Source organism: Lathamus discolor, chromosome 11, assembly GCF_037157495.1.
Source record: "Lathamus discolor isolate bLatDis1 chromosome 11, bLatDis1.hap1, whole genome shotgun sequence".
Classification (NCBI taxonomy): Eukaryota; Metazoa; Chordata; class Aves; order Psittaciformes; family Psittacidae; genus Lathamus; species Lathamus discolor.
In genome coordinates this window covers 2,462,938-2,573,903 of record NC_088894.1, presented here as the reverse complement: position 1 = coordinate 2,573,903, position 110,966 = coordinate 2,462,938, and the positions used below count along the sequence as shown (strand labels likewise).

The following is a 110,966-nucleotide window of genomic DNA, read 5'->3' as shown; positions in this document are numbered from 1 at the left end:
CTTTACTGTAATGCACTTTGTAGCATTTAGCATGAAAGAAAAGCAAATAGAATTGGAGATGGGGAGGTTATCGTCAGTAGTTATGGAGCCATCCTCCATCCTCTATCAAGATAAACCACTTGACTCAATTTTAGAATATCCGTCCTAGCAGGGAGAAGGAAGGAGGAGAGGGGGAGAGATCTGCCCTTTAACTGGAATTTCAGGATTTGGAGTTCGGAGACTTCCTTCATGGTGCTAAAGCAAATCACGGCCCTTCTTCTTAGAGCAAAACAACATGCCAGCCCTCCTGCTCTGATTATTAATTTATTTATTTTGGACAGGCATAGTTCGGTGCTCTGACTTCTCAGACAATGGGAAGGTGCAAGGAGAGAAGGATAATAAATTGCATTCCCTCCTCTTTGCCATCACAGGAAACCTTGAGGGACTGTTCAGCAAGCTCAAGCTCTTATCTGCCTTTGGGCGATCTCATTATCAAACCTTCATTTTGCTCCCCAGCAGGAGAGATGGCCTGCAATGTATGATAACCTCTACTTATGAAACTCACACTCCAGAAATCTCTGATAATAGGCCAGCTAAAATGGAAAACCAAAGAGCAGGCAGTGGGCTTTCAGTCACCATTAGAGACCATGCACACACGTACACACACAGAGGCAGGTACTGAGACATCCTTATGTTTATTTATATTTCTATGCATCAGTTCAACTCTGACGGCACCTCCCAGAACCTAAACCACAAATCTAATATAACATTTTCCAGCATACTTTGAATAATATTTTCAAATAAGCCTGTGCAATATAGGAGCCTGTGTCCCAGCTCCAAAGAGGTCAGAGAAATCAGCAGGAATTATAACCTATCTAACCTGCTCAGGTGTTTTCATAAATCCCATTAAACACTTAGTTAAAGACTGTTGAAAATGTGAGCTATAGGAACATAAGTTCCTGGGGGTTCAGAGAGAAAGAGGAGAGGAGGAATAAAGAGAATTAAGTTCCTAAAACACTTGGGCAGTTTCCTTATATTTATTTTCAATCACTTTCCTGTTGCTAACTCTCCTGTGAGCAGATTTTCCCACAATGGTTTAACTCTTTGCCAGCACCAGTGCTATTTGTGATGACAATTCATCCTTCAGCCACCAAAACCTCAGTTCTGAGCCCTTCATGTCTCTGTCAGCAGCTGAGCAATAAATGGGTTTGCAGCACCCCCAGTGCAACCTGTTCTGGATATGGGCTAGAGAGGATGAGGGCTTTCCACCAAAAAAGCCCTTTTAGCCGCTCAGTCTTGTTTGCATCAAGATACCTCCAGGTTAAGACCCACTTGTGAACCACGATTCCTCCCATTTCCTCCCTACTCCTCTCAGTAGTGGATGACCATATCCAGATGCCACCAGCACGCTGGCTTTTCTATGCAGTCATGAGTATCAGTTGGGTCACATAGCAAGGGTGAAAAGGTCCTTCTGAACACAGAAAGGTCTCCAGAAGGACTCTCTTGGGTGCACAGCCTCACTAATCCACGCATTCCCACTTGCAGGACTACACTGCAACCAACTCCCAGCTCCACAAGACCCCACCAAAAGCATCTGCTCTGCCAGAGCTATGCACATCAGAACAGCTATGCTGTCCTCCCACACGCAGGGGATTAGACAGGCAAAACAGCTACTGCTCTGCAACCCTGGGCCAGCAGCATTCCCATTACACTGCCATGCCAGAACTCCTTTATTAGAACCCGGAAAACATGGCAATCCAGGCTATTAACTTAATTCTTATCTCTTTTTGTTGAACCTCTGGGAGATGTCCTGGATCAGAAAGGAAATGATGTGGAGGTGAAACACCTGGAAGCATCAAAAATCCTTCTACTTTATTTTTGCTTCCATTCTCATATCAGCAAAAAGTGTTAGCAGTGGTAAGTTGGTCTCCCTCACTAGTGTAGCTGATGCAAAATGTATTTGCACTTGTAAATTCTCTGTAGGCATAACATGCTGCTGAAAATATGATAACAATTTTAATTATATTTTAATAGATCAGATGGATTATATTTTTAATACCTTAAAAAATAATCAGCCTGAAAAATCCCAGCTAGTGAAGAAATAAATGCAGAGGGCAAAAATATTAAGATATGAAAAGATTTTTCTTATTCAGGGCTAAATAGGTCTTGGTTTTAAACTCTAATTAAAGAAGCACACATCATAGAATCCCAGACTGGTTTGGGTTGGAAGGAACCTTAAAGCTCATCCAGCTCCAACCCCTGCCATGGGCAGGGACACCTTCCACTGGAGCAGCTTGCTCCAAGCCCCATCCAACCTGGCCTTGAGCACTGCCAGGGATTCCATATTAGATAACAGTCACAAAACCCACAGGGAGGCACCTGGATGAGCATTTCCCCATATCTAAGATCCAGTGCAGGAAACTATGGGGAACTCTACCACTTTTACTCTTTTTCAGCAAGGACAGCCTATCTCAGTAAGGTCCATTCAGGTAACTCTGTGCTTTTATAGTTGTTAGATTCAAGGTTTTCAGTTCCAGTGCTTATCAACCTAGAACTTTTCAGAAACATCACAACCCCTCTTCATAGCACATAGAGCAAAGTTTTGGTTTTCTTTAATGGAAAGCAGAATGACTCACTCATTGCTAAAACGGCCTGGACTGAAGGCAGGTCTGTCTGGGCAGACCCTGCAAGGCTCCGCATGAAAACAACCATATCAGTGAAGTTAAGCCTACTTTAAATGAACAGTGGAAGCCTTTACTTTAGAAATGGGCGAGGATATAGGTGGAATTCAAAGCAGTCTCCTTTTAACAGAGGTGCTTGATCTCTTCTCAGGTGTTAAGTTTGCAAAAGACAAACACCTGGACGCTAAAAACAACCTCACAAGGCAGCAGATCTCTGCTCCCTACATCTTCCACTTGGCATTTCATGCCAATACATCAGTTGGATTCCAGGGAGCTGGAAGGTGATGGAGCTCATGCTCATCCTCCTCTCCCATGCTAAGGGCAGGTAATTATCTCTGCATTCCTGGAGGAATGTTACAATAAATATGGCTGTCATTTTTCATTACTGCATAGTGAACAAAGGGAACAAAGGGAACAAAAGAAAGTGTGGTTTAGCTAACCTGGGCTTGCATGCGCTTGTATATGTGCCAGACATAGGTAGAGGGGGAGAGTTTATTGCTATTCTTTACTGTGGATAAACCAATCTGAGTGAATGGCTCAGAATTTACCAGTTTTTCTAAACTAATTAAGGATCATTCACTAGGAAAATCCTTCCCTCCTACTTGCTGTCCCACCATCAGGATTGTTGGCTTAAAATGGCAATTATTTGAAAGGCAAGAAATGCAATCATGTCTACCTAACTTCTACCCTATGAAGCATAAATACTCTTCCTCTTATTAGTATTTGGGGGGGGGTGTTTGTGTCTCATTTAACCTCCTCTCAGTAGTAGCTAGATTTCAGAACGTCTCTTGATGGCCCTTGTCTTACATGTAGGAAAATACGACAAAGGAATCTGTATAAATTAAAGTACTTAGAAAATGTATGTGTGTGTGTGTTAGTTTCTTCCCTCTTTACTCATCTTTGACACTTCTGTTTCAATGTAGACAAGATGAAAACATTCAATACCCCTAATCACTGAGAATATCTACTCCCAGACCATCTCTATTGCTGTGTACTCTTTTACATGGTTCTTAGGTGTTTTCACTGACTAACTGAAGAACACTTTGATTTGCCAAACTGTTATTAGAGGGAAAAAAATGAGAAGGTTCTCGGTGTTCACACTGACTGCAAAATTATCTCCTGAGCTGCAAAAGGAACACTTTGCTCTCCTCTGTCTGAATTGGAGCAGCAAATGGAAAATTACGGTGCAAGCAAAATTTCCCCTGGCAACTGTCTACGTATGAAACATCAAACTCTGGGAAGGATGGAAAACCACGCAGGTCACGACAATTACTCATGTGTGAAAGATCCTTGAGCAGAGCCTTGCTTTTCCCTTTCTCTAGTAAAAGATCACTGAAAACTTTGCTGAGGTCCAGTAGTGACAAATTGACTTCGATGCTAACCAAAATCTTCTACTCAGTCTTCCTCATACAAATCCTCCTCTTCTACTTCTCAGCTCTTGATAGGTCATTCTGACCATCCCTTTCTCCAAGGCTTTAGTCCCTGACGGTCTCTGCTGCGCCCATGCTGGTTTGCTACCAAGATCCAACCCACAGAGACCCAGGCACCAGCTCTTTGCTAATGTTTCACCAGACACACTTTGAAATCCCTCTTCGCACAGCAGCACTAAACCACCAGCTCCACAAGGCCTTGAAGACTCACACTCCTGAAACAACTCCTGCCTTTAACTGCTCACCAGTCCGCAGCTATCAAGGTGCCCTATGTTCCTCTGCTCTTTCAGGCCCAATGCATGTAGTGAAAACAAGTAATATTTATTTTATAGAACCATAAACTCATAGAATATCAGGCTGAAGGGACCTCAAGGATCATCTAGTTCAACCTTTCTAGGCAAAGCATGACCTAGACTGGATGTTCCAGCACTGTGTCCAGTTGAACATTGAAAATGTCCAAAGCTGGGGAGTCCCCCACTTCCCTGGGGAGATTATTCCAATGACTAATTGTTCTTATTGTGAAAAATTCCCCTCTTGTGTCCAGCCAGAATCTCTCCAGGAGTAAAGAAATATATAAATTTATATATATAAAGAAATATAAGCATATTTGTGTGTGCATATAAATATCTATATACCTCTTTATCTCTATATATCTATATACAACTCAAATCTACAGTGGCTCCATATGGGTCCAGAGATGACTTGGAGGAAGCCCACACACCCCAGAAGATGCTGGTTTCCAGCAGTGTGGACAATCTGCAGGCATTGGGCAAGCTGGGTTCTCACCCAGTGCACACAAAGCCTGTGCAGACACATGAGCATCATGGGGCTGATGCTCATCTGCAAGAAGGCTTCATGATGGACATTTCTACACTGTATGCAAAGGTATAGACACATCCAAGTCAGGTCCTCAGCAGCTCCAGCTGTGACAGCACAAAGATCAGGATGTAACTGGGTTAGTTCCTGGACAGCTTCAGAGGGGTAGCACAAAAGTAAAGCAACTGCAAACCCATCTCTGTCAGAAATTCAGGAACTGAGTAACTGGAAACTGGTGGAAAAAAAAAAAAATCAAAGAACACTGATGAAAAATGAGATATTTCTGATTTGTCACTCTCCTCTTATCCGGTCTCAACCTGTTCACTCTAACAGGCACCTTCTTGTCAGGAGCCACAATGACATCAATTGAGTTGGAGTGCAAAGCATCAACATTACTTGTGAAAACAATGTGGTTAGGGAAGGTTGCTCTGCTGGTAATATTAGAATGAAAACACTCAAATGCAAAGGCAGAGAGGCTAACAATCCACAATTCCATTTACACCGTGAATGCTGAACAGCACATTAAGCAAATCACTTCAGATGCCTCGGAGTTGTTCTTGTTTGAAAGAGATCAGAAATAAGATTTCGAATCTTGTGCCACCTCTAACCACTAGAGCTAAAGCACTAAAACATTCACCGTTGATACTCTTCTGTTTCTGCATTTAACACAGTCGTGGTCTTTTGTGGTTGTTTTGTCATCTCGGGGAACTGCTGTGGCCCTTTACAGATGAAACATCAAGTTTACCATGGGGTTACACCTCATGTAATGGGCTGGAAGGCATTTTAGGGATGTTAAGGGCTTTTTTCCCAAAGTTTTCTTCTAAGCTCATCCACAATGCAATGTACAATAAATCTTCCTGCAAGAGATCGCCATTTCCTCCTCAGTTTTAGTCCCAGATTTCCAAAGGACTCTGAGTTTCCCAAGTTGCAAATAGCCGCTCCAAGGATTTTTTAAGAGCTTTAAACAAGTTTGATATCTAACCATGGCAGGTTATACTAATGCCAACTGTCCCATCAGGTTGTGGAGATGTTCTCTCTACCTCTGACATATAGCTTGAGTCCCTCAACAGGGTAAAGAGCCTGTACAAACAAGACAGGACTTGATTTTGGGACAAAGTCTCAAAATGTCTCTGGACTCTGTCTAAAGCCCTGGTCTATACACTTCAGGGTCTCCAAATATATAAATATATATATATATATATATAATACTGCAGATAACTAGACAGGCTGGAGACAAAAATGAGAAAAAACCCTTACAGCAAGACCTAGATGAGATTGTAATTTCAAAACTGAAAACATCTCTTTTGGAAAACACAGGAGATGGAAGGGAACCCCCAAAAGGGAGATGCAGAGGCAGTGGAGCTGGTGGCAGCGATGCCAGCCCCGGAGCTGGTATCGCTGCTGTATCCCCACAGTACTGTGCGTTCCCAGGTAGGGCTAATTAGCTCTTGTTGAGCACCACATTAGCACAGCAATGCAGACCTGAAGCCTCGTGGTGCTTTTCTTCATCTCCCTGCTTGCTTGGAGCTACATTGTGCCACTTACAAATGTTTTAAGATTCATTAACCTCCCTCTGTACTCCCCAACTATAGAGACAATATATCAGGATAGGAAACCTGCAGCAGCAGCGAGACAAGACAGGGTGATAATTTCTCACCCATTCTCCTTTCCTCTGCTCTAACACACTCCAGATAATCACACCTGAAGCTAGATCAGACAGGGACAAGATTAACTGGAACTAGAACTTGGTCCTCACACATTTCTTCCTTGTATCTACACAAGGCACTGTGACCCTTCCCCATCTGTCACCTTGTCCGTACATCAGCCATGCTAGCTACACCACCTCACACAAACCTATTCTGCTGTTAAGCTAAAAGGATATTGAGACACTTATGGTTATGTGTGCACTGTTCTCCACTGCTGTGCATGCAAGCCTGCACATGCAAGAGGTGACACAGGCACACCCAGTTATCTGAGTCCCGTGTGCATTCCCATGCAGGGAAATTCAAGGTGTTTTCTCTATGTCTCTCTCTTGTTCCGAGACTGAAGAAATCAGTGCTTACAATTTTACCACCTCTGCAGTGCTGTTGTTCAGTTATTTATCATAGAATCAGACTGGTTTGGGCTGAAGGGACCTTAAAGCTCATCCAGTTCAAACCCCTGCCATGGGCAGGGACCCCTTCCACTAGAGCAGCTTGCTCCAAGCCCCTGTGTCCAACCTGGCCTTGAACGCTGTCAGGGATGGGGCAGCCACAGCTTCTTTGGGCATCCTGTGCAAGTGTCCCACCACCATATGGAAAATATTATTGGAAAAGTGAGCTTAGTAATGAATAAATGATATTTGAAGAATTGGTTTTCTTTGGTCAAAATAAAAGCTCAATTTTGTGGAGGTTACTGGGATTTAAACAGATCTACTATGCTTTTCTGGACCTGAATTAATAGTGACTAGTTTGACACGTACTACTTAGTTTACCTGGGTAGGGTATTACTTTCTTATCTAACTACATTAATTGATTCTACATCACTTAATAGCTCAATAGCTTATCAGGTTACTTCACTCACTAGACAAGCTAAATGTCTGGAGGCAATTAGAGTGTCATTCTCCATAATAACAAGTTTCTTTGAGAAGTTGCTGATGAGGTTCTTTATTACACAGATTATAAAACGTATCTTCATACTGTTATAAATATAGGTACAAATTGAAATTACTTACCAGGAGTCCCACTTCCCTAGCAACCAGGCAGATTTTAAGCTCGTTTTAGGAATGGTTGTTTTCTCCCTTTCCTCCCTAACGCTCTCTCCTGCCTTCCTCGTGATCTGTGTCCAATTTTCTGTCACTCAGAGGTGATCTACGACCACAGAGAATCTGTCACTGTGTCCCTTACAGTTCGCCATTCTCAATGTTCAGTTCTTTTCGAGGATGTTACCTCCGGGACACTGGGGCTCAGCATCACAGTTTAATTATGGCTTCTCTTCTCCTTGGCTGCCACTTACATGAGAAGTGCAAAGCCGGAGAGGAGCTCTTCCCTTTCACATTTCCATACACTGGCAGCTGAGCCACACAGGAGGTGACACACAAATTCCCAGCCTTACCCCAGCAGAAGACCCTACTGACCTGCTCTGTCTTCCACCCCATCCCTCCCACTGCAGTTTAGTTACCTGGTTCCTCACCTATGTGTCTGAAAAGCCATTAAACACATTTAATTCTATGCAACACAGCACTGTGGGACGGAGAGCCCTCTCCAAATACACCCAGGCGCCCAACAGAAACCTGAACACATTTTGCTTACTATTACATGCATTCAAACAGTAATAAATGCTTCATTTTATGGATTAAATTAATAGCATTTTAAATTAAGTGGAAGATTATTAAATTCATTTGTTAAGCTGTCTACAAGGCTGAGTTGTATGTGGGAAAGAGCTCAAACCCAACATAACTGATTCCCACTTTTGTGCATTCTCCGAACCTATCTGCATGTTAAGAAGCCTAAATTAATATTTTCTTATCCCAAACCAGTGTCCCACTTTTGGGCAGTGAGGAAAGCGAGCCAGGGGGGAAGTAGGAGTGTAAGAGATGGACTTTGGTGATCTTAGCACCATGCAAAAGGGATGGTCAAGACTCTTGGTGGTCATCCCCAGGCCTCGAATCCCTCTGCTCTCCTTGCCTGCTTCTCTCTGCCTCATCAAAGCCAACACTTCGATGCTAAAAATCTCTTTGCGTTACTGGGGTGGTTTGGATGCTGCCCTGGCTTCAGCAGTAGCAGTTATTTTTCTCCTTCTTAGTAGCTGGTGCAGTGCTGTGTTTTCGACTTTAGTTTGAGAACAATGCTGATAAGACACCAACAATGCTACTGCAGCCTCTCCAGCTCAGACTTCAAAACAAGTCAGTCTGGGAATAGGGAAGAAGCCTGATTTTAAATGTCAAAAGAAAATCTTTTACTGTATTTTTTCTTTTACCTGTTCTAAATCTTGCTGCTATTTCTCAGTCACCTCCTGTGGCCAGGCAGGTGATTGAAGCTGCCATTAATTGCGCTCTTCAGTTTCCCGAGGAAGGTTTGGAGAAGATGGAAAGACTGGTTGAAGTAAGGCAGAGGGTGTAAAAGTATTGATGGGATTTTGGTTTAAAGAAGCAGAAGCCCTGTCCCCCTCCACAGCAGGAAAGGTGTTGATCTTGTCTGGGTTCCTGGTATATATCCAAGGGAACAGTGGCTTTCCATGCATGGAGGCTTTACATGTAAGTAAAACCAGAAGCCCTTGACCCCTGTGATGGAACAGAAGAGGAAGGCAGTGCCAGGTCTGTTGTGGTTTAAACCCAACCGCAAAAGCTCATTCACTCCCTCCCCCCCTTCTTGCCCTCCCCCTGCTCCTGGAGGGACAGAGAGGAGAATCGAAAAGAATGCAACTCCCACGGGTTGAGGTAAGAACAGTTTAGTAACTAAGGTATAACACAAATCACTGCTGCTACCACCAATAATAATAATGATAAAGGAAATAACAAGAGGAAAGAATACAACACCTCAGCACCAGCCGACCAACAACTCGCCCCACTCCCCCGAGCCGAGCACTGACCGATACCTCGTCCAACCCTGCAGTGAACTAGCCCTTCTGGGTAACTCCTTGTTACCTCCTGGGCATGAAGTGCTGTGGTAAGGATACCTCTTTGGTCAGTTTGGGTCAGGTGTCCTGTCTCTGCTTCCTCCTGGCCTCCCCTCCTCCCTGGCAGAGCATGAGGCTCACAAAGTCCTTGGCCAGACCAAACGTTTGAGCAGCAACCAAAAATATCAGTGTTATCAGCTCTCTCCCCAGGCCAAAAAATGGAAACATAGCACCGCACTAGCTACTAAGGAGAAAAATGACTGCTACTGCTGAACCCAGGACACAGGTACCATCATGAATGCTCTGCTCATCCACTAACATAAGCATCTCCATCTTGATGCACATCACAGATCCCATGTCTCCCTTGAAAAAGCAGTTCCTCTAAGCTCTCAGTTTGGTTCAGGAAATGGTGTGTTTTGCTTTCAACTCCCTGATTCTCATCAAACACCCTCCTGCCCTGGAAAATAGACACAGCATCATTATGAGATGCTCTCCTGAGCTTTGCCCTGCAGCTCTCCATGCCCAGGAAGCATCAGAGCTCTGAGCCTGCAGGAAAGTGCCTGCAAGACACAAAAGCAGCCTCCAAACTGCAGAACCGCAATCACAGCAATCCCATGCGAGATGTACAGCTCGGCCCAATGCATTTGCTCCCCATGTCTCCTACCTTTGGCATTTAAGATGTGCAGGGGACAACCAAAACCCTCACTGTTTGCCTTTAAATAGCAGGCAAGCCCAATGGCTCATTGCTATTCACCAGCAAGAGGTGTCTGCTACCTCCGAACAATTAGTCTAAAATATTTATCAGAAATAAATGTTGGGGGGGTTTGTCCAAGTTTTTGAAGTTAAGAGGCCTCAGATGGGATTAATGGAAATTTTAATTAAGATATGGAAATAAGCTGCTTTCTCCCTGTCTCTCCGAGGCTGCAGGGAGTTAACATTATCCTCAACAGCATGCCTCAACCTGCTGGGGGAACCATTTGCAAGATGACTTTGTTTTTAAGTTCACCTTAGACAGGAGGTTTAGCCAGGAATTTGGTGTGAACCCCAAGTCCATGCCTGCAAATAGAGTATATCACAACTGAAACCCCTGCTCTCCTGCACCATAGGGGCAGACAGAAGCACAAACCCTTTTTCCACTGCAGGGAAAAGCTTTCCTGAAGGAGGAAAAGGGATTTAAGTCCTTTTATGTGTTTTCTGACACACATCCTGGCTATTGAGCTCATTTATAAGGAGAAGATGAACAGAAACAAGAAATGAAGGGACAGAAGCCAAGGAAAGGAGCCCAGTGACTACCACGGCTGCAGGCAGCCAGGCCATCAGGAGAGCATCCCTGGAGGAGGAGTGGCTCTGTTTGGCACATCTCCAGTCTCATGCTGGTTCAGACAGGACCCTGACCAGGCTGATGCTAAAGCAGAATGAAGCACTGATGCTTTTAGGTCTGACCAGCAGCGCAGAGCTCTCCTGGTTTCATTCAGCCATCACGGTGCGAATGCCCAACATCAACAAAGTGAGTTTCCCCTCTTGAAACACTGCTGTTACTATTGGGTTTCACCGTCTTTACACCACAACACTGCTAATGGTGTGAATGGAGACTTTTTTGAAGGTAAAGGATTTTAATTCAAGCCTTGGAGCAACTTTGCCATCTAGTTTCTGAAGATTTCACTATAAATCAGGAACCCACGTATGCTCAAGAGCTGATTTTTGGCACAAAAGCAGAAATTGTGACTTACATGGAGAGGGTGTCTCAAAATATTGAGGAAAGATGTCTGCAGGAACTGTCTGGAAGCTTTTCTGTTTTCTCTTCCTCCTCTCTCCTTTTAGTCTGTACAGATAAATCTCACTTTTCCTGGTCTAAAGCTGAAGGAAAATGAAGCACGGAGGCACCTTGTTTTTCAAAGAGAACTATATATTTGGATGCTTGACTTCAGAAAATGATGGCCTGCCTTCCAGATGTGCTAAACATCTGTATTTCTTCCTGAGCTTGACAAGAGAAGAAGTTTTAACGGAAAAAGATAAAAGTATTTCAGATTATTCACACTCTTTCGCACCCTGTGGGATCACACTTCAATTCCTACTGCTATGAAAAGAGTTGCTTTATTTATAGGAGACAAATCTCATTCTCAAACCTGTTAAACCAATGGAAGCACTTCTGAATGCATTGTGAATAACTCATTTTATGTGAGGATCACAAAACAACTTACAAGCATTAATTAATCAAATACTGAGACTTAAGCAGGAGCTATCTAGGCATTTCTATACCTAATCCATCTTATTGACAAGGTGGGGGGACTAAAATGCATGAAATGACATGTCCGTGGTCACAGACAAGTCCATAACAATGCTAAAACTGAAAATCAGGAGTTCTTTTTGTCTTTCTTCAAAAGCAGAGTCTGTCCTTTAGCAAAAGGAACAAAGGAACACGGAAAAAGTCACAGGAATAGATGCATTAAGAATACCCAGATGTTCTTGACACAGAGGGCATAGGTCAAATCTGAGATCCTATTTCAAAATCTAGAGAAAATTACCTTTCCAATGACATGTGGCATGACCTTCAACTCCTAATAGTCTAGGAGCAGTCCATTTCTGAACCTTCGGATCACGCATTTTACGTTCAGGATCTCTAAATCATCTCATCATTTACTTACTTCTCTCCAGTAATGAACACTATTTTTCTGCTGTATCTCTCTTTGTGTGTGCTTGTGTGTGGGCTGCATCCTGTTACACACTTTTCAAGAGCACATGAGAAGTCTCAAAGCACAAACCTGACACTTAATGCAAGACTCAGGTATAGCTGCTGATGGCTGCTTGCTTGGATGTGCTGTACAGAGCAGGCAGGAGGAGCGCAGAAGGCTGGAAGGCATTAAGCACAGATGATTTTGAGGGGATCTCAACCAAATTAAACTTTTTTTTCCAAGTAAAGCCCAGCAGGGGATAACAAAAATGAGGGCTGGATTTACTAAAAATGAAGTGCTCCAGTGATTAAAAAATGGTTGGCTGCAAAATCCCGACCTGCATTTGATTGTGGAACAGCACCAAGCCAAGATAGCACGGCTTTAGTAAATCGCGTTGCTAATTACAAACAGCTCATAGCATCTCCATTTGTACTATAAGGATGGAGCTGTTTAATAACAATTTATTAGTGCATGTGCACAGGTATACTGTATTTTAATCTGTTTCTGGTGTGGTTTTTTTCCCCAATTGGTTCTTCCAAATAGGAAGAAATGATAATTGTTATCTAAGCTCTTGACTTCCCTTGACTTAATTGCAATCTAAGCCCACTTCTAATCTGTGCAGATCATGCTTGCACGATTTGGAGTTTTAATTTGAACCCCTGGTGGATACATGAGCAGGGGCTGGAGGGTTTGTGTGTGCACACGTCTGTGTGCTTAGTGCTTTGAACGTGCTTTTTTTCCCCCCGAAAAGCTGACAGAAAAAGGTCTCTATCTCTTCCCTATTTGCACACGCACTGTCTGCCAGCACTGCAGCTTGCTAAAGGATCAGGATTTCTTTTCCACAGCTCCATATTTCATGATATCAATAAAATTAAGACCCTTTGAGGAAGAAAACCATAATTTGCTGAGAGTGGGGAAGACTAGAGCAGTTCTGTGCCTGGTCCACAGAGTGTATCATACCCTTGAGCTAGGGAGAAGATCCCTTTGTGCTTCACGTCTGACACTGCAAAGCTGTCTAAGAAATCTGGATGCCTAGGTCTTATTAGAACATTAAATTGAGGCTTTTCTTACACATCTCCACCTCCCATGTTCCTCAGGAGGATTCCTCCCTCTATTTAGAAATACTGGGAAGGAGATCTCAATCTCTGCATTAATGTGGCTCAGCTGGGGAGGACAGGCAGCACAGATGAAGTAAGAAGCAATGTACCTACAATTTGAACCAACCCATTTTTGAAGCTCGAGAGAGATGAGTTACCTGGTTTTCTATCTTCTTGATTATTAGTTTTAAAGCATCTGCCCATCCTAGATGAGAGTGGAACCACAACGCACTGAAATAGCTCCACGTTTTGTAGCTATGCCTAAATAAGAGCAGAAGGACCGTGTTTGCCCCTATAAGAACAGCATCACCTGCACAGTCAAGGAATAAGCTCAAAACAGCTTCTCCTGCCATGAAGGAAAACACACTCTTCCCTCCCCTGCTCACTTGCTAACATAAAAGCAAAGCCACACACACTGAAAAAAATATATTTGCTATGCTAGTAGCTAAGATTTAGGTTGATTACTGCTGAAATAAGACTTCCACAGTTTTAATTAGCTAAGGGTGGGGGCCTAGCTCATTACTCTGAAAACGTAATGATGTTTCCGCTTCCATTTCCACAATCAGATTCTTCGTGAAGGGACTTCTGGCATGTTAAAGATGGGCTATGAGTGAGTCAAGCCACATCCACCATTGCTACACCAATTCGGTGGTTGATCAAGCACTGTTGCTTGATGTAAGACTGTGGCCAGACTCCATCCTCTTCCAAGAGCAGATCCCAAAACCCTCCTGCACAGTGTTTTCATCTGCATCTTATATTCAAGGTCATAATGAGCTCAGAATTACCCTCACCTGAAATGATGCATGATCCAAGCTTTCTCCAAGCAAGCTCTTACATGCCTGGAAGTCCTGGCACCTGATGATTAACAACGAGTCCAAATGAGGACTAAGAGACAAGCAATGAAAAATGTCCCTTTCAGACAAGGGAGGCTGAATGTGAAGAAACAAATCCCTTTAAGGTGACCTGAGAGTTACTTTTAGGACCATGATAGCTCCATTAGTTGTGTCTAAGGTGCCACTTTGCATTTCATGCTACAGCGAAGTTCTCATTTGACTGGCAGTGATTTGCACAACTTGTGGAAGTTTCTCTCCCAGTGCTGGCACATTGAAGGAAAAGGCTATCCTGCACTGCAGGCGAGATCCAATATTTTGTTGTCATCTACGATTGCTTATTGACTGTGAAAAAGCAAATAACACAGCCTGATCCATGCAAGCTTTTGGATACCTGCATCCAAGCCTGACTCGCTGCTTAAAAAGAGACCCTTTGGTAAGTGGCTGGGGGGAGAGCCTGTTTTGCCTGACCCCAGAAAACGTGTCAGACTCTCCCAGTTAAGAAAAAGGATGTCTGTCTTTTAACTCAATTAGCAAACACTGCCAGCTCTGCCAGTCCCCAGCTCAGTCCCCAGGCTGTCAGCTGCTGGTCCAATTTTAGTTTTGTGTACTGTCTAGATAGCAAATTTATTGATGAAATATGGTCGTAGGTGTAAGAAAAAACTCAGAGGATCTGACACAACTTCTTGAACCTATGCTTATGAAGACTAATGTATATCTTTATCAACTGGCAAATGCGTTTTGCTGTCCCTGAAGGTCTGTATACATGGAGAAATAAAAGATCTGCAAAAAAGATGCTGATACTTTGAAGGCTGGATTGAGGTTTGGTTTCTCAGCCCTGCTGCAGTCAGTGAAAAAGATACGTTTGGAAAAACCCAACATATGAATAATTGTTACTATGACAGTGCTGAGGAGACCCAGCCCCAGAGCAGCACTCTGTTCCACAAGTGTTTTTCTTAGCTTAAAAAGCCAAAAATGACTGACAGAAGAGTTCTGCCCTAATACATGGCACTAACAGATGCAATTCCTGCCCTGGTGCACACATCGATGATGCGTCAGGAGAAGGGAGGTGAGAGGGAAGAGTGGCAGAAGGGATCTGCAACTCGGTAGAAAGGCAACACCATCCATGGAAATCCTTGACTGAGCTTTGTGTTTCTCATTTAAATTAACGCCAAACATTATAGTAAGTTGCTTCCAGGCTACATGCCATAGCTCCTGTGACTCATAGGATCAGCTAGGTTGGAAAAGACCTTTAAGACCATAGAGCCCAACCGTTACCCCAGGATTGTCAAGCCCGCCACTAAACCATGTCACTAAGGGCAAATGGATCTCCACTCACGGCTGTCCCTCATGATCTTCAGTCGCAGCCACCCCTCATCTGCGCCCTCACAGTGACCCCACACTATATAGCTGCCACCCCTAGCCTTCACGGCCACCCCTCATCTCCTTTCAAGATCTCATCTCATGGCTACCCCTCATGGCCCATGGCTGCCCTCCCATGGCCGCCCCTCTCCCCTTCTTGCTGGTCAATGTCCCTGATGTGCCCTGGGGGTCTCTGAAAGCTCAGTGAGCTCAGGAGTTAGTCCCTAAATATCTCGATTTTATAAGATCTCAGAGCCCATGAAGTTCTGAAGTCAATAGGATCCATGGGAGAACATCACCTCAGAGAATCAGGAACAGAGGAATTGTGATGGGGAAGATTGTACCCTCCTAGATCATCATATGGAAATATTGGCATGCATGTGGATTGCCCTTCACAAGAGGGAGTGGAAAACAGAGCAGTCAGGGAAAGTGGGGCATGGCTCCAAGGTACCCTGAGCTGGGGAGGAAAGAAACTCCTCCAGTTCTGAAGAGGTGCACTAGAAACAACAATTACAGTTCTCCTGAAGGACTGTCAGCACTGTACGGGGGGAAGTTATACATGAAACTCATATAAGCTCCTGCACCATGTCCAAAGAGGAGATGGTGCAATCTCCTTGCAGTCAATGCTCATGGCTTTCCTTCCCAGAGCCTCCGGAGAGGAAGCAGTGATTGAGCCCAACAAATCACAACCCATTTACATACGGAATGGGGAGCAGGCAGGACTGCTGGTTAAGGGAGCAGGGGAAAGCAGAAACCCCGCAGAAGTGTGAGAAAAGATGTCCTCAATGAGTGGGAAGAGAGGGAGATATCAGACAAATAATCCTACTGGCTTCTGGCTTGTGGCTTGGGTCTCCTCATGTTCTAACTGACTGTGTTTGACATGAGCGTGCCCTCATTATTCTAATTTAACTCTAAGTTGTATGTGGTATGTTGTTAACGCCTAGCGCCTTGTTTGGTAGACGCAAAGGGTCAGGAGCAATAAGGGGGGGAAAAATCAATAAAATTACAATAAAAGTGAAAGAAACCCATTTCTCTGGCAACCACTAATGCAGCACCAGCAGGAGAAGCAGCCGCACGAAGCGGGGGAAAAAAGACAGGGGAAAAAATAAACAAGATGTCTCATTTGAAAGAAAAAAAGAGAGTGGATTTCAAGCAATGCACATGTTTTTGCAGGAAAGGGATAGTGAGTGAAAGGAGGACAGTTACAAGGAATAATTCCCCTTGAAAGCTTGCGTAAATGCAAAGGAATATATCCCTAAACAATAGCTGGGCTTTGCTGGGAACTCAAGACACATGAGGGGAGGGAAGAGAAAACACCACCAAGTAAAAGCACAAGGCAGCAAGCTGCCTTCCTGCATGGCAGCTTCCTCAAAACCCAGCCTCAGCCCAGTCCTGCTTCTGCTCTCCCTGCTCCTTGGTGAGGAGCTCAGTTTTCAGGGGAGCGTGTTTATGGGCACATTGAAAGCCCCTGCTTCGGGATACTACATCAGGGAAAACCAAACCCATGAGGGTCACAACCTGCTCTGGGTCAGAGAGACTGGCTGGGGTGGGAAATGGGCAAGATCTAGACCCTCAGGCTGCAATCACATACTTCACAGAGTCCTATAACAGTTTGGGTTGTAAGAGATTTTAAAGCTCATGCAGTTCCAACCCCTGCCACAGACAGGGACACCTTCCACTGGAGCAGGTTGCTCCAAGCCCCTGTGTCCAACCTGGCCTTGAACACTGTCAGGGATGGGGCTGACACTTCCTGACCCCTGGGATGCTTCAGCCCACTCCTCCTGCCCAGCTTCAGAGCTGCCACAATTAACGTAGAGACAATACAAGATCTGCAGCCATGCAAACACTTAGCACTTAGGTGTGGAGTCCCTGACCTCTTTATATGGGCTTTTACTTTCTGATTGCTATATCTGTTTGGAAACATGGAGAAGCTTCCAAAGAAGCCATGAAGCTCACTGGCACGGTTACATTAAGCCATATCTATCTTGTATGTTAATGCTCATGGTACCAGTGCTTGAAGTATGAACTACTCAGCAGTACATTGGTAAATGACTCTGAGGAGCAGGTACTTGGAAGTGAGGCTTTGGAAATGAGCTGTGGGCTTGGAAAGTTGTAATAAAATCCATCTAATTATTGGCTGCTGGGTTGTTTTCTTGTTTAAGAGTCCTTTATGAGTGAGTTTGATCTATTCCTTTCACAGGTTTCTCCCTCCTTGTCAATACTGAGAATTTATGTGAAGCAAAACACTGGATGCATCAGGTGATCTCCTCGCTTGCCTGAGAGTCATTTACAGTGTGTCCAATATTTTGAGGTTTAAAAAGGAGTCAAAAGGCTTTTAGAAGAAATGAGGTGGAAAGAGGCTGGTTTATATGCATGAAAATTCAATATTCTTGGTGAAAAGCTCCTGAGAGCAGCTAACAGCGAAAGGAATGAGGTAAAGAAAAAACCCTCTGTTAATATGAGTTTAAAAGTAACAATGGAATTAAACTGGTATTCTCCAAATAAGGATTTAAAGGCAGATTTCAACCCAGGAAGCTCTGAAATAGCTAAAGGGAGATGCACGGATGCAGAAAGCTTCATGGTTTGCAGTGAAACCTTGCAAGGCTGTTTGCTCCCATGAGAGATGCGTGTCCTTTCTCCTCAAAGGATTTCATCTCCCCTCACTTACAAGACATGGGCTTGTACAGGGAGCAATAGATGCACAAATAACACCTTCATTGACTATTTTCCTATTTTAATATACAGAATCAAAGCCATCACCCAGCAGAATATACTTTCTCAACTGCCAGGGAGGACGTTTTTGATCCAACCAGAGGAATTGCATCATATTATACAGCCAGAAAAGATTGGAGCCAGTAGGAAACACGGCACATACAGCCACTGCTTCAGTTTATAAATTAACCACGCTGGATGTGAACTCCTTTGTTCACACCTCTCTGTAACCGGCGCTGCACAGGCAGCCTCACTGGCATTTTACAATCCAAATCAGGAATTATTAATGCTAATCCTAATTGGACTGAAAAATAAAGCAGGAGCCCCCACCTTGGCCCTTGGCTATGCTAGGTGCTCTCTAAATACAGACCAAAGGATGGTGATCACTAGCAAAGTTAGAGAGAAAATCTTTCTTCTCCTCTAAACATCTGTGGATTTAAGCACTTCCATATAGTGTGTGCCACTATTTCTGTGTGTGTCTTAATGCCAAGACCTTTCTGCCCCCTGATCCCTGCTTGCCTGTTACCAGCTTGCAAAGACACACGAGAGAAATGGAACGCAATACAAGCTGAACAATGGAGACAACCACTGACTTCTCTGCAAGTTCACTTGGAAAGGAAAGCTGCAGGGGAGAGAAAACAGAGAGAGAGGCCAAGAGGAGTCTTATGGGCATGGATAACTTGCTTTCTGCCACTGTGCTCCATGGAAATGTCCAGCTCAGAAGGAGGTATTCCCACCTGCTTTGCTTTTTCCTCCTTTTCCAAAGTACTGTAACCTGACAGGGGTTTTGCAGAGCAGCAACCTTTACTCTGAATGCTAACTAGCATAAAATTCACCCAGTCTGGAGTCAAACACTGTGGTATTTCAGTCCCAGTGCTGATTCAGAGGATATACACCAGCATATATTCACCCAAGACCAACAGACAGGAACAGCCAGACATCTCGCCACCCACCAGCCTTCCTCCTCCTGCAGTGTCCAGGAAAAAGAGCATCCAGATGATAGCCATGTATTGCCAAGGGAATTTGCTGTAATCATTTGATAGCAATCACCCCAAAACTGTGACTTTTCAAGGAGAATTGGGGTATTTTTTCAGCCTACTTGTTCTGCCAGAATGCTGCAGCCTGGGAAGAGTCTTAGATAGAGCATAGACCCTAAAGACCTGATTTCCAACATTGCTGCCCATCAGCCCCACTCAGAAAGAAGCAGAAACTTGTGCCTAACTTCTTGTGTCACTGAAGTCAGAAGCCCAGCAGCCAGAAGAGCAGCGCTGTTACGCATCACCTTAGGCTTCAGTGTTAACAAGGCAATAGAGATGCTATGAGGCCCCGCTTTGTCAGAGGTGAAAAATGCGCTTTATCTTCTTCATCCTGCTATTGAGAGAACCCCAAAGAAATGCCTGCATGGCTACATTTAACTCTTGTTCCTTTTGAAAAATAAATAAAAAATGAATTATTCAGCTCATCGACGCAGTGAATATAGGCCATGGAATCCAACACACAGCAGTAAAAGTACTCCATTATTAAGTCTGTAATTGCCAAGAATTAATTTGCTAATTGCATGCAACTAATCTGCGTCCTTTTTGTTTTATATCAATTAACAGAGTAATTAAAAAAAGCAATCTTCTTGATAGTTCCTCACTGGCAGACTTAGCCCAGCAGAGCTAATGAAAGAGGGCCACCCTTTAACTAACCTCATTAGTATCTCTTCTTTTGTTAAACATCCCACAAAAAATAGTTAATTTTGCTGCATGAAAGTCCTTGATGTTAGACTGCTAATGAGGGGGCCACACAGCTCTGATTCCATGTTTGTTTGGAGAGTGGCTCTGCTCCTTGCAAGGCAAATGCTTGCTCCCTGCCTTGCTGCCCTTTCGGGGTGGAGAGTCAGTACACAGCCAGAGCAGTGTGCTGCTTGCAGTTTTATAAGTATGAGCAGTTACCAACCATTTAAAGTTCCTTCCAGGTCAAAAATTAAGCTTGTTTCATGAAAATATAAGGTTTAGATGAGCTCTTAGGCAGAAGCTCTTCCCTGTGAGGGTGCTGAGGCACTGGCACAGGGTGCCCAGAGAAGCTGTGGCTGCCCCATCCCTGGCAGTGCTCAAGGCCAGGTTGGACACGGGGGCTTGAAGCAACCAAGTTCAGTGGAAGGTGTCCCTGCCCATGGCAGGGGTTGGAGCTGGATGAGCTTTAAGGTCCCTTCAACCCAAACCAGGCTGGGATTCCATGGAAAAATGAAATAAGGCAAGCAAGAAAAGTTCTGACTGCAGGGAGAGAGCAGCTTGTGCTCCCTTAGGGCACGGGCATCTTTAAAGCACAAGCACTGCTCATGTATCTAACACGTTTCTGGCTTACACCTATGGACCACCTTTGAAGGACAGTGGTGTACATGGTGGTGATGTCTAAGGCCTTTGAAAGGTGATGGATAGGGGAAGAGTGATTTGGCAAAGAGAAGAGAATCACCAGTAAGGAAGCCAGGAGGGTGGGTTTATGGCTGTGCCTGTGTCACTGTGGTTCAGGATGGAAAGCCTCTGCTCTGACCACAGAATAAAACATACTTCAATATCCTCTCACCAGGCTATCATGAGAACCTCTGCATGAGGTATCTGTAAGTTCAGCTGGGCACTGAGCTGCATTGCTGCAGCCTTCCTCAGAACCTGTGTGTTTGGCACTACCCTCACTCAGCAGGATAAAAACATGCAAGTAGTTTTGTTTCTGTTGGAAGAGATACTCTATAACATTCTATTCACTAAAGGAGAGCTCGTGGGGAGAGCAGCAGCATCGCTGCTGTAGCACACATGCACTTCTTCCTAGGGCTATGGGTTCTTCTATTATTCTCTTGTTTTGCTTTGCTTTTGGGTTCTGCTGGGTTAGGAGATCCCTGTGCTGGTGTATGTGACACGGGTATCTCCTTCCTGCATCAAGTGCTGCTACGGTGGTGTGTGTGGGGATGGCCACACGAGGACTTCTTGGCTTTAGTTTAGCACCATGCCAGTCACCAGCCTCCTCCTCAGGCTCGTCGGAAGGTGTTTGCAGCTCATGCCCTGCTTTCCGTGACAGCTCCCGGAGATGGAAACCGTCCTTGCTGTAATGAGACCTTCCACCAGGAGGCAAGTCGGGCTTCACAGCAGAGCAGCAAAGAGCAGCGACGGCTCTAGCCGGGAGCTGTGTTTCACCATGGAGGGGTCCCGGATGATGCTCGGGGGGCAAAGACAGCCAGATTTTCTCTCTGAACACATCAGATAAGACTCAGACTTTTTCTCTGGGTTGGATTTCTGGATTTGCGCGGTAGATTTGCTGAAACCGTTGCTGGAGTAGCAGGTGGCAGCATTAGCAGAACTCTGCTGCTCCAGGGGCTGGGCTTTGACAAGGGAGACCAAAATGGGTTCACATGACTCTCTACTGACAAACTGAAACCGAGGCATGTTCAAAAGCCTCCTCCCAAGCGAGCTGGGAGCCCAAATCCTGAACAGAGGCAGAGCACACTGTGTTTCCCTGCAGTCTTTTAAAGCCCTTCAGACAGTTTCTCCCATGTCGGGTGGATGTTTCACATCACATTTAAGTCAGACCTGCTGAGAGATGCTGAACCCAATCCTGGAGCTCCTTAGACACAAATCAGAGCTCATTTCACCATTCTCCTGCCTATTACCTGTGTCTTCATGACACCCTCTCACAGGTAGCCTGAAATCCTTTCGTCATTCCCAAGTGAAAAGACGGGATGAAATAAAAAAACAACCCACAACTGCTGTTGCTACACTACTGGTGCTTTTGAAGCAAAGGCATCTTTGCACCAGTGAGATATGAAAGCTGGGTGACAGGCTGTCCTGCACTGTACCATACCCAAGGACATCACCCTATTACAATGTGTTTGACACTGTTTTGACCCAAACTCTCACCCAGACACTAATTACAGCTAAGGATCGAGCTGACTCCCTCCCTGTGTCTCTGAAATAGTGAAAACCACTGGGTGCTGTTCAAAACCATCAAGATTTTCTTTCATTCCCTCTGCATGGGGGTGTCTCAGGACCTGGGGGACCGCGATGCTCATAGCCGCCTGCCTTCCCTGCATGGGGAACAAATGGGAAGTGAAACATGGGAAGAAAGCAAGGTGTTACCAGGGAGGGGGTATGGAAAAAAGAGAGAAAAAAGAGAAAGAAGCCAGGCTGAGGCTTCAGCCATTTCTCTCCATAATCAGCTTATGTTGTAGAGTTAAATGAACCGATAGGGAACTCCCACGGGCGGATGGGGCTTGTCAGCTGAGGACTTGTAAATCACCCTATGGTGTGAGAAGCGCGTGCAAGGGTGGGCATGCGAGGGTGGTCAGGCATGCAGGGGTGGTCGATTGTGCAAGGGTGGTGGGGCTTGCGGGGGCCCAGCTCAGTGGGACCCCCCCTCAGGCCGGGTGTGAAGGAGCAGCTGAGAGGAATTGCAATACCTCCCACTCCTCTGCCCGTTTGTTTCTTATGAATGCATAATGAATGCTAATGAATTCCTCACTTGGGGCATATGGTTAAGACATATAGAGCCTAACCTTGGTACAGAGAAGAAAGACCTTGATGGTACAAGATGGGGGAGGGATTGGAGGAGCCCAGCTATTCATGAGCTGAGCTGGGGTCAGTGGGACTCATCCTGCTCCAGCCCAGGGGCTTGTGCAAATCCAAAGACTATGGGACCTGAAGGGGGAGACAGAAATTATTTGCTTCCCTACTAAAGGAAAGGCAGACATATGCCCACAGATGTGTTACAGGGAGTTGCCATGAGGTTAAGGAAAAAGGATTTCTCCTTTTCTGGGGACAAATGGGGGTATCTGATGGAAAAAGTTTCACAGCTTTGGAAATGGAGATGAGGGGTTTTCAAACACCAAAGGATTAACAGAAGATGCAGCAGTGGGGCCCAAATGGCTGATGTGACAGTGAGAGGCATTCAGGATTGAAAGGCTGATGCCTCAAGCGTGAGGATGATGGTGGAGCAGACCAACACAGCCACACCAAAGCAAAGCAAGCAGCATGCTCTAACCCCAAGCACCTTCCTCTCCTCAGCCTCTGTCCCTGCTGCCTCATGGTCCTCTGTGCTCCTTCAGCTGCATTCAGCCTTCCCAACATGAATGTTTAGGGCTATTTTAGACTGTAGCATAACCAAGTCATCCTCAAGGGACTGGCAGATACGACAGAGAAGCCTTGAGTAACCTCCACCCATCAGCACTGCAGTTGATGACGCATCAGGACACTGCCAATGTCAAGAGACACCTACATTCAGGGAACTGGATTCCACCCAGTGTGTCAAGGTTGGTCTAGTGCCATTATAGAAGGTTGCAATAGACCTGATGGTTGGGATCCTGCAACAGCATGAATTCATGGTTCTGCTGTGAGCTTGCAGATCAGCATTTAAATAAACTACCTTAGATACCTGTAAAAACACAGATCTTTTCACTGGGCTACATGCCAGACTGCTCCTGGCTGAGTTTTGGGTCTGCATATAGCTCTTACTGCTCTGTTCTCAGTCCCAAGCCAGCAGAACTAACTGACTCCAATATTCCTCCATGGGTTGCTGTCATGACTGTCAGAGATCAGCAAACATGCACCCTGGTGGCCTGCCCCAAAAGGTTAGAAAGCATCAAGAAAACATTCAGGAACTTTCAAAGTATTCAGGAAAAATATCTGAAGAAACTTTCACCCACAGCAAAATCCTTTCAACACCAAATACTGTCATAGGAACCTTTTGGAAACCTGCAGCAGGCAGGTTTCTGAGTGAGACCACCTCTCTTGAACAGCAGGGGTGTGAGTTGACGTGGGAGCTGGATGCTCCACCATCAGCATTAGGACTTGGACCACGGTGGGTGAAGGTTTTGCGTTTCGCTTTGCAATTTTCTGGCTAACTCCATCCACACCATCTCTCTTAAACTGTAGCATGAGGAATTAGATGGACACTTCTGTATTACCTTGAGGCATTGCTGTCCATCTCATGTCTTGTAACAGGAGCTGATGTTGGTCAAAACAACACAGAAAAGCAGCGTTTGCCATGGCTCGTGACTGCCAGTGCATTTCTGAGAACAAAGCAGCCCAGGTACCTCACTGAGCAAGTGAAAAAACAGCAGAGAAGGAGCTGGAAAAGATTCAAAGTCCTTCTAAAAATTAAAACCTGAAAGCCAGCCAAGTCCCCGCAGCTGAGTGGAGGTGCGAGGCATTTAGTCTCCAGGGTGGGCAAAAGCAGCCGACTGCCGTATGCAGTGTGCATCAACACCTCTTGACACTTATGAATATGGGGCTGGTGCTGATGCCCACTTGGATGAAAGAACAGAGTGAGACTGCCAGCATCGAAGTGGGTGGAAGGGAGGGATGATCTCTAGCAGGATGCTGGGTTTTCTTTAACCCTCTCTCATGCAAAAAGCGGCCCCATGCACCCATTCGTCTGGGGGCTTTGAATGGTGAAGATATAAAGACTGCAAGCATGTGGGTGCAGGTTAACTGAAGGATGGATCTGAGATAAGCTGAGGGGAGCTGCATGGTTGTGTGTGCAGCCAAACAACATGTGGATGCTGGTACTCAGTGCTGGGGGAAGCACTGAAAAGCAGGGAATCACGCTGCCATTAAGTTTCCAAGCCTTGATGACTTCTTTCTTCAAGCCCAGAGAAGATACTACAATTACCTAAAATAGCTCTTTGCAATAAAAGATTGTGACAGGAACAAGAAGGTTTCACTGAAAGCTGCTGATAAACGAAGGTTCAGCTTGGAATGGGTTTGAAATCCCTACACCATAAATACAAATTCATGTAGGTGGGGGCAGCCTCATCAATGGACAAAGGATCTCCCTAGTTTGAAGTGCCAGACTCCTCCACTTTCAGACTTCTCAGTTCTGGGTTTTTGCTTTTGCCAAATCCTAATCAAATCAACACAGTAATCCCCCAACCCACTCTGCTCCCTTTCCAATCCCTCCTCCTCCCCTTGCAAGAGGCTTCCCCAGCAAAGCCCCAGGGGCTGGAGCAGCAGCATCCCACTTTAAAGCCTTCCCCACTCCCCCAGAGCCAACAGGGGAACTCACCCAGGAATATTTCTCTTGCCACCACATTTGCATGACAGACGGCTCCTTTGCGTTATCCACCTCTTCACACAGAAGTTTGGTCCATCCCTCGGGCATCCCATGGGGATATCTGCTGTCTCAGGCTGCTTCCCACCCCCTTATTGCCCACCCTTACCCTTACTCCTACATGCTTCCAGCAAAAGACTGCTCTGATATGTTGGTCCTATGTGAACTTCTACTCATGCTAGCTCCTTCCATCACTTGCCTTAAAACTCAGGCCTCTGAGATGCAGAGAGTGAGCCATTCCTTCAACAGCACAATGACCACCCTCTGTGGACATATTCCAGCTTGGCTCCAAGCCCCCCGAACCCAGCAAGGGGCTTTGGTGGTCAGGAGGAAGAAAGGAGCATCCTTCTGGGAGAGACACAGCCCTTACCCCAGCTGCAACATGCACCGTGCCTGATACCTTACAATGACATGAAAATGAATAGAATAAACTGACTGTGTGGCATTGTTATTAACCTTTGGTACCTCAATAAATCATAACAAAGAGCCACAATTACTCCTGTTTCTGACAAATACAGCTTATGCAGCAGATTCCCCCCTTGCTCTTGGTCCTGTGCCCTCGCCCTTACTATCTTTCACAAGTGGAATCAGGAAGGTGCAGCACATACCATGGTCTTGAAAGGAGCAGGAATAATTTCATACCAGCTCATACAGGCACATAACAGATAGCAAGGGGCTTCCATAGCATCCAACTACTTTCCTCTTAAGGCGGCAGGATTCCCAGGGGCTCTGCATCCCTGAGTGGATCCCTGTCCTGGCCCTTAAACCAAATGCAAAGCAGCACTCATGCATCCATGCATGCACAGAGACGGATAAGTACATTTCTTTTGCATCAAGCTTTGGATCTCAGGAATTACTGAATGAAGAAGCTGGGTGGTAAAACCTACTCCCCTTCAAACTCTGGTCCAAGGTATGAGGCAAGCTTTTGGCCTCAGATCAGGAGCAGCAATCGGGCTTGCTGCGTAGCCCTAACTTGGCTTGGGTTTTCGTCACGCACTCATGTCAACATTGATACGAGTTTAGGAGCTTGATGCTGGCTCCCAAGCCAGCTAATTTCTGAGGTCAGTGCCATGCTTTCAGATCAATACGTTCAGAATTTAGTCAGCACAAACAGCCTCGCAGCACAGTGCTACCTTTGCATATTTAAACCGATCTGGGAACAGGACCTTTCAACAAAGGTATTCAATGAAACTTAAAAATCAATCCTCATTTGAAGAAACTGGCAAAGTATTGTAGCAGCTGCTGTTACAATGCCCACGTTAACAACAAATCAGTTGACAAATACTTTTTGCATTGTTTTTACTTTGTGGATTTGTTTTCATAGAGGACCTGCTTGTGGACACGAGTCTCTGATATTGGCACCCTCCAGTACAGGAACAGTGTCCCACGGCTTTAGCTGCTAGATGTACCCAGAAGAGTGTCCCAAAAGCACAGGAGACCCTTATATCTCTGTCTGGAAAACACCAAGGGGATAACAGATATAATTGTATGAATACCCAGAATAAATTTCATGGCAATGACTCATTTCCTCTGCCACCACTTCAGCAGTGTTACAGTGTGTGGTTTTCACACAGCAAACTACAACTGGTAGGGCCAACAGGAAATATTCAGCTCTTTCTGGAGTCACTGTTTGTCTCTGTAGCTTTGCTATTACTAGATCTGCAATGAGACCCAACCTTTGTTTTAGGTCAGCTCAAATCTAATTTAGGGAGGAATCTTTGTTGTATGGATGTCTTTGTGACTTATGTGCTCGGAGTTGATTTTACTTCCCCAATCTTATTAAGGACTTATTATAGACTGAAGACTGCTGTGGAGTCCACGAGGGTATGGAAGAGGTGCCCTTTATTGCTAGTGAGGAGTACGTGTGCGAGCTAGGAAGAGTGAAAGAGAAGGAAACCAGACATAAATCATCCAGAATGCCAGCCAGCAGAGCCTAAAACCCATGGAAAAGCAAGATGATTGCCTTTCCCTTTTCCAAAGAGCAGAGACTCTGACCCATACTACAACAGTGACTTCAGCAGGCATGAGACATGCAAGAAACAGGACAGGACCTTTCCCTGACTAACTTCGGCAATCTAATATCTGCACTTTCATTATCCTAACATAATCCTTCTCCCCCACTGCTTCTGAAGAAAGGGGGTGGGATTTTGTCATTTCAGTATGAGAGGAGCGGGGCTCATTTTGGGACGAGGTGGCTGGAGCCCGCATTTCCTTCCCTTTCTTTTCCGCTGGAGCATGCGACAGTTTGCAATGTGAGGGCCAGGCGGCTGCACAAGCGAAGTAGTAAAATAAAACCCACCCAGTCCCACATCACAATGACTTTCCTCAGATGATAAACATAATAATAAAACCCCTCCTAGTAGCCAATATGATGCTAATGCTTCTTAGCTCTGTCAAAAGTGAAAACAGCTCCTTGCTGTCAATTACTGGAGGGACAGCTGGAGTCTCTCCTCTCACTGTCAGGATGCAGACATATTGCATGTCATCGAGAAGGTAACAAATTCACCAGGACAGCATCACCATCTGTCACCAACAGAGACACCGCCGAAACAAAGGGTCAGGCTTCGGCGCAGAGCTCAGCCCTGAGCTTACCCCCATCTTGCCTGTCCCTTGCTGTAGAGGGGTACAGATGGAGGTGCCCCCCAAAGCCATGCATCCGTCCCAGGCATACACGGGGGAGTTTTGGTTTATAAACCGGGGGACATGCTTTGAGCTTTGAAATGATTCGTTTTCACCAGCAATCCTTACGCTGAAGGCTCCAGACCTTGCTGGTGGGTATAAGCCACAGCATGAAATGCTGTCTGGTTTAGCACTGTCCCTCACACAGTTTCCATCTCCAAGTGCAATGTGATCTCCTTACATGCAGAGCATCTCCCTGCATGCACAAGTAGATGCGTTTGGGCTACTCGCAGGAGCAAAACAGCACCCATGGAGGGCCGAGGGTAAGGGATAAGTCCATTTGTTTGGGGCCAGATGGTTGATTCCCCACATTATTGAAGTCTGAGTGCCCTGGATCTGCTCTCATGAGGAGATGCTCGCCCACCCTGGAAAAGCAGTTACACAGGTCCAAACTCTACACATGAACTGAAACCCAGTAAAATGACAAATACTCTGTGAGATGTTTGAAGTCATTTTCAGGATTTAACCAGCTCTCCAAAACCTTCAAAAAATACCCTTAACCCCCCCCCCATTAATAATGCAATTTTTTAAAACCACGTTTTGAAGATGCTCTTCAGGGGAATAGTGCGAATCATGTAAATAATTTGAGCGCTGTTTTCCTCTAGCATATATTGTTGTGCCACTTTAACATAAGCCACATAAACCCATTCTTTTATTCAAGATGAGGCTTATTCCCAACCGATGATGTGCTAATTATTTTGAGAGCAAAGTTTCTTTTTGACAGAAAAATCACTACTTAAAATCATGTCGAGTGTTGAGACTTCAGATGCGTCTGAAAGAAAGATGTTTCTGCAAAACTAGCCCGAAGTGACAATGCAGCACGTCCATGTAGCTCCTGTGCTTGTGCCACTGTATTAATTTGGGATACCCTGCGGCTGCTGGCAAATGCAGCACTGTGGGGTCCAGATGACATCTGGGGATACTCTTTGGGTTTCCAGGGTTGGATGGCAGCTTTCCTGTTTGTTATCAGATGCAAGATCCAGCACTTACAGTTTATATTCTGAAATATCTCAGGTGTTATTTAGAAGTTAGCCCAGGAGCCAGTCTGCTGAAGGAAATGAAGTTACCTGGAACTAAACAGCACAATTCAGACTTTGGCAGTCATTTGGAGGCTGCTTTGCTCTGGTCCTGCAGGACTTCCCTGGAAATCCTGCCTTCCGCCCTGCTCTAGTCACAGGCCAATATGCCAAAATTCATTTCATGCTTTAGGCTACAATAAATGACAACCAACTACCCTGAATCAGAGGAAATAACTTCTAAAGGAGTCACAACTGCTGCTTCCCCACCTTTCCAGCACCGCTTCATTTCTCAAACCCCTGACAAACATCGCCAACACAGAGAGGCAGAGCATGGAGCTGCGAGGCTGCACCTCCCATCCTCCCCTCACCCCTTCCTTCTCTCCCGGTGTTTGTGAGCTGCCTTGGGATTTCTTGACTCTCCTCCAAGGTTATGTCAAGATTGCTGTGATGTGGAAGTCAGGGGATACCGCCAGCAAGAGGCTAGAATGAGATTTGCGGCTTGTGGTCCTCCCTCCAGCCCGCCCTCCCCACTGCACTCTTGTCCTCTCCCGAATAAATCAGGAGATGCTTAGGGAGCTGCAAACTTCCACACACAGTGCTGCATAAAGCCATAATAAAGAGTGAAAAGAGGAGATTTGTAAACTGCTTGGGAGAATGGCTTGTGTCCAGGGAAGGAAGGCGGTGGTTGTCATTCTCATTAGACAGGAGGGCACAAACCAGCATAAAGCCCTAAAATTTTCTCTAACAAAGCCTTTCAGGAAGGTGTTTTCCAATATCCCAAGGGAGAGCTGCAATCTGGATCTCCACGGGGGAAATGAGGCCACTGGGGAGGCTACGACAGAGCAGGGACTTGAGCCCTAAGGACTCTCAAGCTATTTCTCTGTCCCCCAGGACATCCTTCATCCTCATCCACATGTGGGAAAACATCCTCCACTGAGCAAATCCCCCTCCACAGAGAACCAAACCTGGGCAGTTCCCTGAAGCTCAGAATCTGATCTCTAAATCTGAACACGATCCTGTCTAAACACAACCTCAAAACACTCATTTAGGAAATCGTATCAGAGGGTTGCTCCTTGGGGGGTGTCGCAGTCTGCTTTGAAGAAGTCACTTCTGCACAGAAAGCACCTTGTTTAAGCTGCAGGTTTAACAGCTCTGAATGGATGAAGCCCGGGCCACACACTTGAGATGTGAACAAGGTTTTAAACCTCTTGTTTGCAAAAGTTTCTGCAAACCCAAGCAAATCCTGCCCTGCCTGCCTGGCAGTTTGCCCTCTGATAAGCTTAGAGAGGTGTGATGGTATTTTATCTCTATGACTGCATAAGAAAAAGGCCAAATGATCAAATGCTGCACATAACCCTCCAGCTCGGTCCATGCTGAGTGGCTGACTTCACAGCCCGAGCTTGACGACTTTCATGAAGCTATTTTGGAACTGGAGCTGATCTTTATGCATTAACGCGGACCCAGATTTTAGAAGGAAACTCACATCTCTTTGGAGCTGCTGCTCAGAACATTGTGCGCTCTCCATCACTCTGCCTGCAGAGCCACCACCAGCAAAAAAGAGATGAGAACTGAGACGCTGCTCCTTTATTAAAAAGTGGGAAGCTTCAAGAGAGGAAAACTTAGCTTGAAAGCAATATCTGCACTTAGATGTTGTTCAGAATGTTACTGCAATATAGAGGTGTGTTGAAAGACAGCTTGTGCTGCTGTCCCCAGCTTGCATTCAGGTGGTGCCCCCACATCACACATTGTAGCAAGGCTCTAAGTGGCACCGTATATAGAAATTGCTTCTCCCTCCAGTGCAATGCAGCTCTCTGGGGTGGAGAGAGCAGCTGATAAAAATGCAGCTCTTTCATTAGTTTGGCCAGGGAATGGAAAAAACCTGGAGAGCTACAGGGGAAGTCAGGTGAGAAGAACCTGATCGGAGGAGCTGCTCTAAGGAGAGGTTTAATTCTGTACTTAGGAAAGTTGAAGAAATCCCTATTACAATTGTAGGAGTTCTACACACAGATGAAGTCCTTTCCTCTCCAACAGGCAGGGACAAACCACATCTACACACCCAGAGATGGATTTTTACTGCATGTTTTGTAAGTATCTAGGCACCTGAAGGTGAATACGGGCAAACTGTGATTCTGGAAACTCTTCAATGTGTAAATGCCACCAGTTTTGAGCTTTGCACCACACATCAGTATTTGCACAGAGTACTGGGCAACATGGTCTAGTGTGAGGTTCCCTGCCCAGGGCAGGGAGGTTGAAAATAGATGATCTTAAGGTCCTTTCCAACCCTAACTATTCTATGATTCTATGAATTTTAAGGCAGAGAAGAGGTTAATATTTGTAGGGATGGATATAGAGGAATGTAGACAAATACTCATCTGAAGATGCTTGCTTCTGAAAATACTGCCTGTAATCCTCAATAATTTAAGCCTTTACTTTGCTTTGGTCGAGTGTAAAAGACAAAATAGGGGCCTGGACCTTACTCAGGATTTCCTGCTGAGTAGCTTCACCAAATTAGGAATTTAAACGGAGTCTGAAGCAGCACTTTGTCTGCATTTACAGACGTATTGCCCCAGGATAAAAGATGTAATTCTCTGAAATGAAGAAAATTAAATCATTACCCTCTTCACCCAAGCCTTTTTGCTGGTGGAAAGTTAGTTTTGCATTTAATGAATATGGGCTCATGTCTTTCTAATGAGTATGAGATAGCTGATGTAATTGAAAACTTAAGCAGGGAAAAATCATTACAAGGGTGGTGGTTTATTTTAATTAATTTATTTTGTATATTTGTGTTATGAGTGATAGCTACCAATGGAGTAACGGGGGTGGAAAACCACAATGTACTCAACAGGCAATTCAAAAACATGTGTTGTAAGAGGAGATTCCCCATATTTTACCTGCCTGAAGGAAAGCAGCTGCTGGAGGAGAGTTTTCTGCTGTACTTGCCGACATCTCTGGGAGATCCTAGGCAATTCCTTATTCCTGCCTTCTTCCTGCTTCTTGCCATTATGAACCTGTTCTCATATTTTCTGTTCTGCCTATTTCTAACAGGGATCATCTCCTCTGTCCCTTGTTTTTCAGGACTGTCAACCACCCTGACATTTGGGAAAGGCATCTGCAAATGGAGGGATGGGCAGGGGATAACAGCTCCAGAGCTGGCATCCCTCCAGAATCACATAAACTCCTGCTCTCTCACACTGAGCTGTATTTTAGGCTGGATTTTTACATTCCTTAGGACCACAAACTAAGAAAGAGCCTGAGGAAACCCAGGGGGAGAGCTGCTGCTCACGGACCATGTTTCTAGGACTGCAGTGATGGCTGCAACCTGGACAAAGAATGGATGCTGGCATCCTCTGCTCATTGCTCAGACCTTCAGCCTGATGTCGTTGGTGCTCCAAAGACTAATGGGACTGATTGTCACTGTGTTCCCATGTATGAAATTGAGGACAGAAACATGCATTTTTAATAATGAAAGGACATAAGGGGAAGGGCGAAGGACGTGTTGGGGAGGGAGAAAGGTGCTTCCATAAGGTCAATGTGATTCATAACACATCCATAAATCTCTACCATTAACTGGCAATGATTTTCTCCATCTTTTTTTTGGTATCTTTCTCCTGGTTTTGATAATCCCCATCAGCCACCTGCACATTTAACTCTGGAGACCAATCTTCATCCATAGGCCTATATATCATTTCCAGACAAAGATTTTCTTCTCTAAGCTTTTTGTTTTCCTCTGATCTTTCAATAATAGATACTTTGTGTGTCCTTGCTCTCCCATGACTAGCTTCTTTTGGCCATTACCACTCACAGTAGAATACTTGTCATTAACTCCATTTTATCTCCTGATAGCACTGTCTATTCTCCCCATACACACACACAAAAAAGCGCCTCTTCATTCTCATGCCAGAGACTGTCCTTGAGATGTTCTAATTTCAAGAACAAAATCAAAAGAGAGAGAAGGTAAAGCAATTCTGAGAAGCGCTCACTGCAGGGAGGTTTCCTGGAAAGCCTCATACATCTCTCTGTGGTCACTGGCCATCACAAGGCTGTGTTCATGCACTCAGCTCCATGCACCACCTTGTCCTCATAGAAGGTTTCCAAAGTAGCCAAGAGCATAAGTTAAGAGCTTAAAAAGAGATTTCTCTGCAAACTGCAGAACTGATTGAAGATTTTACCAGCCTCCAGCTCTTCCTTCCTTCCTGTCAACAGCCAGGAGCATTGCGAGTGCTCCCTAATCAATTCCAGGTGGTCATCCATCTCCTACCTACAGTCACTGGCAGCTTAAACTAACCTGGCTGATTTTGCCCAAAGTAGGTTAGAGAGTGCACACACCATCACTCCTACCCACAGGGCTGGTAATAGACAGCTGGGGAAAGTTAATGTCTTCAAGTAGCATCACTTGATCTGGGAGAGGATAAATGTCTGAAGCAGTAGCCAAGGGTTATGTTCTGATCCCAGTGCATAACTTATCCACAAATTGGCTTCCTGGAAAGAAGCAGGAGTAGAAACCCATCACCACTTTTTCCGGGCAGATTGAGCTGAGATGTAAGAAGGTTGTGACTCTACTCCAGAGCTAATCTTGGACAGTGATTTTTCTGCTCTTCTTTTCCACAAACACCCAATTTCAAATCAAATGTCAGTCCCTGCTAGTTGTTCAGATTAGAACAGACGCATCTGGAAACCATGCGTTGCCCTGAAAGCCACCCAAGCTGGCTCTGAAGTTGAAGACGAGGGTGGAATGTTCTTATCCCAGAGCCAAGGCTGTCGCTGTGTGAGCACAAAAGGCAGTTGGTAGGACATCAGCCTGTGGGAGTTTCCTTAGTTACCATAAGGAAAAGTTAAATGTCACAGACTCCAATGGATCACATCTTCAAGAATGGAGATTATTTATTCGAGCTCAGATCTGGGTTTAGCCCCTGATCTGAATACGAGGCTGGAGTGTGCAAGAAAAGTGAGTTTGTGGTTTAGAAGGTGAAACTAAAGAAGTCAAGGCAGCAAGTTTTAAATTGTACTGGGAGATCATGGTCTCCCTGATCTACAATTTAGTTTGTCTTCACCAGTATTCTAAGATATGCAGCTTGCTCATATTAGCTAAATTTAACTGAGAAATTGTCTATCTGAGGAGAAAAGAAGCACAAGATCTACAAAGCAGTTATTCCAGGCTCACCCTCCTTTCAATTTTGGGTGATATCAGTTTTATCTGGGTAATATTTGATCACAGTGGTGTGAGGTGACAGCCAGCACTTGGAGGCACTGAGGTGGGATTTGCAGGTACCCACATCTCCATCACCCACCAGCATCACCCGAACCTTGCACCTCATGCTCATTCCTGTGCTGACCGAAAGCGAATCAAGAGAAGAGCCTGGCTGAAATGTTATCAGCAATTTAACAAGATGCTAATGCCACTGCCAGCACCCAGACCTTCAACAATATTTTTTCCCAGCCTAAAACCCACCCTTTCAAAAGTCAGCCCCACTTTAAAGAGGCAGAGGGGAGAAAACGGCACTCATTAATCATTCTGCCACGACAACGCTACGGGGTGATTTCAGCTCTCCACCTTTCCTCACAATAGTATGCAATTTAATTGCTGTTAGAAAAGCTTTAATGACACAGACCAAAAGCCGATCTTAGCAACATCTTTTCTACTTCAGTGGAATTAAGGACACAGTTGGTAGTTGACAGAAATGAGGGACTGAACCGCTTCAAAAAAGGCAAATAAATCTCAAACCTCAGTCAGGCTAAATATGACACTTCCTACAAAAGTCCAGCAAAACACCTTCTATCTATTCTGAATCCAAACTGCCTTTAGCTTTCTTTCCGGCCGACATATATCATTTCAGGGTGTTCTGACCCAGGACTTTGCTGTGTGTAAGAAGCTGTCTCTGAGGGGCAGGTTTTACAGATGGAAAGACGATGGAGACGCAGATGCATGGTTAGTAAACTGAAAAGACAAAACGGATGAGGACACTGATGGAGTGCCAGAGAGTCTGTATAAAAATTAAGAGTCATAGACTGCCAGGTGTTCAAATAAACGTGGTGCGTATCGGCAGCTCCAGCTTTTCAGCAGCACTCACCAGGCTGGGTGCTGGTTACACAGTGGGAGCTTCACTAAGGGTTGTGTTGGATGCCAGAAACGCCTCTGAAGAGATCAGATTGTTATGAATACATCAGCTCTGGAGCTGGACTCTTCTGCAGGTCTGACCTAGACCATAAATACTCAAAACTGCAAACCGGTGTGGGTATTGCAGAGTTAATAAGACAAGGCAGGGTTCAGACAGGGTATGCAGACTTCTTTTGTGAGAAAACATGTCCAAAAGTCAATGAATGACTTTTGTATTTGTGCCACCAACTATAAAGGACTTGTTTTAAGAGTGATTCGGGTCACTTCTGCTGTCACTACTTGCGATGTGTGTGCACGTACAAAGTAATGAGTGGGCTTTACCTGCTAAAGGGACAAGCCTGTGACGTGCGCTGCTGGAGATGTCTGATGAACACACTGCACACAGATTACTAAATGCATCCATGCTTTTATATCACTGGACTTTGTGACCAAATTCTCTGAATGCATTTTTCTTCTTGTGTGGGATTTACCATTTATCTGACAACTTTTCAACTCCTGAGATGGCGGAGCTGGACAGACTTGCTTCAGCCTGCGCCCTCAGGGAGGGCTTTATTGAAACGTCACAAGGATTGGTACCCTTTCCGGATCTGAAGGAACAGTGCCTTTCCTGTATCATTACCATGAGAAGCCAAATATTTGAGTGCTGGGGTAGGAAACAGTCTGAAGCAATGGCACCACAGGAGCAAGAATGCTGCCCAGCACTGCAACTGGAAGCCAGCCCCTTGAGAAGTGCTCAGAATTCAGGTTGGAGATGCAAAGAGGATGAAAAACTTCCCTTGTTGGAGAGGAGGAGGGAGAGAGGAGGAATGCAATTTGTGAATAAAGGCCGAGTCCTCGTTCCATGCAGTTTTGCCTCTGGAAAAGCATCTGTGACCATCTCCCAGCCAGAAATGTGCACTGTGGCTCTATGCAACCCACACAACATGCTCCGAGTCATAAGGTTTGCATCTGTTACTGTTCACAGTCGTAGCAGAGCTAAGGCCAATTGAGAAGAGATTACATTTCTAAGATGAAAGTCCTTGCTTTCTCTGAGAGCTAGGCATGAAAACATTTGATACAGGAACACACAGAGCAAACTTAGTGGAAAATATTGACCTCAATGGAAAACGTTGCTCATGCATTAGTGCTATGTTACTTATATACTACCTTACAAATTCCTCTGGGATTGCTTTTCTCCAAGGGATGAGCTTCAGTGCTGATGGGGCTGCTCAGGAGGATATTTTCAATGCAATCTATAGATATGAGTGATTCATTAGATTAAAAAAAGACGTAAGTAATGCTTTGGGAGTTGTGGGTTTCCCTTTTGAACCAGGATTGCCAGTGAGGGGGTGACACCACTGTGCTGCTGTGTTCCAACCCTTATAGGCAATGAGAAGAACACAAGCACTATCTCACCGGGCCCACACAGAAGCCCCGGACTTGGTGAAACCAGGGGATTTCATTATTGCTGAGGGGTGTACATGGGAGTAGAGAGCTCCAAGGGCTGTTGGCAAAGCCATGCTCCAAAAGAACAAGAAGCAAAAGCTGCTTTTTAGGTGAGCTGATATTTTTAGCTAAAGAGTGAGAAAACAAAGCATTGAGTTAAGGTCATAGAGCAGGTCGATGGCAGGAACAGAAATAGAGAACAGATCTCTCTCCTTCCCAGCTGGTGCCCTGCTCAAACTGAGGTCTCTCCAGCTGGAGCAAAGCCCATCCTAGAGAATTTGTCCCCTTTCCATGCAAACTTTCTTCCTATAGCGTTTATTTAACCAATGGGATTCAAGGCTCACTCTTGTGCCACAGTATTAGCTTAATGTACATTTATTTTGTATACATTATCTTCCTTTTCAAGCACTTCAATATGTCTGAAAATCAGAGATAAAAAGGGATAACACATTAGACACGGTAACTCCCAAAGAGGCAGCCACGGTGTGAAGAACATTGAATTCCCATATGATATTATTATATTGCCTTCTTTGCTGCACAATGTTACAGTAAGTAAGGGGATTATCTGCTTGTCTCCTAATATACAGATGAGAGGAGGAAAAAAGAAAAAAAAAGGAAAAAAAAAAAAAAAAAAAAAAGAATTGCTTTTGTTTCAGTAGTTCCAGTCTGTTTGCCCACAGGAAGCCAAAATCCTCCCTATTCGAAGTATTCTTCTCCTGCAGCATCACCCTCTTTAATGAATCATTTCTGTCTAACCAGAGGGAGAAAGGAGAAGGTAGAGCAAGCTAGAAGGTGACCCAGATGCTCATCATCATAACTTACACATGCATACGGTAATAAGCCTTTAGGTGGACATTGCCCTTTGGGGCTGGTTCATCTTCCAGGGTTTGTTCCTACCCTGGGGGTTTGAGCCTTCCCTTTATTGCTTTAAGGAAAGACAAAGGGGAGAGCATCCCAGAAACCAGAGTGAAGATTTAGGTCCTGCAGTCACAATACAGTTGTATTCTGATGAAGGTATGTGTTTGTAACCATGAGAAAGGTATAGGCAAACTAGTTCTTATTTTTCCAGATGTTCCCTTGGACACTGGCTATTGAGGGAAAAGTGAAGGGCAAGGCTGTGCCAGCTCTCTTGTTTCAGGAAAGGACTTGCAAAGCAACAAGTACCTCCTTGCTTCTGAAAGCCCATTCATCCAGCTGTGAGAAGGTACAGCACAGCTGGAAAGGACAGGCCAGCACTGGAGCAGTTCAAGTGCTTCGGCATCCAGATAGCTGGGGTGGCAAGAACTCAGCATCAGCAAAATGTCACCTTGTGTCAAAGGCAAACCACAGCAGCCGGATACTGCAAGGTAAGGAGCAGAGATCATTTCCCTACATGTGCCCAGCTCCTTCCAGGATCAGGTCCTCTCACCTGACGTGCCATTCAGCCTGGTGTCTGACCTAGCAATTAAGATGTCCTTCCTTGTCTATTCAGTGTGGAAACCCTCTCCCTCTTTACCCCAAACATTAATTTAGAAAGAAAACTGCCAGAGTGACTGCTTCTCTCATGTAATTTCCCCCCCCTTCAGATTCCCTTGCTTCCTTTATTTAGTGCCAGCAGAAAACAATATGGTTTCTTTCATTGTCTTCTATTAAGACTTCCAAGCAAGGGGGGAGATTATTCCTATTCCAGCGTGTGACGACATAATAGGCTCCTGTCCCAGAAAACAAAAGTCTTTGCAAGATGATAAAGAGACAAGTCCTACTTATGATGTCACTGAAAAGACAGTAGTAGAAATAAAGAAAGGAAGGGGGGGGGGGAAGATAAGAATAAACATCTGTATATTGGGAATAACAATAACATTTGTTCTGCCTTTTATTTCTGAAAGATGCCTTAAATTGTGCCTTGTACAGAACAGAAAAGTCTTTTTTGTGTGTGTGAGTGTGTGCGCACAGATGGATTTATAAAAAATCCATTGAAATGCAAAGTTTATGATTTCCCCCCTCCCCCTCAAAAATAAAAAGATCAAATAATTCTCGACAAAGAAAACTGTTCCGGTTCTATTTTTTTCCTGATCTGCTCAAGTTTGGCCCCATTTTTAACCATGCAGAGCAAAATGTAGGGTTTGGTGGTTTTTTTTTTTTCTGACAGAGAAATGTGTATATTTCTGGAAATGTGCTTTAGGTGCAGTAATTAATAACGCGTGTGATGGGCAGGAATTAGAAATACAGGAACTGATTTGCCTTCAGTGCCAGAACAACTTGGGTGATGGTGGAGTCACTCCTCATTCATGGGCTTCCTCCCAGAGGACAGAACAGGGAGGATGCTGGTGTTGGAGCAAGTCACGGACCTGGCGTAAAGATCCCTGTCCGAGTGCCAATTGGCTGCATCTGAACAGTACAGAGAAATGCTGAGCAGAAACCTGAGTCCCAGCAGCATAGTTGGGTTCACACTTCAATGCTTGAGCTACAACACTGCTTGGGTGTGACAGCAACGTTTCCAGCAGCTCACACACCCATGCTGGGGGCTTTGCACCATGCTGCCTTTTATACTTGGTCTTAGTGATGAATCACACTACCAATGGCTTCCACAGGGACATCATGCATTTACACCAGTATACCTAGTAGCAGCATTTGTCCTTCTGTTTAGAAAGGAAAGGGTGCAATCTCTTGGTAGTTTTAATGTTAGAGTTATGTATTAGTTATCATGAGGCTTGTTGGCCACTGATCTTCCAGGCGAGATCATGAAGTATAAAGAGGGAAACCAAGGCACTGCGAGTCAATGCTGACAGAATTTTCTCACTGAGTCTGCGGAGGTCCTAAAGCAGCAGGATAGATCAAAGTGTATGACAAATATGACCCCATGCAAGGAGCAACAACATCACTTCCCCCAGTTGCTGTTGTGGGAACTGCTAATAGATGTTTCTCATGGATTGCCTAAACCCCCAACATAATCAGCCTCCTCACATCAACTGCTCTAACGACTATTTCTTGCTCTTGAAGGCAGCATTATAACAAAGGTGGGCATTATTTGATAAATACAACCAAACTATACATTTACTTCTAATTTACCTTCTCATAGCATGGTTATTTCTAAAACTTGCGTAGCGTTATTAGATCTATATGCATGTGTATTAATAATAACAACCGTACTTGCAATTAATTTTAAAGCCCACCATCAATCTTTCTTAGAATTCAATCTGATGCACAGCCAGAGGGAAGGGACGTGTGCACTGCATTCAGTTTTAACCCCTTCCTTTTTTGTTTGCCAACACTGGGTTTACGGTGGATAATAAAACACCGTGGCTCTTACATTCCCAGGCCAGACCTGAAGAGTTAAATTTGCCATTGCAGGGAGATCGGACATCATCAAACCCTAAAATATCAATAAGTAAATAGAGGAGAACAATGCTCTCGCCCCTCACGTGACTGCTGTTACTAGTGGAATTAGGAATTAACTACAAGATTAAAGGCACCATTTTAATTCATCAGACAAAGCTGGTTATCTGGACAGGCATCGGAAGCAGGTGGCCAGCTTGCTAGCTGCCATGGACACAACGGCCAGCATAATGCAAAGTGGACCGGGAGGTAATAATTCAGCCGATAACCCCTGACACACTTATTCAGTTGCTAATTCGCTCTGCGTGCAGGAGCTGTAACCAGCATTTAAAGATGTGTTATGATATTTAAAGCCTAATTTATTCTCTTTATTAAAAATGATATCAAACAATATTTCACTCTCCCTTTTGGTGAAGATTAACTGTTTATGATCCCTGTGTATTACGTGGGGCCATAACCATTATTCACGTCAACCGTTCAGCTGGGGCATCTGAGGCCCTTTAGATTCAGTGCTCGGTTGTTATTTGTTAAAGCAGAGGAGGAATCATGGGAGAAGGCAGCTTCAGTTCTTAATCAACTTTATCCCAAGTATTAAAAATATTTCTTTGAACTTGATTATTTATAATGACTTTTTGATGCTGATACATTCTGTCACAGGTAGAGAGATTTATGTTCAAATCTGAGTACAGAGGGTTTATTGTTAGTTTTATTTAATAGCCACTTTCCCACAACTGGATTCTCTCTAAAACCATCTATTAGACCATTACCTAAGCAGTTACACTTCCCAGGTGTCCAAATGTTCAGCAACTTATAAGATGCATCATTGGTGTGAGTAGGTTACAAATACTATGGTCAAGCTGCATCAACCAAAACCCCCACCAAGACCTGGATGAGCCATTGGGCATCAGTGCTTCCAATATCCCTGGATGTATTTTTTTCCTCTGGCCTATTTGGCACATTTCCTCATGCATCTTTTTGCATGTGCAGAAAGCAAACCTCACTGCTCATCTACTTTATCCTACAAAGACCAGTGCTGGTGTTCCAGGTGCTCTGAACTAGCCTGGTTGAAAGGAATCATAAACCCCACATAAACATGTGTGGAATACTGCTGTAATAGCTAGCGAATGTCTAAGGAAACAAGGCTATTTCTTTTAGTTGCTGGTAGTTAATGAAATATCATTATTAAAGCAGGTCATTCCTGTTAAGTAGGTGAAGTTTGAAATAACAAAATGAAATTAATGTAGAAATACTAATGAAAAGCCCTTCTAAAATGCAAAGATGAGAAGTGAATGGATGTTACAGAGCACGGTACCACTATCTGTAAGGGTAAACCAGAGCACAACCTCCCCCAGACTTTCTATGATACAGGAATAGAGCATTAATGGAACAATGCTGCAACGTGGAGTTGTGAGTAGGAAGAGACGTTCAGACCCCAATTTAGACACAATCACAGAAGCCTGTAAGTGCCTGAGACTCTCTTTGGCTTGATGGTGGGTGCAGGATTTCAGAGATCACTTCTAGCTTCATTGATGATTTGAGGGCCCTACAACAGTTGAACTGCATCACACATCCCATGCCTCCTTTTCATTTGCTGGTGTCTCTGGTTTCTCTTGGACTAAAGGGAATCCTAATTCAGAGTGAAAGAAAGAAGGCAAGCAAATGAGCTAGCAGACAAGAGCCTTTTCCATCCTTCATCACTCCCTTCACGCCACAGAGATTCATTTTCTCAGTCAGGGCAATGCTAGTCAAAAACAGTTTAACAAAGAGCATGGAACCACCTGGACCCACCAAGTCACTTGCACACCCATTTTAGGTGCACCTTTGCACATGCAAGTCACCCAGAACAGCCCCCTGCTCCTGGTGCTGCGTAAGTGACTAAACAAAAGCAGTTGCTCATCTCATACAAGTAGAAATTAGGTGCTGGCAACACCAGGAGATTCAGTTTGAGATCAGGAGAATAAAATGGGTCCCTCCTGCTCTGCACCTCTAAAGAAGCGAGGGATTGATCTGCAGCCTCCAGGACAATGGGGCTCTGGTGAAAGTGTTGGAGTTGGGAATTTGGTCCAAGGTCTTCCTTGGACTCTGTGCTTCCTGTCCCCATCTGTGACATGGGGACAACTGTACTTTCCTGCGAGGATGACAGCTTATCTTGGGAAGCGACTGAGATAAATAGATTAAAACTGTGCTGGTGGAGAGGCGCAGAGAAGAGGGTCATGCGACAGCCTATTCAGACAGTTCCTATTATTAATATGTAAAGCTGTCATACTTCATAAGATCACATCCAATGTAATCAAGAGGATTTAGTTCACTAATATAGCAGCAGTCACACTAGATAAGATTGCTTATAGGGATAAGAGTGTACATTTGTCGCTCCATTTTAATTAAAAAAAACCTTAATAAAAGGTTGTAATGATAAACTGATAAGCAATTGCGTTCTCCCCTTCTCCCAGTAGGTTACTCCACAAAACTCATATTGCAATTAGAAGCCTCCCACAAGACACCGTAGGACATATATCAATGTTGGCTCAGCAGCAGAGAGCTACTGGTTACCCCACTTTGTATGTTCAATTGCTGCTAACTAGATCTTTTTTTCTCCCCCCACCTTGATTCACAAATTATTTTGCCAGACAGGGAAGAACCTGGAGTGAATTTATTTAACACATCCCAGTGTTATGACTAAGTGGGAAGAAAATCCTCTCTCTGAAGAAAACTAATTGAAAATGGAAGTAATTCCAGCAAGGCAGCCCTGCTGCATGCTCTCCCTCGAAAAGGAGAAGCTCGCTCAGTGGTAGCACTACTAAACATTCCCCCTTGTTAGCTGAGGTGTTAAAGCCTCTCTCTTCCCCTTTTTGGGAGATGAATTAGAAAATGGTGTGATCCAGAGCTCCCGCCTGGTTGGATGAGAGGGGCACGTCGATTCATACAAACTGAGCATATACGTTCCTGTAGCAGCATGAAGAGGCATGCTGCTATTGAAATTTCAGATCATTTTGCAGCTGCAAACTGTAATAGCAGTAATAATAAACCAGAAGCTGTGCTATCCATTAAAAAGAACCCCAGACACTCCAGCATGTTTGTTTTGCCTCTGATTTGAAACATTCAGCACCAGCTGAACTTCTTGTTCACGACTCATTAAAAAATGTCCTGCATCTTTTCATAGGCACAGGCTATTGTATGTGCCTGGAGAGAAGGACACAAGATGGGAGGGGTGACAAAGCCTGAGATCTACCCTTGGTTAGGTGACAACCTCAGTGTGAGCTTAGGTGGTTCCCTCCACCTCGCTGAGCCTCTGTTACCCAGAGGGCAGGATGAAGGTGCTGGTGCCTTACACGCCTCTGCAAGGCAGATGCTCTTCTATTGATGGAAACCTGGACACGTTAGAGATGGGTTGTCTTGGGTATAACCAGGCACAGAAGCAGGCTGATAGTGTGCACGTGTCCTGCTGGAACGCAGCTGTGCATTACTGCTTGGATACAGCGCTGGTCCAAGCTGCAGCACATGGACAGGCTCTGAGTCCAGTTGCAGGAGGCTTTGAGCGCCTGCATAGGCTGAGATGTTGAGACTCCAAAGTCCCAAAACACTGTCTGTTTCAGGCACAGAATGGATTAGTTTCAGGTCACAAGTGCTGGTGTGTTAGATGCCAGCTGAAACGTTTGCCTGAAGAGTCTCTCTGCGCTGCATGTGCTGTGGGTTAAGATAGGACAAGGGGGAATGGCTTTAATCTGCCAGAGGGGAGGCTGAGCTGACATCTTAGGCAGAAGCTCTTCCCTGTGAGGGTGCTGAGGTGCTGGCACAGGGTGCCCAGAGAAGCTGTGGCTGCCCCATCCCTGGCAGTGCTCAAGGCCAGGTTGGACACAGGGGCTTGGAGCAAGCTGCTCCAGCGGAAGGGATCCCTGCCCATGGCAGGGGTTGGAGCTGGATCAGCTCTAACTTCCCTTCAACCCAAACCAGTCTGGGATGCTATGGTTCTAAGATGCAGATCCCAAACAACCTCCACCACTCCTCCAGAGCAGAGAAGGCAGCTCCTGCCTTTACCATGGCATGGGTCCACAGCTTTAATGGAAATATTTCTTTGCCTCACAAGGTCTCACGGACATTTAACTTCATTACTCAGGCGGCAGAGGAAGAGCAAGATCCGCACTATGGTTTGTGCAGTGAGTCTGAGGGCTTTAAATGTCCACAGGAAAAGAAAGACTTTGCTGTAGGGTACTCAAGAAACCTTGTGCTAGAAGCAGGCATCAGAAACCTGAGTCCCTCCTGAATGCCTAAACCGCATTTCTAAGAGCAGTAAGAGACGCATGATGCCACTATTGCAATTTTAAAATCCATTTGCACATCTCAGCAGTGATGAAAAAGGAGCAGCCCTGGGTGAGCAGCAGCCAAATCCCCGTCGTACCGCAGTGGTCCCATGCAGAGGTCCAGCTGCATCCTCAGCACTGTCTTTAGCAACGCTGGGCATTTGTCTGAGTATGGCCGACCATAAATCTACACTGCTTTTATGAACCTGAGAAGAGCACTATACCCTATAAAGGACAGAAACATTTATTTATCAATAATATTTTCTTGCTTAGTTTTATTTTTTTTTTCCTGAATTGTGCCAAATTAACACAATAATGGCAATGTTGATTTTTTTTTTTATCTCTACTTTTCAGTGACTATGAATGCTCAACTCTGGCAGGGCTTAACTTTGTGTATGAAGAGGGAAAAAAAAATCCTGGTAAATATGTTGTTACTGATTTAAAAATCTATTTGTTCAGTAATTTCTGCTGGAGCCATCATTATCTTGCCAAAGCAGCTGTTGGAATATTAACTAGACACAGCAGTAACAAGTGGAATATAATTAGCACTCCTTGTTCCAGTGAATTTTCAGTTTTAACTAGGAACAATTTGCAATGAATCTCTGTGCTGTTGTAATTAACTAATGCACTGCACATACCGACGACTGTACTGAGTACTGGAGGAAATCACCAAGGGTGCTGCGGGTGGGCAAAGCCATTGCCTATTTCTGGCCAAGCTCTTACATACCAGGGGTATCCCTCTCCTTGCTTTGCAGCGTGCTGGCTGCAGTTGAAGACTGGCAGCGTATGCTTGTGGAACCATAAAAACGAGATTACGAGGGGATGCTAATGCCTCGCACTTGATTTTTTAGGGTGTATTTTTGGAGCATGTAGTTCTGATATATAAATTCTTTTCCAGGCATTGAGACTGAAATGGCGAGAGCATAAGCACATGCATAAAAGAGAGCTTTCCCAAGAAAAGCTGCTCCAGAAGCCCCATCCTGCACAGCCACATGTGCCATTAACTTTTACTACCCCAAGCAGCTCTTTGCAGCTACTGGCATCAGCCTCAGCAGCCAGAGAGGCTGCTGTTAATGAAATGAATCACTGTTGCTGCTCTCGTATCCACCAAGTGCTGGTCACAGCCTGCTCTGTACCAACAGGATTCTTCCAGCCCCATCTCTTTGTCACTTGTTTGGAGATTGGCATGAAACCGTGGTCCTGTAATATGCAAACTTTTCACAGGTCTTTGACCAAATCCTTGCTACATCATTTGGTGTTTAATCCGCACACACTGCATCTAAGCACCTTCTCCAGAGCAGACAAGCCAGAGACTACATCTCCATCATCAAGACTGCATGAACCTGTCAAGCCTTCCTTGCCAAAGCAAAACTCTCAGAGAAATAGCGGCAAACACAGTGTGTATATGCTGAAATATTTTTGCATACATTTTTAAAGTTACTTTTTCCTAAAATTTAATGTAAGAATAACTTATTTTCTGTTAATTCTATCCCGCATGTTTTTCCCTGGATAATTTGTTATTGTTCTTGTTACTGTTAGTAGTAGTATAGTTTGAATGGCACATTTGTCCTACCTCAAAAGTGTTATCAGTGATCAGGAGCTTCCTTGCTTTTAGTCTCTATAACTGATCGCGTAACAAGCCTTCTTAAATATGGACCAGCTAGCATGTGTAGGACTTTTGAATCAGGACAACAAAAGGATCAGATCTGCAGAGTCACATTGCTCTAACAACTTTTCTTTAAATAGGAAATGAATTTTAAAATCTTGAGAGCACAAAAATAAAACAGAAATAGAAAAATAGAAGAAATAAAATTGGAAATTTGCTATTTTTACAACAATCGGAGCGCTACAAATAGTAAGCCAAGCTGATAGTTAGTCACCAATACGGAGAAAAACGATTAAAAAGAAGCAAGAAATGGGGTGGGAACTGTAAAGAGCGGTTTTCGGGTCTATAAATATTCTCTCTTGCCTGTGTTTCTGCAACAGAAGGGAGCTGGGAGATGGTCCATCTTTTGGACACCTCCATCACAGCCTTGCAGAAGGGAAGGTGTGTGCTGACATGCTCTATCAGCGCCTCCTGCATCACATACAAGATAAGCCAGGGAAGCGGTAGCTCAGTAGACATTGTCACAGCCTCTCTAAATCAGGCGGGAGCTTCCAAAATGCAAAGCAAAATCCTCTAGCCTAAAACTACACTGAGCAAAAAGCCCTTTGTCGGCACAGGAGACATCACAGAAGGCAAAGGGAACACTTATTAAGTCGCGCTGTTGCGAGATGCAACTCTTGACATCCTGAAATGCGAGCGAGATGGGCTCCTCTCACACTCTTTAAAAAGCACCACTTCATGCTTCCTTGTCTTTTCCCATTAAGATCCCACACGCCTGGCTGTTCATCCCCTCAGCACACAGGAGCCAGATTGTTTGCCGAAGTGATAGATGAAAAATTCATTCTGTTTTGAGGATGTTTAAACATTCAGCGCAGGAGTGGAGCTGCCGGCTGGGTTGCCAGCTTAGCAGTTGCTCTTCCAGCTCCCAGTGTCCAAGGTTCAGGCTGCAAATTCCAAACCTTACTCATGGTCAAATACAATCATCAGGAATTTGACTCAGATTCTTTTTGTTTTGCTTGGTTTTTAATAAGGATTTTTGGGTTTATGGACACATCCGTACTGTAGAATTTGACAGCTGATTCTCCTGTGCTTGACCAGGGCTGTTGCGCATACAGTAGTGATAATACTGGAGTCCAAAGGGAAACATCGGCTCTGTGTTTGTGTGTATACATACGTTTATTATGCTGAAAAATGAATTGACAGACACCCCTATGAGATCATGCTTGCAGGCTGAATTTTCTACCCTGGTTTTTTCCTACAAGACTATATCAAGACATTTGTGCTACGGAAGCAAAAGCTTTTACAATCTAACCCTTCCCCACCCAGTACGTGCTCGCACACACACAAAGCCAAGGCAGAAAATCACAGTGCTTTCTCAGCAGATACATATTCCACCCCTGCAAAAATGGTGTCATCTGTTTTCCCTGTAACTGGAATTCGTGATGTCAGGGATTGCTGATGGCAGTGTCAAGAAATCAGCTGAGCCTCTGATACCGGCATTTGCACATTTGACTTACTTTATTCTTCCTGCTTTATGATTTCAAATCCCTGGTTTAAGCTGCACCCACCATCTCACGTGTGGACTGTAAAACACCCACATATCCTAACACAGGAACAGCAAAAGCTCTTCTCTATTGTCAGCCATTGCTGTCCGAGGCCAAAAGAAAGAGGTCACCCATAATAATGTCAACCATCACCATGGTATCTGAGCACCATATGATTTAAAGAATGCTGTAAGTGTCGATGGGAAATGTAGAGGCAGCAAAGGAAAAGCACTCAGAGTAACTTCAGAAATAATTGCAAGGCAATTAAGATGTGCCACCAAAATGAATATTTCAGATCAGAGTTCATCTGCGGAGAGGTTGTGAGTATTACAAAAAGTTAGAGACATTTAGGCTTGATTAGGCTCTCGCATGCAACTCAGCAGCCAAACACACAGAAATCAATGGTTTCGCGTCACTAAAAATCCCTTCCGACAGGAAAACCTTGCCTAAAAGGATGTAACAGTACCCATCAGCAGCTCTGAAGCCTCTGACATTAGTGAGTGGCCAGTGCTGTTCCAGAGCAAGCTCTGAAGCTGAAATATTGCTAGACCAAGGGAAGGGAAAGAGAGGAGGGAGTTGGAGCTGCTACACTTTTAAAACAAGCTTTTCACAGTTGTCTTCCCCTTCTGCAACAGGCAACACCTTCAGCTTTGTTCCTTCAAGTTTCACCATTTAAATGCACACGGGAAACAGCACTGAGATCAGTGTGATTCCTTTTGTTACCCACGTCTCGTTTCAAAGGATCTTTGCTTTCACGCTAGCAATGCAAGTGCAGAAGAGCTGTGATCCCACTGTGCACCCACCACAGGGGCCAGCACCAGAGGAAAAGGCAAGGAGTTTTGTAGCAGGCAATTCACAGGTTAAGCTGCAAAATGCCATCGGGGAGCAGTTGGTGTGTGCCTCAGAAAACAAAGGTATTTCTGCTAAAAACTAGCAAAGGGAAGGTACCTGATCCATCCCCCTGCAGCCACTGCCTGTCTAAAGCCGATTTTTTCAACCCTGAGCATCCTCTTCCCACCCAGCACAGAACAGGGATGGGCTCTGCATTCAGCAGACGAACATGCCCAGTGAAGCCAGCTGGGTTTAAGGCCAGGTTTAAAGCTGAAATTAAGCATGTTTTTCTTAAACACTGAATGATTAAATGTTTTGGTGAAGGGGCTCAATCCTGGCAGCCCAGTGCATCCCATCCCAAAAACCTCCAAAGGATTATGAGCACAAGTTAAAAACACACCAAAATCTCTTGGAGAAGCCTAAGAAGAGCAGCTTTTGGAGGCTGCTTTCTCTAGATCCACACTGCAACTCTCAGCAGCAGGATTGTGGTGAGCAAAGACTGTTTATCTACTAGAGGTGAGGATTTATATATTCTAGAGGGCAAGCAGACCTCTAGGGAAGACTATTTTGGTTGTTCACACGGGTTTAGCAGCACCATTACATGTTGAGCTTTGCTGGTATGAAGCTATAAATACACTTAAAATTCTCATGACTGAAAATTAGGGACGATGCTTCCCCAGCCCACCAGTGGTCCAAGCTGACAGCAAATACAAGCATGGAGTAGCTTTGATGCCTTTTTATGATCCCCACCATACAGAAGCCTTTCATGTTTATAATGAAATATTACGATTTAAGTGGCTCATGAAAAATGACCTCTGTAAACTCTGCTTGAGAAACAGGATTCAGCAAATTAGGACATTCCTTAATGTGATCCTCCTGCCTGTATGCTGTGCGTTAACTCCAATGTGCCTAAATGGACACTTCAGTAGCCTATACGTAAAATCTTTAAATGATTATCCTATTAAGGACTATTATCGGAGTGGTTTAGTCTTGTGCCGTATCATTTATGCAAATGAGAGTGAAGCTGAAGTTACTGTTACTTTTAGACAAAGTGCAAATAAGCTTTTCATTGCATATTAATGAATTGCTAATACCACAGCTCTTCTGCACCCATCTTTATGCAGATTAGAGTAATGCTGTTTGCACAGTTGTATAATTTAAACTTTTTCATTTTGAAGTGCCGAGACTAAGACTTAAAACCAAATCCAAAGCCGATACCCTGCAAGTTAAAACAAACAAAACCCGAAATACAGAACTGAAGCTGCGGACTTGGTGAACACATTCAACTGACTGTATTTTGTACTGAATATATAACAATTTTTATGAGTTCAGTGTAAAAATCAGCAGATCCAAACTGCAGTTCAAGAAATCATTTAGGAACAGGCTGAAAAGCATCCATATTTGAGATGATTCTTCAGTTTAAGCACGTTTAAATCCCACTGATTGCAGTGACATGCTGACATATGTTCCAGTGCCTCTCAGAAAGAAGTATTTTCTTGATTGAGGACTTTAGAGAACACATCTCATCTTTGGACCCAATCGTGCAACCCATTACTCTTAAGTCATATCAAGCAACCCCTGTGATATGAGACCCCTTATGTCTGTGCAAATTCCTCAATCAGAGTCAAAACTGCAAACCGAATTGTAAAGGCTCACTGGCTCTAACAGAAAGAGTATCAGGTCCACAGAGAAAAATAGAGTTGATAAATGCTATCAATAATAAATGTAACTTAAGTTATATCTTCATTGAAAGCAAGGAACTGCTTCCAGCTGTAAGAAAGGTGGGAAGAAATACATATACACTATTCCAGGGAAGTAATAATGCATTTTCATGTAGCCTCAGCAAATTTCATTCCAGATGAGCTTCAACAAAAGTGCTTGATGGCTCTTAATTTTTGTAGATTTGCTTGTTCTGTTTTACTGCTACCTGATATAACAGCTGCATAGTCACTAATAAGAGTTATCCTCATAAACCCATCTAATTCGTATTTACAACACTGCATTTGAATAAGTATTAGGAAAACAGAGTCATTCAGCAAGTGAGCATCTCTTTTGGAAACACCTCTTAGTGCAAAATGAAGGGAGGGAGGACTGACCAAACTAAACCTCTCTTCCTACCAGCCAGTGCCCTGAGAGAGATGGATTTGCAGAGGGATGATTTCTCTACAAGAGTCTCTGCTGAATCCAGATTTGTGACAGCAGGAACACAGTCAACGGCACCAGGCTGGGGTTTAGGTTCTATTTGTGGCTCTGCCACCAATCTGACATGCTGACACTGGTTGCTTTGCCTTCCTCTGGTGAAGGAGATGGCAATATTTGGTAGCAACCCCTTGTGAAATTCTATAATCCTTTGTGAAACCTTCGTGAATTTCTACAGAGAGGAAGCACTGCATTCAGACAGGAGCACCATATGTGGTTTGGTTTGGGATTTTAAGGCAATGCAGGCAATTTTACATCTGAATTTCCAGGAGCTCCCATCTTCCAGGGACTCACACACGAACAAGCGTTCCTTCCCGTTGTGACAACCAAATACAGCTTAAAAGGTTTGAAAGGTGAGACTCTGGCTACAAAACACTCTGAGGACCTTAACAGCAAAAGCATGTGGCTTTCTGTTAGCACCACTCATGTTTACATCCTCCTGAGACTGACAAAACATCAGCAGTAGGCACAGCCCAGCCAGGGAAGGGAGGTGAGATACCTGGTGCTCCATCACCAGCTTCTGTGTCCCGCTGCTTCGCCTCAATCCTCAGACATTCGTATTTACCCTAGATCATCACAACCGCTTCCCAGCCATTACCAGCTATTCAGTAAATAACACCCGTGCTATCTAAATGCATAACATACAAATGCTCAAATACATAATTAATGTGGGTTTACCCTTGAGAGCTGTTGTTGGTCTCCTAGGTAAGTAATAGGTCTTTTATTGTTTAGACTTGAAGATCTCTTGAGCCTCTTTTAAGGATGTGCTTTGAGCAGCTAAAAGAAGGAAAAAATCGCTCACAAGAAATCTATAGGTGACTCCATTGGCAAGAAACCAAAACTGCCGTCCTGTTCTGCTTTCTGCCTTTACAGAAGAGGACTGAGCAACAAAACTGCCTGCTCCTCCTCTTGCAGAAGACAAGAATTTGAGCAAAGGATGAAGGCACAGGTCTGACCTTACCTTGAAGAAGACCCTGTCCAGCTGCTGCCCTCCCACCAGGCTAGCTAGGAGATTGCAGAAGGGCTTACAAACAGCCCCACAAGCAAGCAGAGGACTCTTGGGGTCTAGAGACCACTGAGCATGAAAGGAGACTAAATTTGAACCAAGGAGCATTTATATTTCTTTGTTAATTCTTTGGACCTTCCAAGACTATCAGCCTGATTTGGAAGGATTACAGCATAAAATTCCTCTGTGGCATCTGGAAAAACCACTTCTAAACAGCTTTAGGGAACCGTGGTGACCTTCTCCAGACAGGCTGGGCAACCATATTCAACACAAGAACATAAAGTGAATTCATGCAAAAGTACGTTCATGAACAGTTCCTAAACATGATCCTATAAACTCTGCTGGTGAAAGTCTCCTTTACACACTTCTGCTGTTTATTGATGCTAAACCCACCTTAGAACCCTCTTTCAGCCCAAAGGAATAGATTATATTTAAGCCTGTCCTAACGCCTCTCAGCTCAGTCTGTGCAGGAATAAGTGTGCTTGCGCTTGCACTTACACTGACTCTGGGGTTTCAGCATGGCCCAGGGGATTTAGACACTCAACTCATTCATTTAAACCTCTGTTGAAGGCTGCAGCTATAATCTGGGAATGGTGTTTGCAAACACAGGCATGAGGGGTCGATTCTGGCTCTCACCATAGGCTTATACAATAATTACCATTGCTATTAATGAATTGATGAGAGAACATCAATGGGGAATATACCCCAATATATCTAATTTAGGAACATATGAACTGCAATACTGTGTGTGAGCACCTGATACAAATGGAATTCAGGCTTTTCCTACACTATTTTAAGGTCAGTAACTATTTTAAAACACAGCTCTTGGGTTTGTATTTCCTTTTATAAATGAATAAGTTAAATTTGCACCATTACTTCATTTGGATCACCTCCATTTATATCTGAAACACAACATTATGATAGACTTACTTTATGGGTAAAGTAACTAAGAACAATACAAGCGTCATAATGACAAAGATGTGCAGCATTTTACGCTGCATAATAAACGTGTGTCCATATCAATGTAAAACATACAAATGGCAATAATTTAACACTGAATATTTTTCTGCCTTTAATTAAAATAAACTAATAAAGATTTCAGAGATGCATTTGCTTTAATAGAATGCAGAGTTATAATTGGTGACCTATTTTAAGCAATTTAATTTCCCATGACCTGTTTTCCAAATTAACATAGTAATAGAAGACTGTTTATTGTGTTTGGGAATATAAGTTTCTCCTTCAAAGATGTCATATGCCTTTGTGATTTGATTTAAAGGTGTGTTCTTTTATTAAAATGTTCATATAAAGAGCTTGTAAATTATGTAAATGTTTCTTTTTATGGCATTTAATGAGCCTAGAATTTTAAATCAAAGCACAATCAAAGAAAATAAACAAGGACATCTTGAAGATTCAGAAGATGGCTTTCAGAAAAGCCTATCAGCTACGTCGCACCAAATTCATTCGAATCCCCCTTTTCTTAAAGCATCCACAAGAATATTGTCCCCAAATCTTTTATTACGTTTGTGTGCTTTGTATATACACATAAACACACTCATACACAAAATGATGTATTTTACACACAGGGGCTCAATCTGCAGCTGTTTAGAGATGGCTCTTTTTGGCATCTCATTAAACTCTCATGGCATTGTGTGCCAAGGGCTGATTAGGTGTTAGTTAAAAAAAGGAAAAAGAGATATTCCCTTGTGGGATTTGGAGGCACCTGAATTATTCACAAGTCACACAGAGGGGGCCCATTTCCCAGCCTTGCTGCATCTGCACCAGCGCTGAATGCAGCGAAGAGCAAGTTCAACCCACTAATACAGCAGAGCCCAAACCCAGCAGCTGGGGCTGAGCTTCAAATATGAAATCCGCACCTCTAAAGAATGATGCACAGTTGACTTCAGGATGGTAGTTTCATGGATTTGGTTAATAAAATACAAGCAAATAATATTTTTATGTGATTTTTAGTGAGCATTTAAATTTACTCCTGATCCTCATTCAGTCTGAGGGCAAACAGCCCAAAAAATGGTAGACCAAAATCCTTCAGACTGCCAAAGCAGAGGTCAAGGGAGCTTGGGGAGCCCTCTGTGTCCCTCCTGCCTGGGGCAACTGAGACATCCATCCAGGTAATGAGCCCAACATGAGCATCATGCAAAGATGCATCCTGCACGTGTTACACTAGACGTAATCCTTCTTTTAATTATAGGATTATGGGGCAATGACTTACAGGGCATCAGAAGACCGGTTTGTTTGGGGACGGGGACAGCACCACAAGATTAAGGCCAACGTATGCTATAAAAACAGGGAAACACATTTATTGTCTTTTCAAATGCAGCATAGGTGTGAGCGTATTCCTAAGGCAGAGTGAGTAGTGGAATTGTTTTAAGGGGCTACTCGGGGTTAATGAAATATGTCACCTCTGAATAAAAGCAATTCTAATGGTTGTTTTTTTCAGTTATTTAGTCAAGCTCCTTTCCTGGGAAAAGGACCTATCCCTCAATTCTTCCTACACTGAAAGAGGTTTGCTCATCATCCAAGTATATAAATATACCTATATATGCCTGTGTACATTTTGCTCCTTATATACATTCCCATAACTGTGCACACACTACACCACAGCTCTGCATGTGCATGCAGAACGTATGATAGTTCAGTCACAGAATGTATAAAATCTCATTCGCTCTCCACACGACTCCGGCACCTGAAAAAGTGGGAGAGAGGAAAGAACCCTCAACAGAACACACTCCATAATCTGCCACCAATGACCTAAAATCTCTCCTGCCCTCTGCTCTCTAGACCATCTCCAAATCACTTGTGAAATGTTCAGGACAGCAAAGGCGCGTGTCTAACAAGAGGAAACTCTCCTCATAGCATTCATGCCTCTGTAAATATGCAGAAGAGCTGAGTGAGTTTAAGGGGGGGTCAACTGCTTGACTAGATCTCTTGGTGATGAGCAGGACATCAACACCTAGACAGATGACGGCCTCCTCCTCCAGCTCGTCTCAGTTTCGTTAGGGCTCAGACAGCCACGTGGCATTATTTTAGCAGTGCATCCCCACAGCAAAGGAGATGCTCTCTAACAGCTTGTTATAGCCCCATCTGTTAGGAATTTACAGCTAATGTATCTTATAACATGGGTTTTTATAGGTAAGAAAGAAGCATTTGGCCTGGTTAGATCTCTGTGTGGCTCTGTTCGTGATCTCGCTGCCTAACACATTTGGCGTAGTATTTTTGGGAATGGGTATTAAAAATATCAATGATTCATCCATCATTGATAAACATGCTGAGACGTTCAATAAACATGCTTCAGCAGCAATAACTGTATCTACGTATATAGAAACAGATGAATGTTTCCTATGTGCGTTTGCAGCACGATTCTATGAGAGCAGTCCAAATTGCAAGGAATTTTACACTCAGATCCAAGTTTTGTACTCTGACAAAGGGCAGGGTCTGAGGGTTGATGCAGCAGGACCATGCAATCTAGCCGCTGCTGTCCCGGCTCCTAGAAGCATCAAGAAAGTCAAATCCCCCAATATAAGACATTTACAGCCTGTTTCTGCTGTACAATTTGCTCTTTATAGCCTTATTAAAGCACAAAATAACAGAGGGCTCTGCAGGAAGACTCAAAGAGAATTAATTAAATGGCTTTTGGTTTAGAAAGCAAGACCAAATCAGTCTTTTCCCCCCCAAAGACTAAAACCAACTGAGCTCTGATTTATATCTGCCCACTGAGTTCAAGTCCTCCATCCACCTGGACCCCTAAAGCACCCACTGCCTTGGGGTAAATACAGCCCTTAACGCTGGACCATGACCACAGCCAATGCAATGGGCACACTCAGAAAGGAGCCAGGATGGTTTGCCCCATGTCCCTCAGCAACGAGATCAATGTGTCCTCCCTGCTCCAAACACCCTAGCAACTCCTGTCAAAGAGCAGGAGAAATCGGGGAAAAAAGCAGTAAAACAGACAATAAAGAGAACACTTCAGAAACCTATCCATTGGGGATCTTTCAACAGCATTGATTTCTGGGCTTCAAGAGAGGAAAAGGAAGAGAATAATGTTTCAAGAGAAAAATAACAGCCCCCAAACCACAGACTTCAAGCTGCCTGCATTTGCTATTGCCTTCAGGAGTGGCAGCTCAGGCCCAATGTGGTTTAAAATGCCTGTACTGCTGGATCCAACCCCAATGTGTGCTTCACAAGGACACCATGCCGATATAAATACACCATCATTGTGTTTTTTTTTTGGGGGGGGGGGGGGTTAAAAGGCCCAGCACTGCTCTCACATCACTTCCAACCCTGGGGCAATAGGATTGGCTCCCACTGCTACAAACAGCCCTGCGTTGAAGCAAAACCCAGGCTCTCCATCTCCTTCTGATTTTAGTTTTCAAGGCTCTAAACTGCAAGCGGGAGAAAGGGAGTATTTGAGGATACTCCGTGTGTCTCCTCTATTCAAGGGGTAAAAGGGAGAAGCGTTTTGCTGCTCCGAAGGTGCACAGTCAGTGATCCTAACAGCGCATTATATAATGCTGCTGAATAAATGACAGACAGCCGGGGCTTAGAAGCACATCAAAGAACCCTGGTGACGACACGAACCACGCGAATGAGTGTGCTCACTGTCACTCCAGCATCTCGAAAAGCATCCTCATGCCAGGCTGCCTCTTTAATCCCTGCAACGAGTTCAGCTTGTCCCCAGACTCTCCCACAATGACAGGCTGAGGCTTTTCTGGTCTTTCTTCCCCTTAGGTACCTGTTCATCCAATCTCTACACCACCGCTGACCTTCAGGATGCCTGTTCTTCCTTAAGGCTAGCCCTGTCCTCACTCCTCTGCTCCTCCTTCATCCAGCAGGAAAAATATCAGGGAAATAAATCATATCAGATCCTATATAGGACAAAAAAAATCACTTCTGTGGTTACCACCTTGGAATATCCACATAGCTCTGCCTTGACCTTACATGCCTTTGGTTAAAGGGATGTTCCATTATTAATCCAGCTTAGAGCTGGATTAACTTTTAAAGATACAAAAATGCCCACAAGCCAAGTAAGGTGATATATTTTTGGCTGGTTGGAACTGGCAGGCTGCCGGGCAGGGTTAGGAAGCATCTAGAGCTTAGGAGAGGTGCTTTTAGATATAAATCCTGATGGAAAAAAGAAGAAACAACCAAAAAACCCTAAAATAAATTATGTAAGTGAGTGAGAGGCAGCTGGTCACACAGGACAGTTCATGTGCTCCAGATATATCTGTACTCTATGAGAAATTCCCATTACGGATAGAACCTGATCATCCTGGAAAAGCAGAATCATGCCCCAGCTTTGATTTTGAAAGGGGAAGGATGAGGGAATGACAGAGGAGGGGAGGAAAAAAAAAGGTCATTCAAAAGAGGAAAACAAAAACATGCTGCATAGAAAAACATTTCAGGGCTGATCCAAAGCCTCCTAAAATTGATGTCAATGGGAGGGTTTTGTTTTCCTCCTTTCAACAGACACTGGATTGTGTCCCTAGAGAACAGTTTCCAAATGTGGCTGCTCTAATGAAGCGTCTAGAACGTGCACTGGGGAGGCTGAAACATCACAGGGCCTGCAGCCCCCCCAGGAAGGGGATCTGCCTCAGTTGCTGTTTTACTGAACCTAGCATGGGGTGGGCATGCTGGCAAGCGAGACCCGACTGGTAGGAACACAGAATGATGCTTGTGATCAGCAAAAGGTGGGTTTTCACATGCATCTGCACAAAGAGAGCTGGAAGAGCTTCCAAAGACACCCCCTCACATGTGAAATAAGGTATTCAGATTTGTAAACACATGCAGAATATTAACTTGCGCATCAACAGAAAGATGGATTTTAACAGAGCCTTTAAAACTAACTCTGAAATACTTTTAATGTATGAAACTGCGCACATCTATACCCGCGGGTTGCTGCTGGCTGCAGAATACACATCCATCCTGTTTGCTTTCATCGCTGCCTGAAGAAGAGATTTATGAGCAGGATACATGCTTTTCATGAGTGCATTAGTGAAGAGATGAGCAGAAAGGGAGAGAGAAGATGGTACAACGCATCTCTTCAGATGCCCAATAAAACTGAAACTGTTGAGCTGCTACTGAGTTGCTCATTCCAATAAAGTTCCTTGTTCAGCATTAAATGGAGGTGATTCTTACTGGTTTACCTGTATTACCATATGCCCAAAAACGTGTAAGTGAAAATAGACGGATAATGAGGAAAAATATCTTTGAATAAGTATTGCATAAAAAGAAATAGTTAAGATCTGCCATGAATTATTCAAGCAGCTCCAAATATAAATTGCCACAAATAGCAAGACAAGATCTTGCCTTTCTGTACGCTGCATATGTCCTGCAACAACCCAAACAGCACATTCCACTTGGGAAGCTGTGTGCGGAGAACTGCACTGCCTCGAGGAAATCCAATGGGAGGCAATGGTACGAAGGGCAGAGTACGCTCCTCTTCACATTAGAGATCACATACGTATTTTTAAAGCCATTTTGTGCAGCCAGGATCTTTCAGCACGTACTGCCTCTGTTGAAAGCCTACTACTACCCCCAGAGGGTTCCACAGAAGATACTGCACTAGGGGAAGACTGGGTGCCACTGCTAGAGAGCAGGGCTGCAGAGCTGCAGGGGAATCTGTGCTCCCATGTAACTGATTCTTCACTAAAACTGCAGTTTTGTTACTGTAATACTGACAGTGATTTAGATGCAATTGGAAAAACAAACATACTGGCTGGTGCCTAAACCCGTGTAAGTGCATTTCTACACATAGGGCTGCACTACTTTCATGCCGAAGAGTGGAATTTAGCATGAAACCCTACATTTTCTAGGACACAGCAGGCAAAGGATGGTGGGAATCTGCACTTTTACCTGTCTGAATCCGCAGGGAACTAAGTTCCTCTCCCCTACCTTTGGTCACTGTGTAACTCCACTGACATCCGATCAAATCAAACAGATGGGATGCAGAAACACAGCCTCATGCCACCGTCTCTCTGCATCCAGAGGGATTCTGCATCCTTCCTCCTGCTTCTCTTCCTGCCTCACCCTTCCTCTTAGCCTCTCCTTTTACTGAAGAATTTGGGTCACCTTGCTTACACAGCACAGCTTTGCCCAATGAAGTCTGCTTTTGTGCAGATCTCCAGGGTAGGAATGAAGTGAGGATTGATGCTACCGGGAGAAAGCTATCCTCACAACAGAATTAAGTTCTTGCCTTCCAGGGGTATATGTGCATGTAATATAATTTTTGTATATACATATATATATACACATACATACATGTATAAATATATAAAGTATATATTTTTTTCATAGTATTCCAGATAACTCAGAATATTAAACATGCAATCTGCAGCAAAGCATTGTTTTCCCTAAATCCACATGGAATTCAGGAGCCCTTGGTTCCCGAGTCGATTTTACATTTTGTTACTATCTCTTCTTAAACAAATGTTCTGCTGCTTTGAAAGCAACATACACTTGGATGTGCCCACCGCTTGTGAGTGTCTCTCTGCCTTGCCCGAGGAGCATGTGCCTAGCTCGAGTCCCCACGGTGAGTGGCAGAATCTGCCATATGGAGGTCACCTTGTCGAGGTCCATAAATAGCTTCTTTTCCTAAGCAGGGAAGGGAAGGAGCTATGGAGAGTAATGAAAGAGGAGGCTAGCTCACATCCGTGGCACTGATTGGTGCCAGGGTTACAACACGCAGAGGCTTGTCATGCCAGCAGCAGCGATACCGTCAATCTGCAGGCACAGAAGTCACCTACTTCCACCGTGAAAACATGTGCCAGCCAGTTTTTCATTTCAGCTTTCACACAGGGGTTTGGATGCCTTTCAGGAGTTGGAACAGACTATAGGAGAGGTGTCCTTGGGGAGACAAGAGCAGCCCCCAGATAAAGGGCTTTGCCTGCTTAAGGACACACACTGAGGGCTGCCAGGTTGATCCCATGCAATGGGTGAAGGGTTTTGATGAGGTGAAGCAGCAGCATTGAGGCAGCACAGTCTAAGCCCCCCACTGCTGCTGAGAGCTGCACAAAGGCATAGGCATGACATGGATCAGGCACAACAACGTAACTGCCATCAGCCAGCTCCTCAGACTGTGGCAAGGACTTCTGTGCAACTGGAGATGGAAAGATCAAGATCTGCACCCTGTGCAATGAACCTTTTTGCTTTAGTCAGCTTTCAAGACACCAACAACTACGAAAATGCTATAACAGAACCCTCTGACAGGCAACAATGTGCTCAGCTAGCAGCTAAGTAATTGATACCTTAAAGATAGGCTGGAATATGTCAGCTAGAATGTCATGTCAGACTGACTTTCACAGTCCAGAAAGCATACTGCCGTGTTTCCATTACAACATCCTGAGGAACAATGTGAAATTAATGAAAACATTGCAAAAATAATGTTCCCAGGTAAACCACAGGAAATTTAAAGGAGGGTGGAATGGGAAGAGGAGGAGAGGAAACTGTTTTATTTGATTCTAATTCAAATCTATTTTGGAGTGCAAACACTTAAGAGTCTGAATTAGCACCTCTTTCTGCCCCAAAACATTTAGCAGATAAGTCATATCAAGATATACAGTTAAGGAGGAAGCATAAGGTCTTGTTGCACTCAATTTGCAACCTTTGAGGCAGTTACACCTGGTAGCAACAGGGTGGTAACGCAGCCATTAACACCCCCTTGTGCAGGTGGAGCTTGCACTCTCCTTTCCCACCCTGCTGAAACCGATCCCTTCCCGTTTGTCCCTATGGGAAGGGAAGAGCACTTATCCCTCCATGACATCTTTTTGCATCCCACTGGCTGCAAATCCCTGGTTTGATCTTGTTCAGTGTGGAACATCTGACATGCCTGTGATGGGAAGGCTTTAACCGCTCTTATTCCTTCTTATGATACCCATGACTATAGGATTGGATAAAAGGGATGAACAGATGGATGGATCACGTATAGACACTGTAAAGCCTTTATCCTTTGCTAGGTGTTGGTTTAAGCAATGCACAGTATTTTTAAATAGCCTCTTCTCTTTTTCCCTTCCCCTTCACAAGTTTTCCTCTCATGTTCTTCCCCTCAGCGGTCTCTTCCCCCCTCTCCCATACAAACACTTTGAGCTGGAGTCTTGATATAGGGAAAAAAACACACCCACCATGAAGCAGCCCTAAGCCAGTGTTTCCTTTGTCCTTGCTCTTTAAAAGCTGTAGTTGCTGCTCAGATGAGGTAACGGGCCTCATAACACAAGAAGTATGTTTTTCAGAACTTAATGTCCTCTGCCACAGATGTCGTCTCTGCCAGAGGCTTATTAACACCTCAGAAGAGCAAAGCCCTGCCCACAAAGGAAGGGAATCTAAAGAAGATACACAAACAAAGGAGGTGAATGTTAAAAGCAGCTAATGAGGGGGAAAAAAAAAACCCTCCACCTTCCCATCACAGCACTTCAGAACAAATAGCATTGCCAAGCACTAAAAACCTGGGGATTAAAGAGACAATTTAGGAAGACTTGATGTGGGGAATGGAAATCTCCTGGAAGACATGAAAAGAACACCGAAGATCAGCACGCAAATATGTATGTGTGTATATGGACAACTTTGCTAGGACTAACAGAAAAGCTATTCACAGATAATCAGGCACATTCATTCCCTATAAGGGAAATTCAAGATTTAAAGAAAATTGAAACAGGGCAACATACACAAAATAGTTTAATTGTCAGAAATACGTTCAAATGGACTTACTGAAGAAGCAAACCTGCTCGTTTGCAAACATTTCGAGTACCAATCCTCCGAGAAACACCAAAAAATACCCCTTTCACTGACTGGTCTTTTTATCTTAGGAAGTGCTATGTGTTGCTTCTGAGCTCTCCCCCACCACTCGTTACACTCAGTCCCTTCCAGCAATGGTTTGATTTCCAGCACACCAAGGCTGCCCTAGGCATACGCAGGCATCTCTGCCAAGGTCATCTGCATGGGTATCTCATGGTGCTCCCCACCACCTCATCTACTAGAACAGGGGTTTTCCCCTTTTTTTCCAAAACAGCCAAAAAGTCCTTTGGAGAGAGATTTGGGGAAGCTGAGACACATCATAAAGACCAGAATTTTCAAGGTAGAGCAAAATCCATGCTCGGAGACATGTGCCACCAGCAGAACGTGGCAGAGGTTGGGGACCAGATTTCGAGTAAGACTTCTGGTATGAAAAATGGATGGGTAAGAAGCAATGACGGGGCCATAAAAGATCACCAGAAATGAACAATAAGTCAGGATGTTCAAAAGGGCACAATGACTGAGATCAGCCGCAGCAAGGACAATAAAATCAGCCCCTGAGATAGTTGCTATTTAAAGAAATATTTCATATGGAAATGAACAGCCCATAGAGGGATGAGCTGGGTGCGTAACACGCAATGCTAAAACTGCCTGGCATTTAAACCCAGCACAGCACACAGGCTGCGGGGATCATAAAATATATCACAGGGGTTAAGACAACTCAAGTAGCTAAAAGGATTCAAGGAGCACTTTATCCAGGTTAGACACCCCCAGTGCTGCAAGAACTGGGCGGTAATTAAAGCCTTTACAGTTAAGTTGATTCACTTATTCAAGGAGAGGCAAACTTGTAGCATGGGTCTCACTTTGCCCTTTGCATGAAAAGAAGTCATTTCATAAACAGAAATGATCCTGAACTGCTCCAGACTGATCTGAGGCTGCAGTGGACATTGAAGAGCCCATCCTTTGAAAAGAGCTGGACCACTGACATGCACTAGTCAAACACTGGGGCTGTAAGTGCCCACCAACAATAAGGACTCCTGGAGGAGACAGCACTGTTACCCCTGTAGTAGCTTAGCTCTTCATTAGTCACACAGGGATCATAATTCTTGGTACTTCAAGGCTCTCCTATGTAGCCATGTTAACAGGTCATGCCCATGGAGAGGAGACATTAAGTCCCATCTTCACCAAGTGTCACGTCAACTGGATGCACAGCAAGGAAGATTAGGATTTTTCAATCTGTGCACCCCTCTTACATGATCCAACCCCAGTTTTGCCCCTTGCCTGATCAGGGCTGAGCCAGAGCGAAGGATAAGATCAGGATCATTCAAAGGGCAGGAGAATGCAGCTCGCTTCAGATGGTGCAGGCTTGGATGGCAGTCAAAGAACTGAATCTTCTGCAGAGATTAACAAGCTCCACAGGTGCAGGGGAAGAACAGACTCTTCGAGCACAGGAGGAGAAAAACACACAGTATGGAAGAGTGCCCACTGCCCGACTTGCTACCGCAACTGTCAAACCACCGCCAGTGGGTTTTCTGGAAGGAGGTCAGGAGAGGCAAAGGTGTGGAAAGAGAGAAAGCAGCAGCCGCCGGTGTCCCACTGGAAGGAAACGCCAGCCAGCACTAGGAGATACAATCTGATCCTTTGTGTGGTTTGCGAGTTGCCTTGTTGGAATCAAAGACCGTAGAAAACCAGTTTGTGAAATAATGCTGTTGACAGAGCAGCACCACCCTGTGTCAGGGCTGTTTCACAGAGTGGGGCTAATTCACCTTTTGTCTGCCTAATAGTACTGCAAACCCCGACTCTTTCCCATCAGAGGCTGAGTTATTTCATGCTACAAACCCTTCACAGGCAGCCTGACAACAGAACAGGCTCTGCAAAGCACTACAGAGTCGCAATGAGCCTCAAAAGACACTTCCCAAAGCCTTTCTACCCCATGGAGAATGAAGGCTGTGGTGGGGAAATACCAGCTTCTCGGGGAAGGGGCTTAAATAGCTTTAAGTGGGTATGGCAGCAAAAGCAATGCGATAATAAGGAGGAAGAGCTGCTGAGATTATCAGTTCCTGGCATTATATTCCCAAAACACTCCCGAAGCCTCCCAGCTTCCATATGGCTCATCAGACACATACAATAACATGATCGTTCAGAACATTCAGTCCTATAGAAAGGAAACAAGAAACACAGACACATCCTTGCGCTCCTGCACAGGCGCGCACAAAGGCACTGCCGGGACCGAAACAAAAGGGATGGGAGCAAATTCCATATTTGAGTCAGCCTCCTCCAGGCTGCCTGTTCGCAAGCAAACTGTGACCATCAGACCTTTGGAAAGATGGTTCATGTGTTGCTTCCACATGGGAGACAGACCCCAGTGAGCACCAGCCTCTCCAGTGAGGCACATCCATACAGATGATGCATTTAAGGGTGCAAACCCAAGCTCCCTGGCTTGGAGGTCAGTAGATATTCACCTTAGCCTTCCACAGAGCCACAGCGCCATATCAGCCTGCTGGAAATCCCACCTACAAGCAAACTGGAGCGGTCAAAGCTGTGCTAAAGTGACTGAAGGTAGTGGTGGCTCTGTGCAGAGGTGGCTGTTGTCACATCCACCATGGCGAGAGCTGAATGGGGCCTTGTCAAAGTCCTCATCCCTCTGCGCTACCAACAGAGCAAGGTTTTAAGGGAGCAGAAGGTGTTATTTGCTCTGCAAGGAAAACATTGGTGTTCCCTGGAGTTTTCCTAGATGATGTCCTCATATGACAACTCTGGCCCATCCCAGAGGTGCTGGAGCCCTGGTCTCCACTGGCTGTAGCACTTGGTTTCAGTCTGAGGAAGGATAAGGCCTTTAGTGAGCTCCAGAGAAACTTCTCAGTCATGGCTTGTAACCATGAAACCTCCTTCCCCAGCCTACTGAGGCTTAAATAGATGCAGTTTCAGTTTCTGTGATTCTTTTCCAAGACTGATAAGCCAGCATCCGTATCACTTGTTTCTCAGTCATCTGGTCTCCAGTTCTGAGAAACTATTTCAGTTCCACAAACCTGGCCTGACATCTTTCTCCTTCTATGAGGTTTTAGAAAGAAAAAAAAGGATGAATCACCCTTTTTTTTTCTTACTTTTCCAAGTGGGAAACTCCTTCACACAGTTACTTCCTTCTACCATCCACTGCAGCAGTCCTTCTTTGGCACCTACAGTTTCTTTGATGCCTTTTATTTCCTCACTGAGGGGCTTGTTTGTTTTTATTTCTTATAACCAAAGCCTAATTCCTGGTTTTCTTGTTAAAACCCCTCAACTGGGCTCCTTGAGGAGCAAAGCAGGCATAGAGAAAGTTAATGAGAAATCCTCCCTCTACCCCTGAGGGCTGAAAAGGGGATAATTTAGGAAATATTTGGAACCAGCTCTGACCCCTTTAAGACTCACCAGCATTGCTGTGGGAGGAGGAGGATCCAACTGTCCTACATTTTCCTTGTGGATGCTACCACTGCTAACAGTGCATGGCTGTTCTTCCGTGGCTCTCTCCTCACAGGTCTAGGCAGAGAAGGGTGGAACAGATGCTGCAGTTCTGAGCACCCAGCCCCGTGTTGGTACCTGGGCAGCACTGGCACTGCCTCCATGGTTACGGGCTCCTGCCCTGTAACCGTCGAATTCTAGAATGGCTTGTGTTGCAAGGGACCTTGAAGCTCTTCCAGTTCCAACCCCTTGCCATGGGCAGGGACACTATCCACTAGAGCAGCTTGCTCCAAGCCCCATCCATCCTGGCCTTGAGCACTGCCCGGAATGGGGCAGCCACAGCTTCTCTGGGCACCCTGTGCCAGAACCTCACCATCCTCACAGGGAAGAGCTTCTGCCTCATATCCAACCTTAATCTCCACTGTTCAACCCCATCACACCTTGTCCTACCACTATAGTCCCTGATGAAGAGTCCCTCTCCAGCATCCTTGTAGCTCCCTTCAGACACTGGAAGCTGCTCTGAGGTCTCCCTCTTCTCCAGGCTGAACAGCCCCAGTGTCCTCAGCCTGTCTTCATGTGGAAGGTGCTCCAGCCCCCTCATTTCCATCACTTCCCTACATTGGACCCAAAAAGCTGGTGATTTGTTATCGCACCTTCCTCTGGATGTGATCATCTCGTGATACCCTCCTGAGCTGGCTCAGCTTTCCTCCTCAGCACGAGCAGCAAGTGCAAGTCTGCTCTCTCTGCCCAGAGCTCTCCCCCCGCTCCACTCTGCCACGCTTCACTCTGGGAGCATTTTGTGATACTTTGGATCCCTTGTAAACCGTATTCTTCGATTTGGGCAGTCTTTCAACTCCATGAAAGTTACACGTTGTTTTCATTTCTTCTCAAGTACCTCAGGTCAAAGAAAGACCTGTGTCAGTGGCTCTAAAAGCCTAATAAAGTCTTTCATCCATGGACCTGCTTGCTGGCGCAAAGTCAGGGAAAACAAACTAAGTCATCGAGTGTTGTTCAAACTGTCAGATCCTTTTCAGCATGCTCTTCCTGCCAGCCTGCTCGTGTGCGTTTGGGGGCTGGGATGGGGAGGGAAAGGAAGAGGGGGAAAAAAAAATCCTGATGGCAGAAAGCCCATGGAACAACTGGCACCTTTCCAAAGCAGCCTCCCCCCGGCCCCCAGCCCGGCTTCGTGGGCACAGGCGTTTGCCAATCTGTTCTGCACACACACACACACGCTGCACAACACAAGCAACAAAATGACTTTCCAACAACTTTGCTCACAAGTGCCACTCTACTCCAAGTTTGGCACCTTGCGCTTTCTCTTCACCCCCGCCTCTCCAGGCTTTGCCTCCCAACAAGCTGGACAGGTTCCAGTGTTTAAAAGCCCATTTAACCACTCCCTTTTGTTTAGAAATGCTAAGCCTTGATCTGATTTTATCGACCCCGCAGTGCCAAGAAGAGGAGGATGCTGAGGGTTTCTGCGGATCCTGCAACAAACTGAAAAGCTTCAAGGAGAGCTTTGGCCACTTTGCAGCAGCCCTCGTGCTGTTGAGAAGTCCCAGAAGGAGAGCACGTACCACCCACAGGACCACACAGGATGGCTTCCACTCTTGCTTTTGTGCATGCTCCTCCCTTCAAAAACTTCATTACTGGCACATTCAGGGGCTGAAATTCAGTGCCATGCTTGGCTGGCACTGTCTTTTGGTGGTTAAATAGTTCTTTACACTCTTTGCCTTGTGCAGTGCCGCTATGCCCAGGAAAAGCAGAGCAGCAGGGGAGGGAGGCAAAGAGGCAGGAACAGGACCTCTGCTCTGATTGACAATTGTAATCTTCCTGGGTATTGTTAGGAGACATCTTTCTGCACTTGATAAACCCAGCATGATTACACGAAACATATCCTTTTAAAATATATTTCTCTCTTTCATAAAGCTGGCAAAGCCAACTGCATTTAGAGCTAATTTCAATTCCTTTGTACAGTGCAGCATTTGGATGCCCTCTTAAGGATGCTAGGTTTGAAAGTTTGCCTTATCAACATCCTTTTCTCATAACCCCCGAGAAGCTCTTAACATTAGTGATGAGAAGGACTGTGTAGATTACAAAGCAGAGTCATAGAGCTCTGGAAAAAACAGGAGAACCTTCCCAAAAATGTACTTCCCTTCCCCACATGATTATTTCTTTAAAAGAGATGGGAAAGGAAAAATACACAGGCTCAGCCAGTTACTGCCTTTGGAAACATGTAACCAAACACTGGCCACCAGCATCACCAGCCATGGGAAAAAGACATTCTGGTCCAGCTCCTCCTCATCATCATCCCACTGGTTTTGTGCTGCTGCTGGTCATGGGTCTGCTGAATAGGGGTAAGAATTGAAACATCAACATAGCTGCTATAAATTTGAATGAATAAGAACAGTTTCTCATCTATGGCAATTTGCACCAATCAAGGCTCTACCTTCATGTATCCGGCAACCTGGAGGAAAGAGTCTGCTTCCTGCTAGGCAGCTACTGACACATTTTTAACTTTGCTACGCTGATTCTGCTCTCCTCTTTTCGTTCCCCACCAAAGACAAAACACAAAAGAAGTAATGATGAACAGGCAGCTGTAGTCAGCAGAAGTAACATGACTGAGATTCTACCTAAAAGTTCACACAGAAACAGAGACTTACTGGCATCGAGAATAGCAGAGCTTGGAACAATGTCACGGAAAAACAAATTACACACAGACACCATCCAAGCAACTTTCTTCCATCCAAACCAGTCAGATATTTTTGATATCCTGCAGCTTCAAGGAGGATAACAGGCAGTTGAGTGCTAGAGCTGAAGATCACGTTAGCCCTACCAGATTATTCAGGTCATGCTAAACAGCAAATTCAGTGGATTAAGAGAGTCCTCATTCCCGCTGTGCAGGTTTAACAGCCTGCAAGTTACAAGGAGGGGCTGAGGATGCTATGTACGTCGCATGTCTTGTGCAGCACTTTATAGTCAGACAAGCTCAGCAAGGGGCATCTGCCTTCCTAAAAATTACCATTGACCCATTCCTGTTTAGGAACATTGAGAAACCAATGGACTCACCCAGCAGCTATGAGAAAATCTCTTTGCCAAGCCATGCAGAACTCACTTTTGTGTCTGCAGTGCATTGGCATTGTATTACCATGACAAAACCCAATTACCACCATTGAGGATAGCCTTTGCTAATACAACGGTCCTTCTATAGTAATATACTCATGTGCACAAATGATAGCACAATGGAGTCGATGTGTAACTGCTATAGGATCTCTGTAGTAGCAGTGAGCAGTTTTTCAGCTTCTTTCTTGTCTTACCCAAGTCATTCTCACACAGGCATTAGTGTAAAGTTCAGCAGTGCAAAGCTTGCCCATCAATGTAACGCTGTTGTCTCATGTTAATGAACTACTGCAATTACTACAGAGCAAAGGCAGGATGGGCCCAGTTTTGGAGGGTTCTGCACTGTCCTTGCTCTCATTGCAGGTCAGTGAAATCATAGGTGTGCTCCTGCACAATGACCAAAATCAGTGTGGAACCAACATGACTAATACTGAAACCACCCACAGTAATTAAGGCTGTATTAAATCTCTTTTAAAAAAGTCTTTTGTAATCATTACAAATAAAAATGTTGTATTGCCAGGGAAAGGAGGGCCTGGGACAGGCAGAAAATACCCAGCTTTCTGACCCAGCTCCTACCACACATGTGCTGAGACCAGCCCAGCATACCACAGAGCTAAAGCTGTCCAGAAACATCATGTTGATGGTCAGTGCTCCATGCCTCATTGGAAAAAACAAATCCTTCAGTGGGTAAGTGAGCAAATAAATGAAGCAATGGTGTTTCTGCCTGATTTTTCAAATACCTACTGCTGAAATGGGGTCTAATAGAGGTTTAAAGTGTGCAGTTCCCTTCAGGTAGAGCAGCAATGAAATCTTCCCTCTCCCCCACTGCCCATGCTGGAAAACTTGTAGGCATTAAACAGCATCGAAACGTCTACCTCTGACAAAACTAGATTAAATTAGCTAGTGGCCTTGAAAAATAGTATGGAAACTGATAAGCAGAAACACCTACATTCTGCTCTGGATGGCACAGAACTAAAGAAAGAAGTAGGCTACAAATGAAAACGGTCAGTTCCTGAGCAGGTCAAGATATGGATATGAGCTTGTTGGTAGCAGGCTGACAGATTCCTTGTGGAGGCAGACAGCTCTTCTAAGAGTCTATGGGCAACATAAGAGAGAACGATTTGCATTAGAGCGAAACACTAAGCCATGCACGACTCTTTAGGAGAACAACTCTAAGACTAACCTCCATCTGCAGCTTCACTGCGTAGCTTTGACCTCATAATCAGCATGTTACAGGCTCAATTCCCACACTTGCACCCAAAGGTCCGAACTAGAAGCTGAAGCACGTGCTTTTCAACCCATAATTGTCCTACTAGTGTGTAAAGTCAAGATACAGCAAAGCCTTTAAAAGACATCCTAACAAAACTCATCAACAAATGTTACTTTTCATTGACATCATGATGGTGCAGTGTGTGCTGTAACAATTAGACACAGGTTTCTTCACAAAAAGCTTGCTGATATTCCTGGGTATTTTTCCAGCTAAGGAAAATCACCACGAGCTCCCACAAAGGACTTCTCGAGGGCAGAGATGGCAAAGCTGAACATTCATCACTAACAGATAAGAGAGCAGATGGGAAAACCACAGTAAGAGGTTGCACCGAGTTTGCTGTTTCTTTAAGTCGCTGATGGATTCACACATGATGCAACTAGACACAACACAGCACTTGCATCTTCCTGCATCAGTGATTCTGCAGACATAGATCTTCCCACCCTCCTCTTCCCCCTTCCAAGGCCCAGACATATATTCTTTGTCTGCAACTGGGTACAATCACTTTCTGCATACAAGCCCAGCAAAACAAAACAGCCCATTTGCAGTTCACAAAGCTGCCATGGCAGAAATAAATATTATCTTGTTTGTTGGGGTTTTCTTTCTGGTTGCTGCTGTTTTGTTTTCCAAAACCATTGTTTTGCAGAACAATTTAATGCAAACGTATTCTTTCCGATTCAAGACTTCGCAGCTTTGCTGCAGAGTAGCTGGGTTCTCATGGAAAAAGCCAACCCTTCCAAGGCAAACCTCAAACTCCTCTGAAATCTCAACCTCTAGAGAACATCCCAAATCAGTAAATCTAAGAGAAGCATTAAGCCTCCTTCCAGTTGCAGCAGGAAACCACCAAACACAATAGGCACAGTAGCAACGGCCCATCTAGATGGTGCCCCAAAGGATTTTAGGGTAAAACATCCAGTGGTGCAGCCACCTGACATTAACAACCATGGCCATGTTGTGTTTTCAGAGGCACCTTGCTTAATGCTGCTGATTGAAATTAGAGGATGAGCCCTCCTTGGAAGAGAAACCTGCTCAACTCTGGACTTCATCCTGACACACACTCACAAGCACAAGAACCTGTAAAGAAGCCTGAGCTCTGTTTGGTGGGCAGCTTCAGGAATGAGCATGTTTTCTCCTTCTCCCTCCTTTTTTTCCCTCCTCACTTCAATTGCCTGATCTGGTGGTAATTTTCATCTCCCTGGTGCCTCCCTCCGCATCTTTTCCTTCTCTTTTCCCACCCTGTCAGCCAGTGACAAATACAGAGATGGAAAAAGACACAGTTGCATGAAAGAAGGGATTTTTCCATCTTTAATCGCAGAGGGGGACCGGTTTGCGCGTTGCCTCTCTGCAAAAGCATCGCAGCTTGGGCAGGTAAGATTTGAAGGGAGGCTGTGTGATGCATCGAGCCAAGCCTGCCCCTTGACCTCCCGCTCCTGCCTGCTCTGCCTTCAGCTTTATTGGAGGCACGGGGCGTGAAATGGTACCAGCAGTGATGCCTTGTGGTTTTCTAAGCAGCCTTTGTGCAGAAGGAGCAGTCGTATCTGCACCCTACGTGGTGCGCTTACCTGTAATGGGTGTACCTGGACAGGAATGTTTCCCTGGGTTTGAATCACTAATACAAAGTGCAGGCACAAGCTCTGTGGCTCAGCAGATACAACACTGTCATACTCCAAGGTTAGAACTCATTTAAAGAAACCTGAGTTACTGACAACTTAAGAATGGAGATAAAAATAACCAATGCTTACCTTGGATTTTGGCTGGTTGGGTGTGGGATTTCTTTTGTCCCAACAGGGACTGCTTCACTGGGGTTTGTGCAGCTAGAGGAACAAAAGGAGAATATTATAAGAACAAACCAAAAGAAGAAATAGTATCAGCATGGCATCTTTAAAAATCTGTGTGTCTTACGGTTTGAGTTTTGCATAGTATTACAGCTGATCAAACTTATATAGATCATAGGTATATCCTCATTGTTGCTGGAAAACATTAACGCTGATCTCTATTCACTTGTAGTGTTTCTCTTCTTCCACCCCTTCCTTCCTCACTATTTGCCACATTTTGAAAGCATTTTGGTCCCAGAACATCTCTCATTTGCCTGGGGTGTTTATCACCAAATTCAGTGTATTTTTTCAGCTCCCCAACTGGACAATTAGAGCAATGCAAGGTTAACAAAAGATAAACTTCCAGGTACCATCGGCACACCTTCCAGGATGATCACTCACGTGAACCCAGGAATTCTCCTCCAGTTCCATCAATACTATGGCAAACTAAACCATTTCTGAACACGGAGTTAAGGAGTTGAGGTGGGTCCTATGAGCAGCACATGTTGCTTTCCCTTGTGAACTTCTCATTGCCTTTTATTTCCAAGCTTCATGGTCTTGTCTTTCACCTCCACCCTTCCTATACTTCATGCTGGTACAAACAACTATGTTCAAACCCTAGGAAAGCACCAAGAGAAGCCACCAAACCCATGACACTACTAGCCTAAGGGACAGTGTCACAACACTCAGTATCTGTATGCTCCCCATCTAAAATTAACTGATTATTTCTTTCCAATGGACCACCTACAGCTCTCAAGGTTTAGGCAGATGGAAGCAGAGAGACTCCATTCAGAGATCTGAATCAACAAAATATGATCACAAAAGTAAAATTATTCCCTTTATGATTTCTTCTTTTTTTTTTATTAATACTACCTAGTAGTGCCACATGAGTTATTTTCTCTAGAGTATTATGGTCTGGATTTCTTAAATACATTTGAGAGGTTTCCCGAAACAGCCTTTTTAGAAAGATGGATTTATCAAGATTAAAAACTTCCCCTGGAAATTCACTGTAAATATTTTTGTAACCTACTTTTCACCCTCCCTGGGAGCTCTTTGTCTCACATCAGTGCTCTGCCACTCTCACATCCCGAGTCCTTCTGCCTCGATGCTTCTTGGGATAAGATGATGTTTACCGTCAGTGACTCTGATAGGCCGCTTTAAATCATCTCTTTCTCGATTCATGCATTTCACAATTCCTCTCTCTCCTCTCTTGCAGCTATAATTACTGGTGGATTTCATTTTATTAAGAAAAAACCCAATAACCCAAAATACATCCTAAACCCCTCTCCCTGCACAATCTCCACCTCTTCCTGCCAAATGACCCCCAGTGATCAGTGCTCAAGATGGCAGCAGGGCTGCTGAGCAGATGGGAGCTGCTGAAGACCTCAGAGATCAAGCTACCAGCCTTCAATTTTGACATTTGGTCGTGGGTGGCAGATTCCTTCCTTTCACACTTAAAAATGTTCAAAACCACAGTAGTTCTGTTTGAGGGGGGAATCAGAGGCTGATTAACCTTGTCTTCTTATGTGCAGATGCAGATGTTGAGAAGCAATTTGCCACCCACATTGGCCATAACTGATCTTTGGACCACTAGCCAACACACAACAAGCCATCCTGAGCCCTAAGCTCACACAGGCCCCTAGTAGGGTTTTAGTGCCATTTAGTACATGGGAATTGGTAGCAGATAAAATTTGCTCCTTCCTACAGTGTCCTACAGCTGCCCTGGAAACCAGCCCGAAATATCCCTAAATTTTGAGCATCACTGCAAAACATTTTCCTGATGGGCCAATAAAACCAGATCCCTCTCCTATACTGGGCTCCCCCCATGGCACAATTCAGAATCTTCCCCATTACAGACAGCAGGAGTGAGGACACTGCTCCCCTTCTTTGAAATAAGGAGGATCCTTCTTCAAGTGCTTTTATTGAACCATATGCCTGCACTGTGAGCTCAAAATGACACTTTTGAATAATTTAAGGTAATGATAATAGAAGCATTAAAAAAACCTTCATAGAAACCAAACCCGATTCCTCTCACAGCTTCTGAATTAGTTTTTCACTTGTAGCCACTTCTGCTCTATCTTAAGAGCTATTAAAAAAAAAAGAGGCATGATAGAAGGGAATATTAGGAAATTACTAATGCTTTTTTGAAAGCACCTATTGCTTCATCTGCTGCAGCACTATTTCTGGATTCCCATGCAGCTTTCATCTTCACATTGAGCGTTTCACAGGGCACCTTACTCCCAACTCAAAGAGGATGGGTTGGTTTTGCTCATTTTGCCCTGCAGCTGTTTTTTTCCATTGGAGATGATGCCTCACTGGGGCAGGACTTTATGATTTTGGTTTAAGGGATGAGCTTTATTTACTAGCAAACATTAACCATTTGGACTTCCCAGCTCCAAAATTCCTTGCAGACATTCTGAATATATTAGTGGGTGTCTTTTTTTCCTTTCAAATTCTATTTTTAAAGCTGGGTCTGACCCAGCTGAGGACTTTGCTGCTATTTCATGTTCGGCTTTCAGGAAGGTAGAAACACAAGCTACTCCCTAAACCACCGGGATCAGGACATCATCTTTTCCCCAGCAACATCTGGAATATTAACAGACTGGAGCAGGATTGGAGTTGCATTGGCTGAACCAATCTCCTGCAGGAGCCTCCCCCCGCTCGGAAGAAGGGAAAAGCAGTCGCAAACGTGAGGAGCGGCAGCCACACTCACCGCTGCGTGACTCCAGTTTCATGCCTGCGTTTCTCCATTGATTTATGGGGCAGCTCATTTCCAGACCCACCTCCTTCAGGAGGAGGAACTTCAACTCAATGTGAATAATAGGGTCTTATATCTCTTAAAGCAGTCGTTACTGCTTTCTGGGACAAGGAGTAGGGGAGGAATTATGGTGAAGGGAAATATTTCTCTTCCCTTTGGATGGGTCTGGAAACCACAGAATGGTTTGGGTTGGAAGGGACCTGAAAGAAATGAACTGCACAGACAGCTGGTGCATTTTGCATTAAAAAGTAAAACGAAATAAATGATATAAAGCCCCTAACCCAAAACACAGCTGAAGATGACGAGGAGGAGATCCTCCAACCCATTTCCATTGTTAAAACTGCACAATAGAAGGCACGCACGCCTTCCGCCCATTCAATCTCTGCCTTACATCTATATATCTATATCCACATGCCCCACAAAGGCATATTTTCCACGTTAAGCCTATGGATTACTGGCTCAGGCCCTTACAGGAAGAAAAAAAAAAACCCTGTTGCCAAGGCAACGAGCCAGGGGTTGCTATGGCATCCGAGCGGAGCAGCTGGGCCAATCCCTGCTCCCTGCGAGCGGGAAGGCGCAAAGCCTCTAAATTTAATGTCAGTGCGGAGAGGAAGGGAAGCTGTTGAGGCATGCATGATGCTGAGCGTGCGCTTGCTAAATGCGGACAACATGGCCCCCATGATTAGGACCAGCACACTAATGAATATTCATTGGGCTGATTAAAGCAAAGTCAATTAACTACTTGACTGCTTGATTTTTTGCTGGATTTTAGTCGTCTCTTTTTAACCATTTTGCCACTGGGGATGCTCTTGTTCTCCCCTTCATCTCCCTTTTTCCTCATTTCTATTTCCTTACACTGGTGATTAGGGTTTAAATATGGGGTTTTTTCTTGTCTTTATGCTTTTTACTGACTATAACCCACCCCACTCAGATTTTATAGCTCGCTTTATTCCAGCAGTAAATCACGTTCTTGTAGGGTCACTGTCTTCCACTACAGTTGTAGGTGAGCCAGAAGGTCACAGATTCCCATCAAGTTTTTAAATCTCATATGCGATTTAATTCTAAATCCACAGCTAAGCAATAACACTGATTTTCTACCTCACAGTGGGATTCTCCCCCCATCACCGCAGCCTTTTGTTTTATAACACAGGGAGTTGCTGTGAGCAGGGTCAAGGGCTGCTGAATATTTTGATTGGGATTTGTTAGCTCAGGATTCCTTCAGACAGATGACTCGGAGCAAATGTTCCAGGAAAAACTGGAGGGATTCTAAAATAAAACAACAATTCATTACAAGCGGGTTTCAATTTAAAGAGATGTCTTTCTCCCAGCTCCGTAGTGATGCAATAGGGCTGCAAAGAGGACTGCATATTTCATAAAGATCATTTGTCAGGATGTGCCTGAAAACTAAAACATGGAATTCAATTAAAAATAAATGAAAAATTGCTGGCCAAAAAATATTTCCATGTTTGTGAATTCAGCCTTTACACCCCAAGCCTAGGAATATACATTCATTTTCACTGTGTTCTTTGGCTTGTTTCGAAAACTCTCTCAGGTTCCTGTATTATGTATATAGAAATGTGTCAGAGAAAAATGCATTTACATGATAGTTATGACTCTCCTGGAGGGGAGCTTTTCATAGTTCTAAGTTATATATCTGATGGGTAGAGTGGGAAACCTGAACATTATCACCCAGCATTTGGGCTCATCTCTTTGTGAGCAACTGAAGTAAAAAGGAGCAGAAAAAGGCAGAGCCTACAGCGGGGTAGGGACAACACTGGCTTCCAATACTGTGCGTGCAATTTAGATACTTGCAGGAAAAAAAGGGGGAAAAGTAGTGGAAGAGGAATGAAGTGAGACAAAGCATAACTGAATTTAACTGCAAACTAAAATTTAATCAATTTCCATTAGATAAACTCCATGAACCTACAGGGCTCTTTATCATTTTGCTGGCTGATGCGCATATTTACGTATTTCTAGACATCCATAATTATAAAAACGCATAGCTGCTTTTCCAGCATGCCCCTAAATTGTGGAAAATAGGGAATTACGATGCTTTCCTGTGCCAGTTGTATGCTGGGAGCACTACAAGCATTTCTCTGCACACGTGCTGCGTGCACATCATCCCTCTATTAACGCCATTATCCCCAACTTTTAATCTTCTCATTCGTATCCCAACATCCAGCACCCGTCTGGACTCTGCCAATTATTGGGGTTTCACCCCATGGTGGCTAATGCTGTGGGAAGGATGGAATCCCAGGCAGGATTTGGTGTTCACCTTCCTGGATTGTCTAGATGCCGCCCTTCTTTACAGAGCTTTAGGTATCTGCCATCAAAATCAGAACTCTGCATAGCAACACTGAGCTCTGCGGGGTAACGCGTTTCATTTACCCAAATCTGAAGAACCCCAACAAATAATTGCCTATTTATGGATTAAAAGAGCAGCAGAAGGAAGGGGAATGTGTCAAAATGCCACATTCAATCAAAAGAAATATATATTGGGGGATCTTTCTCAAAATAATCCATTTTCATCTACGTGCAGTGGAAATCTCTTCACAGGGGGCAATATGCAAACATCGATGCACACGTACACACAAAGAAAACGAGAATAATTCCATTCTTACAAAAAATGTAGAGAATTGGATTTAAATTCTAACTGGGTCACAAATGAAACGGAGTCAGCAGCCTACAGAACCGGGGTGGGGGGGAAAAAGGGACAAAAAAAGGCAGAAACCCACCCCGGTGCCATGCAACTCAGCAGTCTGCAAGTCCTGGTCATGAGAGGCCACAGCATTAGCCAGGCAGGGTGTTGCAGGTCAGGATTAAGACGCATTAACAAATTCAGATGGAGGAAGCTTGCCCAGAACCTGCCTACAATTTGCCAGTTCTCTTCATCTCCTTTCCATGTGAATCAAATTCTCTATTTGGAGGAGGATTTTTTGAGTTTTTGAATCGTGTTATTTTGGGGAAAATTTGCATCCTTGAGCTGTGAAAAGCATTTTAGCTCCAAACCTACACAAGAGTAAGAACTACATGATTATTGTGCTTATACTGTGAATGATACGGAGATTAAAAATGCTCAGAGGCATCTGCGCGCATGTATACACACACACAGATAAATGACAGGAAACAGCATCAATCCTGGCTCAAAGATATACAGCAAATTCTATCAACTGTTTAAAAGAAATCATGGAAATACAACCTGGGAATCTGCATCTGCACAATGGAAAAGATTCTGAGCGCAAACCCATCGCAGGAGCAGTAAATTCAGGGTTAAGTCCCTGGATTCCTGTCTGATACTCTCAGCCTTTCATCATGTCTCTATGAATTTTTATTCCTGCACTCTGGGGTAAATTAAGGCTGATGGTGTCAATACTGAGTTTTTGAGCCCGATTTCGACATTCCTTCTGTTTCGCCTGTTTAATTCAGACCCTTTAGGTTTGATTTTTCCAACAATTTAGGAGGAGGGTTCGGGGCTTTCTAATCCACTTTTTGAAAAGCCATATTTTCCAGGAGGTTATTTCCCAACGAATCTCTCCCCCCACACACACCAAGACAACCTGTGCACATTGTGTCACAGCAGTAGCCATTTTCCCAGGCAGAATAAATCCCTCCTCATTCAGTTCCAGCGGCCTGATGGCTAATCAACCCCCTCCAAACCATCAGGAGCACCCCAAAGCTGCAGAGATACTCAACTTTCCCATCTATCTGCTCTTGAAAAACACCCCCCTCCCTCCCCAAACCCTTCAGGAAAAGCCTGATGTGTTTGAGATTAAACCCATGATGTGTCTGGGATTAAAGCAGAACACGTTTACAGCCCTCGCAATGCTAACCAACCAGAGGAGTTATCTAATACACGATACATGTGATTGAATAACATTACAGTAGACGTTCCTTCCTCCCTGCGTGCAGACCCCTCTATGATGTACACACATGGTATTCCTAATAGGATCTCTTCTCCCCTCTCTCTCTCCCCCGCTTTCACAATCTGTCGCTCTCCAATCTGCCCACTCTGCTCTATTTTCCCATCCAATATTCCCCCTCTAACACATTCCCCTCCTCTTCAGCCCCAGCCTTTGCTCCCTCCATCTTCTCCTTCCTCCAGGCTCTATAGGGCACATTAATCCTGGCACCAAGTTTTGGGTCCGTGGACATTCAAAGCAGACTGGTTAGAAAAATAGCATAGGAAAAAGCAGTTTCTACCCCTACTACTAGCACTTAAATAACATGGTAGCTAATAAATTGTTATCTAAAATCAGTTTTTCACAGCAATGAGCTACATCATTAATACTCAATCTTACTATTTTATCAGAAACTTTACAAACAAGTTCACTATTGCTACCCCTGCTTTATGGAGGGGAAGAAACAGCAAAGGGAAGGAAAAGGTTCGATCAGGGCTCCCCAGCAGGCTGGTAGCATAGCCTGAAATAAATTAGGTCTCCTGGGTTCCAGTTCAGTGCTTTACCCATTAGTCTCTGACTAAGAAACAAATGTAGAGAGGCCAGAAAACGCGTAAATTAAAGCAACACTTCACTGTTCCTTATAGCCTATAGAATAATTACTAGATGCAGATGTAGTTAGAGATGCCCGAGGCTTTGGTGATCCCAGGGATATAGTTATAAGATCTGGCTTTTCCTCCAGCTTTTCCTTCCATCCCACTGCTCTTCTGTGTTGTAGGAATGGTTCGCTCCGGCTGAAATTTAGCCCTAACTTGGGAAGAGCAGGACACAAGCATCTAAGCAGAGCAACTGGTTTAAGGAGTTCAGGGGAAACATCAGGCTTTATCTAGGCCTGGCAGGATTATGGAAATAAGTATTTAATTTCCCAGAAGAGAACAAGCTTGCGGCCAGCTTATGTGTGCCTACACATGGACACATACACACACACGGGACCATGATAAAAGCTCCACCATGGCACTCAAGGAGAGGAGAAATGGGGTTTACACGATAAGATAACAGCTCTCGCAAAGGAGAGAAAGAAGCATAAGTTCACACTCTTTTAACTTACAGGTTTACCTTGTAGGTGCCCCTTGTTTCGTGCTGTGCTGCACAGCTCATGGGGATAGCACTGACCCTGTGGAGCAGTAAGCATGGCAGCAGGATCGAGTGCCTGCATGGGACACAGAGATGCAGAGCAAGGACTAATGTAGGATCTAGTGGCATAAGGTTCCTGCAAGCTTAGGACATTCTGCTTCCCTTTCCAAAAGATAAAAGCACCTGCCACTAAGTAAATGAAAACTGCCACATACCAAAAGCATTAGAGCCATTAAGAAACTGCTGCTATTCCTACACATCAAGCAAACACTGCATTTAAGAATAGTTTCAAATGGGGGGGGGGGGGGGGGGGGAATCCCAATGCTTTTTCTAGACTTAAAAGTCCAGAAAGCTGAGTTAAGTTCTCATCCCAAGCCCAAATTAACATGTGCTACACATTTTTTTTTTTTGACAGAGTAAAACACAGGGTAGCTGATATCATCAACTGTTACAATGCAATGCCTACATTACACAGCAAGAGTCAGGGAGGGACTCGCAGCTCCCACTCAGACCTGCACACCACAGAACAGGTTGCTGCTCTGAAAGAGACATTATCCAGAGATCTCCTGATGTGGACCATGGTTATGATGATGATTTCTGGAAGAACCTCAGCTATTCAAGCTATTCCCCAGCTTGGAACATCATTTCAGCGCCTGCAGATCAGGCTCCCCAGTAAAGAGACATGAACATAGAAGAGAGAGTTCAATAAAGGGCCACACGGATGATGAAGACACTGGAGCATCCCTCACATAAGGAAAGGCTGTCAGAGCTGTTACTGTTCAGCCTGGAGGGACCTTGTTAACGGATACAAATACCTGCAAGGAGGGTGTGAAGAGGATGGAGCCAGCGGTGCCCAGTGCCAGGACCAGAGGCAGTGGGCACAACAGAAACACAGAAAGGTCTGTCTGAACATTGTATTTACAGTGAGGGTGACTGAACCCTGACACAGGGTGCCCAGGGAGGTTGTGAAGTCTCTATTCTCAGAGATAGAAACCCATGTGGACATGATCCCTGGTAACTGGCTCTGAGCGGGCCTCCTTGAGCAGGGGAGTTGGACCAGATGATCTTCAGAGGTCACTTTGAATCTCAGCCATCCTGTGGTTCTATGAAATTTGCTTCTAAAAAAGTATTTAATCTTAATTAATCTCCATTATGAAATTTCACTTTTCAAATGACTTCATAAACCACTGTTTTATTACAAAGACAGCAAATAGCTTTCTCAATCTGCACAACTTCTTGTAAAATGGCTATTCAGGTTTCCTTGCAATAGAAGCACTGGTGCCTGAAAGAAACCTGAACAACCAGATCACCTGGGGATGTTTCCTGTTCAGAACTTTTGAGGATCAAGCCTACAGCAAAGATTTCCGTGCACATCCAGCTTCTTTACCAAGAGCATGGCATCCTTGCCTTGGGCAAGTACATCTTCATAAGAGGAATCCAAGAAGAAATCAGCCCTGATAAAGGTGTGAAATGCCACAGCTATTTTTAAAAGGGTTCTAAAGCTGCACCTAAGGATTACAGACTTGCAAATAAGACTTGTGCAGCTGGCAAAATAGACTTGCAATTGTATATGCATACACAAACTCCTAAGACCTGTGGTAGATGTGGGAGGTGTAACTAACTCACCCAACACAAAGGTAATATTGTTATGACACAGCTCTGAGAATATTGCTGCCACTTCCATCTCCAAAAGCTCTTAAAAAAAAAACACTGGACTTATTGTAGCCTAAGAGGGAACATCCCCTTCTAGATTCATAACTGGTTGCAACAAGGAGAAAAACCTTTCACATTGGGTAAAGTTGCCAGCAGATTGTCTCAAGATTCTTGGGGCTGGTCTTACTCAAATGACTTGGAAAAGGTCTAAGCAGCCAATGAAAAGTCATTTGAGAACCACCCTTTCTAACGTGGAATAAACAGCCAGTGTCCCACAACATTTTAGTGGTATCTGCACTCTACAGGATTCTCAGCAATAAATTTTGTAGTCAGCTGTATCTGAGATTGCGTGCTGGATGGTATTGCTCCAATACAGAGTGAATGGAAACTTCAGACAAGAACACACCTGAGGTCAGCTTTGACCCAGGGGGCTGCTGGAGAGCCATCAAACATGATGCTGACAAGTTGGAAGCAAGTGAAAATGCAGGTATGGAAGGATTTTCTGGGTTGTCCTGCACGTGTCATGCCCTTGCGCATCTCTGCTCTTGTGATTGATGACCACACTCCGAAATTATGATACACTGTATGAATTATGATATACTGTATGGTTGAGCCAGTTATATCACTCAAATCTGTACAACTTCTGCACACACATGGTCAGGTATTAAGAGCAATCTGTCCAAAGACAATGACCAGAGAGTACTTTCCTGAGACCTGACTGATAAATCCCCCCTCCAGGAGTCCCTGTATGAAGGTTTCCAAATCCCTTAAAATCAGGCAAAACCAAAAACTTTTCCTGCATGAGAGAAATAGCACAGGGAGAACGTGTACTGGGGAAAGGACAGAGCAAGGAGCTCTTTGAAGTCAACTTGAAACCAATTTCTGCTCTCTTGGGTTTGGTTCTGAGTGACATAATACAAACACATTTGAAAATCAGGCTAGGGAGAGTCAAAAGCAGTGCCTCTGCCTTTAAGTAAGGACACAATAATCTTAGTTCCTGGTGTGCCTGGGGGTACCCATAAAACAGAATACTCTGTATGCTGCTATCTTGTCCTGACAGCGGGTACAAGAGGTTGTGCTTTGCCTCAGTTGAAATTGCAGCCTACAAGACACTAAAATGTATCCAAAACCTTCACACCTCAGTGCATATGCTGTCTACGTGGAGACCCGAGCTCCAAGGAAGCCCTGAGATGCACCATAAGTCAAACATGCTCCACTTACACTGACTTCTCAGAGTCAGTGTCCCGTTCTCTGCCATCCACCCATGCAAGTATCCACCCTCTCACTTCACCCACTCACCCAAGAGATCCTCAGCACTTGGAGAACACAAAGCCACCCCTGTGCTGAGCCAACCCCTTCCAACAAGCGCAACTGGGAGGCAGAGGCAGCACACGAGTGCACTGGTGCAAGCTCGCAGAGCTGTGAGCGTGCACGTCACCTCTCCTGGAACTTGTTTGTATTCTTGGGAGAATGTTGAAAAATATCTCTGACCCCCAAACATTTACCTTTTGATCGGAGGTTTCCAATGTTGCTGTAGTGTATTAAAGCTGAGATGCTCATAAAAAACCCCTTTGTGTCAACATAGTAAATGACTCTAATTAGGCTGGTGGTGCAATGAAAATGCTTAATTCATTCTGATGAGGCAGAAGGAAGAGCTAAAATGTTTATAGACAATGGGTGAACAGGGAGATATAATGCTGAGTGCCAGCTTTAAATGCAAATTACCACAGAAATCTTTCCCTCTCCACCATCCCATTCCTCCCCCTTCCTCTCTCTCTCTGTCGCCAGCACCACACTGTAATCTCCTAGTGCAGTAATTAGAAGTGAAAGGAGCCACATAGAGGGGCCTCCAAAGGCAATGTTGAAGAGAATTACAGAAAAAAGAATACCTGCCTTTAATAGAAGACGGCACCTTTTTCCATAGCTCACCACCACTGCAGCACTTTGTGGTGGTAGGGTCAGAGGGGTGATAATCTGGAGGGGCATTACTGAAGCAGTAGGGAAATTTGTTGCATACACCCTCATCCGTCTGAACTGGTTTCTTCTATAGCATCTGTTCACAGGGCTGGACCACTTTGCTTCTTGGGAGAAGACCAGGCCAGCACCAACAAGCAACCATTTGGGGGAAGGAAACTCTCATGATGCTTCTTCTTGATGATGTTCAAGGCCAGGCTGGACAGAGCCTTGGGTGACATGGTTTAGTGGAAGGTGTCCCTGCCCATGGAAGGGGGGTTGGAACTGGACGATCTTGAGGTCCTTTCCAACCCTGACTATTCTATGATTCTATGATTCTTCTCCTCAGCAGAAGTACAGAGGTGCAAGTGGACAAGAAATGTAAGCCTGGAAAAACTCAGCCTGGAAGTTGCCAAGACAGGATAAACATGAAAACCTTACAAGTTCATCCTTACAAGTGCTACTTATTACACTTGAAGTATCTCGGCTTCTTTTACAGGAGGAGAAATTTTACATTAGGTGAGGAAGAAGACATGAGAGAATGGAAGGGGACAAAGAAAGATGGAGAGAAGGCAGCCAATGTTTGGTTTGCATATAGGGTATGACACCTTTTTCCTTTCAATGTTCTAATGTGACACATCTGGAATAGCTCTTCTTCGGGAGTTTGAGTGAAGAAATGCTCCCACTGCCACCTTGACAATGTCTCATGTTTTAGGATCTCCACTATCAGCATGGACACAGCAATGCACAGCAGCATACTGTTGTGTCTAAGAGCTTCACATCTAGACTGAGCTAAAACTGGGTTTTGTTTCATCTTCTGTGCATTAAACACTCTCAGTTCTGCTTCAGCTTTGAACAAATCCCCTTTTCCTTCCCATACACAGGCACACAAATCACTCCAGCAATGCAGAAGGTCAGAACAGGAGACCAGAAAATGTCAGTCCTGGACTACAAACCAACTCAACTCTTCGTAAAGAGCTGCTGAGATTACATTGTGAATTGAAACCCCTTAAAACAAAACAAAACAAAACAACAATTCCTTTCTTTCTTGCAGTGGTAGCTGGGTCTCAAGCTTGAGAACAGGCAGGAGAGTGTTCTCCAATGCACACAAGTGGGATAAGGCAGCCCTGGACTTTCCCTGGGCAGGGGAAAAGGGCAGGTGCCAGGTAACATCTTTGTGCTCACCAGGAATTTTTATCATCTTTCCACTCCACACAGTGTTGCTGTCACTGGTCGTGGTCATGCTAGCTCTAGGCACATCATTTAACACCATGTTCATCTCTCTAGGTAAGCCTGGTGACATGCCCTGCCCTTTTCTGCAGGCAGCCTGACCACAGCAGCCAACCTGGCCTTGCTTTGACTTGAGGGGTCTAACACCCTTTAGGAAAGCTGTAGGAGGCTGAGGTGTGCTGCTGGAGGTCAGTGGTCAGACCCCGCTGCCACATTATGTTACCAACTCCCAACAAAGCTGGATTTCCTGACTTAAAATACTTCTATTTGCTAAGAATACAAAGATGACGTTTCCATGTTTTTCCACTTCTATGTTTTTTCACTCCCTCAAGGCTGATGTGCAGGAGGTCCATCTACATCCAGAGCCTGGCCTGCACACAGTCACATTCCTGCAGGACACTTATCTCAGAGGTGATGCCACATTTGTGCACCTTCCTCTGCCCATCCTCATCTGTGCAGCCAGGACCACAGAGTCCCCAGACAAAGCTGGACCTGGAAAAAGGCACAGCTTGCTTGTGCCTGTGATTCATTCCCAAGGCTGAGCTCATTCATAAAAGATCTCCATCTGACCTGCAGAGCCTCCTCAAACCCCCAGTGTGTAGGTGACGCTAGGCTCTCCTCGAGGATGCCCCTGGGCACAGAGCGTGTGCCAGCAGCTCCCTCTTCCCAGCCGCGAGCCGGAGCATCCCACCACCTCTTTCTCTCTCTCCCTCTCTGTGTTTGCTCAGTGAGACAGAAGCAATACCAGTTTGCAGCACAATAAACCATGTAAAGGAAGCATCAATTAACTAGAATACATGGATATAGTATTTAATTAACTGATAGGCTCACAGTTACCGTATGATGTCATGGAAACCTCGAATCTCCTGGGTGCTGCTTCAACACATGCCAATTGGGAATTGGAGCCATCACAAATCCCATGTAAAGTTTGAATCCTGATACTTTTAGTTAAAAAAAAAAAATAGGAGATTCTGACTCTCTTTTAATTGACATAAACGCGTGCACATCTTTGGTGATGCAGAAGCCCCTGGTGTGAGGGCTCTTGCAAAATGGAGGCCAGCAGCATTACTCACCCATTCAAGGCCACTGTCATTAGCCATGGCTTTGTGTTAAGGAAGTAGAAGAATGAGCCCACAAGGCTCTAAGGAAATAAAGAGAGGGCAGAATCATACTGGATGGGTTTTCAAGGATATACCAAGATAATACACTGCCTTTCCTAGGAGCATCTCAAAGCACTTTGCAAAACAAAAGTGCAAATATAAGGCCAATTTCCTGACTCCTAATACAAAAGCATCACTTAAGTCTATAACTGCTTGTTCAGAACCTTCTAGAGGGGCAACTGTCTTAGTTTGACTAGTGAATGATGTAGCCTCATCCATTTAAAAAGTATTATTTCACAGGATTTACAGCTGAGGAAACTGAGGCAAAGGGAGGTTGGGACCATTGGTCCAAAAGTCAACAGCTGTGGAGCACCAGAGCAAGGAACAGTGCTGAAACACTCCTGCAGAGCCAGGAGCAGTAGTAAAGGGACCAGCACCCTCACAATACTGCTGTCAATGCCCAGCACTGCTAATCCCACCTGAGGTGCATCCCGAGCCACCCAGCACCCTGCTCACGCCAGCTTTATCAGGTCCTCTCACAGTCCAGCAGCACTAACTCTGGATTATTTAATAACTTGAATAACGCAAGGTCTGGTTTCCCAAGTACCAGGTGTTGAAGTTGAACCTTTACAGCCCATAAACAAATACCAACAGCCTCAAACAGCACTCTGATTGAAGTCACTTCTCCCTCTGAAAGCATGAATACTTTCATTCTATTTGCTGTGAGGTAGTTGTTGCCCGATACTAATTTTGTCCCAACAGCTTAAATTACAAGTCCTATATTAAAAACCATTAGGCTGAGATGTATTGTAAGCCCTCTTTTAGTGCTTTGACAGTAGAAGATTAGATTTAAATACACCGAGACAGGTAAGTACAGTATTATTTTCTGTGAATGAAGGTGTGCTTTCATTCTAAGTGTCCATTGTCTCTGTTTATGTGTGAATTAGTTTATGGATTGTTCCTGACAGAGCTACAGCGCCCTCCCTTAAGGGCATTGCTGATATATTACCTTTGAAAGAGAATCACAATTTATTCATTCAAACACAGAGCTAAAGATAGATGTGCACCGGAATATTTTGAAATATTGCATTATATATAACATGAAATAGGGGGAAGCTAAATTACACAGCTATAATTACTTAGAGTTCAGGTGGCATCGTAAATAACCTATTCACAACTCGCTCAGTGTTTATTATGTCACCAGAGCAATATAATTAACATGGTATAGATGGGAACCACGCAAGGCAGATGCCTGATGTACCCAGATCAAACACATTATGACATAAGTATAAAAACACACAAGTACATACTATGTCATTCATGGAAAATCACATGAAAGGAGAAAAAAGGGGGAAGAAGCAGTTTGACAGTATTGAGGCTGTAGTGCTGCTAACACCCCTTTGGAATATTCATAGTTAAATCTATAGGCATGCTTCTGCATTACCATTATAGGGGCAAAGATGGTTTTGCACTGACTGAGTTCATGCCACTTATGAAACTCTTTTTGCGCTGCTCTAAAATTGACTTCCTGGCTCTCTGAGGTTAAATTGTTACAAGGAATAAGAAGCTGCCAAACAAAACCTGGAATCTGCAAGTCATCATCCAGTCCTGAACCAGCAGTACACAAGTTCTGATACCTGAATCAAGTTGCTTGGAAACGATAAATAAGATGTTACGCAAAGCCAACCAAAAGATTAAGAAAACCCAAAAACAAAGGAAAAAAAAAAACAAAAAACAAATCCCACACATTAAAAGTCTCAATACAGCAGTTAAATTTGTAAGAAAATACTTCCCATTTCACCTGGAAATCACAAGATTTGTCAAGTCTTGCTTCCAAAATTCTCTGCTCGCATGGTAAAACCTATATATACCTTCACACCGGAGGGAAGCTGTAGGAACAAGTGGAGGTGCCTTTCACAAGCTCAAAGAAGGAATGAGATAAGCAGGTGGCAAACTTAAAGTAGCCCATTAAAGAAACAAAGGTTAGAGAAATAGGTTTTCAAGAGGGTTTGTTTAGGATATGACTGTGTGAAGGACTAGAAAATAACCTGTTTTCTCCAAGTTCAAGGTGTCCTTAAGTTTCAGTTGCTTGAATCATAGCAATATTTTTAGGACATTTGAAAAACAATTGGATTGGTGGTACTCCATTTCTGACTCACTCCTTTCCATAATGTTTTTTTGGTTGTCATTTCCGTATATATTACTTTTCCCAGTTTTGTTTCTGTGGCAGGAAAAGCAAAGAGAAGAAACAGAGTTGGGGGACAAACCCCTATCATTCCCCCCAGACCAGAGGTGAGAAAGTGAGTCAGAAACCAGGCTTTTTTTCCTTTATACCTTCTGCTTTTCACTGCTGTATTCACTGTGGACAGTTTATTACATGCTTCTTCACTGAAGAGACCAAATCAATATATAGGGCTTGGAGCAGCCTGGTCTAGTGGCAGGTGTCCCTGCCTGTGTCAGGGGGTTGGAACTAGATAAGCTTTAAGATCCCTTTCAACTCAAACCACTCCGATTGTATGAATATACCAGCAGAGGAGTTCTATGTTATTTTACTGCTTTCTTGGTCACATCTCTACTCTGAAAGCAAGAGGCTTCCCCCCCACCCACCCAGGCATCAGGTCTCTACCACTATTAAAAACCTCTTGCAAACTTAATTGCACCCTCCAAATAGAACCAGAGCAAGATGCAGAGGACACATCCTTCAAAGGGCTCCAGCCTCCTGCAGCCCCAACTTCAGCCTGGGGTTCAAATACACAATTTAACCAAAGGTGGGGAAGATGCCTGAAGATATTAGACATAAAAATCATCATTCCAGCCACCTTCAATGAAATTACAATTTCCTTTTTCCTGCAGTCAAATTGCAGATACAAATGATGCCCTTAAAGAGTGTTGGAGCAGCGCTGAGCTTGTTCTTGGCCCATCTCATCCCCTCGCAGCAGAGGTGCGAGAAGGCTGGCTCTCTGCCGCTGCCAAGGAGAAGATTCAGGAGGTTAGACACAGAGCAGAGGCAAGTGCAGTGTCTTTCATTAAACAGCATCTGCCCTTCCTCTGGATATATTACTTTGCGCCAAGTGGTGTGGATGTGGGTTGGTTTTTTTCCTTCCTTAAGTAAAGAATATTTAACGTCATATCAAAAGAAAAATGGTCCCTTAAATTATTTGTGGCATGTCCTCTGCGCTGTGGAGGAACAAAGCTCACTCTCCCCATGAGCCACATCAGAGTTCAGGAGCAGCAGTGACAGTCAGGCAAGAATTTATGGTCCCTGGGGAGAGATCTGCTAGGGTCCTGCAGAACAAGATAAAATATTTGAGGGTTGGGGCTTTTATTTCCTTCTTCTCCATAGGATTATGCAGGGATGAAGGATGTAAATCCATTTTCTCAGGGACCAAGACCTCACCAAAACACCTTCCCCTCCTTGAAGGCAGAATTGGGTTTGCAGAGGAAAGTTAGTAATCTGGTTTTGTTGCCATAATACTCTTTTCTCTATTCCCAAGAAATTTTGCAGCACAAACAGGAATTCTCCGTAGGTTAAAAGCAAACTCGGGACAAGGCAAAAGAAAGCAGCAAAGGGTTCCCTTCCCTTTCAGCCCTTCATTTTGAGCATGAGGTCTTTGGGGCACACTGCATGATTAATGTGACTCATGAGCACTTGCAGGGACACTGCACCCAGGTACCACCAGGGAAGCTCATCAGCCTCATATTTAAATGCCTTTCACTGGCTGCTGCCTTGGGACTCAGGGCTCAGTTGCTGGTCACAGCTGGAGCGCAACAGGGAGGGTTTGGGTGGTTTCTCAAGGACCAAAGCCCTCTCAAGCTGTCATTCCCAAGCCTCGCATTGAGAATTGGTGCAAACCTATCAGCTCTGTACCAAAATGGTGACTGGGGTTTCCAGCACTGGGCAGAGCAGCATCCCACTCACTGAACAGATGAACCATCACTGTAGATCTTCCGCCTCCCACGAGACAACCTCTTCTAAACTTGCCCCATTCCTTTCTTTGTCCGGAGCCAAAGAACCCTGCTGAAAGCACCTGACTGCACTGGCCCAGCATGGAACCATAGAGTCAACTAGGTTGGAAAAGACCTTTAAGATCACCGAGCGCAACCGTCACCGAGATTGCCAAACCAAGCATTAAATCATGTCACTAAGGGCAAACTCATCTCCCCTCATGGTCGCCAGTCACAGCCAGCCCTCATCTGCCCCCTCACAGTGGCCCCACACTGCACAGCTGCTGCCCCTACCCCTCATGGCCACCCCTCATCTCCCCTCAAGATCTCCCCTCATGGCTGCCCATGCTCTCACCTCATGATCTTCCCTCACCTTAATGGCCACCCCCCTCTGTCCCTTCGTGATTTCCCCTCATGGCCGCCCCTCTGTCCCCTCATGATCTCCCCTCATGGCCGCCCCTCTGTCCCCTCATGATCTCCCCTCATGGCCGCCCCTCTGTCCCCTCATGATCTCCCCTCATGGCCGCCCCTCTGTCCCCTCATGATCTCCCCTCATGGCCACCCCTCTGTCCCCTCATGATTTACCCTCATGGCCACCCCTCTGTCCCCTCATGATCTCCCCTCATGGCCGCCCCTCTGTCCCCTCATGATGTCCCCTCATGGCCACCCCTCTCTCCTCAACTCTCAGGGTTGCTCCTCCTGTCCCCTCACCCCTCATGGCTGCCTCTCTCGTTACTCCCAAGACCTCACCTCACACCTCATGACCGCCCCGTCTCTCCCCTCATCATCTTCTCTCATGGCCACCTCTCTTGTCCCCTCACACCTCATGGCCACCCCTTTGTCCCCTCACAAGTTCTACTCACCCCTCATGGCTGCCTGTCCTATCCTCTCATGATCTCCCCTCACGGCCGCCATTGCTCTCCCTTCACGATCTCTCCTCACCCTTCATTGCCGCCTCTCCTTCTCCCACCAACTGGTATCCCAAGCACCACTCAAGCAAGTAACATGGCAGCCTGGAGGGAACGGCTGCCGGTCCCGGCCCTGCGGCACAGAACTGGGATTTACTCTCCCCATAGACGCACGATGCCGTACCTCATCACTTCAGCATCCGCAAAGTCAACAGCTTTTTAGTCCACATCATGGTGGAGACAGGAGTCGGCCTGATGCTAAGTCCCCCCAAAGGAACTCTTTTCTGTAGGCTCGGTGGATCCAAGCTTCGGATCTGGCTCCTAACTCCCGTGCCACCGGCATCTTTAGTATTGTCCTTTCGTTTGCAGGCTTTTCTCCTTTGTCAGCCAGAACTCAAACAGGTGAATTGTTTAAGGCACTGTTCCTGCCTCAAGATCTGCTATGTCTTATCCACAATAACCAAAGCACATGGAGCACTGCCTTTAGCACTCAGCAAGACTCAAAAGTGACTACCACAAAGGGACAATGCAAAGCACCAAGAGTTCATTTACTCCACTAATGTTATAGTAATTAATACTACCTAAAAATCATCATCTTTCAGATCAGATAGATGCCGTCAGTGTCAGGTTCTTCACCCTGAATCACTCTTAGCTTTAATACAGGACAAGGCAACAAACCGAAGGTTGATGGCCAGCACCAGCGCTGCTCACACCTATTCACCAAGGCACCCTCCTTCTTGCAGATGTATTCAGCACCACCTTGGAAGCAAGAGCAAAAACTCCAAAGTTAGTCCCATGCATAGGCTGGAGGAAAAACCTATGTGTCTGCAGGTGGAAAGGTTAAAAGCTAAAGGCAGGTTTGCTGCCAAAGCACAAGCGGCTACAGAGCATCCCCAGTCTCAGCCTGCTTCAACTCCAACAGCACAGGTTCCCCCCCCTCAAGACCCCAGACAAAATCCCTCATCAAGGGACTGGTTTCTCCGAAATGAGCACATCAGCAAACTGCACATCCCACTTTTCTGCTGAGGAGATCCCAAAGGTGGCTGCAGCCCCCCGCCACTCCGCTGTAGGGAAGTGGCACTAATTACACTGCAGTTTTGAAGCACCACTGGGCCAGTTTTGCCCCCCGGGCTCCCACTGAGGTACTGACAACACATCGGACAGTCTCTCTGCTATGGGAGTAGCAGCGACAATGGTGGGAATAGATTCGATCTTGTTATGTTCATTTACAAAGGTGTTTATGGCAGGCTGATGAGAAACTCAGTCCAAGCCCTGCTCTCTTCCCACAGCATACACAGTTCCCAGAACCTGGGATGCAAACACACTGTAAAAATTGAAGATGTAGGTCAAAATAGAGAATCGTTCCTAGAGCCCTGCGTTGTCTGAGCTCTTTACAGCTTCATAGAGGTGTTTGGGTGCCTCAGTGCTCTTAAAAATAAGAGCTAGCAATAAAGCCAGTTATTTGTGTATGGCTCATGAAGCCTCTTACAATGCTATGGAGATAGAGCAATCTCCATTTTACAAAGGACCCAGATCCTTAAATCTATGCAAGTATTTAGGCATTTACTTCAAGACCAGTGGGCTCTAGCCCACAAATAGCTGCAAGGAGACTGAAATAGGGAAGAGTTGAACCAGCACCATTCCCCATCACACAGCAAACCACAAACCTGATGCCCAAACACTGCCCAGGGTCTCCTGGCCTCAGTCCTCCCATACAGCCTTAGCTATAGCCAGTTCCCACCGTGGCAGCAGTTCAGATCAAGGCTAATTGTATTTGAATCTACAGGGTACCAATTTTCCAGCGAAGGGGTTTTAATCTAACATGCAGATCTCTTGTCTACATTCACATCACCCCAGAGACCCATAACGTAGGTCATTTGTGCATACACAATCTCGGTAATAGGATGCACAATTTTAAAATGGCTAAATCTGTAGAGAAGGGGGGGAAAAAAAATGTTATTACAGGAGGAAAAAAGAAAAGATTAGCTCACAGGCTGAGATCATGTTTGCCAAGTTTCCACCCAGAGAATTATTCCAGTACCAAATTCTAAGCTACCAAAATAACGGGTTTATACAGCAGGCATTGTGCCAGCTTTTTGGCTATAATTATAGTGTTTTCCTCTCTCGAGTTCTTTATTGATATCTGGATATGTTTTTTTTAAAGGAGGAGGTGGAGAAGTGATTTTATACGTTCAACAAACTACAGCAACGCTTGATGTGGTTAAAAACCAGCAAGTTCTCACAACCTGCCAGCCTCCAACTTCACAGGAAATGTCAGTGCCACTATCAGACTTTAGAGGAACCCCAGGGATCCATTACTATGGTTTGAAGATGTCCCTGCACTTCCCTTTTAAGTAAACGCCGGAGCCGCTTGCTTCATTCGGTTGCTGCTGTGCTGCACAATATTCCTTTGAGGAGATGCTTTGCAATGACAAAATAACTGCTGACAATGTGAATACTGACTTCATTTTAATTTTGTTTTACATTTTCTTTGGTATGTTTTGATCCTAACCATCTTTAGAGTGCAATATTTTTTTTATGATAATCAAGCAACTATTTATACAGTACCACAGAGTCATCTTGTTGCTTCCCCCCCCACCTCTTTCCCCTTTTCTCCCTTCCCCATCCAAAGGATGTGAAGGAATGACATCCTCAGTGTGGTTTCAATAAAGAAAAATGGAAGGGAAGAGAAGCACCCTAGAAAGAACGTAAAGATCAGGAGTGACACAAAATAGGGCAACGTTGGTTTTGCAAGCTATAAAAACAAACACTGCAGAATGGGATGTCAACACAACTGCTTGGGAATCGAGCCCTTGTGACAGTCACCTCTTGGAGCACACACTAGTTTCCCATCCCATCTCCATCCCAAAAGGGGTAGCTGACAGCAGCAAGTCCCAGTTCAGGGAGCTGTCTTATTCAGGGATGCATTTGACTGAAGTCTTAATAAATCCCCTGAATCCAGGACATTCTTAGTGCTTCTGAAAACCGTGCCTTTTTCATCCTCTCTTATAATTCTGGGAAACTTCACCACTACTGAAATTAAAATTCCATCAGCTCTGAACCTGGGAACAATTAGCCCAGCTGAGATGATTCCTGATAGTCTTTCCTATGTAATAACCAATATCCAATATACCTCAACATTGTGAAGATCTCTGTAAATGAAGTGACATCTCTTGCTGGACAAAGCCTGGACATGTTATCCTTCAGCGATAGGAATCCTAAGGGGACAACTATTCTCCCTCGTTCGAAAGCTTACTTAATTGTTCCAGTTGCTGGAAAATTTAAACTATTTCCCCAGTCACTATGCCAAGTTGTGTTAAGCTCTTTGTCTGGCTGATATGCCAACCAGAGGCACAGGGAGATAAGGAGAGCTGTGGGAATTACACAGACCAACTTACACAGCAAGAGTTCCCTCGTCCAAGCTCTTTTCTTCAGCTTTGCCACTGCTTCCACTTATTATTATCATCACATAACTGAAGCCAGCAACTCTTTCACCTCCAGTGCCTTGGCTACACTTACACTAGGACTCTGAATACAGGACCCTGTGTTTAACACCTTTTTGGTTCATCTCCCTTCCATATTTGCTTTATTTTCCATTAAACCCCTATGTATTTATCCCATATGTTTCAGTATTCAGCAGAGCAGGCATGGCAAAGCACACAGATTTACCTTCTGCATACGCACCTATTTTCCCGGGTCAGGTTTTCAGTGGCGATAATGGCACCCGATTTTCCAAGAACAAGCTGTGACTGAAACCAGTCCTCTGGACTTTTGAGCAGATGGGAATAGTTTGTGCTCACTCTCCCAGGACTTCCAAACAGGACAACAGGTTCTTAGCAAGACCCTGGTTACATAAACCAAAGGCTCCACATCACTAACATTAAGAAAATGGGCCATTCGATGGCATTTATTCCTATAAATTGTACTTTCTTGCATAGTACGTCTTTAATGAGCTAAAATACTGCTCCATGCCCACCTCAACCATCACTGCTGCCATCCGCCTAGACGAAAAATTGGTGAAACCCTTTTCTACGGTGTCTCCAGCCAATATCAAACTACAGTGCAAAGGCCAGAGCAGTAAAGGGTTGTATTTCTATAGCTCTCAGGTGCAAAGGTTGATTTATATTGGACTTCAGAAAGGCTAAATCTGCTCCGAGAAGCAGTCATAAGAATCATTACCTTTAGCCATCCATTCGGGGTTTTGTACCTTTAAATGGACATTTCCCATCAGATCAATAAGCTGATCATTAGCGATGTTGTACAGGATCCTTAGAACGGATTGATCTTGGATGTGAAATAGAGTTGCACAACTCAAGTGTTCCTGGAGCTGGGAGAAGCCACTGTGCCCTCTCAGACCTTCCCCTCCACTCATATGGTTACTTGTCCCTGGTCACAACACTCATTTCACACCCAAAAGATAGAGAAGCTGGTATGTGGCATGTGACCTCCTGCCTCTAGTTTTGACTATATGAAGTTGCCAAAGAGTTGAACTTCAAGGACAAAGCAAATAAGGAACCATCTCTTCTCTCCATCCAACATCCTGATGGATCGCCTTTGCAATCATCGCAAACACCATTTGGCTTGAGTTTCATCCCAAACCTTCAAGTGAACTTTTATATTCATTTCCGCATCACTGGAATAGAAGCACCTACTTTCATGGTATTTTTTAAGCATCATTTCTTTGTGTAAAGCCCACTGCATGAGGACAAACTTCAGAGCAGACCTTCGAAACAGCACCAACTTGGGCCACATCAGCACTTGGAATATTCCTACAGGTTTGAAAAGCCAATGTTACGTTCCTGATTGCAATATCATATTCTATTATGTTCCAGCTATGCACTGTGACAAGAACGTTTTCCTTCTGTATATCCCTTTTTCCCTATTATAACAATACCAGGATACAAAAGCCTGCAAATGGGAGGTGTCTTCTCTCTAAAGTCTCTTTTCCCTCCCTCCTCCAAGAAGGAAGCCAAGAGCAGCCAGGAACGACCAGAACTCTGTTAATTCAAGCTTGTTGTTACATTAAGCATCAGAATTGATCTCAAGCCTGATACCAGCCCACAAGTTTCTCCTCCGGCAAAATGATTTTGTAGAACTTCCTCATTTCCTACCACTTTAAAATGTTTTCCAAGACTGAAAAGATGTTTGGGAGCAACAGCTGAAATATTCCACTTACAAATGATTGAATTGTAGCTTGCAAAACCCCAGAACACTTTTTGCAAAAGCTCTTTTAAAGCAAGTGGGGCATTTTCCTCCTCAGAAAGCACAAAGAACATCACATACAGGTACTTTTCTTCATTCCAGTGAAAAGACATTAAAAAAATCCCTAAAATCCTCTCTTCAGGAATCAGTTTTTTAAAGAAACTGATTTTTATTTGTATTTCGGGTGACATCAGCAGTTACTGAGCAGGGATAGTGGTACCTGCCCTGACAGCTGCCAGCCAGACATCGAACAGGACACATCTTGTATAGCACATTAAGTAGGAGGGACCACAGCGTCTGTAGTTCTATCCATTTCAGCAGAGCTTTGGCACCTTATAGCTGCAAATCTGGCCCATAGTCCCTACTCCCAGACACTTAGAAGTCTGATTTGTCCTCTCCTTAATGTGTGGCCTCACAAAGCAAAGAGCCCCAGCAGTTTCAACAAGGCCATCCGCCCCAGAAGCATCTGTAGCATTAACATCCTCCCTGCCCCCTGCAAGGCTTTTCCTGTGAATCAGTAACTCCCATCTCCCAGCCTTAAACCCATTTCATGGTAGGATGGAGGCAACCAACAGTCTCTGACGTTGGTCTCCAACACAGTGTCACAAGCTTTGCCACTTCAGCAAGATGGGTGTTTGCCAGCAGGAGCAGGCAGCTTGGGATGCAGCCTGTATTCTTCCTTGGGGAAAAAAAAAAAACCACCCATATTAGCTTTAAATGCAAGTCGCAGCTTATAAATGCCAAGAAATTCCTCTTGCCACATGAATGTTTCCAGAATGCTCTGCTGAATTAAATGGATTCAGCTTGCTTTCAGATCCCCATATACAAAGAGACAGCTTGATAGATAAATACGCTCAGGGTGCAGACAGCTCTGGTCAGTGGACAATTAAGGATGGGAAGACGACGATGCCTGGGTTGCTTCAGATCCAGAGCACAAATTATTCCTGCTAGAGAATTCTATTAGTAATATTTGCATCTTACTAATAGAAATCCAATTACTCAGAATGACTCTGAGCACATTATCCATTTTTAGCAAAAACTTGCCTTATTCTGCAAACAGATTTTTTGCTTCATCGCCACTTTACTTTTGTTCCCGCGGTCCTCTGGGATGCAGCATCCTTCAAGGACATGTCAGAGGAGCATGCTATCCCATCATCCCCTCGCTTTGAGGCCTAGCAGCTGAATCACCCCCAGCCCTATTTTCTTTTGCAGTGTTAGATTAGCGAGAGGGCTTATGACCTGCCATCTGTCACTGCAGGCTGCTGACTGTGAGTCTCTGCTCTCTCTCCGCAGCATTGCTGAGGAGGTGGAAGGCTTTGCAGGGGAGGAGGACAGGGGAAAAAGAGCCTTTTCCTCCTGCTGCTGCTCCTTGCTCTAAAGCCATAGCTCAGCAAGCCCAATGGAGGATGCACCAGGCTCATCGGGGAGGACAGACACCCTCTCCAAGGGCTTTTTCTGCCTTTAATGCAGTGACATTTGCTGTGCAGGGGCTTTCGCGGCGTGAAGACAGAGCTAGCGGTACCTCGGAGGCAGCCTGCTCCGAACCTGCGGCTCCCGCATGCTGTTTGATCACACCTGCTGAAGCTTTCCCAGCCTTGCCAGGGAGAGCCAGGCAATGTGACCATGCATCTGGCTTCCTGGCAAGGACAGGGCTGCCTCTGGCCCTGCGCCAGCGCAGTCCATCTCCTCCTGAAAATAGTGCACCATGTAAAGAGAAGAACAAATAAGCCGCACACCCTCCCCATCCACATGCACTGACCCGTCTCCATCACCCACCATGGATGGGAGACCCACGGATGGTCCCCATGGGACCAGAAAGCAGCCTACAGGGCTTGGGGAGAAAGCAACACATCAACTGATGAGTTTTCTTGCTTGATTTAAAGGAATCTGGTCGCAAGGCTCCTGCCCTGAAGAAATGAAGTAACTTTACATTGCAGCAGGAGTCATAAGACAGCAGCTCTCCTTTGAAGCTGAGGGAAGGAGTGTTCCCACCTCCTGTTGAAAAAAAATCTCTGCATAACTTCTCCAATAGCTTCCACTGAGGCTCAGCATAATTGGACCAGAACTTACCAGCTCCATCCCCGCTAGAGCAGATGGGACTTTCGCACATCAACTTCCTTCTGTCTTAAAAATAAGACAATGCACAATGTGAGCAAACACCAAATCAGTTTCCAGTTGTGGCATCAGCATTCTCCCCACAGCAGTTCCTTCAATTTCCTGTTCCTGAAATGGTCTCTCCTCAGATATCTAGCCTAAACTTAGCTCCCCGTTTCTCTGCAGGGATGTGCTCTCAACTCATATCTTCCCAGCCTGTGGTCATTCTAAAGCCACGATATGTAAGAAAGAACCAGCAGCCTGAGGGTGAAAGACCTAATTTGGGACCTTTTGTGTCATTGGCAAGAGTGAACCTGCCCATACATTGAGTCCTGGTGCTTGGGAAGGAGCTGCCCTTCCAAGCTCCCTGCCTTCAGGCACCGCTTAGGTCCATCAGCGCCAGCCTGCTCACATCCTCCTACGCCATATGAGAAGTCTCCAGAGATGTTTCTTTGGTTGGGAAAGAAGAAAGGACTCAGGAACCAAAGGAAAAAAGCAAGTTAAATTATTTCTCCAACCTGCCATCCCCTGAGACTGTTTTAGCACAAGCTGATTCCACTTTGGAGATCTAAGTAATCCCAGACAGACCCCTAGTAACTGATAATCATTGAAACGAACAAGGTGTGGGGGGGGGGGGGGTTAAGCTGCCACCTTGCCAAAGCATTTCTTTATGCAAAGGACCTTCTGTATTCACAGGTAAGTATGAAAATAAGTCTTGCACGTCATGGTCAGATGCCACGTCCTCCCACCCCTTTCCAAGCAGTGATCCATCCAGCAGATGGTATTGTTGACAAGGAGCCCATGGAACTAGCACTGCCAGTCCCTCATTCCCCGCAGTGGTCCATGACCTCACCACAGAGCTCCGCTCTGGATGTTGGTAGGCACATGTGGGTAGTCTGATGTTAGCAAGCAGATATTTCTAGAAATAAGATAATATCAATCAGATATCATCTTCTAATTGAAATCAGCAGTAAGTCCCACCAAACTAAGGCTATGCCCCCATTGCATGCTATCTCTGGAACATTTTGTCTGGATGGATGATGATTTTGTCCCCATGGGCACCCAGAAATCCTAGGCAGGTGGCCCCTGTGCACACAGATCTCAGCACATTCAGGTTTGCTCCAAGTGGTCAAGCTATTTCTGCAGCATATGTGCAGCAGGCCTAACACAGCTTGAAAAATCACTTTGCACGTGTTACACTGTGTATATGGACGTATTTCTGTACAAGAAACCTCCAACAGGAGCAGGACACCTTTTATCATATGACAGCAGGACCCAGACATTCAGCACCACTCTGAAGCCACGCATCCAGTTTGTGTGCAGACACAGCAACAGTGTGCACAGGCATAAAATTAACTGCGCTGCGTTATCCCCTCCAGCAAGTCTGCATTCAGGGATGCTGCAAAAATACAATAGCGAAAGAGGACAAAAGACAAGGATGCAGGCTGTAGAATTTGGCATCAAAGCAGAAGCTGTTCAGCTTCAGTTTTTCTAAGAGAGTCTGGTCTCTTGCAACCCAAGGAGTACACAAGAGGTACCGTGCAGAGCTGCCATTGAACGATGCTACTGTGAGTGACACAGACTAGACCTGTACACATGCTGTAGGGCTTTCTAAGATACCTTGGACTTATCATTTCTGAACCCACAGCCTATTTCAAACTACTCCTGGATTGGCACCCAGGTGCATGATCAAGCAAAGCTGTCAGCAGAAGATACAGGTTTCCAGGGAGAGCCCCAACTTCTTTGCCTGCTAAGCACAAAGACCCTTCCACACAGATATGAGCTGGCAAGACTTGCTGGGGTTCAAAGACCACTGAGCCACTGCTCCTCTCCTTGAGGGTCCATCACAACCCATTAAGCCAGACTGGCTCCTCTTTGCACCCTAACCATAGGAGAAAGCAGCGCCCCAGGTTTTGTTATGAATGCTTCGCAGCATGAACAGAGCACATCAAATTCTCATGCATTAGACATGCAGAGAAGCTAAAAAGTCATTTGGAAATAAGGAAGTGTATAAGTTACTCTAGCTTGAGGGCTCTAGTAATTTATGCACTGAGAATTTATACAGGTCATGTACCTATTTACTTTGCTGTGCTCTAAAAACATGCACAGTTACCTTAGCAACTTTAACATTGCAAGAGAGTACAGAGCTTTCTTAAAGAGACATTGTCAAGAGTGGTCAGCATGCCCAGCCCTTCCCTCGCTTTCCTGTGTGCTGGATCCACACTGATATGTTTTCCCCCTCAGATCAAATACACACTGTTATATTAACAATGAACAGCCCATTTCAGAACTCACGGACATCATCTAACAGTAAACAAAAATAAGCCTACCATGTGCAAGAATGAGTAAATGTCATCAAAAATAGACAGAATTTACTCATTTCATCATCCTGACATGTTCTGAAAGCTGAAAATGATTTTCCAATTTGTGGAAATTGCCCAGACTTTATAAAAACATAAAGCATGCTACCTTGGGGCTTTCCCATTCCAAAACCATCATAGAAGAAAACTAATAAGCTGACTAGGCAATAAGCACCCAACCTCTCCAGTTTGCTTTGGTTTGTTCTCCTCTCTCTCCAGGATTTTGCACTAGGTTTCTTTATGGATTGTTTTTCCCAAAGCCAAATTAAAAGGCTCCCACAGTACCCAAAATGCAGAAGTAACCACTTAGAAGTGAAACACCTTTTCTGCCCATCACTCAAAGTCTGATCTGATACCTGACAGCAAAGTCCTACCGAGCCCATCATCAACCTTTCATCAGCCCTTTGAGATATGTGGAAAACCTCACAGATGAAGCAGAAGTGCCTGATAAATTCCCAGAGTTCCCAGTCACAGAGCAGGATGAAGTGTGGAGCTAGGGAAACAGGCAGCCCTTATCTACTGAATCAAGTGCTCAAAGCACTGACTGATCCCAAGCACACCCAGCACCAGCAGCTTTCAGTGTCACTTTAAAACCACAAACCTGCCACCCCAGGTGATTCAAGGTGCTTTATTAGCTACCAAAAATCCTCCCTTGCTTTCCACAGCCATTAAAATCAGAGTAAAGCACTGACGGGACACATCGTGCCACAGAAAACAATTTTGTTACAACCCCTTACAAGGCCACAATCAGAAACGGCCCAGAAATGCTGCACTGTGGCACTGCTGGAATTCGGGCCCTTCTCCTCCTTCCTCCCCACATCTGCAAGCCACAAAGCACACAATGAAGTATCTTTTTCTCTCTGTACCTACATACCCATTTAAGCTTTCAGTTAAAGTAAACTCATGATTTCTCTCCCAGAGAAGTCTGAATTTGCAAACCTTAGGGAACACACAATAGATTTAAGCCGTTTGGGGGGGGGGGTTAACAGCTGTAAAGGTGATACATCTCCTGCAGCATCCTGTGAATATAGGAGGTGCCTCTTTTTTGCACACAAAGGTTATGCTTATTGAGCTAGGCAGGGAGAGCAAGGCGAAGAGCTATAAACCCCATTTTCTGGGTAACTGCTTTATTGCTACATTATCAAGTGAGAGTCAAATTGTGGCTCTTTTCAATTAGAGGGACAAAGAAAGACTTAGAGAAGCAAGATGTTGACTCTCCCTTATGAATAGTAGATGCCTCCAATCAGATTCTACGGCATGGGCACATATGGTTATATTTTAGGTGGGTTGTGCCTAAGAATTAAAGGAAATATCTACTATAAACCCTAAGTATTTTACATTTCTGACCATTCCTTTTCCTGACAAGCACAGCACACCTTCAGGGCTTCATTTTAGGAGAAAATGTGGGAGTGGATCTCAGAAATCACCTCTAAAAGCAGCATGAGTAGACTCCCTCCAAAGCAAGAGGGCTGGGAATTCATTACTCTTTCCCCTTGTCCTTATGCTTACAACCAACCAAACCTCAGTGAACTTTTCCTATTGCACCAAATTGTCCCATTTTTCAACAACAGCCTTGATAATACTGTCTGAAGGCCTTGTAACATGCTCTGCATCTGCAGACAGGCAGCAACAGCAGCAGGGCGAGGGGAGAACACCCTGTTGACATCCTTCCATCCCATCACATCCCCATGGAAGCCAGTGGAGAGGCTGCATAGGAGGTAATGCATCTTGAAGCCATACAAGCTGTTGCAAGGAAGCCTCTCCTCTATATCCAACTTACAGACACACTGACAGATCCACACTGAGGAGCGAGGTCCCAAGCCTCCTACACAAACATCACAGCTAGCATTTATCACAGCATCCCACCAAGGCACCAGCCTTATGCCCTCCCTTCTCCCACTGCCCTGGAGCAGAAGGATTTGGGGGGAAGAGAGGAGGCTTGTGCAGAGCTCCCCATTCTCCATCCCTTATCCTTTTCTCCATAGAAGGCAGCAATCAGCATCCCAAGCCCAGGTACGTGGTGGTTTGCCAAAGCACCACCAGCTTCGAGCAGCATCACCACGAGCCCTACCACGTTAATTCCACTTGGTGGATTGGGACCTAGATAAATAACTAGAAGGAGAAAGGCAGGACAAGGCATAGCAGATGGCTGAGGATAGACACTGCATCCCATTCTTTCTTGCTCTGCAAGGAAAACAGCTTCACTCTCTGCTGTTTACCATGCTGCTCCCAGCTTTTTTTCTTTTCCCTCTAAAAGTGCACAAATTGGTGTCCAAATACCCAAGGTTTTCCTGGTTTTGTTGCCTCCACAAACATTTTGTGGCTTCCTATCCCTGTTGCAGCTCTTCAGGCCACACGGCACAATGAGGGTGCGATTGCTATAAGATAATCACACCCTTGGGGTGTTATTAAGCACAAGGCTATGCCTCGTGCCTCTCCCTCTCCAGAGATGTGATTATATCATGATAACCAAACTCCCCAGAGACACCTTATTGCAATTATGACATTTCTTTCAGGTTTATGTATGAATACATTATTCAAGGAAATTACTTTGATCACCAGAAACTTCCACTTAGTGTTCAAATACTTAAACTGGATGGTTTACTGAGATGAAGTTCTTTCCTTACAGTGTTTGACAGGAAGAGAAACAGGGCTTTTAATCTGAGCAAAGCAGCACCAGGGCCTAATCCCCAACGTGCAGATACACTCTCTATTATCTAGGATAGCAGTTTTTCAAGTAGCCAAACTAATCCCAATATTCAGTCCATGTTTTGGCTACACCAGTGCCTAGAAAGCAAATCCAACCAGCAATTCCTCTAAAGAGAAGAGCTTAAGGTAAAAAGAATCAAAGATAGAGCTGTTACCTTCTGGTTTCATGAGCACAAAGACATGGAGGTTCAAGGATCACAGAAGAGAAACCATACCTCCTCTTACTGGCTTTATAAACCTGACTGAATCACTAAACTTGAGTGGTCCCACCTGCATAAGGCACCCAGCATCACACCCAAGTGTTCCAAATGATCCCCCAGCCCCTGTTTGCAATGAGTGACCCAAATGTTCCGGCAAAACTCATTAGTTAAAAGTGCCCACCTGCCTCCCTTGCTTATGGACATCTCTGTGGCAGCAGGAGCTGCTGGCACAGCTGGTTTCCCACTTCCATTGTGGTGCAAGAAAAATCACATCTACAATCCTAAAGGGTTAAATAGCTGAGGGGCCAGAACTGACTCCACAGATTAGTGGTGGGGCAAAAGCAAGGTCACACAGAAGATAGGTCACAGGAAAGGCCAGCACAGTGCCACAGATGGATGGTGTTAGCTGATAAAAGGTGTGGCCAGAAGGTCTCCAAAGCCCATAAGGATTCTTCAGGGACCAACTGAATTAAAACGGAGAAGCAGAAATAACACCTGCACCCCAATAGCAATGAATATTCCCCAGGGGCCCATGGACTTAGCAAGAGGGCACAGTGTATCTGTTCCTGTGTTTGTTTTAATGACCTTGGCTAAAGTGTTTATGAAATACATATTGGTTATTGATCCCTCTCCCTATTCCTCACCAGAGAGAGCCCAACATTAATAGCATAGGTCTGGTGTCAGAGAAACACAGAAAACACACATGGAAAAGAGGACACAGATAGGCTGTACTGATGTACACAGGAGAGATCAGAAATGTACATCAGTGACATCATCCGTAGGGTTTATCATAGTTGCTGTATAACTGGGCTACATTCCCCACAATGGGGAAGAGTAAAGCTGCTTTCCCAGGGCCCAGCAAAACCCATTGCCCTTGCTCATGACAGCCCTGTCTCTTCTAAGACCACCTAAGGTGGTCTGTGCCACCTTATACTGAAACAAACAGCAGCCCTAGGGGAACAGAGAGCCTGTACCTAGGTTTTTACACTCTCTTTCAAAATAATAACAATAATTTAAAAACAGGATATTTCAGGAAAAAGAGGTGTTTATTAACCATATTGTATCTTTTAGTTTTTAAAAAGCCCTGGATGGGGTAGGAAAAATGGGAACTCAGTGCATCCAGTACAGTTGAACAACCTGCAATGAACATTCCCTCTCTGGGAACACAGGTAATATCTTCATAATCACACTCCTCCACTCGTGACCCACAGCCAAAGAAGAAATCTCAGCATTCCTCTGTATTTCCTATGCCAAGCTCATCTTTCCTATGCAAAGTTTTAGTCCCAGATCACCTGTCTCTTCTAAACATAATTGCATCCTGTCATGAGCTTTGATCTCTAAAATAGAGATCATCTCTAAAATTGCCAATGCTTGGGGGGCTCTAACTACCTAACACGTGCTGGAGCAGAGCTTCCTTGCAGAGTGGTTTTAAAAAGCAGGTATTTGGCTGTGGTGGGCTATAAGGTAGCTTAACCATTTATTCAGGCCTAAAAGCAATCAAGCTTTAGGAAAGAGCATAGCTGTGAAGCTCCTGACACTCTCGTGCATGTTGGGTTTGATTTCCATAGCTAGATTTAGACTATCTATAGGTAGACTGAGATGAGCTCTTAGGCAGAAGCTCTCCCCTGTGAGGGTGCTGAGGCGCTGGCACAGGGTGCCCAGAGAAGCTGTGGCTGCCCCATCCCTGGCAGTGCTCAAGGCCAGGTTGGACACAGGGGCTTGGAGCAAGCTGCTCCAGTGGAAGGGGTCCCCGCCCATGGCAGGGGTTGGAGCTGGATGGGCTTTAAGGTCCCTTCAACCCAAACCATCCTGTGATTCTATGACTCTATGGAGCTGTTTATGCTGATGTCTCTTCAGACCCAGGCAGCTGCCAGGAAAAGGTTTCTGCAGATACTGGGGTTGGAACTTGAAGATCTTAAGGTCCTTTTCAACCCCAACTATTCTGTGATTCTATGATGCCAGAAGCCATAGACCATGCACTTGTGCTCTTAAAAGCCATCGAGGGCTTTGGAAAGCCCTGGGGGCTGAGGGCTAATCCTGTTGTGCACCTACCAGCAGATTTTGTGATACAGTCCCAGCTGCAAACAGGGAACACAAACCCTTGCAGTCTGCATAAGACTTTCTGATAGGTACTGCGATTCTCCTATCTCTCCCTCAGCCTTCCCACCACCTTCAGAGTCCATCGCGCTCACACCTCTTATTCTGAGTTTGAGAAGAAAGTGGAAGCGCCAGAAAATCTGTTACACAGGTGATGCCTCACTTACAACAGCCACAAGAACACTTCTGCCACGGCAGCCAAATATATACATAAAGTGCTAAAGCTAATGACAGAGTGTGCATTATCAGCCTCTCATCACTGTGTAGGTATCGGCTATAAACGTGAATCCATGGTGAACTTCATACATCTCACATCCTTTACGATCAGTGAAGGTGACTCCAGGCAGGGGCACTTATCTCCTGTAGTGCACTGAGTTAACTGAAATGAGCTTAAAACAAGCTCAAATGATCAAATTCCTACACACACCACTTTGTTTCTATCTCTTCGGCAATGTGAGAGGGGGTCTGCAGAACTGCAATGTGAAGCAGGATTGCCGAGAGACATGGTCAAACGTATTCAAGGATGGAAAAGAGGATGAGCGTGGTTAGAAGGTACACCTTATTGACAACCAGTCCCTGCTATTTGAAATCTCTGGCTGCTGCTTACCAGAACTACTAATGCAAACCAGAATCATTATTAACGTTACTGTGCAGTAGGATTTACATCTGCGCTCTGCTCACCCAGCCTTTCTCAAGCAGTGCTTTTTCTTTATGCTGGGAATTTGAGCAGAAACCAAATGTTTAATGTGTTATCAGGGAAATAGCCTCTTCCTTACCCTGTTGTCACAGAACTTCCCTGCACGTGGGGAGCGATGCCACGAGGCCAGTCTCACAACAGACATGACAAAGAGCAGCCACGGTGTTCCTGTGCACCAGGGCTTGCTCACAGAGGCCACCGTGAATAGCAAATAGATTCTTTCCCTGCCCTGCTCTCTGTATCAGTTTTAGTACCCATTCTGCACCTTTACTTAGCCAAAACCTTCCCTTTTTTTTTACACCAATACCTTTATTCATGTCCCACACTAACGCAGATGTGGTAGTTCATGCCTAAGCAAGGTGAACTGAAGCTGAAGTAGGTGCAGAGATGGGCTACTTGGATGACGGGGGGAAAGAGCTCCTTCTCTTATAGAATAGACTGGGAAAGCCTGACCTGTTTGGCCTTGTAAACCTAAGGCGTGGAGATGCCATTGACTGTTTCCCCCTGTTTGGAAAGCTGTGAACACACATCACCACCCTGCAAAGCTGCAAAGACCTTTCTTAAACCTTCCCTTCCACCTCAAAGTGCCCACTTCCCATTAGAAAGATACTCCTCCTATGTTCATCACAAGTGCAAATCCTGAATGCAAACGATCCTTTGGCCAATTAGCAAGAGAAATAATTCTGTTTTTAAAAAGCACCTTCATGAATCGGAACCTCTGTTTGCAGTGGTTGTGCTGCTCCAGAGAAGATCTTACATCAGGGTCTTTGTTGAAGCTAGATAGCTCTCCTCATGGAAACAACTCAATGTACTTGCTCTGGTGTACTTGGTTCTCATAAGGACAATTACACAAGGACAGCATCAGTGCTGCCAGAAAATGAAATCAAGAGCGAGAAGTCAGTGGTTGCCAAAGATGAGCTTGTACCTTAGGAAATCTGATTCTCCCCCATAGATACAAGTGCAGCCCAGCAGTGTCTGCAAAGGTGACACAACTCAGCACGCTCCGTGGTGTAAAATCCATTGAGGGCAGGAGAAGAGGAAAATTACCTCAAAAAAATAAATCAAACACAACATGTAAGGACCAGATTTTGAACTAAACGCACACGGAAAGGTTCTGCTGCCACTAAAGAAATAGCCAGAGCTTTCCAGCCCGTGCCAGCACAGCGCTGCAGCAGACACTTTGCATTTGCAGCTAATCTGCCAGTGATTAAACGAGCTGTTACTGAGCATTTGCCCTGTTGAACTGGGTTTTTCTTATCCTTATTAATCATTCATTTTACACTACAGTAACCTCCTGTCTTTAAGCAAAACATCTTTTTTCCACCCTTTTTTTTTTCCCCCTCAATAAGGCAAATTTAGCTGATTTTTTTCCTCCTCTGATGATGTCCTTTCTGATCCCAGGAACAGACACCTGAACAAAAGCATGGACCAAACCTGGGAGAGCTCTAAAGAGCCCGGGGTAGCAAATTCTTTCTGCACTAAAACTTCGGGAGTTAAAAGTAGAGGACATGGCTGGAGCCACTAAGCTCTGGTGTAAACACGGCCATTTAAGAGGATTTGCATACCATTTATTAACCTTCCGAGGAAACACACAGACCCCAGTCAGGGAAAACAACTGTGTACACATGTTCCTTCCATTCTTGTTATCGAAATATAGCTTCTGCCAGGCACCTCCGGCTGTTTTCCACAGGCAGTGGGATGGGGGTGGATGGATCCAGACTCTTTTCCCTCTACTTCGGGCTTCATGAAACCTGGAAATCGTTTTTCAGCTGCATTTTAGGAGGAAAGGTGTGAACAGCATCTGCTGTGATGCAGGTATTTGTTAAGATCCAGGAATGAAGGTGATCCCGTGATCCAGGCAGCTCCGTAGGGAAAGGACTCCGGATGCTGCACAGATGTGCTGATGCTGGCGATGTCTCAGCCATAGCAGTGCCAAGGGGCTGTGGCAGAGCCCACAGCACCTCACACACCCTGAGGCTCCCCCACGAGGTCCCAGTCCTGTCCTCATCCCAACTTAGGTCTTCTCCCTGTGCCACCACAGTTCGTGCCTCAGTTTCCCCAACAGCAAACAGGGACGCCAACTCCTCCTCTTCTCCCATAGGCACTCCCATCTTGCTGCTGGCCTTACAAACAGCATGTTTTGCTTTCTCTTTGCTGTTAACAGTCTGTATTTACTACACAGATTTCAAGGTGCTTAATAAAAAATCCTCAACAGTAAATTTCACAACCTTCTGGAATGCAAATTCTCTCTATGGGCATGTTACTGAGAGGGTGTTTTTTGAGAAACAGGAAAGAAATGAAAGCAAAAGCCTGTCCCCACAACAGTGAGTGCATCCACAGTAGGTTATGAGTAGGCAGCAGGCACACATACAAGATGCGGTGGGGGGGATGTGGATGGAGATCTTCCAAAGGCATCAACTGCCCCAGTTTCCACTGAGCTTCGGTTGCACCTTTACAAATCTTCCAACCTGCTCTCTTCTGGGGTAGCTGTGCTTCAAAGAGAGCAACCAGATGGGATGGGATCGTGCCATGGGCGCAAAATACCCGGGGACTCAGGAGATCCAGATTCTCATCCCCATCCTACCCAGATTTGCACAGCTCCAGAGTCCCTCTGATTACATCTGCACCTCTAGCAGAAACTTGGCCAGAGCCTTGATCCAACCTACACACTCTTGGAACTATTGGTGCCTTTTACCATAGCAGTATCTTGAGCTCTGGATGTCTCTGTCCCTTAGCAGGAGTCCTGGTTTACTGGGACTGCATGAAGGAGGATGAAAGGCCCCATGAAGGTATCAGAAAAGCCCAAATTTCCATCCCCAAGAACAATCCGCACTGGCAGTGCTCTACCATTGCACAGTGAAGACCTTGCTCCTGAGTGGGAAGGGGGATGAAGATCAGACATCGTCACAGACATGGTGTCCTCCAGCCCTGAGGAGTGCTCCTTCCCCTCCATATGCACACAGTCTTACTTTGAAGCTCAATACAAGGATGCTATCAGTTGAACAACAAAACCAAATACAGAAAAGAAAGCTTGTTACAAGTGATTTTTCCCCCTTAATTTCCTCTGTGTTTCCATTTTTCCCCCTTCAAACACCCATTTCATTCACTTCCCACTTTGGCTTAGGAGCTGGGTTAACTAATACATCTTTTGCTTCCATATAACAGCATGTTGTAATGTTTACTTTGCAAGCACTGCATAGGAACAGCTTTAAAATGAAGCTTGTAATTCATTTTCCATTGAATTTTGGTTAAACTACAGATCTACGCCATTACTATAGGGTTTTATAAAACCCTATTTCTATGCGTTTGCTCTTTATCCATATATATAATCCATTTTAACAGCAAGTTCTCCAAACTTTTCACGTAATTAAATCCACCTTCATAACAGCTACATTACCACTAAAACTCTAGCAACACCTCCCCAAACCCAAGGTGAACGTGCAATTGAGGAAGAAAACCTGACATCCAGAGTGTTAAAGATATGTAGGAACAGTGTAATTAATGTAAGGCAGAAAGCAAAGAAGCAAGTAAGTTCTGAAACCTCTCCCAGCGATCACATACTTGACGGCGTAGTACAAATGCAGTTCCAATGGTTATTTTTAGCCTGGCACACACGGGGATATTGTTACCCAGCCTGCTGCTAGGAGTAATTTTAACTATCTTTCTGAACAATCAAAGGAGATGCTATATTCAAGACCAGGCACAGGAGTCGTCCTTATCTCGCCTTCTCCATGAGAACATTTGACCTTCCTGATTTGGGTTCATTCGACAAGAATTTGCTGCCTGCTCAAAGATCTGCATCTCATGTAGAATGATTATAATAAAAGTTCCTATCGCAAACCCTTACACAGAATAGCATTCCCTTTACCAACCAAAAGGTGACATTTTCCAAGCTGTTACCTAGAGAGCAAAGGACAAATGGAAAAGATCAGTCACATAAAAGCGGCATTATCATAACATCCCATGGCAATTTCAGAGTTCTTTGAAGGCCAGATGCTTTTGCTCCATATCTAAATTTCCTATAATAAGAGACTCAATGGAAGCACAAAACATACCTACGTTGCAGAGTAAAACATCAGGGCTAACCTACAATTTCAAGTCATTTTCTGTTTGGAGCTGGTCAATTTTTTCCAGTGGTGCCAGAGAGACAAGGAACTATCGCAAATGAAGATGAGCAAAACACTACAGACACACTGGAACCATTGAATTGGCTCAGCTGGACAGGAGCCGTGGCTGAGGAGCTGCAGCCGAGCCTGAATTTCCCCAATGTGCAGGAATTATCTGGCAGGATCCCATCTCATCCCTAACAGCTACCACACAGCAAATGCAAAACCCCCTTGGATTGATAATCTAAATCCAAGCTGCAACACAGGGGAAGGTTTTTTGGTGGTCTCTTCCTATGCCAAAGCACAAAACTTCCGATGCTTTTTGAAAATCATAGAATCATGGAACGGTTTGTGTTGAAGGGACCTTAAAGCTCCTCCAGCTCCAACTCCTGCCACGGGCAGGGACCCCTTCCACTGGAGCAGCTTGCTCCAAGCCCCTGTGTCCAACCTGGCCTTGAGCACTGCCAGGGATGGGGCAGCCACAGCTTCTCTGGGCACCCTGTGCCAGCGCCTCAGCACCCTCACAGGGAAGAGCTTCTGCCTAAGAGCTCATCTCAGTCTCCCCTCGGGCAGGTTCAAGCCATTCCCCTTGGCCTGTCCCTACAGGCCCTTGTCCAAAGCCCCTCTCCATGTTTCTTGCAGGCAAATACTTGGGTCTACTGCAATATACTGGGTATGGCTGTGGTTGGTTTTCAGTGCCCGGATTTTTCTGAAGCCTCCAAAGCCTGAAAATGAAGGTTTAGAGTGAAAAGCCAGGATCAGAGTGGGGTTTGGGCTCAGCAACAACCAGCCCCTGGGTACACCCCCAGCAAGCTGATGTATTCCAAACTCCGCGAGCTCCATTTCCTTGCACAGATGGCAACCTTGCATGGAAGGTCCACAGCGAACTCTGAAACTGTCATTTCAACCAAACACTCATGTCGGTCCTGCCTTTCTTAAGCCAAAATCATGCCAGACTATCTGCAGGAGCTGGGGAAAGAGACTGGCTTTAGGAGAGCGTAAACTGACTTCACTGGAACCACTGCCAAGCCAGGCTGCTGGAAACAAGAGGAAAATCACTGCCCTCCAGTTTTAATTCCCAAAGGAAGCAGAGCCTTTGCACAGCCCTGGTTCCCACTTGCTTAGCCAAAAGAGAACAAAAACAGTGAAGTTGGAGGATGCCATCCGCAGGGTCGAACCGATGCACGTATCTACCTGACCTTGCTTTGCTAAGTCATCTCAGAACAGGAGCAGGTTTCCTGGGTGTTGGTGTTATTTTATGTATATATTTTGAGAGGCCAAAAAAAAAACAAAAATTAAACGAAGAAAATCGATTCTTCTGTGATTTACGGTGGGATGAAGGCAAACGTGAAGCCCATGTTAAGGCTGCTCATCTCATGATAAGGCAGCAAAAAGGTCAACAAATTACTCTCTCCCTAATGGTTCATTTGAACCAATGAAAACAGGATATTTTATCCTCCCGGGTCAGGCCTGCTTAGAAATCCTAGGTCCCCTTCCCCCCTTTCCTCCTCAGCCTCCCCCATTCCTCCTCCCTCTCTCCCATTCCCAGCCCCTTTCTTTTAACTCTCCATCTCTGATCCTCCAAGGTGACCTTTTCTCCTGCTCCTAATACCAAATTTTCTGGCTGAGTGATGCCGAGTGCTGGTCCCTCAGCTCCCAGGGCACGACCCGAAGCTGCAGCCCCAGCCCAGGCCAGGCTGGGCTCTACCACTCACCGCTGCTGCTGTGCTGAGGGGGAACAGAAACCAGAGCAAGGATGGAGAGGATAAAGCCCTGTGGTTCCTATCCTGCCTGGGTGAGGTTTATTTGGCAATCAGAGCCTTATCAGTCATGAACTCGCAGGGATGAGCTGAGGTTCTTCTGCTTTAGCCTGAACTGGAGCAGCAAGCGCTAACTGCTGCCTATTAGGAATAGCGATCACATCTAATTGTTATCCTTGCTGCTGATTGAAGGGGGAAGTGGAGGGATGGGAAGTTCAGCCGGGTGACATGATGCAGTTTTAATGAGTCTCTCTTTTTCTTTTCCTTTTCTTCTCGCATATTTTTCCCCCCTGGCCTGGCTGTTTTAATATGGAAATATAGCAAATTCTAACAAAATAAGGCTGGCACTTTGAGCACAGACCGAAGGCAAACCTCCAGGAGCCTTTCAGCAGTTGCAGGGCAGCAATAGCACCACAGAAGCAATTAGTTCCTTACGTTCTTTAATACAGGGCCTTTGGAGGGGGGTGGACACTAGATTAAGCCCTGCTTCATTTGCCTATT

General features: G+C 44.9%; 1 long non-coding RNA gene across 4 annotated transcripts; it reads right to left on the bottom strand.

Annotated features, from left to right (window-relative positions):
• Positions 1-26,632: 26,632 nt before the first annotated feature.
• Positions 26,633-101,834, bottom strand: LOC136020548 (uncharacterized). 4 transcript variants are annotated; one of them, XR_010615404.1, is made up of 4 exons: positions 101,761-101,834; positions 70,592-70,663; positions 36,212-36,297; positions 26,633-26,705 (listed from the first exon to the last, which is right to left on the bottom strand). It is a non-coding gene; the product is annotated as an uncharacterized LOC136020548 (long non-coding RNA). The 4 variants fall into 4 exon arrangements; XR_010615403.1 differs by lacking the exon at positions 26,633-26,705 and adding an exon at positions 31,822-33,429; XR_010615402.1 differs by lacking the exon at positions 26,633-26,705 and adding an exon at positions 34,451-34,885.
• Positions 101,835-110,966: the final 9,132 nt, after the last annotated feature.